Below are 144179 nucleotides of genomic sequence, written 5' to 3'. Positions count from 1 at the left end.
ATTGGAAGTTGATCATGATTAGGTTTATGATTGACAGGTTAAATATGAATGGAAATTGAACATGTTTTTGCATTGTGTTTACTGTTGTCATGTATATCTGTATATAGTTACTTTTTAATCATGGATTTTGGATTAATTTGGATGCTTTTGTAATGTTTGTAGATGTATTATAAAATCTTCACTAAAAAGTTGTGTAGTATGTGAGAATATTCTTAATACATACATATAATGTATATAGTAAAATGTGTTGAATACACTACAGTTTCGCCTTATTAGTGCCTGGAAATAAAAATGCCTGTTTATAATCAACAACACATTCAAACAATCTTTTGTATTTTTTGTGTTTTTTAAAACATATTTTTATTAAAGCTTTTGCCAAGTAGGCTAAATATTACTTTCTTGAAATTGTAGGGGTAAAAACATCTCTTAACAAATGAAAACATTCTCAACGTTATGACGGTGTTTTTTTTTGTTTTTTTTATCCAACTTGGATAAAATCTTATTTTCTTTTACAAATTCATGGAAATTTTCTTAGTTATACTATGAAATAATTTTTATGTAGTAAGATTAATCAAGATACTATTCACATAGTAAAAATGCAGGAAGTTAAAGTTTACCCTATATATTAAAGTTAGGTTCATTTACATCTCTGCGAATTGCAATGGCTCAATATGGACCTCTTATAATGTAATTAATAATAATAATTTTCAATAAAAATTGGAAAAACAAATTAGGTGAGTGTTAGGTGTGAATTGTAATGAAACACATGGATAAACATGCCTCTGTCCCAACTTTACTGGTGTTGCAGGCATCTAATTCTAAATTTGTTTATATTTATAAATGCAATTAAAGTGATCAGTGAAAACATATATTGCCACTTTGCTACTTTTATTAGTTAAATAAAGATTCAAGAAAATTAACAAATCACAGATTCTTCTTTTTACTGGGTTTAACCAAACGTCCCAATTTTTCTGGAAATGGGAGTTGTAGTTATAATTTCATACTATGAAAAGTAACAATATTTCTGGGATTTATAAGGGAATAATTTGTGGATCTGTGCACCAAGCCAATTTAAATTAATATTCATATTAATAATTAATATGAATACATTTTGCACAATTTTAAGATAAGATAATGTATTTTTATAGTACAAACAGCTAGTTTTTTATTGTCTCTATTGTTAACATTTGGTCAAGTGTGCTAGTATAAACTGTAGTGAGTGTGATGTAAAGAAAAAAATGCAAATGCATGTAATCCCTCTATGCACTCTGTGCTCTTCTTAATAGATTAAGTGCCTATTTAAAAATAATTAAATAAATAAATAATTATTTATAAAAGAAGAAAATATAATTAAAAACCTCCTTGCCAATGTTTTTAGTCAAATACTTATAAAACTTCAGATTATTCATTTAACTACTGTGTAGAAATGAGTGATTCTTGTTGTGTAAACAGTGCAATACTTCTTTAACTTTTAATTTAAAGCTATTCTTTAACCATAGTTTTTCCATCATAATGACATAAATTCAATAGTTTAAACAAGGTTAAAAAAGTTACAAAAACTACATTTCAACTGGCTGCTCCAAAAATGTAACTTGAAGAATAATTGTATTTTTTTAATCAATTTACATTTGGATTAGGTAAATGTTGATATTGATTTTTATTTTACAGTGAGGGAAAAGTATTTAACCACATTTGTTTTTGTTATTTAATACATTTTAGAGTTTATATCCGCTTTAAACTTAACTTTAAACTTATTTATACTTAAAAAGTATGTATATGTATTGATAAACAAAACATTGCATTAAAAAATTACATTGATGGAGGGAAAACAACATTCAGTCACTAGAAATGCATAACATTTGTTCTTTGCTGCAAAGCTGGAAATATGTAGCTTTTTTTAACAGTGGTTTTGGCACACTTTTTGTATTCAGTTCCTCGATTATGAGGCTCCCTTTGATAGACTCTAAATTTCAAAATCCGTTATGAAAAACAGGATACTGGCTAGGCCAAGCAAGCATTTTCTTTTTTAGAAACCAGACCTGAGCTATTCTAGTTGATTGTTTAAAGTTGTTTGTTAAATGTTCATCATGTTTTCAGGTTCAGTTTTGCTTTACTTCGTTTTTAACAGAGGATTTTTACATGGGGTTGAAGAGGCAATTATGATTCTGTTTTTGTTGTTACTGTTACTGTTGTTGCTACTGCTTTCAGGTCATTCTGCAACTGCCTTTTCTAGTGACACAATTGGTGTTATTGCATGGCACTGTTTTGCAGGAGCAAATATTTGTGGTGTCATAACTTGAGCTTGTTTAGGCTGGTTACTATTGTTAATATGATACTATTACTTGAACAAAGACCTCAATCCTACTAAAAGCTTTAAAATAAATTGGAATAGTCATTGCAAGACAGACAGGGATTTCAGTCTAACATTGTGTTACATACGGCTTTTTGACTGGAATGGTACAAATTCCCATAGGCACATGGAACACCTTTCCAGAAGAGTGGTGTCTGATATAGCTACAAAAGAAAAGACTCTGTATTAATGCCTGCAGTTTCAGAATGTGATGTCAATAATTTGTCCATACTTTTGTTCGCATAAACATTTCTAGACAGACTTAAGTTTATACTTATTAATAAATCCTTTAAATTCATATTTGTAGTACAAAGTCAAAATACATTATAAGTATACATAAGAAATAAATAGATGCACTGGCCAAAGAACAAAAATTAAGGGAAAATGTGACAGACATGAAAGACTCTTTTGACGGCGTAATAAATGCTATGCTGCCTGCAACATCATCCAGCATGACCAATTTGGCATTGGGTCAGTGATGATCTGGGATGGCAAATCCTTGGAGGGTCGCACACACCTCCACATAATAGCCAATCGTACACTGACTGCTGTTAGATACGAGGATGAAATCTGAGGATGAATCCTCAGAGCCATTATCAGACCTTATGCTTGTGCAGTGGGCCCTGGGTTCTTCCTGGTGCAGGACAATGCCCGGCCTCATGTGGCCAGAGTGTGTAGGCAGTTTCTGAATGACAAAGGCATTGATTCCATTAACTGGCCCTCATGTTCCTCAGACCTGAATCCACTTAATAACCTCTGGGACATTATGTATCAGTGAATTAAATGTCGGCAATGTAGCGCCACAGACTGTCCAGAAGCTCAATAATGCCCTGAACCAGGTCTGGGAGAAGGTTCCCCAGGACACCACCCGGCATCTCATCAGGAGCATGCCCAGACGTTGAGGGCCATACGCACTACTGAGTCACAATTCGACGCAAATTGGATCAGCCTGTGATTTCATTTTTTACTTTAATTTTCAGAGTGATTTTGAATCCAGGCCTCAATAAGTTAATGATATTGGTAACCATTGATGGTTGTTATGTCATCCAACAAATTACACAATTTTTATCAGTAAATATGTTTAACTTGAAACTTTGTTGTATTAAGAGCTGACGTGTAATTACTATTCCCTTGGTTTTTAAGCAGTATATATTAAATAACAAAAACTGGCCACCCAGGCGTCTATGCAGATATGATTGACTATGTTTAAGGGGAAGGGATGTCCAATGTTATTATGTACAGTATAATAACATTATTGCATTAGTGCAAAGGCATTGTAGGCAATCACAATTTTGGCATGTCCACAGTCATTTATAAATATAAATACATTTAGAATTGGATGCCTGTGGGTGGCACAGTGGCTCGGTGGGTAGCAGTGTCGCCTCACAGCAAGAAGGTCCTGGGTTCGATCCCCAGGTGGAGCTGTCCTCCCCGTGTCTACATGGGTTTCCTCTGGGTGCTCCAGTTTCCTCCCACAGTCCAAAGACATGCAAGTGAGGTAAATTGGAGATACAAAATTGTCCATGACTGTGTTTGACAAACTTGTGAACTGATGAATCTTGTGTAAACAGTAACCTGTTCTGTCATGAATGTAACCAAGGTGTGTAAAACATGATGTTAAACCCTAATACATAAATAAATAAATAATTTGATGCTTACAACACCAAATGGTTTGGTTTGGGAACTGAGGACACTAATTGTTGCTGAAATAATCCTCGACTTTCCAGGTGAAAAAAATCATCTTGATGGCAGCATGTGTCTCATTAAAATACCTTCACACATTTGCAGATTGCCAATGCCAAGGGCACTGATGCACCCCCATACCATGACAGATGCTGGCTTTTGCACCTTTACTGATCACAGTCTGCATAGTCCTCTCATCTTGAGCAAAGAGAACTCAACATCTATTTATTCCTAAAGACAAGCTGAACTGTGTACTTGTCTGGCCCCAGAAATCTGAGATTAGCTTGGGCCAGGGAGCTCTGAGGCATTTCTGCAAAGAATTGATGTATGACTTTCTATTTGTGTAATAAACATTTAGCAGACGCTTTTATCCAAAGTGACTTACAGTTGTGACAGTATACAGTCTGAGCAATTGAGGGTTAAAGGCCTTGCTCAAGGGTCCAACAGTAGCAACCTAGCTGTGGTGGGCTTGAACCAGCGACCATTTGATTACTAGTCCAGTATCTTAACCATTAGGCTACAACTGCCCTAATAAACATTATGTAAAGTTTTAGCTTACATTTGCTGATGCAGCAGTGGACTGTGTTAAGTGACAATGCTTGCCTAGTGTACTCTCGAGCCAATGTGGCTAGATTTAATACAGTAGCATGACGGTCATGAAGTGCTATCTGAGAGCTCACTGACCTGAAAGGTCACACACATTTAACAATGGGCTCCAACTTTACCCAAAACTGACTGAGATCTTTTCAGATCCCTGAATCTTTTCACAATATTATAAACAGTAGATGGTGAAAGACTAAATTATTTATTATTTATCTTGCACTGAAAAAATGTTCTTTTTATACTGATTGGCAATTCTCTCCTAAAGTTTGGCACAAAGTAGTGAGCCACAACCCATCATTGCTTGTAAAGACTGATCCTTTGGTGGATTCTCCCTTTATACCCAATTATGTTTCCTTCACCTGTTACCAACTCACCTGCTTATTGTGGAACACTTTAACTTGAATATTCTATGAACTGTTTTCCTTATTTTTTGGAGTGTGTTGCAGGCATACAATTCTAAATGTGTTCTATTTACAAAATACAATGAAGCCAATTAGTGAAGACACTGAAAAACACTGGAACAAAAATGGACACTTTTAATTTTCGTCAGTTAAATAAATGTTTATTACGCATTTTACAAAAGGTCCCAATTGTTGCTGCATTGTGGTTCAATTATAACTAATTCCTGCCAAGTGCTCTTTAAAATCCCACCAATTTGAGAGTCTTTCTAACTCTAGTACAAAATTCACAATACATTTTCAGTGGTACCCAAAGCAAGAAATTGGGATGGACCATGTTTTTTTAGAAACCAAGCAAATTATTTGGCTTTATCTTTGAAGTCATTATCATGTTAAAACATTCAGATATACACCGATCAACCATAACATTCAAACCACCTCCTTGTTTCAACACTCACTGTCCATTTTATCAGCTCCACTTATCATATAGAAGCACTTTGTAGTTCTACAATTACTGACTGTAGTCCATCTGTTTCTCTACATACCTTTTTAGCCTGCTTTCACCCTGTTCTTCAATGGTCAGGACTACCACAGGACCACCACAGAGCAGGTATTACTTAGGTGGTGGATCATTCTCAGCACTGCAGTGACAATGACATGGTGGTGGTGTGTTAGTGTGTATTGTTCTGGCATGAGTGGATCAGACACAGCAGCGCTGCTGGAGTTTTTAAATACCGTGTCCACCTTGTAGATGTAAAGTCAGAGACGATCGCTCATCTATTGTTGTTTGAGTTGGTCATCTTCTAGCCCTTTATCAGTGGTCACAGGACGCTGCCCATATGGCACTGTTAGCTGGATATTTTAGGTTGGTGGACTATTCGCAGTCCAGCAGTGACAGTGAGGCATTTAAAAACTCTATCAGCATTGCTGTGTCTTATCCACAAATACCAGCACAACACACACTAACACACCACCACCATGTCAGTGTCACTGCAGTGCTGATAATGATCCACCACCTAGATAACACCTGCTTTGTAGTGGTCCTGGGAGAGTCCTGACCATTAAAGAACAGCATGAAGGGGGGGCTAACGAAGCATGCAGAGAAACAGATGGACTACAGTCAGTTGATGTACAAAGTGTAAAGGAGAAGCCCCATATTATGATGCTTCCACTTTTATACCTTACTGTATGTAAGATGCTCTTGTAATTATATTCATAATTGTTTTGCCAAAATATTCTGGTTTAGTTTGATCCTAAAACTGTTCTCATTTGTCTGAAGTTCTGTGTGTTAATTCTGCACTTCTTTTTAGCAAAGAGATTTTGTGTAGGTTGTGAAATTTTGTTTACTGCTGTTCTTGCTGTTTTAGGTCATCCTGCAACTTTTTTGAGTTACTGCTGTCTTTTTTTTACGTTTAAATCAATAGTCTGAGAGCATGCTGTGAAATCTTGTGTGGTCCAAGCACTTTCCATTTTTGGAATGTCATCTGTACTGACGAGGATGTTTTAGATTGCTATGGCTCTGAAGTTTTTCCATTTAGGGTTGATATAAAATGTTTTTTTTTTGTCTCTGAGAGCTTTAAGAAGCTCGTCCCCCTTTATTTTGCATCCTACTGTGTACATTTTTCCATCCAATTTATGAAGTGCCATTCATACACTGATCAGCCATAACATTAAAACCACCGCCTTGTTTCTACACTCACTGTCCATTTTATCAGCTCCACTTACCATATAGAAGCACTTTGTAGTTCTACAATTACTGACTGTAGTCCATCTGTTTTACATACTTTTTTAGTCTGCTTTCACCCTGTTCTTCAATGGTCAGGATCCCCACGGGACCATTACAGAGCAGGTATTATTTAGGTGGTGGATCATTCTCAGCACTGCAGTGACACTGACATGGTGGTGGTGTGTAAGTGTGTGTTGTGCTGGTATGAGTGGATCAAACACAGCAGCGCTGCTTGAGTTTTTAAATACCGTGTCCACTCACTGTCCACTCTATTAGACACTCCTAACTAGTTGGTCCACCTTGAAGATGTAAAGTCTGAGACAATTGCTCATCTATTGCTGCTGTTTGAGTTGGTCATCTTCTAGACCTTCATCAGTTGTCACAGGACGCTGCCCATATGGCACTGTTGGCTGGATGTTTTTGGTTGGTGGACTATTCTCAGTTTAAAAACTCCATCAGCGCTGCTGTGTCACATCCACTCATACCGGCACAATACACACTAACACACCACCACCATGTCAGTGTCACTACAGTGCTGAAAATGATCCACCACTCAAATTATACCTGCTCTGTGGTGGTCCTGGGAGAGTCCTGACCATTGAAGAACAGCATGAAAGGGGGCTAACAAAGCATGCAGAGAAACAGATGGACTACAGTCAGTTATTGTAGAACTACAAAGTGCTTCTATATGGTAAGTGGAGCTGATAAAATGGACAGTGAGTGTAGAAACAAGGAGGTGGTTTTATTTCATAAATACATACTGTGTTCATATTTATTCAGACAAAGTTAAAAGACATTATGAGTGTAAACGTGAGGTGGATATATGCACAATAGCAAATTACATTATTTTATTACACCTATTCCCCCACTATAAAATGCCAGTTTGCTTTACAAGCATGATCTGCACATATTCTACATACATGTTCTGAATGCAAAGCTTATTTTAACAATTAAAATCTCTCATATCAATTTGTATATTAGTTTTCTCTAGAATTAACTATAAGAAGAGTTTTCTTCTTGATAAAACAATTTGTATTGGTGACATTCTCTGAAGTTCTTGATTCTTGTCCAGACATCTGCGTAATTCTCAAAATAAAGAAGGCTAATTTTAGCAACCTGTTTGCACGTCTTTGCCTTCTCTGCTTCAATCAGTTTCACTGGGAACCTGATCCCTAAGCCAGGGCTTTGCTGTGAAAGGTCATATTATTTACAGCTGGCCTAGGTGGATAATACGTTATATCTAATTACAATTACATCCGTATATCTGCTATTGTGTTTCAATTTGTTCTATTTGGCTTAATTCTCTTAGCATCTTTACAAGTGAAGTTGTTGGTCTGATTAAAATTTAGTGCACGTATGTTGAGCTGGTGAGTAGTGGCAGTGAAGGTGTGTTTTATGTGAAGCACATTAATATTTCACAGCGTTCCTCAGTTGGGAAGGAGCAGACTGAGGAGCTGTGATCACCTATTAAAGGTCAAGGTTCTCTTGGACACACCTGATTATCATTCTCATTAGAGCTATACTTTTGCATCTTTGATGATATTCAACAGAAGGGCTGAAGAAAAGAGAACTGCACCGGATTTTAAAAGCTTGAAATGATGTATTTGCTTTGTTTACAAAGTACAAGCATATAGAGCTCCCCCTATCACATTAAAACTAATATATACATATTTTAAATGCCATGTTTTCGATCAGTTGATTGGTTTCAATTACTTTTAATAGACTTGCAAAAATCTAATCAATGAATGATGTTAGAGATAAATGCTTTTTAATGTAAGCACTTTCACTTCAAGACTGTTGAATTTTTATACAAGAATGCAATAAATTGCTTTTTAATGTAGGAGTCTTAATGCTTTTTAATGTAAGACTTAGAAGAGTTGAATTTATTTTCCAATTTTTTTAGCATTTCCCCCCCAATTTCCTCCCAATCTAGTTGTATCCAATTACCGGATTGCAGCAGATACTAATTGGCACCGTATCTGCAGGGTGGGGGCCGGACTATGTGTGGGGTGGGATCTTCATACGCTGTGTAAGGACCCTGATTGGTGGAAGAGACGCCTGTGCAGAGTGCAGCGGCGAGAAGAGGAGGGCTGTGCCTGTGCCGGAAGAGGCGTGTACAGCGACGTGCTCTCCTCGGATGCAATCGGGTATCCCTCAGTAGCGGAAGACAAATTGAGTGCACTAAATCAGGAGGAAAATAGGGAGAAAATGCATTAAAAAAAAACTCACAAGTTTGAGATGTCAGCTCTGGTGTGCTAGTGAATTTTACCGCTGCGCCACCTGAGTGCATAAACAATTTAAATGTTATTTTTGTGGTAAAACGAATTTCTGAAATAAATCCTAAAATACATAAATACCTTACAAAGCTTATTGTATGTTTATTGTAGTTTTTGCAAGATTGCATAGTAGATCTCAAAACATATACAAATTTGCTACCCTAAGTTTACAAGAAGCTAGCTTAGCCAAGTTTGTCAAAGCTTGGAATTTGACATGGACAAAAACATAGAAGTAAGCCAATTTCTGTAAAGGAAGAAGTTTTGGGGTGCTCTGGTGGTGCACCAGCTTAAAATGCACCATCTAGCACTGCTAATTTTGAGGTCAAAACCTCAGTTGTGTGGTACAGTGGTAGCCTAGTGGGTAAAGCTTTGGGCTTTCAACTGAAAGGTTGAGAGTTCAAATCCCAGCTTTGCCATGCAGCCACTGTTGGGCCCTTAAGCAAAGCCCCTTAACCCTCCAGGACCCTGTGCTCTAAACACAGCTTCCAAACAAGCTGGGATATGCGAAGAAAGAATTTCGTTGTACTGTACACCTGTATACACTGATCAGCAATAACATTAAAACCACCTCCTTGTTTCTACACTCACTGTTCATTTTATCAGCTCCACTTACCATATAGAAGCACTTTGAAGTTCTACAATTACTGACTGTAGTCCATCTGTTTGTCTGCATGGTTTTTTAGGCTGCTTTCACCCTGTTCTTCAATGGTCAGGACCCCCACAGGACCACCACAGAGCAAGTATTATTTAGGTGGTGGATCATTCTCAGCACTGCAGTGACACTGACATGGTGGTGGTGTGTTAGTGTGTGTTGTGCTGGTATGAGTGGATCAGACACAGCAATGCTGATAGAGGTTTTAAATACCATGTCCACTCACTGTCCACTCTATTGGACACTCCTATTAAACAAAGTGCTTCTATATGGTAAGTAGTGCTGATAAAATGGTCAGTGAGTGTAGAAACAAAGAGGTGGTTTTAATGTTATGGCTGATCGGTGTATGTATATATAACAAATAAAGGCATTCTTCTTCAACTGGCCAGGTACCCACACAGACATGACTGGCTGTTTTTGAGAGAATATAGTCAAGTGAGTTCCTCATTGCTGCTGCAATTGCTTCCTCTGCTGACTGTTCAAGGCGGCTGCATGAGAGAAAGTTGATTTATAGATAGGAGTGCATGACTCTTCATGCATGGTGCAGCTTCAATTTGATGAAAAGTATCGGTCGGCCACTGTGTGCAAGTGATTTGAGTCAACAGCTCTCTTCATTCAGGATAGGATTCTGCAGGGGTCATGGAAGTTACACTTGGATATGACTACATTGGGAGGAAAACATATTTACTAATATCACTAGCATATGTTAAAAGCAATACCAACTGAGGTACTGTTGTAGAAGGATCTCAAAGCGCCTTTCAATCTGTTTCATTCATTTCCTTGTGTTTGATTTCCCTGGAGCAGAACCATTGCTTGAAGGTAAACAAAGCAAAATGGTTTTAGCTAATGACTTAAAATCAAATGCATTCTTACATAATTAATATGTAATGACTTTAATGGTGCGGGATAATTAAGATGCTGATAATGCTGATAATTAATAAATGTAACAATAAAATGACAAAGTAAAGTATTAAACAAAAGTATTTTGATGTCAGAGGCATCGAAAAGAGACACATATTGATGCCAGGTGAAGTATTGGAGCAGTGTGCATGGTATGTTTTTCCTGTTGTAATTACTTCTTTCTGCTTTCTCTCTCTCGTTTCCTCTCTTCTTCTGTCTCACTAGATTAGGTGTCACTGTAATAGCGTCATCGGCTGCTCCCTGGTGAATAATCATGCTTGTGGACTGGAGGAGGCGAATAAGCGCTGGAATTAAAACGTGTGAGGAACAAGTCGTGCAAAAGAAGAAGCATAAAGAGTGTATGCCCTAGAGAGAGATCCCACATTTCAGTGTCATGGATCACACAAGTCCAGGCAGCCTCTATGGGTGAAAGGACTAAAATGCAACATGAAGGTGCATATTGGCATCTATTCCCATGAGAGTCTGGTCTCAAGAAGCAATGTCCTGGGAATTGTTGTAAGATTCAACTGCTAAGGAATGGAAACTCTGGCCTAAATGAGAGATTCTTCTAGAGTGGTGAGACTGGCATGCACTCAAATGCAGTATGTAGCATTAGTGAAGTATTTGACCTATGATTTAGGGCATGCAGTACAGACAGTTTGTCAGTATGGATGAGCAGACAACCACTCTGATTCAGATTTATCAGAATAGTAGTGCACACTTAAACGCTTCATTTGACTTCAACTCAACAGGTCTGAAGGAGAACTCGGACATCTATGAATTTTATGTTATTGGTCTTTTCCTGTCTTGCCTTTACACAATCCTACTCTTCCCTATTGGCTTTATTGGAAACATCCTCATACTCGTAGTTAACCTCAACCATCGAGAAAAGATGACCATACCTGACCTTTACTTCATTAACCTGGCAGTAGCAGATCTCATTTTAGTCGCTGATTCCCTCATTGAGGTCTTCAACCTGAATGAGAAGTACTACGACTATGCCGTTCTCTGCACCTTCATGTCCCTGTTCCTGCAAGTCAACATGTACAGCAGCATCTTCTTCCTGACCTGGATGAGTTTTGACCGCTATGTGGCCCTAGCTAACTCAATGAGCAGCAGACCATTGCGTACCATGCAGCACGCCAAACTCAGCTGCAGCCTCATCTGGATGGCCTCCATCCTGGCCACCCTGCTTCCCTTTACCATCGTGCAGACGCAGCACACGGGTGAGGTCCACTTCTGCTTCGCCAACGTCTTTGAGATCCAGTGGCTGGAAGTGACCATCGGATTCCTGGTGCCTTTTTCGATCATCGGCTTGTGCTACTCGTTGATAGTGCGCATCCTTATGAGGGCACAAAAGCACAGAGGTCTGTGGCCACGCCGGCAAAAAGCCCTGCGTATGATCGTCGTTGTAGTGCTGGTGTTTTTCATCTGTTGGCTACCTGAAAATGTTTTTATTAGCATCCAGCTGCTTCAGGGCACAGTGGACCCTTCAAAGCGTAGTGCAACCATCCTGTATCATGACTACCCACTGACTGGACATATCGTCAACCTGGCTGCGTTCTCCAACAGCTGCTTGAACCCCATCATTTACAGCTTCCTCGGAGAGACCTTCCGCGACAAACTGCGACTCTATGTGAAGCAGAAGGCAAGCTGGTCGGTGGTTTATCGCTTCTGTCACCACACTTTGGACCTCAACATCCCAGTCAGGAGTGAGTCTGAGGTCTAAGGTATATAAATGAACAGTCACAGAAGTACTGCAAATGAGTTTTTAAATATTTTATTCCAGAGGTTTCTCTTTGTTGAAAATCATGGTAAGGTTTGTAAACCAATAGGAATGGAAAGTAGAATGTGGGTTTAGCTACCAACTGACTGGTCTTGCGTTCAAAAGCAAAGAAAGAGGAAGAAGCACAGTGTTTGCTTTATATCCCATGGAGTGCAATCTAAACTCAGCGGATTTAAAAAGGGGTTATTCAGAATATCTCTTTGCAAGCATGTTGATATAATGTATTGAATAGCAAAGAAACTATGAGTGATCTGTTTTCTAAGAGTAAATTTATAGATATAAAAACATGTATCACGGTAACAACTTTTATACTCTAGGACAACTGTGCTCAGTGAGCCCATAGTAAGGGAACAAATAAAACAGACATCAATGACCTGTGACCTATTTCTTCTCTGCCTTATTGTGGTATAGCATTCTTTGAGTGATGCATCATTAGATTTTACCCTTATATTGGGGGTTTATGTATTTGCTAGAACTACCAACCATTATTTGTTTCCAAAAAGAAAACATTTGGTGGACAAAATACCGGAACACCTAGTTTAAAGTGACAAAATTACAAATACAAGTGCATGGGTGAGGCTTTTCAACTCAACTCAACTGCTATTAAACAGCAGCTATATTAGCTATAAATTAGTTATGAACATTTGCACCTTGAAATGGGATATTTCAAATGAACATTAGCCAACTAACAGAGTTCCAAATAGTGGGTAAGTAAATGGAAAGGGTATCTGCCATATAAACTGGAAAAGTATTGAATGTTTTGAAGAAACAGTTTCAACAGTCTAAGCACTCTCTATCAAACATAAACAGCATTAGCATCAAGGAGCAATGATTCCAGGTATAAGCTTACTGACAGGTATAGACAAGTCATTATAGGATAAATGCTTACAAAATGCACAACTTGTTGTATAGTACACAAAACTAGACTCTTAGGCAATCCTAAAATAACAATAGTCTGATTTCCTACATTTGCATATTTTCTACATTTACACAGTATAAAAAAACAAAAATAAAGGGTGCCTTTAAAACACAACCACAACGTCTACTGCCGATTGTTAGGTATGGTTGGGGATCTACAGTATATGGCCAAAAAGTATGAAGTTGATATGATTGTTTTGCCTGGTTGTATAATACACATCAGCTATTTTACAGAAAAAGTGTACCCTAAAATTAAGGCCCAACTAAATTCACCGTAAAATTTGCTTAATTTCACTGACCTCGTTTAACAAAAATCACACAGATTTTTGAAAGAAAATTAAATAACACTCATAAATAAAATGATAGAATCAATGGAAGATACACAATGCAGCCTAATAATCAGTTGTGAGTTTCCAAACTCAGTTACCCGAGTAGTGTTTTTAGCTACTTTAGACTTCGACATCTTGGACATTTTGACTAACTGACTGCTAATGTAACCGAGCGTCTTTAGAGTTTGCTGAGTTTATGAAGAAATAAATAAACTGTACATAGACAAATTTTGGATAGCATAATACTTTACTGGCTTGTTCTTTTAAGGCGCAGAGATGATCACGTGTGTAGAGAAGCACACTTTATGGAATCCACAGAGGGACAAAATGCACTCAATACATAAACACATACATCAAACATTGTCAGCACACTACACCACAGAAAAGTCTGTTAAACTAACTTAGTTATGATGCCGTATGATTGCTAGGACCACCTCATATTGCATATTGCGCCTCACATACGCTACGCAGATGGAAAATGTTAAATCGCTAAACACAAACCTTAAATTTTGAATTTTACAACAAATTGCATTTTACACGGGAGACGGCTCATTTCAGGGTCCGTGACATGATTTTCATGCTCGTGAATTAGATAGGGCCTTAACTAAAATACACTCTTTTTAGCTATAGTAGATAGGGGATATGAATATAACCTCTTAAAAATGCAAGATTGTTTTTTTTTTATTAATTGGTCCAACATTCAACCACAAACCATTTAAAACTTGCAAGACATCATTCAGTGTAGGATTAAAGCTGTTTTTAGAAGTAAAGTGGTTAATAAAACACAATTATAAAAAGGACAGTAGGGAAAATGTGAAGAAAAACAGACATTATTATTTAAAAACCCATTTTAACTAATTACAATTAAATACACTCATTCTTAAATTAAAGTCTGCAACATTCTCCGAAAAGGTTTAGACAGAGGCATGTTTAGGGAGACTGAACTGCAGGCAGGCCGGTCTGGCACCTGTACTCTTTTATACAGAATGTGGCTGGGTTTTTGTCTTGCTAAAAGTCAGGGATGTCCATAAAAAGTATAGATGGCACTATATCTTGCTCCAAAATGAGTATGTACACCCCTATTCCATGACAGATGTTTTTTATTTTTTTATTTTGTGTTGTTAGCAATCAGGATGGTGCTTTTTGCTCTTTGGCCTGGAGAAAACAACATCCATTATTTCCAAAAAACAATTTGAAAGGTGGACCACAGTGCATGTACCTTTGCATCAGCCAAACTCAGATGAGGTTCAGCACAGAGACGTCAGTGGTGTTCCATGATGTTGATTTACAGTATGTTGATATACTACCACTTTGTGCAGTATAGTCTTAACTTGCATTTGTAGATGCATCAATGAACTTTGTTTGCTAACAAGGATTTTTTTTAAGTATATCCAGGCTTATGCATTTAGTGTCAGGTTAGGAATCAAAGGTCACACCTATTCTGTATTTTTCAGCGTTTTACTGCCCACTTTTATCTGGCATTAAGAACACCTCCAAGTAATTTGGATTCTAAACCACATTAAGTGAATTACAGCTCGCTCAAGCAAAAAAAGTTATGGATTTAAACCCCAGGTGTTGGCTCCAGGTGGTGTGTGGAAGGCACAAGGCAATGTAAACACATTACTCGAGCCTTCACTAAGCCATCCAGCAGTACTCCATCAGGGTTGTTTATTCAGTACAGTGCTCTCAGTCAAATCAATAGTCCTTTACATCACTATCACAAATTACACTTGGCCTTGTTGCCAAAAATCTTACTAGCTAAAATTACATATACATAGCTTATTACTCAAATTAAATTACCAATACTTGTTGGTTAAAAAAAAACAAGTTGAGATCTGGAGCTCTCGAGTTCTGCACCTAAATAGACATGGTTATGTCTGAGGGCGAAAGGGCTTAAGAGATTTCACATTGCTGCACATTGCAATTCTGCCAGCCTCTGCTGGCTGGTCAAAGATGCCTGTACAGAGACAGGGAATAATGGAGATTAGTGTGTAACTCTTCATACATGATACTGCTTTCACCTTGTGCAAGTGAAAAGAATCCGTTAGCAACTACACATGTGTTAAAGGGGCATGTGTTGGTTATGGCCTTTCTCAATGAAGATAGGTGTCTGCAGCAGTGAGAAGTGATATACAGTGTATCACAAAAGTGAGTACACCCCTCACATTTCTGCAAATATTTTATTATATCTTTTCATGGGACAACACTATAGAAATAAAACTTGGATATAACTTAGAGTAGTCAGTGTACAACTTGTATAGCAGTGTAGATTTACTGTCTTCTGAAAATAACTCAACACACAGCCATTAATGTCTAAATGGCTGGCAACATAAGTGAGTACACCCCACAGTGAACATGTCCAAATTGTGCCTAAAGTGTCAATATTTTGTGTGACCACCATTATTATCCAGCACTGCCTTAACCCTCCTGGGCATGGAATTCACCAGAGCTGCCCAGGTTGCTACTGGAATCCTCTTCCACTCCTCCATGATGACATCACGGAGCTGGTGGATGTTAGACACCTTGAACTCCTCCACCTTCCACTTGAGGATGCGCCACAGGTGCTCAATTGGGTTTAGTCCATCACCTTTACCTTCAGCTTCCTCAGCAAGGCAGTTGTCATCTTGGAGGTTGTGTTTGGGGTCGTTATCCTGTTGGAAAACTGCCATGAGGCCCAGTTTTCGAAGGGAGGGGATCATGCTCTGTTTCTGAATGTCACAGTACATGTTGGAATTCATGTTTCCCTCAATGAACTGCAGCTTCCCAGTGCCAGCAACACTCATGCAGCCCAAGACCATGATGCTACCACCACCATGCTTGACTGTAGGCAAGATACAGTTGTCTTGGTACTTCTCACTAGGGCGCCGCCACACATGCTGGACACCATCTGAGCCAAACAAGTTTATCTTGGTCTCGTCAGACCACAGGGCATTCCAGTAATCCATGTTCTTGGACTGCTTGTCTTCAGCAAACTGTTTGCGGGCTTTCTTGTGCGTCAGCTTCCTTCTGGGATGACGACCATGCAGACCGAGTTGATGCAGTGTGCGGCGTATGGTCTGAGCACTGACAGGCTGACCTCCCACGTCTTCAACCTCTGCAGCAATGCTGGCAGCACTCATGTGTCTATTTTTTAAAGCCAACCTCTGGATATGACGCCGAACACGTGGACTCAACTTCTTTGGTCGACCCTGGCGAAGCCTGTTCCGAGTGGAACCTGTCCTGGAAAACCGCTGTATGACCTTGGCCACCATGCTGTAGCTCAGTTTCAGGGTGTTAGCAATCTTCTTATAGCCCAGGCCATCTTTGTGGAGAGCAACAATTCTATTTCTCACATCCTCAGAGAGTTCTTTGCCATGAGGTGCCATGTTGAATATCCAGTGGCCAGTATGAGAGAATTGTACCCAAAACACCAAATTTAACAGCCCTGCTCCCGATTTACACCTGGGACCTTGACACATGACACCAGGGAGGGACAACGACACATTTGGGCACAATTTGGACATGTTCACTGTGGGGTGTACTCACTTATGTTGCCAGCTATTTAGACATTAATGGCTGTGTGTTGAGTTATTTTCAGAAGACAGTAAATCTACACTGCTATACAAGCTGTACACTGACTACTCTAAGTTATATCCAAGTTTCATGTCTATAGTGTTGTCCCATGAAAAGATATAATGAAATATTTGCAGAAATGTGAGGGGTGTACTCACTTTTGTGATACACTGTATGTGGGTAATGACTAGTATTTTTTTCCCAGTGAGATAAGCATTTAGCATTATTATAGAAAAATATTGTCAAATCATAGAATGCCTTCTATTTGCTACACGTCCTCAACATATATTATAATAAAATGTGATTATGATGTTACATATACATATGCATGCCATACACATATGCATTTGGAATTTTAAAAAAAGTGACAGTAGGTAAAATGAAAATAAAACCAAGAAACAACTCCAAACAAATACAAAAAAGTAAAAACAGTGGCATTGTAAGATTAGTGCAATAATACAAATACGTATGTAGGAGTAGGTAGCAGGTGAGAGGCATTAACAAAAGGCTCAATCATTTAAGAAAGGATATATCATGGTCTGCCACTTGAAACAGTCCAACAGTTAAAAAAAACCATTTATTTAGGGCGTCCAGGTGGCGCAGCGCGATATTCCACTAGCACACCAGCGCCGAGATTCTGAACTCCTAAAATCTATCCATTTTTATTTCTCGTACTGCACTGCATTAAAATCCAAATGCTTCTATAACAGGACAGTGGTAGCTTAGTGGGTAGAGCTTTGGGCTATCAATTAAAAGGTTGAGAGTTTGAATCTTGACTCTGCTATGCTGCCACTGTTTTCCAAAGTGGAAACCATGTAAAGCAATGAAAATACTGTTCATTTCTCTGAGCTAAGGGTAATTTAAGATAGACTGATGCAATGTGAAAATGTTTGCTGTGGTCACACGAATCCACCTTTCATATTTTATTAGGCAAAAAAGTACATGCACATTCACAAATGCACCATTAAGGCTAGTAAGTACATTTTGAGTACAATTCAGTTTGATAAAAGTTTTCGAACAATAACAGAACATTGTTAAATGGAAGGTATCGTAACATAGTGGTAAACATGCCATATGTCCCTTTTTCTACCGTTCTTGTGTGTTTGGCTGTGTGCCCATTTTGTTTGATGCAAACCTAGTTTTCTTACACTTGGGAACACATTTTGCTCTAAAATGCACGGATAATCCTGTGATTTTACTGTTTCTGTAACAAGTTCAACGCCTCATGTCTCAGAGGCAGCAAAGCAGCCCCACAATATTATGGATTCTCCACCTTTTTCCACTGTAAGTATAATGCATGTTTCCTTATAAATTTAATTTTATTGTCTATAAACAATTATCGAATGCATCCCTAATGACTCCAGACTTGACTTGGACTCATCAAAAAGAACTAAATGAACAATAAGCATCTTTCCATTATCATCCAGGCAGTGTGTGTAAAAGTTACAGAAAATCATTTCTTTGTCTGGGTGTTTTCTTGTGACGCATTACGACATCCAATTAGTGTGAGCATGATACCGGCGTCAAGTGTAAACAAAGCAGAGGAGCATAGCTTTGACAGGACCCCGTACATGGTAGCCTTAAGCTACAGGGAGTTAAAAATACAGGGTTATAACAGAAGAGTGGCAACATGCAAAGAATGTGGAAAACAAATGAAAGACACTGAATCGACCCTGTCAAACCTCATTAGGCATCCAAAAACACACCAGGATAAGTTTGTTTAATTAACACTAACTGCTTAGCAATTATTCCAGCTATAAAATACAAGTATATTCAATTTTCCTACCCAAAGCTTACCCTGGCTTGACATAGTTACTGTAATCTAACATCTTTATTTGCAGGCTCAAAGAATTCAGACACACCTACTGATGTTAAGTTATTAAGTTGTATAAAATGTAACCAACAATCACAAAACAAAATGATATTGCAAACAATAATTGTCCATGTTTTTGTGACTACAGATTGTAAGGAAATGTGTAGGAACAAAGAAAAGGACATGTATTTCACACACAAAGTTAATATTCTGTGTCTTAATATACAGTGTATCACAAAAGTGAGTACACCCCTCACATTTCTGCAGATATTTAAGTATATCTTTTCATGGGACAACACTGACAAAATGACACTTTGACACAATGAAAAGTAGTCTGTGTGCAGCTTATATAACAGTGTAAATTTATTCTTCCCTCAAAATAACTCAATATACAGCCATTAATGTCTAAACCACCGGCAACAAAAGTGAGTACACCCCTAAGAGACTACACCCCTAAATGTCCAAATTGAGCACTGCTTGTCATTTTCCCTCCAAAATGTCATGTGATTTGTTAGTGTTACTAGGTCTCAGGTGTGCATAGGGAGCAGGTGTGTTCAATTTAGTAGTACAGCTCTCACACTCTCTCATACTGGTCACTGAAAGTTCCAACATGGCACCTCATGGCAAAGAACTCTCTGAGGATCCTAAAAGACGAATTGTTGCGCTACATGAAGATGGCCAAGGCTACAAGAAGATTGCCAACACCCTGAAACTGGGCTGCAGCACAGTGGCCAAGATCATCCAGCGTTTTAAAAGAGCAGGGTCCACTCAGAACAGACCTCGCGTTGGTCGTCCAAAGAAGCTGAGTGCACGTGCTCAGCCTCACATCCAACTGCTGTCTTTGAAAGATAGGCGCAGGAGTGCTGTCAGCATTGCTGCAGAGATTGAAAAGGTGGGGGGTCAGCCTGTCAGTGCTCAGACCATACGCCGCACACTACATCAAATTGGTCTGCATGGCTGTCACCTCAGAAGGAAGCCTCTTCTGAAGTCTCTACACAAGAAAGCCTGCAAACAGTTTGCTGAAGACATGTCAACAAAGGACATGGATTACTGGAACCATGTCCTATGGTCTGATGAGACCAATATTAATTTGTTTGGTTCAGATGGTCTCAAGCATGTGTGGCGGCAATCAGGTGAGGAGTACAAAGATAAGTGTGTCATGCCTACAGTCAAGCATGGTGGTGGGAATGCCATGGTCTGGGGCTGCATGAGTGCAGCAGGTGTTGGGGAGTTACATTTCATTGAGGGACACATGAACTCCAATATGTACTGTGAAATACTGAAGCAGAGCATGATCCCCTCCCTCTGGAAACTGGGTCTCAGGGCAGTGTTCCAGCATGATAATGACCCCAAACACACCTCTAACACGACCACTGCTTTATTGAAGAGGCTGAGGGTAAAGGTGATGGACTGGCCAAGCATGTCTCCAGACCTAAACCCAATAGAACATCTTTGGGGCATCCTCAAGCGGAAGGTGGAGGAGCGCAAAGTCTCGAATATCCGCCAGCTCTGTGATGTCGTCATGGAGGAGTGGAAAAGCATTCCAGTGGCAACCTGTGAAGCTCTGGTAAACTCCATGCCCAGGAGAGTTAAGGCAGTTCTGGGAAATAATGATGGCCACACAAAATATTGACACTTCAGGAACTTTCACTAAGGGGTGTACTCACTTTTGTTGCCGGTGGTTTAGACATTAATGGCTGTATATTGAGTTATTTTGAGGGAAGAATAAATTTACACTGTTATATAAGCTGCACACAGACTACTTTTCATTGTGTCAAAGTGTCATTTTGTCAGTGTTGTCCCATGAAAAGATATACTTAAATATCTGCAGAAATGTGAGGGGTGTACTCACTTTTGTGATACACTGTACACTGATAAGCCATAACATTAAAACCACCTCCTTGTTTCTACACTCTGTCTATTTCATCAGCTCCACTTACCATATAGAAGCACTTTGTAGTTCTACAATTACTGACTGTAGTCCATCTGTTTCTCTGCATACTTTGTTACCCCCTTTCATGCTGTTCTTCAGTGATCAGGACTCTCCCAGGACCACCACAGAGCAGGTATTATTTAGTTGGTAAATGATTCTCAGCACTGCAGTGACACTGACATGGTGGTGGTGTGTTAGTGTGTGTTGTGCTGGTATGAGTGGATCAGACACAGCAGCGCTGCTGAAGTTTTTAAATACTGTGTCCACTCATCGTCCACTCTATTAGACACTCCTACCTAGTTGGTCCACCTTGTAGATGTAAAGTCAGGGACGATCGCTCATCTATTGCTGCTGTTTGAGTTGGTCATTTTCTAGACCTTCATCAGTGGTCACAGGACGCTGCCCATGGGGCGCTGTTAGCTGGATATTTTTGGTCGGTGGACTATTGTCAGTCCATTAGTGACAGCGTGGTGTTTAAAAACTCCAGCAGCGCTGCTGTGTCTTATCCACTCCTACCAGCACAACACACACTAACACACCACCACCATGTCATTGCCACTGCAGTGCTGAGAATGATCCACCACCTAAATAATACCTGCTCTGTGGTGGTCCTGTGAGGGTCCTGACCATTGAAGAACAGGGTGAAAGCAGGTTAAAAAAGTATGCAGAGAAACAGACTACAGTCAGTTATTGTACAACAACAAAGTGCTTTTATATGGTAAGTGAAGCTGATAAAATGGACAGGGATTATGCTACATTTAAAGCCCGTAATCACAATATCCTCTCTCCCAGTATTTTGATGTAAGAGTATAAAAAACATATTCCACTTTGCTTAATGGTATGATCCATCAGTGTTCCCTTCAGCTGCTGATGGGACACTTATTATTGTAACACTGTTTAACCATCACTTTACCTCAGCTGAACTGCTGACTTGCTTGAAAATGTAATGTTAATAAAATAAAAATGACAATAAATAACCTTTTGCTAAAACATGTCAGTTATTATACAATACTGGCCAATTTGCAAGTGCTAATCTGTCAACCATCACTAATGTTAGCTATTATAGCTGAGTTACCTGGAAAGTTAGTTACAGTCATACAGTCACACAGCGACCAACAATAGTCATGGACGAAGGTCATTAGAAAATCAAAACAGAGGAGGGAATGAGAGAAGGCTGGGGAAGATATGGGGTAGGTTGAGGTGAGAGCAGAACAGAGATGCCCCTGCTTCCCACCCAACTGTACCTTGGTCAAAATAGCTGCACTTTTCTTTATATAACAATGCATAGATTTCTGTTATATAATCATAGTCTCTACCATTACAATACACTATTAACTATAACTGTCAAATGTAATAAATAAATAAAAAGTTAATCTATGTTTATAAATCTACAAAAAAAATTACATAAATGTACATAAAGTCAAATTTCAAAAATTTTGCAATGACAAAAAGCACCCCCAATGTTCAGTATGGCCACAGTCCTGCTACTTTACCATATATGCTATGTGTATGTTACATTGACTTGTGACTTCTTGTGATTCTAGCCTAAAGACTCATGACTTGGACTTGTATTATTTAACTCCTGTAAGTTGTGAGGTGGAGCCTACATATGCAACAAACTGTGATGCACTGTGTATTCTGACACCTTTCTATCAGCACCAGCAGTAGTTACATCTACTGTAGTATACATGCTACAGTAGCTCATCTGTTGGATCGGACCACATGGGCCAGCCTTCGCTTCCCACGTGCATTAATGAGCCTTGGCCACCCATGTCGCAGATTTACCAGTGTTCACTTGTCCATTTTTCCTGCTTCTAACACATCAACTTTGAGGATAAAATGTTCACTTCCTGCCTAATACAGGTCCTTCTCAAAAAATTAGCATATTGTGATAAAGTTCATTATTTTCCATAATGTAATGATAAAAATTTAACTTTCATATATTTTAGATTCATTGCACACCAACTGAAATATTTCAGGTCTTTTATTGTTTTAATACTGATGATTTTGGCATACAGCTCATGAAAACCCAAAATTCCTATCTCAAAAAATTAGCATATTTCATCCGACCAATAAAAGAAAAGTGTTTTTAATACAAAAAAAGTCAACCTTCAAATAATTATGTTCAGTTATGCACTCAATACTTGGTCGGGAATCCTTTTGCAGAAATGACTGCTTCAATGCGGCGTGGCATGGAGGCAATCAGCCTGTGGCACTGCTGAGGTGTTATGGAGGCCCAGGATGCTTCGATAGCGGCCTTAAGCTCATCCAGAGTGTTGGGTCTTGTGTCTCTCAACTTTCTCTTCACAATATCCCACAGATTCTCTATGGGGTTCAGGTCAGGAGAGTTGGCAGGCCAATTGAGCACAGTAATACCATGGTCAGTAAACCATTCACCAGTGGTTTTGGCACTGTGAGCAGGTGCCAGGTCGTGCTGAAAAATGAAATCTTCATCTCCATAAAGCTTTTCAGCAGATGGAAGCATGAAGTGCTCCAAAATCTCCTGATAGCTAGCTGCATTGACCCTGCCCTTGATAAAACACAGTGGACCAACACCAGCAGCTGACATGGCACCCCAGACCATCACTGACTGTGGGTACTTGACACTGGACTTCAGGCATTTTGGCATTTCCTTCTCCCCAGTCTTCCTCCAGACTCTGGCACCTTGATTTCCGAAAACAGTACTTTGGACCACTGAGCAACAGTCCAGTGCTGCTTCTCTGTAGCCCAGGTCAGGCGCTTCTGCCGCTGTTTCTGGTTCAAAAGTGGCTTGACCTGGGGAATGCGGCACCTGTAGCCCATTTCCTGCACACGCCTGTGCACGGTGGCTCTGGATGTTTCTACTCCAGACTCAGTCCACTGCTTCCGCAGGTCCCCCAAGGTCTGGAATCGGCCCTTCTCCACAATCTTCCTCAGGGTCCGGTCACCTCTTCTCGTTGTGCAGCGTTTTCTGCCACACTTTTTCCTTCCCACAGACTTCCCACTGAGGTGCCTTGATACAGCACTCTGGGAACAGCCTATTCGTTCAGAAATTTCTTTCTGTGTCTTACCCTCTTGCTTGAGGGTGTCAATGATGGCCTTCTGGACAGCAGTCAGGTCGGCAGTCTTACCCATGATTGCAGTTTTGAGTAATGAACCAGGCTGGAAGTTTTTAAAAGCCTCAGGAATCTTTTGCAGGTGTTTAGAGTTAATTCGTTGATTCAGATGATTAGGTTAATAGCTCGTTTAGAGAACCTTTTCATGATATGCTAATTTTTTGAGATAGGAATTTTGGGTTTTCATGAGCTGTATGCCAAAATCATCAGTATTAAAACAATAAAAGACCTGAAATATTTCAGTTGGTGTGCAATGAATCTAAAATATATGAAAGTTTAATTTTTATCATTACATTATGGAAAATAATGAACTTTATCACAATATGCTAATTTTTTGAGAAGGACCTGTATATCCCACCCACTAACCGTGATGTGCCATGATGAAGAGATAATCAGTGTTATTTACTTCACCTATATACAGTATATACAGTATACACTGAATATATAGTACCTGTGGACACGCTGAGACCTGCACCTTTATCGACTGTGTAGCAGAGTGCAGTTCAATCTGACAGTCTGACATGCCTTGTTCACATAAATAAATGGTGGAAGGAATTAAATCTTCCCCAAATTTATTGTCCTCACTTAACATCAGACTTTGAGAGATAACTTTAATTGGACAAAACATTAAAGTATGTTTTTAAAATTTACATATGATGACTCATTGGGCAACTTTATTTAATTTATTTGGCAACTCACATCATTTGATAAATGTTATTATTTCTTAATTAATTTTTTACAAATTATGTCAACCTGGTCAGGGTTTCAGTTGGTCTGACCCCACCCAGGACCACCAATCCAATCCAATCTATTCCAGGGCAACACAGATTTACACATTCACTCACTCAAACATAAAGGTACCTAGGTGCAGTTATTTTACTTTTTGCATGTTTTGGAAGGTGAGAGGAAAGTGGAGCAACTGAATAAAATACATGTGGGACAACACAGAGAAATACAAAATCCCTTTTTCCACTTTCAGATTAAGTTTATATTTACAGATCATATTTAGACTCTTGTAGGTGCAAATCCTTTCAGAGCAAAACAATCAAAATTCATATTTACTACTGACTTTGAGTAGCCAGTACACATACAGGGATGTTTTTGAGTGGTCTAAAGAAATTAATGTTCCCAGAAGAAAACAGACATTGGGAGGAAAACAACATGCCAAGCGAAAAAGTCCACAAAGCCAGTGATATAAAAGGCACCAACACTACCTGCTGCACCACTCTTGATGTAAGATGTTGTCTATTAGCAAGAATCCTAATTAAGGGTGCAATCTAATCTATTGGTTGAAACGTGTAGTGTGCTGCACTGACTTGTTTTGGTACAGAGCAGTGGAACAAGTAGGTTTAGCCTGGTCTGGGAAAACAAGGAAAACAAACTAAAAACAAAAACAGTGATCAACCGGCAGCTGTTTTTCCAGCTGTGACAATTGAAATGGCCTGGGAAACAACCACAAAGTGTCGCATTTTGAATTAAATTCAGGGCATCGTAAACATTTTCAAATAAATAAAGTAACACACGTAAGTAAGTTATATCACAGATATTAAATTTCCTCTGTGAAAGTGCCGCATGGTATTTGTGTTTTGCCAGACCAACAGACGCAAAGGAAGGTCAAGTGTCTCAGACAGTATAAATTAGGAGCATGCTGAGAACCGCCTGGGGATGTTCAAAAGTAGCAATCTGGGGACTGTGATATATAAGTGATAATTCAATGAAAAGCTGGCAATCTTGTTAGTAAAAACAACTGGCGCCAAGACAGACAGAGCCCAAAGTCCCCCAGTCTTAACCCGAGAGGAATAGCAAGTGCTATCTGTTTTTTACATGCATGCATGAATCAACTGACAGGATAATTCATGACCCCTAAGACAGAAAAGCAAGAAGAGTAGAAGGACAAAAGTCCAGTGCAGGCTGTGAGAAGTGTGTGACAGGAGACCACAGATGCAGCTGATACTTAAAAAGGTTCAGAGTTGAAGAGTTCTTATGTCATAGATCCTGGCACATTGATTTTCTTCATCCTTTTTTATATGCACAGCTTGTCTTCTAATGTGGTTAAATCAAAAGCCACATCAAACCGCTATTTTACCCTTTAACATTCTCACTGTTCACAAAAGCATTAGAATATATATTTGTTGCATTTCTTGAACCATTAATTCTTATACTAACAACATCAATATTTAGATAAATGACTGAGATATCTATACATTTACATTGACGTATTTGGCTTTTATCCAAAGCGACTTACAAATAAATCATGATTCAATCCACACAATAAAGGTTAAATGGCCTGGTTCAGGGGTTTTAACAGTAGAAGACTGGCAGTATCAGTGTTTGAACTCTCACCCGTCCTTACTAAATTAACACTCTATTACTTCAACTGCTGAGCCAACACTCTTTTTATGGTACAGTGGTACCTTGTAACTCGACGCCCCCTGAACTCAAAATCTTTTAAACTCGATGCCTTTTGTCGAGAAATTTGTACTCTTAAACTTGCCGTTTACCTTACACTCGTTGTGTGAGCGACTGCTGCTTTGTTCAGTGCTCGGCATGAGCGGTGCGGTAAAACGTCATCAAAGTGCGAATATGAGACTAATCTGCATTTGTGTGGAATAACCGTCAAATTCACTCTGAAAGTGTCCACATGTATCTGTGTTTAGCTGGATTTTCCTCCTGTTTCACTTTTAGACTTGTGTTATAGCTCGGGGTGCTGAGAAATTGTGAGAATCAGCTTTTCCGAAAGAGTCTAAAACAAAAGCTTAATGTGACTTAATGTATTAAAAGTACGACACAGGAACACTAAACCTCTCTTAATTATTACTGTTCATTAGTTCTCTCCACTAATGAAATTCCTCCCTAATTGTTTTAGCACAATGAGTCACGTTAAGCTTTGTGCACCGCCACACTCCATAGGAAATAACGGCACAGCAGCGCAAAAGCTATTTTGCCACTTCTCATGTGAATGCACTCACTCACTCACTTTCTTAACCGCTTATCCAATTAGGGTTGTAGGGGTGGGGTGCTGGAGCCTATCCCAGCTTCTTAATATGCGCAAGGCACACAGTAACACCCTGGACGAGGCACCACTCCATTACAGGGCAGACACCCACACACACATCCATTCACCTATAGGGCAATTCAATGTCTCCAATTAACCTGACTGCATGTTTTTGGACTGTGGGAGGAAACCAGAGCTCCCGGAGGAAACTGGGATTGAACCCAGGACCTTCTTGCTGTGAGAGGCGACAGTGCAACCCACTGAGCCACCGTGCCTCATGTGAATGCACCCTTACTAAACTCGCTAAGGAATACAGTATTCCAAGATCAAGCATCTCCACGATTAAGAAGGAAAAAATTAAAAAGAAGTAAAGGTAAAGTGCAGGTTTTATTGTATATTTATATTGATTTTAACTGTTTTTAATTGTATTTAAGTGTTTTTATATTATATTTGTGTTATTTTCAGTGTATAAATGTAAAAAACAATCCAATTATTTTACATTAGCCTAATATGTATGCAGATTCATGGGATCATGGAACGCATTAACAGGTTTCCCATACATCCCTATGGGAAAAATACCTTGAAACTCAACGCCTTTTAAACTTAACTATACTCCCAGAACCAATTAACATTGGTTTTAAGGTACCACTATACTTTGTGTAAGTAAATGTTTATTTACATACATTCACAAAACAGAACAAGTTGGGCCAATATGAAAGAAAGGATTCTTACATTGACCTATAATGCTATGAAAATGCATACCCTTAAAACCAGCTATAGATCTAAAGCTATAGATAAGGGTTAGGCTCTATCTATGTCTGCGTAGGTATCTTTTCAGGTACTTCTTAATAACTTAAAACAACTTAAAATTGTCCCTATATGTGACCAAGAAAAGTCAGTTAGTAAGAGGAATAAATAAACACAAGCACCTCAAGCAAGTGTTCAGATTTATACAGGAACACACATTTTAATTATATACAACCCTAAATCAGAAAAAGTTGGGACAGTATGGAAAATGCAAATAAAATAAAAACACAGTGTTCCCTACATGTACTTTTATTTGATTGCAGACAGGATGAACCTGAGATATTTCATGTTTTATCTGCTCAACTTCATTTTATTTGTTAATATACCTCCATTCCTGCATTTAGGCCTGCAACACATTCCAAAAGAAAGTTGGGATGGGGGCAATTTAGGGCTAGTAATGAGGTGAAAAAACTAAATAATAATGTGATTTCAAACAGATGATGTCAACAGGTGATTGTAATCATGGTTTGGTACAAAAGCAGCATCTAGGAAAGGCTGAGTCTTTGATGAGCAAATCAGAGGATCTCCAGTTTGTCAACAAATGAGTAAGAAAATGATTAAAATGTTTAAAAACAATGTACCTCAAAGAAGGATTGGAAGGGATTTGCATATTTCTCCCTGTACAGTACATAATATCATTAAATAGCATAGCAAAAAGCATTCCAAAAAAAGACGCTGTGTGCCAAAGACCAAAAGGACCATCCAGACTGTTATCAGCAACAAGTCTAAAAGCCAGGGTCTGTCATGGTATGGGGATGTGTCAGTGCCCTTGGCAAAGGTCATTTACACTTCTGTGATGGCAGCATTAATGCACAAAAGTACATTGAGATCTTTGAGCAACATATGCTGCCTTCAAGACATCATCTTTTTTTAACAAGACAATGCAAAACCACATGCTGCACACATTACAAAGGCATGGCTGTGGAAGAGGAGGGTACTGGACTGACCTGCCTGCAGTCCTGATCTGTCCCCAATAGAGAATGTGTGGAGAACTTTTAACTAAACAATGCGACAACGACGACCCCGTACTGTTGCACATCTTAAGACGTGTTTGCAGGAAGAATGGAACAAAATAAAAGCTGAAACACTAAATCACTTGGTATCCTCGGTGCCAAAACATCTTTTAAGTGCGGTGAAAAGGAATGGCAACATTACAAAGTGGTAAATGCTTTACTGTCCCAACATTTTTGGAATGTGTTGCAGGCCTGAAATGCAGGAATGGAGGTTTATTAATAAACGAAATGAAGTTGAGCAGATAAAACATGAAATATCTGTCTGCAATCAAATAAAAGTCAAAGTAAATGTTTTTATTATTTGCATTTTCCATGCTGTCCCAACTTTTTCTGATTTGGGATCATATATACATACAAATTCTTTAACAAACAGAACAAATGACTCTTCGGTCAAAAACATCTACTAAATATAGTCATTATTTTCAGTCATTAACTGTTTTCTTAAGCTGCATCCTAATTTTCACAGCTCTTTGCAGAGCCGTTTTGCATGTTTATTCTAAGAATGAAGTGTCAAACAAACAAGCCGTAACAACACAAACATTATCAGTCCACACTTTTTATCATCTGTGTAGTGCCGCTTCTTGTAATAGAGGCTTATTGGTTATAAAAACGATCTTTAGTCCTGACAAACAGCCTGAGGCTTTCAGATACATTAATGCATCAGCGGTGGACAAGGTTGCTCGACACCAATGAGAAAGAGCTGCCATTCCAAAGCTAATTAATGGTGTGTGAATTAATGCATAATCCTGTAGCGGTCCGTTTAGAGGAAATTCAAGTTTGAATAATGGCTTTGACCTGCAATTACATTTCCATATTAAAATCCTTACTGGAAAAAGAAAGAGGAAGAAATCGAATTAGACATCAGCAAGGGCAGCAGACGATGAGAAGAAAGAGAGTACACGTGCTATTTGGTAAGCAAAGATTGTAAATGGCAGAAGCAACTAGGCTAGAGGTGTATGGTACTAATTCACAAAGTAAACATCCTGTATTAACTACCTGAAGGTAGGGTTAGGCTAAAAAAACTTACATGTAAACTGAGGTCAAAGGAGGTCAAAAGTACTTTGGAAGGAGGTCAAAAGTAAGTTCTGATTCAAGGACAAAACAGGCAGGACACTGAAAGGATCAAATTCACCACCAACAAACCTACCACCATATGCTAAACTCAAAAAGAGAACCTTATTTTTTGTTTATGTTGGGTTTTTTTTAGTGGTGTATCCATTCTTAAAACTTATACAGTGGTACCTTGTAACTCGACGTACCCTAAACTCGAAAATCTTTGAAACTCGACGTAAATTTCTATCCTTAAACTCGACATTTCCCTTGAACTCGACGTGTTCAGCTTTTTTTTATGATTTAATTTCAAATGAACAATGAACAGCCGCTTTGTTCAGCGCTTGGCTTCTTGAGCGGTACGATAAAACGTTATCAAAGTGCACATATGAGACGAATAACTGTCAAATTCACTCTGAAAGCGTCAACATGTATCTGTGTTTAGCTGTATATTTCTCCTGTTTCACTTTTAAACTTGTTTTATAGCTCAAGGTGCTGGGAAATTGTGAGAATCAGCTTTTCTGAGTCTAAAACGCTTATCGTAAAAAAAAGCTTAATGTGACAATGTATTAAACATTAATGTATTAAACGACACAGGAACACGAAACCTCTCTTAATTATTACTGCTCATAAGATCTCTCCACTAATTAAATTCCTCGCTTGTTGTTTTAATACAATAAGTGCACTGGCACACTCCATAGGAAATAACGGCACAGCCAGCGCAAAAGTGGTTTTGTCATTTCTTATGTAAATTACTGAGCTCGCTAAGGAATACAGTATTTCAAGATCAAGCATCTCCACGATTAAGAAGCATAAGGAAACAATAAAGAAGTAAAAATAAAGTGTAGGTTTTATTGAATTTTTTATTGATTTTACCAGTTTTGCTATTGTATTTCAGTGTTTTTATATTATATTTGAGTTGTTTAGTGTTTAAGTGTCAAAACAACCCCATTATTTTACATGAGCCTAAAATATATGCAGTTCCATGGGACCATGGAACGCATTAACAGGTTTTCCATACATCCTTATGGGAAAAAATACTCTAAAACTTAATGCCGTTAAAACTCAACGCCACTCCCAGAACCAATTGATGTCGGGTTCCAACTTAAGGTACCACTGTACGAGGAAACATTGTTATACTAAGCTAAGGATTAAAAAATGCACTTCTGACTAGAGATGCCAGATTTCACTCAAAATGGACCCACACCTGGTAACTTTATTTTTAACATAAAACCATAAATAATTTTATAGTATTTTATTTTGCAACTAATTTTATTTAAGGTGACAGATGAAGCTAATATTCCAACATCCTGTTCCAATCCCATTTTCTATATTATTCTTATAGAAACTCAGTAGGGACACCCTAGCAGTAAATTAGCCTACACTGCAACAAAGTTGTTGTTTGTGGTGTAATTTACTATTAATTTTTTTTGTAATCATGTATTGTCAGTTAAGACATCATACATCATACACTGTATGCTAAAAAAAATGTGTACTACAGGCAATTTTCTTATAATTAATATAATTATGTAGTTATATTGTCACGTTTACAAGATTTAGCAAAACCAAACGCCATCATGAACATTTCAAATGTTTTAGTATTACTGTAATTCTGACCTCTAGTGGCCAAATAAAAGAAACAGTCAGAAGTCACACGTTAACCTCTTTAGCAACTTTCAAAAATAAATTAGATTATTTAAAGGTCCCTTCAAGGTTCACGTAAATGTATAGGTCTACAACAGGGAGCTAAATGTGACACATTTCATATGACTTCTAATACAATATAATTAGGTGGCTTTGCACAATTGTGAACAGCACTGCAGGTTTAGATTGATCATTAGAACTTTTAACCTAAATGTTCAAAAATAAATGTAAACTTTATGCCTCAAGGTTTTACTCTAGGTTTTAGAGTTTTAACTCAAGGTTTTACTCTTATTATGTTTGTTTATTAGGATTTTAACATCATGTTTTACACTTTGGTTACATTCATGACAAGAACGGTAGTTACTCATTACACAAGCTTCATCAGTTCACAAGGTTATATCAAACACAGTCGTGGACAATTTAGTATCTCCAATTCACCTCGCTTACATGTCTTTGGACTGTGGGAGGAAACCAGAGCACCCGGAGGAAACCCTCGCGGACACCATGCAAACTCCACACAGAAAGGACTTCTTGCTGTGAGGCGACAGCGCTACCCACTTAGCTACCGTGCCGCCCACTCTAGGATTGTGTTTAACATTTTTCAGCCACTTTTTCCATATTCACAGACCATTTTATTAGCTACAACCATCAAATTGTGGATGTACAATCACTGACTGTAGCTCCTTAGTTGTTCTGAACACTTGGTCACCTCCCTTTACCCATCCATAAATACAAAGGCGTAACCATAAGCATAAGCAAATATTTGTGTGAAAACAATGAAACACGTTATGCTGGTTTACATTAACTGCATTTTACAGACACTTTCATCCAAAGCAACTCACAATTTTGACCGTTAACAATCCAAACAGAGGATTAAGGGCCTTGCTAAGGGGCCCAACAGTGGCAACCTGGCAGATGAATCAGGTTTGAACCAGAGCCCTTTCGATTACTAGGCCTGAATCTTAAACGCTAGGCTACCACTGCCACTTGTATTATGGTATAAGAAGCAACAGTTTGTCAGTTAATAAGCTTTGTTTACATTCAAAACCTTCTTGCCAATATACGTGTACAAATCCAACACTTGACACAAGTAGGCTGTAATACAAACTATAATATAATTGTGTTAATCACCAGAACTGCAACGATCAGTGAAAATCCTTTATCAAAACAGCTGGCACTAAATGTAACTATCGATTAGTGAGTTCTAATTGGTACTAACATACACTATACAGAGTACATAATTTACTGCTTTTTATGCACCTTGGCAGCTATTAATGAGTGCTAACAAGTTTCACAAGAGAAAGCATATCCAATGAACGGCAGACAGGTGACGGTTTGTAAAAACACTGCATTAAGCAAACCAATCCATTGAATACAGTGTTACTTGGCAGCTCATTGTGTTATGGGAGTAATAATTCAGGTTGAAATTCATTAGCTGGCAACTCTAGTGCACAGTAGAAGTATGACGTCTCGATGAACTACGGTAATCACAACTCTCTCTACCCACCAATAAATACAAATACACAACCACAGTACCAGTTCCAGATATTTGTGTGGAGCCATTGTCAGCACTGCAGCGAAACTAACGTGTGTTATCCCGTTATTAAACACATTTGCTGAAACAGAGGCAAAACAAAACAAAACAAATGAACCACCCTGGACAGGTCACCAGTTTATCACAGGGGAAACACACACAAACATCTACAGAACACCAAGGTTCTAAGAAACCGGTTCAAGAACCATGGTTCTTTTGGTGGAAAAGCCCTACTAAGGCAATATAGCAGCTCCAATTAACCTGACCAGTCTTTAGGACTGTGGGAGAAAACCCACACAGACACAGGGAGAACACAAACTCCACACAGATAGGAGCCAGACCATTCCACCTACAAGTCAAACCCAGGACCTAGCTACCCACCAAACCATACAGTATGTTGGTTACCCAATATTGATCTAAGCAAGTAGCTTCAGTTTATTTGCTGTGGAAAACTGGCAAGTTTGTAGTCGTATAAGTTTTTTTCTAACTGCATGATTGGCATCAGGTAATAGGTGCAAAATGGCTTAAGACTCGTCAGCTCAGTTTTGCGCTCGAGTTATAGCTTAAAACCAATCCTTCAACAGGAGCAGCAACTATTACTGAATATATTTGCTAGACTTGCTTGTATTGAATTGTACTGTATTCATTACAAAAAGCACCTACAAACATTTACACAGTGTGAAACTCAACTCAGTATGAACATGTTGATTGCTCAAACGCTAATTTAGGGTAAACACCATATAAAGTTCTTTCTAAGCCAAAAAAAAAAAAAAAACAGCTCAGAGCTCAGTGAGGTAGTGAAATTTTTATTAACAACCCAATAATCAATGTAAAAAGATAAATATCTCAGCATGCAAACTAACGCTACTCTACAATGAGCACTGCTAATAGTAAATACACATCCGATGGAACCTGAGTCTGTCAGGAATGCTTTATAAAATTATGCAATCAGTTAAAATTCACTGCTTTGAGAGTGTGTGGTTAAGAAAAATTAAAATAAGACAAGTTTCATTTATGCACGCTCCCCTCGGATTCGCCTTGCCAGTTGGATGTCCTTGGGCATGATGGTGACCCTCTTGGCGTGAATGGCACAGAGATTGGTGTCCTCAAACAGGCCGACGAGGTAAGCCTCACTTGCTTCCTGTGGGTGATGGTAACGGAAGATTTAGAACAGAATACCGCCAAACGGTGCACAAGTCGTTCAATTTAGAAATATTCATTTAAATATACATTTTGCAGTGCCAAGCAGTTTCATACCTGAAGAGCACCAATGGCTGCACTCTGAAACCTTAAGTCAGTCTTGAAATCTTGTGCGATTTCTCTGACCAGACGCTGAAACGGCAACTTGCGAATGAGCAATTCTGTTGATTTCTGGTAACGACGAATCTCTCTCAACGCAACAGTTCCAGGCCTATAAAAAAAAAGGTGGTTTTACATTTTAGTTACAGGTAGGGGGTCAACACTAACAATTTACATAAACCAGACATGCCAAGGCTAACTGAGGGCAAACAAGCAATATTATAATTGCATAATTTAGTTAAACAAATGCATAATGGCATTTCTCCTTTGCGTTAGATATGCAGTGCAACAAACAGAACTGAATACACACTAAGGGTTTACACTGTACAGCATAAAATTGCTGCTGTAAATAACTTATTCATTTAAAATTTGTTTATACAAACATTAACCAAATACAGACTGGTGTGTCATGAATATCCCTTATTTAAAACACACCTGCATTTTGGACAAGTTTACAGTTCATTATACGAGCAGCAACAAAATATTAAGCTTTTTTTTCCGGGATTTAGCAGACACTTATTCAGAGAGACTTACAAAAAAGTGCTTCCATAGATGCGCTCAAATATGCATGCTACTAGCCAATAAAATCCAATAAAATTCATGTAACAGATCGTGAAGACCAGAGTTCAATCAGGTTTTGTGTCACCAAATGACAACCCAGTTGCACAGTAGTGACGATCATTCACAAAACATTAAACCTTATTAATTCCACTTTGTGTTATTAAACCAAGTTGTGTTGTATTGCAGTGTAACCCAGTAAGAATTAAATTGACATGATTACAGTAAGTTACACCAAGTCTGTGGACACCTTAATATGTACTGGCCTGTAATATTAACATGGTGGGCTGTTAGACATACCCTAAGACGTGTATATATTTAAATATCATTTCTAAAGGCAGATAAAACACCAGTGTAGTGTGATTCATCATGCCACTACATGCACACCTGTATCTGTGGGGCTTCTTGACGCCGCCGGTAGAGGGCGCACTCTTCCTCGCTGCCTTAGTGGCCAGCTGTTTTCTGGGAGCTTTTCCTCCTGTGGATTTACGGGCAGTCTGCTTGGTACGAGCCATGGTCTTTTACTCTGGGAGAAAAGAAAATCAATAATTAACGTTACATAATCAAAACATCATGGACCTAAATACGACTGAAATGATAAGGTTAATGTGCTTGGTCAGTCAAATCCCCGGGTTACGCGGTGGTGTGATAATCCTGATAACCAGTACACATATTCAACTGCACTATAAAGGCTGTCTGGTGGAAATTGTGTCGCAGACAAGACAAAATGGCGGAACACCATTTTACTGTTTTTGTTCAATAACGAAGTAATCCAGCTCGGTTTACTTACTAACCGAAAATGAACTCTAATCCGTCAGTCAGTATTAACCCAATGTTAACTAGCTAATAATGTAGCGCTTTAAACTAACACACATTATCCTACAGTTTATTATGAAACATTAAAATGCTTAGCTACCAGCTAGGTTGGCTAAGCACCTGGTCTAATTACCTGACTGCGAGATTAAATAAAAACAACCACTTCAACTGTCTATCAAAATTCAAATTAAACGTAACGCACCACAAAGTAAAAATACGCCATATATTATATTACCTAGCTAACCCATAATTCCAGAATAAACGAACAATTTGTTACTCATTGTCCAAAATGGCGGGCAAATAAAGCGCCAACAATGCGTATGTTATTATAAGACAACATTACAACCGGCGCGAATAGAGAAATAAAATATTAATAATAATAAAAACGTCAAATACACCTCCATATTTTAATACGAAAGCACTGATACTACTTAGCCGGCTAGTTAACTAGTAATTAAAACGTCCCAGTAGTTGTCAGCCGAAATAAAACATTCAGGTCATTTTTCAATCTAAACATTGTCCTATTCCAAAATTAACAATAATGTTAAAATACAAAGTTAGGTTAAATAAATACAGATATATTTTAACTTACTCGGTATCTTCCGGACCTCCACAGAAACGTTCCGGTGTGTTTGAAAATATTGAGCCACCGGGCGTGCTATTTATAAGTACAGAAACACAAGCACCACGTGACCCGATAAGCTCCGCCCATCTGTGTAACTGCTTTCTTTTTGGTGTGTGGATTGGAATCCCCCAAAACACTAAAAATACAAATAATCATTTTCATTTTATATGAGCCCCTTTCGTGTTAACAGTTACAACACCTTGAAATTATGTTCAGTGTTTAATAATAATAGTCTTTCCCAAATATTTTCGGTAAAATATCGAGTTAAGTACCTAAAAAAATATATTCGGAATAGTTTTAAGATACGATACGCTTGTAGGCCTTTGTTACACTGCAGCTTGGTGTTACTTGAGACATGACGTCGCCATATTTGTAGCATTAGTCATTATTAAGTTACTAAGTTACACTAAGTTGAGTGTATGTACTAAAATAAAATAAAAGTACTAAAATCGTGTTTGGTGGTGCCTATTTTGTACAAGTAATATACTGTATATTCATACTGCATGGGTAAATATATAAAAATAATTTGAGGACCTGTGTAGCATGAACTTTTTTATATGTTTAAGGTACACTTCATGCATCAAGACAATACACTGTCTATAATTGTGTATTTTAATCATATAGAAACCCACAGCTGTCCCACAGTGCAAGAATTTAATGTTAAAATTTTGTTAATGTATGTTAATCTTTGTCACCTGTTTAAAAATTATTTAAAATCCAAAGCAGGTAATGAAAATGGCTGCACTGCTATCATGGCTGGATTACTGACCGGGCCAGTGGGGCCAGCGCCCAGGGGCCCTTGAGGTCAGGGGGCCCCAGGGGGGCCCTGGCCCAAAACATTTTGCGATGCCTATCAACATTTATGATACAATATATTTTTATTATTTTAAATATATTTATTATCAACTCTTTGCCCAGGGGCCCAGACTATCCTTTATCCGTCCTTGACTGCTATCAGTATACCATAATACAGAATGTATGTTTACTAGCTACATATAACAGATTTCTGAACCTCCTGATTTTATATTGTATTGGTTTGGGACCAGAACATTTCTTACAGTGCACACAAGTCACATTTTCCCTTTAAGAGATATGTCTTTAAAAATAAATACATTGGGTACATGTAGCAATGGTACTAGTCTTTAATAACCACAGCATTGGCTCATTGCCGATCTAAACTGGTTTCTGCAGGCCAGTACTGGTCTGTAGCTGGTTTCAACTGGTCTGGTTGATAATGGTAAAAAACAGCAGAAGCTCTGTTGTTTAGATGGGTTATCTGAGTGTAGCTCAAATGATGAAAAGCACTCCCTAAAAAGACACTCTAGCACCAAGTAACCTGTTTCACTAATGGTGTGTAGAAATTGAATTAGTTTTGGTTTAAACTAGAGAAAAAAAAAATCACAAATTAAATTTAAAATCAAAAGGAAAACACTCATTCTAAATGTGTAAACAAGTCAATTAACTTCATCAGTTTTAAATAGAAAAAAAATGGCACACAATAACAAAACAACACCTTTTAAAATAAATTACCCCTAGAAGTGAGTTAATGAGTGAATGGTTGTTGCCCTGCAGTGAAGGTCGCCATATTTGTATCATTAGTCATTATTAAGTAATTTAAAAAGTGAAGTACAGTATATGTACCAAAAAATAAATGTAAAGTTCTGTAGTGCCTACAAAAATATTTTTTACCAGTAATATATATTTATATTGCATGGGAAAATACATTAGAATAATTTGAGGAACTGTTTAGCATGAACTTTTCACAATTTTAAGGTACACTTTATGCATCAAGACAATGGTACACTGTCTATAATTGTGTATTTTAAGCATATTGAAACCCACAGCTGTCCCACAGTGCAAACATGTATTTAGTTTTTTTTATATTGTTAATGTATGTTAATCTATGTCACATTTGTAACATTTACAGTACAAAACAAAGCAGGCAAGGAAAAGGGCTGCACTGCTATCAGTATACCATAATACAAAATGTATGTTTACTGGCTACATATAAAAGATTTCTGAACCTCCTGATATTATATTGTATTGGTTTGGGACCAGACATTTCTTACAGTGCACAAGTCATATTTTCCCTTTAAGAGATATGTCTTTAAAAATAAATACATTGGGTACATGTAGCAATGGTACTAGTCTTTAAAAACCACAGCATTGGCTCATTGCCGATCTAAACTGGTTTCTGCAGGCCAGTACTGGTCTGTAGCTGGTTTCAACTGGTCTGGTTGATAATGGTAAAAAACAGCAGAAGCTCTGTTGTTTAGATGGGTTATCTGAGTGTAGCTCAAATGATGAAAAGCACTCCCTAAAAAGACACTCTAGCACCAAGTAACCTGTTTCACTAATGGTGTGTAGAAATTGAATTAGATTTGGTTTAAACTAGACAAATAAATGTTTCCACAAATTGAATTTCAAATCAGAATAATTCTAAATGTGTAAAAAAGTAAACTAACTTTATCAATTTTAAATAGAAAAAATGGCACAAAATGGCAAAACACCACCTTTCAAAAATAATTACCCCTACAAGTGAGTTAATGAGTGAACAGTTGTTGCCCTGCAGCGAAGGGCACTGCTAGTGCTTTTGTCTAGTGTCCCCGAGTGTCACTGGACCCACCGTGACTCTGTTTAGGATACAGTGCTTATTAAATATTTTAATACTTTAAAGAATTGTGTCACTGAGCCCAGATCACTCAATGCTGCTTCTGGACATGGTAAACTAAAGGTTTCTTTTTTGCACAATTAAAAAAGTTTTAAGTATTTGTGAATGTAACTCTGTATTGTAGTGCTTGACAAAAGTTTGCTAAACTAATCCCTTGTCCATGTAGTTACATCAGCTACTGATAAAGTTCTTGAAGCAGTGCCACCTGAGGTATTGGAGATCACAGCTTAGGCTAGCACCTGTGCCCTTCATGCACTGAAATTTCACTAGATTCCTTAAATAATTTCCAATCTTTCTTTGAGGAACATGCTTTTTAAGCGTTTCAATAATTTTTCATGCATTTGTTCCTCTGCCCATCATTGAGAAGCAAAGAGCTTTTTGTAGATACTCCTTTTTTGTAAGCAACGTTGCATTTTCTAATTTGCATTTTCATGCTTTTAGAACTCAGTGTACATGTAAAACACATATAAATAAAAATGTGATAGAAAAGTTTTTATCTAGTGCCTTTAGAACAAAGACCGAATAGCTCTCAATTAAAACCTGTGTAAATACTTTTACTGGTAATGACACAGCTTTGTATCTTTCACACTTGCAAGCCTTAAAAAGCAGTTTAAACTGTAGCACCCTTTCACACATAATGACTTGGTACATGCAAAGTAATGCATAACAATTATACATACTAATGACTGGAATTTAGTTTTAAATGTTTTATTTTTAAAGTATAACGTAAGTCTTTTCATTACTTAAAGGCCCATTATCAAGGTGATTACTGATTTACACACTGATTTAACTTTGCAGATATTTCTCTTGTTTGTGATGTGTGTTCTATTTTTTTTATAAAAGGGGTAAGTATGTTCTTATCTTTATAAAAGGGGACTGCAAAATAATCTCAGGTAATTTCTCATCTATGTGAACTGTTGTTGGGGATATTCCATGTAATATAGCAATTTTTAAAGTATAAAAACACTACCAAAAACATTTTGTTATGCCTTCGTACAAAACAAACTTTAAAAAACACATATCAAAGGGGTTCCTTAAGAAACATGAACAATTTGAGCCCTAATGATTGTCTTTTTGAATATTTCTATACTTGTAATATGACAAAAACAGTTTTAATGACCATTTTAATGAAGAATTTCCGATATCTAGAGATTAGTATTTTATATTGCTGGGTAGAAATTTTAAACCGCTCTTCACAGAATTGCTTTAATTCAGTCACATTGTGGGGCTTTAGAGCATGAACTGCCCATTTAGGGTCCTGCCACACAGTCAAGACTTTGGTAGAGTTTGTTTGTTTGTTTATTAGGATTTTAGTGTCATGTTTTACACTCTTTGGTTACATTCATGACAGCAACGGTAGTTACTCATTACACAAGGTTCATCAGTTCACAAGGTTATATGGAACACAGTCAAGGACAATTTAGTGTCTCCAATTTACCTCACTTGCATGTCTTTGGACTGTGGGAGGAAACCGGAGCACCCAGAGGAAACCCACGTGGACACGGGGAGAACATGCGAACTCCACACAGAAAGGATCTGGACCACCCCACCTAGGGATCGAACCCAGGACCTTCTTGCTGTGAGGCGACAGCGCTACCCACTTAGCCACTGTGCCGCCCACTTTGGTAGAGCCACTCAGATATTTTAACTTTGTTTCTTTTGAGCCATTTAAAAGTTAATTGCTTAAAGTGTTTGACTTAAGAGTAATGACTAGACATTTTGTTTTAGGATGTTATGGTAGATAATTAATTATATTAATTATGTTATCATCTTGTTGCATAACCCAGTTGTATTTGAGCATCAAAACAGAGAGTAAAAACCAGACTTTTAGGGTTACACTAAATTTTCATCCAAAATTGATATCTATTGTAGTAATGTATGGGCTGCGCATTGAGCCATTGTAGTTCACTTCACACAGTTAAAACATAATATTAAGTGATGTTTATATTCAAGTGCAAACCTTGACTAGAAGTATTTAAGCATGTATTGCTAGTCGTCTTTACCCAATTATCAATTACATTTAACTGGTTAAATGTACTATCACATGCCCCTTCAACATGCACGCCATTGCTGACCACTATTGAGACAAGAGGTGCATTCCAATCACCTCAGCAGTTTCCGGAGATGTGGACTATGTAGTGCATTTTAGGTGAGATTCCAGACTGTATGGAGTGAAAGTGTTTAGCTAGAAGGGACCTTCAGACTGTGTAGGAAGTAGTGAGTAATGGTTCGTCACTACACAGGAAGTTGACAGTAAAGTTTACCCATCAATCATTGTTGACTGTGTAGGAAGTAGTGAGTAATGGTTCGTCACTACACAGGAAGTTGACAGTAAAGTTTACCCATCAATCATTGTTGACTGTGTAGGAAGTAGTGAGTAATGGTTCATCCCTACACAGAAAGTCGACAGTAAAGTTTACCCATCAATCATTGTTGACTGTGTAGGAAGTAGTGAGTAATGGTTCGTCACTACACAGGAAGTTGACAGTAAAGTTTACCCATCAATCATTGTTGACTGTGTAGGAAGTAGTGAGTAACGGTTCGTCACTACACAGGAAGTTGACAGTAAAGTTTACCCATCAATCATTGTTCACTGTGTAGGAAGTAGTGAGTAATGGTTCATCCCTACACAGAAAGTCGACAGTAAAGTTTACCCATCAATCATTGTTGACTGTGTAGGATGTAGTGAGTAATGGTTCGTCACTACACAGGAAGTTGACAGTAAAGTTTACCCATCAATCATTGTTGACTGTGTAGGAAGTAGTGAGTAATGGTTCATCCCTACACAGAAAGTCGACAGTAAAGTTTACCCATCAATCATTGTTGACTGTGTAGGAAGTAGTGAGTAATGGTTCGTCACTACACAGGAAGTTGACAGTAAAGTTTACCCATCAATCATTGTTGACTGTGTAGGAAGTAGTGAGTAATGGTTCGTCACTACACAGGAAGTTGACAGTAAAGTTTACCCATCAATCATTGTTGACTGTGTAGGAAGTAGTGAGTAATGGTTCGTCACTACACAGGAAGTTGACAGTAAAGTTTACCCATCAATCATTGTTGACTGTGTAGGAAGTAGTGAGTAATGGTTCATCCCTACACAGAAAGTCGACAGTAAAGTTTACCCATCAATCATTGTTGACTGTGTAGGAAGTAGTGAGTAATGGTTCGTCACTACACAGGAAGTTGACAGTAAAGTTTACCCATCAATCATTGTTGACTGTGTAGGAAGTAGTGAGTAATGGTTCATCCCTACACAGAAAGTCGACAGTAAAGTTTACCCATCAATCATTGTTGACTGTGTAGGAAGTAGTGAGTAATGGTTCGTCACTACACAGGACGTTGACAGTAAAGTTTACCCATCAATCATTGTTGACTGTGTAGGAAGTAGTGAGTAATGGTTCGTCACTACACAGGAAGTTGACAGTAAAGTTTACCCATCAATCATTGTTGACTGTATAGGATGTAGTGAGTAATGGTTCATCCCTACACAGAAAGTCGACAGTAAAGTTTACCCATCAATCATTGTTGACTGTGTAGGAAGTAGTGAGTAATGGTTCGAATGTAGTGAGTAATGGTTCATCCCTACACAGGAAGTCGACAGTAAAGTTTACCCATCAATCATTGTTGACTGTGTTGGAAGTAGTGAGTAACGGTTCGTCACTACACAGGAAGTTGACAGTAAAGTTTACCCATCAATCATTGTTGACTGTGTAGGATGTAGTGAGTAATGGTTCGTCACTACACAGGAAGTTGACAGTAAAGTTTACCCATCAATCATTGTTGACTGTGTAGGAAGTAGTGAGTAATGGTTCGAATGTAGTGAGTAATGGTTCATCCCTACACAGGAAGTCGACAGTAAAGTTTACCCATCAATCATTGTTGACTGTGTAGGAAGTAGTGAGTAACGGTTCGTCACTACACAGGAAGTTGACAGTAAAGTTTACCCATCAATCATTGTTGACTGTGTAGGATGTAGTGAGTAATGGTTCGTCACTACACAGGAAGTTGACAGTAAAGTTTACCCATCAATCATTGTTGACTGTGTAGGAAGTAGTGAGTAATGGTTCGTCACTACACAGGAAGTTGACAGTAAAGTTTACCCATCAATCATTGTTGACTGTGTAGGATGTAGTGAGTAATGGTTCGTCACTACACAGGAAGTTGACAGTAAAGTTTACCCATCAATCATTGTTGACTGTGTAGGAAGTAGTGAGTAACGGTTCGTCACTACACAGGAAGTTGACAGTAAAGTTTACCCATCAATCATTGTTGACTGTGTAGGATGTAGTGAGTAATGGTTCATCCCTACACAGGAAGTCGACAGTAAAGTTTACCCATCAATCATTGTTGACTGTGTAGGAAGTAGTGAGTAATGGTTCATCCCTACACAGGAAGTCGACAGTAAAGTTTACCCATCAATCATTGTTGACTGTATAGGATGTAGTGAGTAATGGTTCGTCACTACACAGGAAGTTGACAGTAAAGTTTACCCATCAATCATTGTTGACTGTGTAGGAAGTAGTGAGTAATGGTTCGAATGTAGTGAGTAATGGTTCATCCCTACACAGGAAGTCGACAGTAAAGTTTACCCATCAATCATTGTTGACTGTGTAGGATGTAGTGAGTAATGGTTCGTCACTACACAGGAAGTTGACAGTAAAGTTTACCCATCAATCATTGTTGACTGTATAGGATGTAGTGAGTAATGGTTCGTCACTACACAGGAAGTTGACAGTAAAGTTTACCCATCAATCATTGTTGACTGTATAGGATGTAGTGAGTAATGGTTCGTCACTACACAGGAAGTTGACAGTAAAGTTTACCCATCAATCATTGTTGACTGTATAGGATGTAGTGAGTAATGGTTCGTCACTACACAGGAAGTTGACAGTAAAGTTTACCCATCAATCATTGTTGACTGTATAGGATGTAGTGAGTAATGGTTCGTCACTACACAGGAAGTTGACAGTAAAGTTTACCCATCAATCATTGTTGACTGTGTAGGAAGTAGTGAGTAACGGTTCGTCACTACACAGGAAGTTGACAGTAAAGTTTACCCATCAATCATTGTTGACTGTATAGGATGTCGTGAGTAATGGTTCGTCACTACACAGGAAGTTGACAGTAAAGTTTACCCATCAATCATTGTTGACTGTGTAGGAAGTAGTGAGTAATGGTTCGTCACTACACAGGAAGCTGACAGTAAAGTTTACCCATCAATCATTGTTGACTGTGTAGGAAGTAGTGAGTAATGGTTCGTCACTACACAGGAAGTTGACAGTAAAGTTTACCCATCAATCATTGTTGACTGTGTAGGAAGTAGTGAGTAACGGTTCGTCACTACACAGGAAGCTGACAGTAAAGTTTACCCATCAATCATTGTTCACTGTGTAGGAAGTAGTGAGTAATGGTTCATCCCTACACAGGAAGTCGACAGTAAAGTTTACCCATCAATCATTGTTGACTGTGTAGGATGTAGTGAGTAATGGTTCGTCACTACACAGGAAGTTGACAGTAAAGTTTACCCATCAATCATTGTTGACTGTATAGGATGTAGTGAGTAATGGTTCGTCACTACACAGGAAGTTGACAGTAAAGTTTACCCATCAATCATTGTTGACTGTATAGGATGTAGTGAGTAATGGTTCGTCACTACACAGGAAGTTGACAGTAAAGTTTACCCATCAATCATTGTTGACTGTATAGGATGTAGTGAGTAATGGTTCGTCACTACACAGGAAGTTGACAGTAAAGTTTACCCATCAATCATTGTTGACTGTATAGGATGTAGTGAGTAATGGTTCGTCACTACACAGGAAGTTGACAGTAAAGTTTACCCATCAATCATTGTTGACTGTATAGGATGTAGTGAGTAATGGTTCGTCACTACACAGGAAGTTGACAGTAAAGTTTACCCATCAATCATTGTTGACTGTGTAGGAAGTAGTGAGTAACGGTTCGTCACTACACAGGAAGTTGACAGTAAAGTTTACCCATCAATCATTGTTGACTGTATAGGATGTCGTGAGTAATGGTTCGTCACTACACAGGAAGTTGACAGTAAAGTTTACCCATCAATCATTGTTGACTGTGTAGGAAGTAGTGAGTAATGGTTCGTCACTACACAGGAAGCTGACAGTAAAGTTTACCCATCAATCATTGTTGACTGTGTAGGAAGTAGTGAGTAACGGTTCGTCACTACACAGGAAGCTGACAGTAAAGTTTACCCATCAATCATTGTTGACTGTGTAGGAAGTAGGAAGCACTGCAGTGACACTGACATGGTGGTGGTGTGTTAGTGTGTGTTGTGCTGGTATGAGTGGATCAGACACAGCAATGACACCTTACTGTCACTGCTGGACTGAGAATAGTCCACCAACCAAAAATATCCAGCCAACAGCGCCCCGTGAGCAGCGTCCGGTGACCACTGATGACCAACTCAAACAGCAGCAATAGATGAGCGATCGTCTCTGACTTTACATCTACAGGGTGGACCAACTAGATGCAGTGTCTAATAGAAGATGAAGAAGATGAAGATATACTTTATTTGCCATATCTACATATACAGATGTACAGTACAATGAAATTCTTTCTGCTTGTTTGGTAGCTGGGGTCAGAGCGCAGGGTCAGCCATCTTACGGCGCCCCTGGAGCAAACAGCGTTAAGGGCCTTGCTCAAGGACCCAACAGTGGCTGCATAGTGAACCGCCAGTCTTCCGGTTGATAGCCCAAAGCTCTACCCACTAGGCTACCACTGTCCCAAAGAGTGGACAGTGAGTGGACATGGTATTTTAAAACTACTCACACCACCACCATGTCGTTGTCACTGCACCACCTAAATAATACCTGCTCTGTGGTGGTCCTGTGGGGGTCCTGACCATTGAAGGGTGAAAGCAGGCTTAAAAGGTATGTAGAGAAACAGATGGACTACAGTCAGTAATTGTAATGGACAGTGTTTCACAGAGAAGAGTATCACGCACGACACTGTGCGAATCAACCATCTCTTGTGTAGGAGCCACGACCAGCCAGCAGAGGTCGCAATCGACCATTTCCCTTCATCAGACACAGCTAATCATGCCTGTGAGAGCTGAGTTGGTGTGGACAAGTTTATGCATACGTTTTGTTACATTATTGTAAAGATAGCACAAATGCTGACTAAATAAGGCAGTTTGTGTTTTAAACACTTCGGACACACCCTATTCTTACATACTGGCTTATAAAACCAGGTAAAACTCGAGCACTAGTGGTTGTGCTGTGATGGCAGTGTGTTGGTGCTGCAGCTGTATGAATTACTGTTCACGCGAGCCACCCGTTGCTGCCTTCGGCCTCGCCGTGGCGCGTGAGAGCGCGAGGAGAGGAGAGGAGAGTGGTGGCCGCGCATGCGCCGTTATTGTTTTGACTGAAAATGCCGTCGGTTTCGAAAACGGCGGCGAGCGCTTCTCCTCAAACCGAGAAACCAACCCACTATACGTGAGTAAAAAACACGCTAAACGGGTGAAAATGCGTTTTTATAAAAGATGGTGCTTTTCAGGTACTGGGCTGTCTGATATATATGTTTCGTATGTTGTTTTTTCAACGTTACTTGGTGCGTTTAAATATGGTGCTTTTCCCTTTTGTAAATTCTTTCGCAGCTCTGCACGCAGCTCGCCAGTTTATGGTTAAAAATATAGTTTCCGCAATTGTAGGTAATTAATACGGATTTGTAGTGTCCGTCGTGTGTGCTGCATAGTTCAGCTACAAACTTAAATCGCAGGCATCTCGGGAGAAAGCGTGTGCGCGTGTGTGAAGTCTTGCAGGAGACATGGTTCGCGCAGCAAAGCAAAGCGAGCAGTCTCGCTAGATGTAGCTAACAGGCTGGCTTGTGTTAGCTCGCGCCTTGGCCTGAAGACCGAGCGTTACGCTGCGCACTTTGCGTACAGTTGTAGTCTGTGAGTGGAGCTCGTGGGCAAATCGTACGTACGGCGGATACGTAATCGCTATGTGCCTCCGCGCAAGCTTTACAGTTTGTTATTGCGAGTCCATGTTAAATACCCAGCGCTGCCTGACTTTCTTCGTTGTTTGATAAGGAAACTAAGGGAACTAACATTTCGCCTACGCCTTGAATATATTTAACAGTAAAGAAGCATCTTTGCGTCTGTTTGAAGCGACTTTATACCTGTTTAAGTCTGATAGTTTGTTTAGTTTGTCGCACATATTGAGAAAAGTACCGTCGTACCTTTAAACTCGACGTGAATTGGTATGGGGACTGGTGTCGAGTAGGGGTGGGCGATATTGCCTTTAAATAATATCACGATATTTTGGGATATTTTTGCGATAACGATATTCACTAGCGATATATAAGAACACTTTTTTTAAAAGTTTATTTTAAAAACACTTTTGTTTTGCAGACAGTCAGGAAATCTAAGGTACAAATGGTACTAAATAATAAAGCAATAAGCCACGAGAGGCCGTGCGTTACTGTGATTTTAGCACGGGGAATGACGTTTTTTGGGAAAAACTAAAACTTCTTTCCCGTGCTAAAATCATAGCAGTAACGCACGGTCTCGAGTGGCTTATTGCTTTTATAAAACGGCGGTCAACATAAAATACAATAAATACAACAATGTTTAATTCATGAATGTATTTATTGTGTATAAACTTACAATAAAGCATTCTTCCGCGACGCCAGGTAGTGCGATTAACATTGTTGCTAGGCAACATGAGTGCGAACATAACATTAAATTTTCCTTTTCAGTGGCGTATTAATATGGAATGATGTGAGGTGGTCATAGGTGTGAGTTTATCGGGGATTTTACAACGGCTTTGAACGCGGCTCAGCCAATCAGATTTTAGGACCGGAACTATCCGTTTTATAATGTCTAAAATCTGATTGGCTGAGCCGCGTTCGAAGCCGTTATAAAATCCCCCGATAAACGCGCACCTATGACCACCTCACATCATTCCATATTAATACGCCACTGAAAAGAAAAAGTACAAACTTACATTAACATTTTCGGCATTTGGCAGACGCTCTTATCCAGAGCGACTTACAGAAGTGCTTCCATAGTAAACATTTCATTACTCTAGTTTAAGTAGACAACAGTCCAAGAACACAAATCTGCTCAAATCTGTTAGAACCAAAGTGTTTTTTTTATTTTTTAAATGGAAAAGTGTGTTAGTAAGTAAGTACAAGTCAGCTTAAGTGCTTAGTTAAAAGGTGGGTTTTTAATCATTTTTTAAAGACAGCAAGAGATTCAGATGTTCGGACAGACAGAGGAAGTTTGTTCCACCACTTGGGTGCCAGTACAGAGAAGAGCCTTGATGCTTGTGTTCCTCTAGTCCTGGGTGGAGGATCAAGTCGAGCGAGACTAGCGGCTTGGAGGTTGCGCGGTACAGAGCGGGGTTTGATTAGACCACGAAGGTTGCTTGGGGCTGGTCCATTTTTGGCATTGTAGGCGAGCATCAGAGTTTTAAACTGAATGCGTGCAGCTACAGGTTGGCAAACTTGGTTGAACACTATTTTAAGTCATGTACTATACATGGGAATAAGCGGGTGTTTCGTCCAAGAAATAGTGTAAAAGTTTATTGCGAATGTTATGTTCGCCCTGATGTTGCCTAGCAACACTGTTAACGGACTACCTGATGTCGCGGAAGAATGCTTTTTGTAAGTGTTTTTGTAAATAAAAACATTTATAAATTGAACATTGTTGTATTTTATTATATTTTATGTTGACCGCCGTTTTATAAAAGCAATAAGCCACTCGAGACCGTGCGTTACTGCTATGATTTTATCACAGGGAAAGACGTTTTAGGCACTTCGCTTCGCGTATTGCTTTATTAAATTAAGCATCCCTTCCAGTAGGGCTGGGCAATATGGCTAAAAAACTCATATCTCGATATGCTTTTGAGAAGTGGCTATATACAATACGATGTGATATAATGTAAACTTAAAGTACAATGGCAGTCCACTACCTGTATTTTAACTTATAATGTTTATAAGTTCTCTTAAAAATACAAAACATTGTAGTTCTGATAAATTCTGACTAATTACAGTGTTTGTTTTTATTATTACAGGCTGTATTTGTATTCATATTGACAACACATATATTAAACAAACCAGCAGAATCTCACATTCACATTTATACTGTCCGTTTTACTTCAAATAAATGAGCATCGAAAAAATCCCGATGAATATTTGATCATGCTTTGCTATCATTGCAAAATGAATATCTGTCAATTATACAGCAACCAATGAAAAGAGAGCTTGAAATTCCGCCCAGAATCTGAATTCGAAGCTCTGATTGGTTTATACATCTGAATCTCTTGAATCAGAGTTGTTTTGCCCACAGAGTCAGCAAAATGAGTGAATCTTTACCATAGATAAGAGCACAGTTTTCTGATTCGTTTCCGATAAATAATTAATCTGAAAAGAGTCGTTTCTGACTCATTGTCTTAGTGATTCAGTTTCCATGCTCATACGCGAAGGAAAGCGTTCCGCTAAGCGCTTTTGTGTTTTAAACGTTCTCAGATGGTAACCTGTGTGGTAACCTGTGTATTCTGTTCGTTCACTGACAGAGTTTTTGGCCTCACATCATTCTCGGACTCACGCAGTGACCGACACTCCTCGTACTCACACGGGTGCTTTTGCTTTAGGTGCTGAAATAAAGTTGATGTGTTGCCACCTTTTGTCGTTACAGTATTTTAGCACGTTTTGTCCGACCTTCTGTATCTGAAAAACTTCCACACTAGTGATGTAGCTCGGCTTTTAGGGACTAGTTTGTCCTCGGTGCTAACTTCGGTACTACTCTCCGTCCATTATTTCACTGTTAACATGGTTCAAAACCATATTGAATTTACAACTATACCAGTATTATCGTGCACGATATTATATCGCCCACCCCTAGTGTCGAATATTAAAGATGTTGAGTTTCAAGGTATTTTTCCACATAATGGTGTACGTGAAACCTGTAAATGTGTCCCATTGTCCAGTTGAACTGCGTATATTTTAGGTTAATGTAAAATAATGGGGTTGTTTTGACACGTATACACTGAAAATAACACGAGTATGATATAAAAACACTGTAATACAATTACAAAGTTAGAAATCAATATACTAAACAGAATACAGTATTTCAAAATCAAGCATCTCCACATTAAGAAGCATAAGTTTGTTTGTTTGTGTATTAGGATTTTAACGTCATGTTTTACACTGGTTACATTCATGACAGAAACGGTAGTTACTCATTACACAAGATTCACCAGTTCACAAGTTTAATGCCAAACACAGTCATGGACAATTTAGTATCTCAGATTCACCTCCCTTGCATGTCTCTGGACTGTGGGAGGAAAGCGGAGCTCCCGGAGGAAACCCATGCAGACATGGGGAGAACATGCAAACTCCACACAGACCCAGACCGCCCCACAGTGCTATGAATGTATAGTAGGTTCAGTAACAATACTATCCTGCAGAATCTCATGCATGTGATGGTTTATCTAATAGGTTGTACCATTGTCTCATATAAGAAGCATAAAGAAACAATAAAGAAGTAAAGGTAACAAGCAGGTTTTATTGTATTTTTATATTGATTTTTAACTTTTCAATTGTATTTCAGTGTTTTTATATAGACTTATTGTGCTAAAAGAACGAGCGAGGAATTTCATTTTCAGTGGAGAGAACTTATGAGCAGTAATAACCAATCAACTTGATCTTCCACCCAGGACTCGAGGAAGACAAGCGTCAAAGCTCTTCTCTGTACTTGCACCCAAGTGGTGGAACGAGCTTCCCTTGTCTGTCCAAACATCTGAATCTCTTGCTATCTTTAAAAAACGAGTAAAAACCCACCTCTTTACCAAGCACTTAAGCTGACTTGTACTTACTTACTAACACTCTTATTCATTTCTTGAATAAAAACACTAACTTTGGTTCTAACAGAGTTTTAGCAGACTTGTGTTCTTGGACTGTTGTTTGTCTGTAAACCAGAGTACGGTAATGTCGCTCTGGAAAAGAGTGTCTGCTAAATGCCAAAAATGTAAATAATTAAGAGAAGTTCTAGTGTCGTTCTTTTAGTACATTAATCCACGTTAAGCTTTATTTTTTCACGATTAGCATTTTAAACTCATAAAAAGGTCATTCTCACAATTTCTCAGAACCCCCAGCTATAACACAGATTCGTCTCATATGCACACTTTGATGATGTTTCACCACACCACTCAAGCAGAGCACTACACAAAGTGGCTGTTCACTGTTAATTTGAAATTAGGTAAATATTTTTTTAAGGCTGAACACATTGAATTAAAAAAAAGTCAAGTTTAAGGGTGGAAATGTATTTTCGAACGGTGTCGAGTTTCAAATATTTCGAGTTTAGAGGAAAATAATTAATTTTTTTGCATATTTAAATCTAAAACATCTTTTATAATTCGTTTTAAATGACACAAAGTGAAGAAGCAACTTGAGTATCGTCATTTTAATGACCCCAGCTTGTCGGTACGGCGCTAAAACTAATCAATCAATCAATTAATCGAGTTTAGAGGACATTGAGTTACAAGGTGCCACTGTAGATGGTGGCTGACTACACAGTGTTAATCCGGTATTCACTTAAAGCCAAACAAGTCACATTAATAAACCACAGTGTTATTATAGTCTAAAAGGCTTTTGTTTCGTGTCTTTCTCCTTGCAGATATTTGAAGGAGTTCAGGACAGAACAGTGTCCGCTGTTTTTGCAGCACAAATGCACGCAGCACAGACCCTTTACCTGTTTTCATTGGCATTTTCTAAACCAGCGAAGACGGAGACCGATACGAAGGAGAGATGGAACTTTTAATTACAGCCCCGATGTGTACTGCACAAAGTACGATGAAACGACTGGCATATGCCCAGATGGAGACGAGTAAGTAGTATTTGCATGTCATCATACCACACAGAGACTGGCGTGTAATTTGCAGAGAGCAGATAACTGAAAGCTGAGCATTTTTGTCTTTAAAACTTTAGGGGGCATATATGGTGAAATGTTTGGCTGAAAGGGTTTGTGTTGTATGCACTAGTAGTGAATAAATAGTGAATACAAATAGTCAGATTGAATGTATGGTTTATTTATTTATTAGGATTTTAACGTCATGTTTCACACACTTTGGTTACATGACAGAACAGGTAGTTACCGGTTACACAAGATTTATCAGTTCACAAGTTTAATGAGAAACACAGTCATGGACAATTTAGTATCTCCAATTCACCTCACTTGCATGTCTTTGGACTGTGGGAGGAAACCGGAGCTCCCAGAGGAAACCCACACAGACACGGGGAAAACATGCAAATTCCACACAGAAAGGACCCGGACCGACCCATCTGGGGGTGACAGTGCTATGAATGTATAGTAGGTTCAGTAACAATACAATCCTGCAGAATCCCATGCATGTGATGGTTTATCTAATAGGTTGTGTTGTTGTCTCATGTATGATTATATGGTGCACTTGTGGCTACTTGAAAAGCACAGCCGTGAAAGTTTTCTTGAGGCAAGGCATTTAAATGTCATCTAATTGTGTTCTATTTATAGCGCTTTAGTAAGCTTAATAGCTCAGTTTTGGGAGTCCTTATTGTTCTCCAGCACTGGATGTGTGTTTGCTTGATGTTATGTAAGAAAATAATCAAGAACCAGTATATCAGCAGTATGGGAGTCTTTTAATTGAATGTTGATGTAGTTGAATGGTTATTTGTCGCAGTATGGATTCCTCTCTAACCAGCCAGTGCATAATAAGCTTTATTTTAAAACCAGTCAGGACTGAAGAGCACCTTGTAAAATAAACCTAGCTATTGTGAGTCCAGCTGCTGTGTTCTCACGTTGGTGCACATTTGCACAAATAATACTGTGACCTTACCTTACACATATGATTTGTTTGCAACTGCTCACTGGTAGAATATTTGCTATAAACGTATAAACTGTGCACACAATATAGATGTTTTTAATGACCGATAACTATTGGATGCTGTACTGTTTATATCGCGGCTGTATTGTGTATTCTTTGTTTATATATAGTATACAGTAGACCCTTGAGTTACGAATGGTTTACCATACGAACATTTCGAGTTACGAACGATCTTTTTCAACTTAACGTACGAAAAAATTTCGGATTCCGAACCGAAATTCGCAAAACACGTGACGTCACGAACAGGTTGACTCCAACAGTCTCTCTCTCTATAGACCGTTTCAAATGAATATTCATGAGTCCAGGAAGTGACGTAGCTGTTCCTAAGACGCTGCCGCTTGGCGGTAAACAGCGCTCAGAACAATAGCGATTGAGCACAACTGCTTCAATTCTTTTGCGTTAGTTCAGGTCTGATTTATTGACAGTATGTCTAAATTAAAGTTAGGACCATGTTGTTTGGTTGTCGGATGTTCCCTCAGGCCAGGTACAAGCTTGCTTTCAGAAATTAAAGTGTACAGATTTCCAAAAGACAACGCACAGCGAAACGCTTGGATATCAACTCTTATAATAAATGTAATATATAGCAATGTTTTCATAATAAAATATTGTGAACAAATGTACTCACTTGAACGCTGTTCTCATGGTGTCTTGTCCCTGACGTTTAGCTTAAGTGTATTAAAATACGCAGGCACTTAATATTTGTATTAAAAGAACATAATAAACATAAGCCTTAAAAGTTTACATTCCCCTTATAATACTGTGTAAAAGCCATAACTTTATAGGACTATATTTTGGGGAAATGTCCCTATATGGAATTATATCAACAGCTCTTAGCTCAATTATTAAATGACATGCAGACCTGTAAAGAAACATTGTTCTACTTTTGTAATACAAAAAGTAAATAAACTATTTATGGATACATTGAGCTTACTGTGAAATATTTCATGTATTTCCAGTTAGGCTATAAAAAATTGTTTCAGCATTAGCTAATATGTTCTAATTTAGATGAGAAGTAATTCACTGTGGTTTGTCTGTCAGATTATTATTATATTATAATGGCTTTTACCTCAAAAGACTTTTCACAGAATGTAAAAGGGAGATGACACAATAATTATTTTAATAATGAATTGTATGCGTCCAAACTGCGGTATGCTTTCACTGCCTCTCTGGTGTAAACACACCTCATTTCAACAAGGTAGTGATACTTGTCTGGGTATGTTACATGAATGTTACCTCAGGCAAACGTTTTGAATCAGCGAAAAAACACTGTCTTTTTAAATTCTCCTCAAAAGGGTCTGGTAAAGATACTTGATGATCTATCATTAATTTCTGCTTATTCCACGTTCGGGAGACTCGCAAAGTACGAGCTCGTCATGTTGACAGCTGGATGGATATTTAAAAATGGCGCTACCGGAAAGGCTGAAGGAACAGACATGCGCAGTAGCGTTGTTATTGTTTACCTCATTGAAACGGTGTATATATACATATATACAGTGAGCGAACATTCGGACAGCGGGCGGTGTTTTTCCGGTGTTTTCTTTTATATTTTGTCAAATTCAATATTAAAATGTCCCCAAAGAAGGTGCAGTGTAAGTGCAGTGGTGAGAAAATGAAAAAAAATCACTATTTGTTGTTGTATAATTACTCCTGCCAGTAGCTGTCACTGTGTATCAGACAGAGGGGACAGTGAATGAGAGAGAAGAAGGAATTCGGCTCAGTAAAGTATTCTTTCTTTCGTGCAATTACACCTACAAAATACAACACTATTGAAATAAAGAAGGAAATAATAGAGAAATATGAGAGTTATTGTTGTTTCTGGTAGATACATTTTATATAAAAAGAAGGAAATGTATTATGATGCATGGTACAGCACACGTACTGTACTGAAATGTGATGTGTTTTTTATGTACAGTACTACTATGTATTGTTGTTTATTATTGTTTATTACAGTAATGTCTATTCTATAATTTAAGATTTAAAGGAAAATATACTTGTATTTATAACAAAAAAGACCATTTAAGACATTAGAAAGGTTAGGTAAGGGGGTGGTTTGGGAGGTCTGGCACGGATTAATTCTATTTACATGATTTCTTATGGGAAAAAAAGGTTTAACGAACATTTTGACTTAAGAACAGCCCTTCGGAACCAATTAAATTCGTAAGTCAAGGGTCCACTGTATCTTTTTCTATTTTCTACTTGAAGTCTGTCAGTGTACGATCTAGATAGATAGACAGATAGATAGATAGATAGATACTTTATTTATTCCGAGGGAACTGTGCTGTACATCTCTATTGCATACTTTGTCTTCTGTACTGTTTGTGTCGCTTCTGTATTGTTTATTCTAGGTTTATATATAGTATACATTGTTATTATTTAATTAGATGTTTATATGTTGACACTTGCACCAAGAGAAATTCCTTGTACATCTGGTACTTGGCGAAATAAAGCTTCTGATACTGATATAGTTCGATATACTTCTAATATGTATGCAGAGTCAGATAATAAGTAGTTTTGTTGTTGGTCAGTGGGGTTTAAAGCCTCCCACACTTACTGAGGCGGAAGCGCTCCTACAACACAGAACTCTAACGCGCTGTTGTTCCTACGCTAATCTATGGGTTTAAATAATCGTTGGTTCTCTAACTGATCTGGCTTTTCGGGATCGCTCATAACCTCAACCCACGCCTGCTTCTTGTTTTAGCATAAGTTGCTCCTTTTACTTGTCGACATTGTGGCGACTAAACGCATGCAGCTTAAACGTCTTAAGCATAAACATTAGTCTGTGCGTGTGCTACTCGAACGCATACATCCGATCTAGAAATAAAGGGACCTGGCAGAGATCGGATGAAGTTAAATGTTTACACTGTGCCCCAGATCTCCTCTCTCAGAGAAGTGCAGGACACGCCCTGCTTGTTTTGGCTTTTGATAGGCTCCCTGCCGCACGTAGTCGTTTGTGATTGGTTCAGGCAGGACGCGTTTACTACTCTGTATGGAGTGCAGTGTAGCGCATGGGAAAGGAAGCCATTAGTGTTTTGCTGAACTACTAACTGTTCCGGTATTTTGCATCGTAAAGTAGTTTCACACAACTTTTAGTTTTAGTTCAGACGTGATCAGATTTGAGTTTTGCAGTAAACTAATAAACAGTCGCGTTTGGTTTGACTTGATAAAACGACAAGTTATAGTTTGAGACAAAGTAGTGCTGACAATTCAGTTGTGTAGAAAATACAGCATCTTCATATCAGCAGCTGTATACATACTTGTATTAACAGATGTGGACATGTCACAATGCTTAGAAAACATACAAGTGTACGTTACAATGCACAGATATTTGTAAAAGGTAAACGATTAATTACCTGCACATCACTCATAGGCATATTATGCATAACGTGTATACATATGCATATAATGTATGGCCCACAGCAGATTAATAAGAAAGGTGTGCTTGTTAGGATGTGCATAATTCCACAAGGTTACAAAGGAGATAGTATTTAGCTTTAAAACTAGTAAGGACAAAAACCCACTTCTGCAAATCTTTGTTGTGGCAAAGGGCATTAAAACCTTAAAGGTATGATTTGATAAATGTGAATTCTCAAGAAGTCAGGCAACAGCTTTTGATTTAACTTAAACTTGATTTAACTAAAATGCTTAGAAAACATATGTGTACGTTACTATGCACAGATATTTGTAAAACGTAAACGATTAATTACCTGCACATCACTCACATAGGCATATAATGCATAACGTGTATACATATGCATATAATGTATATATGCATATAAAGCAGATTAATAAGAAAGGTGTGCTTGTTAGGATGTGCATAATTCCACAAGGTTACAAAGGAGATAGTATTTAGCTTTAAAACTAATAAGGACAAAAAACCCACTTCTGCAAATCTTTGTTGTGGCAAAGGACATTAAAAGTAGGATTTAATACATTTGCATATGCAACACTCAAGCATGATTGTTGAAAAGCTGAACTACAATCATAAGCTAAACATAAACTTTTTATTTACATAACTTAGTGGTGTGTTTTATATTTTGATAAGACCCTTTAAGCTCATCTTTTAATGGCTAACTATAGATTTTGATGGTCTGTTATCAATAGAATCTGACATTAACATTCCTAGCTCAAAGACGTTTACTACATTACTGGGGACCTATATTCATATAAAAGTGTAGGTTTTGGTAATTTTTACTAATTCAAGCATCTACGTTTGAGTTTCTCAAACAATTATGATCAGGCAACAGTGTAGATTTTTGTCCACATGTATTTCTAATGGGTATTAAAATGTGCCTTAGTCTTTATTTTTTTTATTTTTTATTTTTTTTAAAGTCTATTTTAGTCAGATTACTTTAATGATTTTCATATTTATTGCTTTTCATATTGCTGATGGATTATTTGTCTATCTGTCTTAATCTCTCAAATCAAATACATTAAAATACAACACCTTAGTATGAATATGATGGGATGATTTTCTGAGTGCCACATAGCTTTACTGTAACTGCACACGCGTGCGTATTTATTCAGTAGAAACCATCCTGCATGGCATAACTGTTGCCATAGTAGCCGTTGCTACCTGAATGAGATGCAGTTGCTATTTTTAAAACAATTATTGGATTTGTAGCATTTTCAGTATCATAATGTGAATTGCTCGTGTCTGATTTGACAATCAATGTTATAAAGCCTTCTGTGTGTGTATATAGCTGTTTTGCCATAATACCTAGTTTAATTGTATTCCAGGTACCTGCTTCAAATTCACTTCTGCTCTACTAAGTTTGATCTGGCTGGATTTTACATACAAAGCTTATTATTTGTGAATAAGTTTGTCTATGTCACTGGCTTCAAAAAGTGTGGTTTTTAGGTGTGAAATAGCGTATAGCATTTCACCCCCTTGAGTTAGTGGAATCTAATTATAGAGTTCAATATGTGGCTGTGTAATGCAAAAGCAGGTGTGTGGCAAGCGTGTGTTAGTATGCCACATGTATGACTTATCTTCCTTATGCTTAATAGACCACATTCAGATTGTTGTTTTTTTTTCGTGTACTTAGCCTTTAAACATCTGTTTAAAAAGTAAACTGTGTCTTTGTTAACATAAAGATCTTTATAGAAATTTAAAAGTAAAATCTTTAAGAAGCTGTTATTGAAATTATTTAAAAAAAAAAGTATACTTTAGGGTAAAATCAGTGTTATTACAGCTTGTACACCTAGTTGTGCTTACTCATAGTTCCTGCAAAGTAGAATAAAAAAAAACCCTAAGAATATAAAAAATATAGTTACGATTGGCTCGGCTTTAGGTTTGCTGTTGTCTGCGCTGTGCCACTACCATAGTTTATGCTGTGAACTCATTTGATGTTGGCTTGCAACACATCATATTAATAAAGGTTTTAACTGGTCTTAATTCCCACCACCACATTTTTGTATAACATGCTTTAGAATGGTCTTGCATTTAAAATGACCCAAACATATGTCTCTAATTGTTAATTTTCTTGTGTTAGTGAGATTGTGGTGCAGAAATGTATAAACAGATTTAATTGTTAATTTGCTAGCAATTAACACATTTGTTATGATAGCAGCACCATGCTGAACACTAGAAAGGCTTACATGTTCTAAACTATTTGGAAACCATTGTTTTTAAGTAACTTAGAGTAAAAGGAGTGCTTGTGGTTATATTTAAATGCATTTTTATGAGTGGAAACCCAAAGTTGAGTTTACAATCACATTATAAATAACCAAATTATCATCACGCTGTAACAAGCCTAAACTGTATCCTGTAGTATTCTTTGCAATTCCAAACACAATTCCAAAAAAAGCCAAGCCAGTAGGTAAATGACAAAAAGAAAATGTTTAAATTGTTAACCCTCTACAGCACGCATTTTGGTGCTACATGAAAAAAATTATTCCACATTATTTCTAGGTTTATTTTGGGACATTTTATTGATAAAATATATATTTTTATTTTATTGACCCCCCCATCAAAAAATATTTTTTTGTTGCCTAAGGGCAACGTTGTGCAACAATGGTACAGATTCTCAGAGAAAATTATGAATAAACAGATCATAATTAACTACTCAGAGTGCAGTACTAAATCAGAAAATCTTTTTAAAAATCTCAACAAACAATTAAAAAGGAAAGAAAGAAGCACTAGAAACGTGTATTTTTTTGTACATGGGTATTTCTCGAATTTCCCCCATGGGGATCAATAAAGGAATCTTATAGGTTTGTATTATGTAGTGTGTTGTGTCATGCAGTAAGAGTGAAGTTCTTCTCTGCTGTGATGTGGTACGTTACACTTTTTGCATATCATTTTGGGCATTCTTGTGAACCCAGGAACCCTGCATCTTTATTTATTGTCACACATTATTGGCCAGTGTAAGATATTGTCCAGTCTGATATGTTGGTTAGGGATAGGTGCTGTGGGCCACTGCTTCTCCCTCTTCTCCTAATACTGTTGGGAAATCCCACCACTGGGTCGCTCTCTCTTCCTGACACCTTATTTGTAATTGCACAAACTATGTGCAAATTGGGACTTAAAGGCAGAAAGATACATGAGGTCACTTCTTATTATGCCATTGTTAGCACAATTCTATCTGTATACATGCCAACATTTCACTGGCTTATGGAGAAATGTGTAGCCATTCAGGGAGTACTGTAGAGGCAAAGGTGTGTTTTCCATCAAGGGATTTAGGAAAAACTACTGTCATCTTCTGACAAATTGTCTTCTTTGTTCTCTTCCTCACTGGTGTCTAGAGTATATTTCCAATACCAACAAAAACACAATAATAAAACAATTAATGCCACAGCTTGATGTTGCTCCAATATTCCTCAACTTCCTTTTGTATGTTGTCTGCTGTACGAAATTAAAACCCTATATTTTCATTAATGCTCAAACCTTTTTCTACACTCCACTCCTCCTCATTGTCATTGCTGTCTATCTCACTGTCTTCACTATCGGATGGCATTGGCCTAACATGGCGATCCTGTCTTCCATAAAACACGTTTATGTCCATTTTTTATCAAAAAGCATGAAAAAAGTTAATTTAAATGAGAAGAAAACACATTTGAATTTGGAGCTTATACTGTACACAAATACATGTGATAATACATGATAACATCCTAAAACATAGTCAGCAAAAACATCCTTGAAAAGTACCCCTTAATGCACAACGTTGCCCTGAGGCAACGACAAGAAAAAACTAATTTCTAAACATGCAAAAAAAAAAAAAACTTCATAAAACCCGACAGAAGACTTCTTTACACCTTCACACACATGCACATATTTTTTATTTACAGTCCAAGTTATTTTAAATGAGATTAATGAAGCAAAAAATCTCATGTTTTTCTGATACCGTGTGCTTCTGTGACCATGTGTCAGAAAAGGCAGTCCCACCTTAAAATGATGCTTGATGGTGAATCTCAAACTTTATAAGATTGTTTTTTGATATTTTTTTGACCATTCTGGTTGGTTGCAATAATTTAAAAAAACAGGCACTGGACATGGAGCTTAAGAAAACTTTCTGTTGCCTGAGGGCAACGCTGTGCTGTAGAGGGTTAATTGTCTTTTACAGGTGTTCAATTAATCACAGCACAATAAAGAGATATTGAATCTGACCCTATCATTTTTTATATTGATTTTTGTACACATGCCAATTTCTAAATAGCTGTTTTTTCATTTTTACAGCTACAATTTAGCATTTAGGGTACTAGACTTAAGTACTTAAGACTGAAGGTACTAGAAGGTTGTTGGTACAAGCCATGTTATAATTATTGGGCCCCTGAGCAAGGCCGATAAAACTTAATTGCTTTGATTGTATTCAGTCACAGTTGTAAGTTGCTTGGGATAAAAACACCTGCTAATGTGCTACCTGCTACCAGTGATTTTAGTTAAAGCATTAAACATTTGTCTTGATTACAGGTTGCAAATCATTACTGTCTGCTTTTACATCTGGATTTGGCCCCTTAGTATGTTAGAGATTATCGGTCATGATCACAAAAATCTGTAGGATCCATTATTTTACACTGCCAGCTTGTAGCTTTTAAGCAATTTGTATGTTTATGGCATAGAAACAACCTTTGTCCATCGTTTTCTGATTCATTGACTAATCATAGAGGGTTGATCATTGCCTTTCCAAAGTAAATGAAGTCAGTGCAGCAGATCTTGTTAATTTTCTATTCCAAGTAACAATTTGTATGAACCCTTTTGATGCTGATATACAAAACATACAATGTTCTATTCTCTTTTTATTTGACCTAACAGATGGGCAGGGTAAGAACGAGATACATGGTTTAAGTTTTAAGAAACGACTATAAATGCAGTAAGGTGTCTTAACAGCCATATCAGTGTTTATGACATTGAATAAAGCCTTAGTCTTGGTAGAGTTTGGAATGTAAACAACAAACAATGCAGGCAAACTGGTACAGCAGATAATATGTTCTTTCTTTTATCAATCTTGTACATGTAAAGAGTGTGCAGGCATAACATCATGCTACACAGCTTCTTACAGATACTACTAACCCCATTTTCAAAAAGTTTGGACGTTTTGTAAAACACAATAAAAATAATCTGTAATTTGTTAAATGTCTTGAATATTTAACTTACAAAAGATTTAAAATGTTTTACTGATCAACTTCATTATATATGTTTTAAAAAAAATATATATACATGTTTAGAATTTGATGCATTCAACACACTAAAAAGTTGGGACAGAGGAGTGTTTGCTCCTGTATTTCATCACTTTTTGTATTAATGAGACTTCGTGTAAATGTTTTGGAAACTCAGGGCACTAACTGTTTTGTCTTTGCAGTTTTGCACGTGCAAATTCTGTCCATTTTGCTGGGTTGAGACTTCAGTTGTTCCAACAACAGTGGTCGTTGTTGCCTGCTTATCCTCTTCATGCTGCACTATAGATTTTTGATAGGAGACAGATCTGGAGGCAGGCCAGTCAAGCATACTTGTCTGTGAAGCCACAACCAGCATCAAATTCTAAACATATTTTTTATTTTTTAAATACAATCATGGGGATCGATCAGTAAAAACATTGGACATCTTTTCTTTCTACTTCATTCAAGATGCAGGGGAATAAATAAACCACATTCTTCTTTTTACTGCATTTTCCGAAATGGCCTAATTTTTTAAATGTGGGTTGTATTTAATAAACCATGTTATTACAGGGTAAATTATTAACAAATCACATGGAGCAAGATAATCTGAGTCAGGGTTGCTTGCAAGCCTAGCAAAACAGTCTTTGTTATTAACAGTTCAGTTAATTGTGCATTACAATGTGCATAAGTTTTTTTCTTGTAGGGCAGTGGGTTTGTCAGTTTTGTTATATTTTTCTGCCGCACCAACAGTGCTGTTTGTGTCTGGATAGACTTTACATATCAGAGAGTGGTTGTTGTATAATCCTCATATAATTCTCAACAGGCTTGATCATCAGATTGATCAAAACAGCAAGATTCTTTATGGCATCTAACATTTTCAGCCATGACCCATTGCTTGATTTTGCATCATGATGTATCATGATTTTTTTTATGAAAGTGTCAGGTCTTAGAAGTGAATATCAGAAGAGAAATTGAAAACCATAATGTGAGCATAATGTATGGTTGTAGTACATGCACAGTGTCTTTGGCACAAATAGTATTTTTTACTGTTGAAAAGAGAAACAAAGTTGGAAGAGAAACAACGATAAAACCCTTCCCTCAAGCTTTCTAAAACAATTTTTTTAAATGAGATTTTACACATGCAAACCCAGTTCCAAAAAAGCTGGATCAGTAAATGCAAATAAAAGCAGAAAGCAGCCATTTCTGTTTTAAAGTAATGTTTTTTGAATTCTAAATAATAACAAAATTGGTAAAGGCTCCGTGACATGATTGGGTATCAAAGAAGTATTAATAAAAGGCTTAGTTGTTTAAGAGCATGTATAAATTGCTCACATTGGCTTTTCATTTTACATTATACTTGAACAATTGTTTTTAATTGTTTACAAGCCACAAAAAATATATTGTGTTATATGTTACTAGCCATTATATACAACCCCAAATCAGAAAAAGTTGGGACAGTATGGAAAATGCAAATAAAATAAAAACAGAGTTTCTTACATTTTCTTTGACTTTTATTTGATTGCAGACAGGATGAACCTGAGATATTTCATGTTTTATCTGCTCAACTTCGTTTCATTTATTAATAAACATTCCTGCATTTCAGGTCTGCAACACATTGCAAAAAAGTTGGGACAGGGGCAATTTAGGGCTAGTGATGAGGTGAAAAAACTAGATAATGATTCCAAACAGGAAAAATGCGACAACGATGACCCCGTACTGTTGCACATCTTACGACGTGTTTGCAGGAAGAATGGAACAAAATAAAAGCTGAAACACTAAATCACTTGGTCTCCTCGGTGCCAAAATGTATTTTAAGTGTGGTGAAAAGGAATGGCAACGTTACAAAGTGGTAAATGCTTTACTGTCTCAACTTTTATTGGAATGTGTTGCAGGCCTGAAATGCAGGAATGGATGTTTATTAATAAATGAAATGAAGTTGAGCAGATAAAACATGAAATATCTCCGGTTCATCCTGTCTGACATCAAATAAAAGTTTTCCATGCTGTCCTAACTTTTTCTGATTTGGGGTTGTATTTCGACTGTTTAAGGTAAATGCAAAATCAGAACTGATAATACAGAGATTGTTTGTGGTAAACTTTAATTTAATGGTACTGCACCAGTTAAACCTACCAGAAAATAAATGACAGTGACAGTGGTTATTGTGTTTACGTGTGCTTCAGTAATCTGATTATGGTAAACCTCTAAATTTACATGAGTTCCTCAGTAATCGGTTTGTCACTTCAGCAAATGAATAGGGCAACAAAGTATGCACTTAGTAACATGGAAATAAAAGATACTTACTTACACCAACTACTGTGTCTTTTAGCATCCAGTGTAGCATTGCGCTTGGTGTTTGTTTATTAGGATTTTAACGTCATGTTTTACACTTTGGTTACAATCATGACAGGAACGGTAGTTACTCATTACACAAGATTCATCAGTTCACAAGGTTATATCAAACACAGTCATGGACAATTTAGTATCTCCAATTCACCTCGCTTACATGTCTTTGGACTGTGGGAGGAAACCAGAGTACCCAGAGTAAATCCACACAAACACGGGGAGAACATGCAAACATGAACTCCACACAGCAGGAACCCGGACCGCCCCACCTGGGGATCGAACCCAGGACCTTCTTGCTGTGAGGTGACACTGCGCGCATTGCGTTTATAAACATGAAGGGGTAAAGGGAGTGATGGGTCTGGGAGTGATGCATCGCTTTATTAAAGCTAGTCGTCATCTTTAGGTTGAAACTTAGACAGATGGAAAAAGGGCAATACTCTGCTTAAAATGCAATTAAATACTAAAAAATGGGCCAAGTTACCATGATAACAGCAACTTGGCAGTGGTGGGGCTTGAATCAGCAAGCTTCAGATGAGTAGTCCAGTACCTAAACCACTGAGCTACCACTGCCCTACATTGCATTACAAAAGTGACTGGGCCTGTTATGTGTAGGGTTGCTGACCTTTTTCCTGGCTGGAGTGGACTTGATAAATTAATCACATATTTAACAATTTAGAAATTCATCATTGTTGCTTGGTAATGAATAACGAAAGTAGTTTCTATGCAGAACATGTTCATTGTGCACGTGCATTTTCTTACGTTTTACACTGGACATTTTTGGACATGGTTGTTTACTGGATAAATAAGCAAACTGAAAACTTTTGATGTGGTTTGTTTGTCTTCTTAGTATATTTTCATTTGTAACAGGGCAGTGATAGCTGTACTCAAACGCAGCTGCTAAATGCCAAAAATGTAAGGCCTTTTATCCAAAGTGACTTACAGTTGTGACTGAATACAGTTTAAGCAATAGAAGGTTAAGGGCTTTGCTCAGGGGCAGCACCTTGACAGTGGTGGGGCTTGAACCTTCTGATAACCGCAGTACCTTAACCGCTGACCCACCACTGCCCTCAATATACAATTGTTTTATTAGGTAAAATCTATAAATTATTATTTTTTGTCATTTACAGCAATTTTGATGAACACATTAATAATTTTGCTCTGTCATTTTTTCAGCTGCCCTTACTTGCATCGGACCACTGGTGATACAGAACGCAAGTACCACTTACGCTACTATAAGACTGGTACCTGCATCCATGAAACAGACGCCCGGGGGCACTGCGTAAAAAATGGCCTCCACTGCGCCTTCGCCCACGGCCCCCATGACCTCCGGCCACCAGTCTACGACATTAGGTAGGTGGAGTGACTTCTCTATCCGAAGATGTGTTACAACGCTAGAGGGAAGTGGTAGACTGTTGTTTAGTCTCAGAATCAGGAAGAGATTTGTGTTTGCTTTCACTTTAAAGTGTTGCAATGTTGAAATTCCTGTTTCTGTAGAAGCATGGGGTTTTCCACTAATACAAGGCAATGCTCTAATGGAAGAAAGGTTCAAATTTTTGTTGTGATTGATTGGTTTTGCTTTGTCAGTGACTGAAATTTGGAATTTATAACTGGTTTAAATAAAAAAAAATAGTATCTAAAAACAGTTGGATGAAATGATAAGACAAAGGTAAACAAAAAGCAATGCTGTGAAATAGTATTTGCCCTCTTACAGATTTTTTACACAATGTTTTTGAACCTCACACAAAGTGTAATATAAGACAAGGAGAACATGAGCAAACTACGGATGTCCCGAGCCAATCTCAAAGATCGGAATCGGGGCCGATCAAGGCATTTTTTAACTGATCGGTATCGGCTTTACTAAGGCCGATCCTAAGCCGATCCTTTGTTTTACATCAGCATGTCCGCTGTGTAGAAATACTTTAAATTGGAAAGTGAAACAAGTCCAACAGTGAAGTGTAATGTCTGCAATGCGAGCGTTTCACGAGGCGGTAGTAGCAGAGCTGCGTTCATTACTGTAGAATTTTACTATTTATATGGTGTGTCGAGGATCACTCCGGTTTACAAAACAATAACTTTTAATCCCAGTATAAAAACTTCAGGACCATAACATACAGCTTTTTACGAGTTTACGTGTTACAAGACTGAACGACATCTCAGTATCAAGCTCTCTGATCGGCTCAGTTATGTAACCGAGCGTCGTAGTGATGCACTCGCTTAATTAAGCAATAGAACACGAGAGAGAGTGTGCACGAGCTGAAGGCGAGTGCCGTAGATCATCACAGCCGTGATGTTATTCGCGATAACACACGACCTCAAGTGTTCTATTGCTTTTATACAACAGTTTTTACAAAATAAAGAAAGAAAATAAATCAAAGAAGCCCTGAATTTCATAATAAATATGCTTTAATATTGACAATACCTTCCGCCAAAAAGTAGTTCCGCAACGAATATAAAGTTTAACACTACAAAGCAGACATCCCAAGTTGCAAAAACTCATTTCAGGAAGGTAAGAACAAGAAGAAGAAAAAGGCAAGAACCTCCGAAGGGAAAAAAGAAATAAAAAACCTCTCGCACACACCAAAGGATATATGGGTGATAACAGAACTTTTATGAGCTGCTAACTGGGCTATTAAGCTAACTGTTCGCGTTACAAGCATATTAATGTTCCCTACATAGTGCACTAGATTGTGAATTAGACAATTGGTTATGTTCCCTACACAGTGCACTAGATTGTGTATCAGATAACGGATTTAAAACGCGATCGGAAAAAAGTCTGTGTTGTGCGCGTTTGTGTGCATGAAGCTTGTCGTCAATGGCAACGCATCAGCGGCGTAATACAGTTATGGTGTGAAAAGACTGTGCTGTTATCACGAATATCAGCACGGTTAGAACGCTTCTCAACCAATCAGATTGTAAGGTCGGAACTAACTGTTGTATAATAAAGAAATAAATACACGGTATATTCACAAATTGTCGGGAGTCATCGCGTTAGCCAAGCACTCTATTCCATGCACTATGGAAGCCCCAAAGGGTCAAAACACACTCACTTCGCGTAGAAACGTTCATCAAACCATTGTCACAATACAACCACAGAAAAGTTTGTTACAGTTACAACACGGCAGGCAATTTTTTTCCTACAGCACTGCAGAGCTATTCAGTTGTTAAACATATACATTGGATTAATTTGAATAACTGTAATGTACTTGACGTGTGCACTGTGTGAACAGTATTATCTAGTTCTTATTTAGACAATATCTAGAAAATACAAGTATCGGTTTGAGACTCGGTATCGGATCGGGATCAAAATTAAAGATCGGGATCGGGAACAAAAAAACGTGATCGGGACATCCCTAGAGCAAACAAATCATGATCATTTTGAATTAATGTTTTTTTTAGAAATTTTAGAAATTTAAGCAAGACAAAAAGTAATGTAGTACTTAACACTTTATTGCCAAAAGTATGTTGGCTATTCTTTTTCAAAACAAAGACCATTGGTATGGATCCCCCCTTAACAGCCTCCACTCTTCCAGGAAGGTCTTCCACAGGATTTTGAAGTGTGTGTGGAAATTTGTGCCCATTTAGCCAAAAAAGAGCGTTTAACTCATTTCTAATGTAAACACATGACTACAGGTTACTGTTTTTCCCCTGGATTTAACTGTCACTGACCAAATGGTGAACAAACAGCATTCTGTGGGATTGCAGAATTGAGTAACAGAAAGCATAAGGATGTAGATATGCGGGCTTGCAGTTGCCTAGCAACTGGAATGTGGAAATCAGAAGTCACTGCTGCGTTCTTGTTTGAAGCCTCTCGTGGAGAGCTCAGAGTTGCTGGTTCTGAATGCATGTGTTTGAGCTGATCTGACTCAGATAATCCTCTATTACAGAGAGATCCAAGCACAAGAAGCTTTACAGAACGGCCAGTTAGGCTCTGGAGAGGGAATCCCGGACCTGCAGCCAGGAGTTTTAGCCAGCCAGGCCATGATCGAAAAAACTCTTATTGAGGATCCACGATGGCAGGGTGAGACTCATCAAAACATGTATCTTAAACACAGGCTCAGACAAATAATGTGTGTAAGTGGGAACAAAACTTATCAACACTGTGTTCATGGCTTTTGTGCTTTTTTTTTTGCAGACACAAATTTTGTTTTGGCCAACTATAAAACAGAGCAATGCACCAAGCCCCCTCGTCTATGCAGACAAGGCTACGCCTGTCCTCATTACCATAACAGTCGAGATAGAAGAAGAAATCCACGCAAGTTTAAATACAGGTAGGAGTGTAAAGTGCCGCTACATGTAAGTGGTATTACATGTAATATTACATTTTATTTGAAGGATGTTTTTCCTCTGGTTTCTGACAGGTCAACGCCGTGTCCGAGTGTAAAACACGGTGATGAATGGGGAGAGCCATCCAAGTGTGAAAGTGGAGACACTTGTCAGTATTGCCACTCACGCACTGAGCAGCAGTTTCACCCAGAGGTGAGGGAAAGTAGTGTGATTAAGTAATCGTTTTATGTTTTATTTTATAAAATGTTTCAGACTTTTTAATGATGCTTGTTTAATAGATGAGGCCAGTAATTAATAGTAAGTTACAAAAGTATGTGCTAAGATGAAGAAGAAGAATGCAGTTATTTGTCATTTCTTCCTGGAGGAAACCCATACAGACACGGGGAGAACATGCAAACTCCACACAGAAAGGACCCGGACCACCCCGCCTGGGGATTTTTATACACCAAGCATTTTTCATGTCTTCATAGACCTTGCATTTTGCACAGTGTCACAGTCATGCTAGAACAGGATCTGTTGGAGGCATTTCATTTTCTTTATATAAATGATTTATTGCACCTCTAAGCAGTTGTTTTCACTAAAACACATCAGTTCAAAAATTTGAAAGGGCTGTCTCGATACTTTTGTATGAATGTAATGTATTGCATGAAATGGAATACTTTCATTTTCATTTATAATTAGCACATTGTAAAAAATATTGATTTAGAGTAAACAAAGCCAACAATCATAAACTGCAGAGCTTTGGTAAAAACGTTAAACAGTAGACCTAAATGTGTAACTGGGTGCTATGGGAGAGTTAGGCATACTACAGTGGCAGGGGCAGTGGTAGCTCAGTGGTTAAGGTATTGGACTTCTAATCATAAGATTACCGGTTTAAGCCCCACCATTGCCAAGTTGCCACTATTGGGCCCCTGAGTAAGGCCATTACCCCCTAATTGCTCAATTTGTATTGAGTGTTCATTGTAAGTCGCTTTAAATAAAAACATTTTCTAAATGCCACAAATGGAAACGTAAAACCACAAGTAGCTGCAAATCAACTATCTGCTAGGAATGTTATAAGGTGAGGGGTCAGACGATTTAGTGACAGGTTGCTTTATCTTGTTGGACAGACTTTATAACGTTTACCACTTAATGTTCTAATTCTGGTCCATGTTTGCTTTGCAGATCTACAAGTCTACGAAATGCAATGACATGAAGCAAACTGGATACTGTCCGAGGGGGCCATTCTGTGCTTTTGCACATGTAGAAAGTAAGTGTTGTGGGGGGAAATGACATTACTTGAAAAGTAATACTTAAAACTTTAAGGTGATTAAATTACAAACACAACTGCACAGAAAAGCTACATTAAAAGCATGTATCACTTATAGAATTGTTTTAACAGTCAGCATTTTAATGTATGAGATTTCAGGCACATTGAGGAAGTCGTAATTGCCAATTTATTTATTGTTTATTAATGTCTAAAACTTAATACATCTTTATTGTAGGCTATTAAGAACGGATTCTAAAACTATTTCAACCTTCTTGATATCTTACACTAGTGGGATGTATTCTTCTTAAACAGTGCTTTGAAATCCCACCACACACCATTTAAGACTTGAATTAGAGCCCTTTAAGAACAATCGATGCTGTATTACATATTATTAGTACTTTGATTTTAATATATATTCTTACAGGTTTAACCTTGGTAGACTTAACTGGACCTTGGTAGACCTTAGTAGACCTTAGTGGACCTTGGTAGACCTTAGTGGACCTTGGTAGACCTTAGTGGACCTTGGTAGACCTTAGTGGACAGAGAAAGTATATTCATTGATAATTACCAGCTATTTTAATAGCCTAAAGATGGAGACGAATGATCTGCTTTGGCAGCCCCTAATGGGAAAGAAGAAAAAGGTTTAAATGAATATTAATATTCTCTGTACAGATGTCTATACTGAACTTCAGTACTTGGTGGAACATCCTTTTGTCTTGATAACACTTATTGAAATCACTTTTTAGAGGTTAACAAGCTTCTGGCACCTCTCTTGTGGAATCTTCACCATTCTTATTTTAGTCTGCAACTGCTTTTTTTTTTTTTAAATTTTAACACAAATTTGCATTGGAATTAAACCTGGAAAATGAGAAGGCCACTCCAGGATATTTGAGGACTGATTACTTAACCAAGCTTTGGTTGACTTGGAAGTGTGCCTTTCCTATATTCCTATAATCACCAACATTCGATTTCCCCACAGAGGTCATTACGTTCCTCCTCAAATTCCTCGGTATTTACCATGCTTGACTATGGGGACAGAATTCTTCTGTTTATGAGCCTCTCCTTTCTTGTACCAGGCAAACCTCTGATCCATATGGCCAAACAGTACCAGTTTTGTTTAATCACTCCATAGAACTGTGTCCCAGAACTCTACATTTCAGCCTTAGTTTAGTGATCATCTTATAGTTGTCATAATATATATATATATATATATATATATATATATATATATATACAGTGTATCACAAAAGTGAGTACACCCCTCACATTTCTGCAAATATTTCATTATATCTTTTCATGGGACAACACTATAGACATGAAACTTGGATATAACTTAGAGTAGTCAGTGTACAACTTGTATAGCAGTGTAGATTTACTGTCTTCTGAAAATAACTCAACACACAGCCATTAATGTCTAAATAGCTGGCAACATAAGTGAGTACACCCCACAGTGAACATGTCCAAATTGTGCCCAAATGTGTCGTTGTCCCTCCCTGGTGTCATGTGTCAAGGTCCCAGGTGTAAATGGGGAGCAGGGCTGTTAAATTTGGTGTTTTGGGTACAATTCTCTCATACTGGCCACTGGATATTCAACATGGCACCTCATGGCAAAGAACTCGCTGAGGATGTGAGAAATAGAATTGTTGCTCTCCACAAAGATGGCCTGGGCTATAAGAAGATTGCTAACACCCTGAAACTGAGCTACAGCATGGTGGCCGAGGTCATACAGCGGTTTTCCAGGACAGGTTCCACTCGGAACAGGCTTCGCCAGGGTCGACCATAGAAGTTGAGTCCACGTGTTCGGCGTCATATCCAGAGGTTGGCTTTAAAAAATAGACACATGAGTGCTGCCAGCATTGCTGCAGAGGTTGAAGACGTGGGAGGTCAGCCTGTCAGTGCTCAGACCATACGCCGCACACTGCATCAACTCGGTCTGCATGGTCGTCATCCCAGAAGGAAGCTGACGCACAAGAAAGCCCGCAAACAGTTTGCTGAAGACAAGCAGTCCAAGAACATGGATTACTGGAATGCCCTGTGGTCTGACGAGACCAAGATAAACTTGTTTGGCTCAGATGGTGTCCAGCATGTGTGGCGGCGCCCTGGTGAGAAGTACCAAGACGACTGTATCTTGCCTACAGTCAAGCATGGTGGTGGTAGCATCATGGTCTTGGGCTGCATGAGTGTTGCTGGCACTGGGGAGCTGCAGTTCATTGAGGGAAACATGAATTCCAACATGTACTGTGACATTCTAAAACAGAGCATGATCCCCTCCCTTCGAAAACTGGGCCTCATGGCAGTTTTCCAACAGGATAACGACCCCAAACACAACCTCCAAGATGACAACTGCCTTGCTGAGGAAGCTGAAGGTAAAGGTGATGGACTAAACCCAATTGAGCACCTGTGGCGCATCCTCAAGTGGAAGGTGGAGGAGTTCAAGGTGTCGAACATCCACCAGCTCCGTGATGTCATCATGGAGGAGTGGAAGAGGATTCCAGTAGCAACCTGTGCAGCTCTGGTGAATTCCATGCCCAGGAGGGTTAAGGCAGTGCTGGAAAATAATGGTGGTCACACAAAATATTGACACTTTGGGCACAATTTGGACATGTTCACTGTGGGGTGTACTCACTTATGTTGCCAGCTATTTAGACATTAATGGCTGTGTGTTGAGTTATTTTCAGAAGACAGTAAATCTACACTGCTATACAAGTTGTACACTGACTACTCTAAGTTATATCCAAGTTTTATTTCTATAGTGTTGTCCCATGAAAAGATATAATAAAATATTTGCAGAAATGTGAGGGGTGTACTTACTTTTGTGATATATATATATATATATATATATATATATATATATATATATATATATATATATATATATATATATATATATATATACACACTGATCAGCCATAACATTAAAACCACCTCCTTGTTTTTACACTCACTGTTTATTTTATCAGCTCCACTTACCATGTAGGAGCACTTTGTAGTTCTACAATTACTGACTGTAGTCCATCTGTTTCTCTACATACTTTTTAACCTGCTTTCACCCTGTTCTTCAATGGTCAGGACCCCCACAGAGCAGGTTTTATTTGGGTGGTGAATCATTCTCAGCACTGCAGTGACACTGACTTGGTGGTGGTGTGTTAGTGTGTGTTGTGCTGGTATGAGTGGATCAGACACAGCAGCGCTGCTGGAGTTTTTAAATACCATGTCCACTCATCGTCCACTCTATTAGACACTCCTACCAAGTTGGTCCACCTTGTAGATGTAAAGTCAGAGACGATCACTCATCTATTGCTGCTGTTTGAGTTGGTCATTTTCTAGACCTTCATCAGTGGTCACAGGACGCTGCCCACAAGGCGCTGTTGGCTGGATATTTTTAGTTGGTGGACTATTCTCAGTCCAGCAGTGACATTGAGGTGTTTAAAAACTCCAGCAGCACTGCTGTGTCTGATCCACTCATACCAGCACAACACACACTAAAACACCACCACCATGTCAGTGTCACTGCAATGCTGAGAATGATCCACCACCCAAATAATACCTACTCTGTAGTGGTCCTGTGGGGGTCCTGACCATTAAAGAACAGCATGAAATGGTGCTAACAAAGCATGCAGAGAAACAGATGGACTACAGTCAGTTATTGTAGAACTACAAAGTGCTTCTACATGGTAAGTGGAGCTGATAAAATGGACAGTGAGTGTAGAAACAAGGAGGTGGTTTTAATGTTATGGCTGATCGGTATGTATGTATGTATGGTATGTATGTATGTAATTACTAAATAAGATTGTGTGTCCTTCAGGAATTCCTTCTACAGAGGAGACCATGAGCACACTGCTAACAGCAATGCAGTCAAGCACCCAGGCTAAGCTAGCCTCTCACCAGTTTTCCGAGTGTCTCGGCAGTGATTGGAGCAACAACACAAGTTCCATAATCAGCGGCATGACCAACAATGGCCAAACAACAAGCGTATGTGTTTGCCAATCTGCACACACACCCACAGTTACAGTGCTGAGGGGAAAAGAGACGTGTTTCAACATTGTGTCAACACAGCTGATGGAATGTTTCCCTTACATGGATTAAGCCTAGTCTTAGACTAAATGTACCATAATAATAATGTAATAATGTGAATTTGCAAAGCTATGTCAAGAATTAGGACTAATCCTGGTCTGGGAACCTGTCAGCAGGTTAATTATTACAACTGCACCAAATCAGTCCATAAATTGTCTTCCTGTTGATTTGACTGCTTTTTATGTTCTGTTACGTTTCTGTTGGCTTTATTTCTAGTTTATTTTGTTTGTTGCAGTCTGTGTTTAAAACAGAAGACTTGCTTAAATTGGGATCAGGTGACTCGACCCACCTCAAATGCTCCCTTAAATTTACCAAATAAAAAAAGCTGTATAATGGGGCTATTTGCCACCTCTAAAAAGGCCTGCATTAAGCTCCTTTGTGCTTTTCTCCTTCAGGTGTCATGCTCTAATAGTCCAACTGTAACACCCAGCTCAGGAAGCACCAGTTCATTGTCCCCAATTGGACCTCTCGGCAGGCCCAAAAGCTTTACTAATGGTAGCTTATGTTCAGAGTCCACCACGTCCAGTGTTTCTTCTCCGACGTCTAACTATCCCAAAGCTCCGGGCTTTGAGCGGGAGGACCAGGTATTTCACGAATCGCTTCTCTTTTCGGTCTCTGAAAGGGCCTCCAAAACTGCAGACATGCCTGTGTAGGGCATGATGCACACAGCAAGCCTCTCTGTTTTTCTTTTTTCTTTGGTTACGTGGTAGTTTTTTAATTTCTGTTTATGCTAAGAGTAATTATTAAAATCAGAAGACACTTGTTTTGTTTAAGGTTTTATTCTTTTGTTTTTTTTTTACTAATATACTAATCATGCATTTTTAACACCACATAACTGATTAAAAACATTCCTGATATTTAAAGCACCCTTGAACTAGTCAGCTTTTAAAGTAATTTTAAAGAAATTATATAGTGTTAAAATCAAGCGTTTAACTCCAGAAAGGTTTCACCCATTATGTGCTAAACCTTGTTAAAAGTGAACAGCGAATACACTGATCAGCCATAACATTAAAACCACCTCCTTGTTTCTACACTCACTGTCCATTTTATCAGCTCCACTTACCATATAGAAGCACTTTGTAGTTCTACAATTAATGACTGTAGTCCATCTGTTTCTCTACATTAGCCTGTTCATCAATGGTCAGGACCACCACAGAGTAGGTATTATTTAGGTGGTTTGTCATTCTTAGCACTGCAGTGACACTGACGTGGTGGTGTGTTAGTGTGTGTTGTGCTGGTTTGAGTGGATCAGACACAGCAGCGCTGCTGGAGTTTGTAAATACCATGTCCACTCACCGTCCACTCTGTTAGACACTCCTACCTTTTTGGTCCACCTTGTAGATGTAAAGTCAGAGACGATCGCTCATCTATTGTTGCTGTTTGAATTGGTCATCTTCTAGACCTTCATCAGTGGTCACAGGACGCTGCCCACGGGGCTCTGTTGGCTGGATATATTTTTGGTTGGTGGACTATTCTCAGTCCAGCAGTGACATTGAGGTGTTTAAAAACTCCAGCAGCACTGCTGTGTCTGATCCACTTATACCAGCACAACACACACTAACACACCACCACCATGTCAGTGTCACTACAGTGCTGAGAATGATCCACCATCTAAATAAAACCTACTCTGTAGTGGTCCTGGGAGAGTCCTGACCATTGATGGTAAGTGGAGCTAATTAAATGGACAGTATATGTAGGAACAAGGAGGTGGTTTTAATGTTATGGCTGATTGTTGCAGACAACACAAAAGGTAGTATGATTTAGCAGCTTCGCTGTTTTACAGCTGCCAGCTTACGACAGGTATTGTTTACTGTCACATGAGCAAATTCATGTCGTGTTCGAACCCAGAGCCTGTTTTCTAAATAATGTGTAACAGTGTCATCTGTGGTGCTTATATTGGACATGCTGGTAAATTTAGTTGTGTGTGGTTTAGGATTCAGCATGTTATCATTTTTCTATTGTTACAAAGAGCTTTGCATTAACAAGCCACTAGATTCAATTCTATTCCACCTTAAATCCAGATCATCATACATGTTTCATGCAAGACAAGTTGAAATCAGCTGTCTAAAAGCTGTTCACCATTAAACTGTATTTTAAAAATCCCAAATAAATAAATAAAACTTAAGGGGTGCTTAAGGGGTACATAAAGCAAATATGACTACATGTCAGCAACACCTGCCAGATGTGATCCTAACCACTGCACAATATGTTTGTTTAAAGGACTTTTTTTATATAACTTATCCTGCACTTGAGCTCATTAGATCTGATGTCTGATTTTAGGCCAAGAACCATAAAGGACAGCCCGGAGATCATCAAAAGTTTATGGACCAAGAGAAGCAGGTAATTTGTGCTATTCAGCAGACATTTTTTAAATCCAAAGTTACAATTATGACTGAATACAATTTTAAGCAATTGAGGGTTAAGGGCTTTGCTTAGGGGCTCAACAGTGGCAACTTGGCGCTGGTGGGGCTTGAACCGGCAGCCTTCTAATTACTAGTCCAGTACCTTAACCACTGAGCTACCGCCACGCTGAAAGGACTTAAGAGGCAGCTAAGTACATTTTGCAGGCAGCACAGTGGCTAGGTGGGTAGCACTGCCACCTCACAGCAAGAAGGTCCTGGGTTCGATTCCAAGGTGGTGCGGTCTGGGTCCTTTCTGTGTGGAGTTTGCATGTTCTCCCCGTGTCTGCGTAGGTTTCCTCTGGGAGCTCTGATTTCCTCCCACAGTCTAAAAACTGAATTGGAGATACTAAATTGTCCATGACTGTGTTTGACATTAAGCAGTGTAAGCAGTAATTACCTGTCCTGTTATTAATGTAACCAAAGTGTGTAAAACATGACGATAAAATCCTAATAAATCAATAATGCTAGCCTCTCCTAATGTTCATCTAGCACGAGCAGGAATACACACATACATTAAATGTGTTTTTGTATGTTTTTGTTTACAGAGCCACAGCAGCATTTTTTCTGTAGTGAATCCACTGGCCTCCAGCATAACATCAAGCATCACGTCCAGCTTGGCTTCCAGCATCGGCTCTGATAGCTCCTCCCCCACAACCTTATCAACCATGAATGCAAAAGCCACCCCTTTCTATCCTGGGAGCAATACGGTCGAGTCAGTAATAGGTATGTGGTAATCCAGTTTATAAACCATCTTTAAAACGTACAGCAAAAGTACTAAACAGAACCGCAACTAGAGGGTGCATTAGATGCATCAGTAAATATATACAGCAGGTTTTAGGGACTTGTTTACACTTGTAATGCTTTTTGAAATTCACTACACTTAGTGTTTTAGGGTTAACTTTGTCTTTAGGGTTTTATTTAACAACAACAATAATAATAATACTGCTTTTCAAATCGTGCCGCCTGCTTTTCAGTGGCTCGGTGGGTAGCTCTTTCACCTCACAGCAGGAAGCTCCTGGGTTCGATTCGCAGGTGGAGCAGTCTGGGTTCTTTCTGTGTGAAGTTTGCATGTTCTCCCTGTGTCTGTGTGGGGTTTTCTCTGGGTGTTCCGGTTTCCTCCCACAGTCCAAAGACATGCAGTCAGGTTAACTGATGATACTAAAGTCTCCCTAGTTTTCTGCCCTTCGCACAGTGAATTATACCCACCGCAATCCCTGAATAGGATAAAGCGGTGGTAAAACAGACAATGAATGAATGAATTCTTTTCAAATCCAAAGGCCAAAAGCTCCATAGCTGATATGCTCACCCTAACAATGTGTTGCATAATAATATTAGGGTAATTGCAACCCAAATATGCTAAAAAGAATTTAACGATGCTTTAGACAAAAAACTTAGTCCAGTTTGACTTTACACAGCAATACCTATCTATTCTAGTAGCTTTTGGGCAAGCAGTGATTGTGGCTTTTATTAATTCATCGTCAGTATCCACCTCATCCACTTCAAAACACTGCACACAAGGCATCTACACACTCTGGACAGGGCACAAATCAATTAGAGAGCATCACAAACTCTCACATTTATTCACACCTAGTGGCATTTTAGAGCAGCCGCCCCATTTCTGCGTGCTGTTTAGAAGGTGGGAGGAAGCTGAAGCGAAAAGGTTAGTCAGCTTCAGAGATGGCATTTTAAATATTGATAAAAACCTGAATGTTGATTCCTTTTACTGATTCTGTCCTTTTAGCTCTGGATGTAAACGTATTTATTTGTCAGTCAGTGCCTTTAAGTCATGAAGTCTGTGTTGGTAGGGGTAGTGTGTGTGTGTGTGTGGCACACTGGGTTAGCAGTCAGTGAGTGCACAGGCTTTCAGAATGAATCGTGGCAGACAGTGAGTCAGCACAGCTAAATGGTAGGTACAGAGCTGCTTTTTGCTTTCTGGCTCTTCATATGGGGCTTTTTACATTTCATATCCAGTAGTTTTACTCTTTAATGAGCTACAGTCTGTTTGGAGAAGGTACTCTGCCAGAAGGGAAAACAAGCATCAGGATTGGTATGTTGTGCTTCATTCGGAATCGTCTGTTGTGATATGGGCCGTTCCACTAAAGCTCAGGTTTATACTTGCCTTACTTTGAATTTGAACAGCTGAATTCATTTTTGTCTTGCCTGTGTGTTCCTAGGTTCTGCACTTGACCTGAATTTTAATGATATCAACGTTGCCTCTCTTGACAAAGATTTTGAGGACCAAGAAAATAATGGTTTTGGTTTAACAAGTAAGAAAGAACGTTTTATACCGGCTACAGTACAGTAACTGCTAAATCTATCTTGTGATGCACTAACCGAGGCTGAACATTTTCAATTTGCTGCAGGTCAGAGGTTATTAGGAGGCTCTGATCCTGTCAACATTCCTGGGTCCCTGGCACGGTGTTCCTCTCTGCATTCCTCTTCCTCTCTGTCCGCCTCCCCACTAAGCTCTTTGTCCCAGTCCCTGTCTCAATCCTTGCTCAGTGGAATGGCCCCTCAACAAAGCCAGACGCAGGGCCCATCCATAAAAACAGATCCCAGCCTTCTAGGGACGCCAACGTCTACCCAAAACTCCTTAGGTAAGAGTGAAATTGCTAGACCATGCATTGAAGGTTTTTTTTACACAGCATTTCCTTACTAGGTTAACAAGGTTAGCTTTGTCTATGAGATATGAGTGAGATTTTAGTATCAAGTCTTAATTTGCATCCTCATGTTTTCAGTGTATTTAAAGCCTATGCTGAAAATAAAACCCTGCCTACAGTGACGCATCGTGGTGGCTCAGTGATGTTCTGGGGCTGCCTTGTTTCCTCTGGTGCTGAAAACCTGCAGCATTTACATTACATTTACATTTTCAGCATTTAGCAGACGCTCTTATCCAGAGCTCTTATCCATAGTGAACATTACCTTACTCTAGTTTAAGTAGACAACAGTCCAAGAACGCAAATCTGCTAACACTTTTTGTTTGCAAGTGTTAGTAAGTAAGTAAGTACAAGTCAGCTTATGCCAAGTTCACACTACACGACTTCCCAAGTCGTCAGGTCGCTGTACAGTTCACACTACACGACTGAATCTCTTGCACTCGGGAGTCCTTCAGTCGGTGTATATTTCACACTACACGACTGATCGGCGATAGGGGGTTTCACACTACACGATCCATCACCAACTGGAATCGCAGGCGAGCTTCTCTGGTCTCCTTTTTTTTCTTCTTTACAAAAACACACGTGAGAAGTGACGAGGGGTTTAATGATACCACGTCCAAAAATGCACGTCAACAAGTAGCGAGTGATCAAAGTGTTTGTGGTCTGATGTGCAGCGTAAAATCACATAGGAAAAATAAATGAATCTGAGTGGATTTGGCAACACAAACAGTAGGGATTGTTCTGTAGTAAAGTGGAGGTTAATTAATAATTTTGTAATGCAGTGTTGGTATTATGTTTTGTAGAGGACGATCAAATCAGAAATACTGTAAAACGTGTGTGTGCCGGTGTATTCTGATATAAACTATATCCTCTCCTGCGTTTCCCCTCACGCTGTATCCTGCGTTCTCATTGGCTGTTCGACATGTCACTCATTCCCAGTCGCACAACTGAGATCAGAAATCTCAGTGCTCGGCGAGCCGGTTGGGTCGAGTTGTTGGATAGTTCACACTTAGCGACTGAGAGCCGAGTTTTGATCGCCGAGCGAACGCCGAGTTGCTCCCGACCCGGAAAATCAAGCGCCGACCAGTCACCGAGCGAAAATCATGGCAAAAATCGTGTAGTGTGAACTAGGCATTAAGTGTTTAGTAAAGAGGTGGGTTTTTAATCGTAAGACAGTGAGAGACTCGGAAGTTCGGACAGCCTGCAGCGTGTGCAGGGCTTCCTTTTTGAGGAAGCTGAAGCTTGGTTGTCATTGGACCTTCCAACAGGACCGTAATCCCAAGCATACCTAACAGTCCACCGAGGCTTGGTTTTGAAAGTAGTCCTGAGGTGGCCGTCACAATCACCTGCCTTGAACCCTGTAGAAAATCTTTGTGGGATTTAAAGAAGGCGGTTGCAAACCGAAGACCATTAGTGATCTTGAGGCCATTGCCCATGAGGTATAGGCTAAAAGTTGGGAAAGTTGCCATAAGCTGTTGTCGGGTCAAAACAGCAAAAAAGAAAATGATTAATATTTTCTCAAGACATTAGATGTTTTAAAGAACAGGAGACACATTAGTTAATTCTCGTTATAACACACTAACTTTTCTTGTCATGTGTGATAGGGTTAAATGGTGGAACTGGCAGCATATGGGACTTCATGAGCGGCAGCCTCTCCCCGAGTCCCTCTCCTGTGTTTAGCAGCCTTAGTTCAAGTATGGTTGGCTCCAGCAGCGCAGATCTTGGCAGACTGCTTCGTGAGCTGGACGACGCCAAGCGTAAGATCAAGCAGTGGGAAGATGCCTGGCACCAGGTCAAACAGGTTAGAACAGTTGAACAGGCTTTTGAGCCAGCTATGTAAACCTAAATATGTACGAGATCACCTGCAATTCACAACAGGATCAAATCTGTTTTGAATATTGTCCCTGTTATAAGAAGTATATACAGTACACATGACTGAGCCTGTGTTTGTTGGCTTTAACTACATTTCATCACCTTTTCCCCTCAAAAGAACAGAAGGTCGATTGGCTGCTCTAAATTGCCCCTATGTTTGAGTGAGTAAGTTAAAAGGTAAGCATGTAATGTCTTATGTGAACATAATGCGCATGGCCACATTGTGTTCTGGTAGGCTTCAGAACCACTTCAACCCTTATATGGAAGAAGTTGAAACTGAAAATAAATCGGTGAATGAATGAACATAGAAAGCATTTTTTTTTTTTAGATAGTATGGCTTTGTAAGAGAACAATAAGTCATCTTCATTTCTCTTCATGGTTATGATGAAGGCATGTGAGGCGTGGCAGAAAGATGCCGAAGAGGCAAAAGAGCAGGCCAAGGCGGCTGAAGTAGAGCGTCAGCTGGCCGAGCAGAAGCGCAAGGATGCCGAGCTCAAGCTCAAAGAACTGCAAGGAGACTTTGACACGATGTGCCGCTCACCCAGCACACCTCTGCTGCACAGCTACGGAGACCTGGACCAACTCCCACTGCCCAAACTGCACTCTATCCAGAACCAGCTGCGCTCAGACCTGGAACTTATAGATGGGGTAAGAAGGACCTGCTCCCACCACACACACTTCATGGCACATTTCTGTCAGCAGTGTAAAGTTCTTACCACTGTGACAGTAACCTGAAGAGCGTACTATGCTTAGACGGTTGACATCACAGACCGTTACTAAAAGTAAAAATTGGGAGGTGGGTCATGAAGCACAAAATGTAACAGATGTGCACTGTTGCACAATTGAAGACTTCAGAACTGAATCAAGCTGCCTCTTAATCTTCAGACAATTATTAAGTAATGTAGAGAGGAGAGGTAAAAACACTGGCTACCCTGCTACTGTCTCAACTTGTTAGGAACAGGTTGCAGACATTAAAGAAGCTTTAGTTATACATGCAAATTTTAACGCTGGTCAAAGACATTTTATAAAACAACTTCTATTTGTTTTATTAGCATTTAACATCATGTCCAAACTTATTTTTAGATTAAGGCTTGTACATTCTTTTTCATAACATCTCTTCCACAATGCTGCAAACTATTGTAATCTGGTCTGTTTTGAATCAAGCACCACTTCTGAATGGCGTAAGTACTTCTCGTTGTGTATTTTGAAAAATCTAAATCAGTAAGGAGAACGTGCTAGGGCTCAATTCGCAGCCATTATATTCAGCCCTTGAGTGCATTTTATTGTTACCTTTATTATGTATTACCTGGTAATTAAACGTAAACCTTGATGAGTTATTCCTTTTTCTCCCGCACCATAAGTGTTAACAGCCAATTCTAATAAGTTCTGTCCTATCACTGATGCAACTATCTCATTGTCATGTCCAACAAGTTTGAATAATTCCTAGCTATAATTGTTTCTCATAATATTACATTAAATAATAGTTTTGGCGACACAGTGGCTCGGTGGGTAGCACTGTCGCCTCACAGCAATCAGGTCCTGGGTTCAATCCCCTGGTGGGACGGTCCGGGTCCTTTCTGTGTGGAGTTTGCATGTTCTCCCTGTTTCTGCGTGGGTTTCCTCCGGGAGCTCTTGTTTCCTCCCACAGTCCAAAGACATGCAAATGAGGTGAATTGAAGATACAAAATTGTCCATGACTGTGTTTGGTTACATTCATGACAAAACAGGTTACTGGTTACACAAGATTCATCAGTTCTCAAGTTTAATGTCAAAGTGTGTAAATCATGACGTTAAAATCCTAATAAATAAATAATAATTATGTTATACACATCATGTTATACACACCAGACATTGGTATAACTAGTGGACAGAATAGTACTTGTTTTCCCATGTTGGTATAAAATGTGTGTGCTTGCTGTGTAACAAGCAAGCTTTTAACAACTACCACTACTTATAAATCAAGAACTAGCCTTTAGCTCATGTTTATTATCTTTCGACAATGGTACTAATACATTCTTGTATTTTTATCGAGAGCACGTTATCTAATCTACTTGGTTTCCAGAAGTGTTTTTATTACTGCGCTGCAAATGACTAGTGGACCACGATGCGCCCTCTAGTGTCCAGAAGAGCCAAGACAAATATATAGCCTTATGCATTTCAGTATTATGTTTTGTTCTAATTTTATCTATTAATGTTGGTTTATAATTCAAATATAAATGCATGACGAAAACATTTTTAAACAAAGCAGTGAATAGTGATAATCTGTTTGCCTTGCAATAAAATCCGAAAAACAATCGTTGAATAGACCAGTGAACAGCAAGCTAAATTAAGTTGGTTAAGATCTGGATGCATGATAATCCATAAATGAAGCATTAACACAGAAGGACTTTTAGTACTCCATATGTTTGTGGTGCTTTGTATTTCTCTTTGTTGCATGTGTGAAATAGATGTAGATCACATCATTTTATTCTGGCACATCATCCAAGTTGTAAGCACACAGTGACGCAAACTGCACTTAATATACACCGATCAGCCATAACATTAAAACCACCTCTTTGTTTCTACACTCACTGTCCATTTTATCAGCTCCACTTACCATATAGAAGCACTTTGTAGTTCTACAATTACTGACTGTAGACAATCAGTTTCTGTGCATACTTTTTTAGACAGCTTGCACCCTGTTCTTCAATGGTCAGGACCCCCACAGAGCAGGTATTATTTGGGTGGTGGATCATTCTCAGCACTGCAGTGACACTGACATGGTGGTGGTGTGTCAGTGTGTGTTGTGCTGGTATGAGTGGATCAGTTTTTAAATACTGTGTCCACTCACTGTCCACTCTATTAGACACTCCTACCTAGTTGGTCCACCTTGTAGATGTCAGAGACGATCACTCATCTATTGCTGCTGTTTGAGTTGGTCATCTTCTAGACCTTCATCAGTGGTAATAGGACGCTGCCCACGGGGCGCTGTTGGCTGGATATTTTGGTTGGTGGACTATTCTCAGTCCAGCAGTGACAGTGAGGTGTTTAAAAACTCCAGCAGCGCTGCTGTGTCTGATCCACTCATTCCAGCACAACACACACTAACACACCACCACCATGTCAGTGTTACTGCAGCGCTGAGAATGATCCACCACCTAAATAATATCTCCTCTGTGGGGGTCCTGACCATTGAAGCACGGAGTAAAAGCAGGTTAAAGTATGTAGAGAAACAGATGGACTACAGTCAGTAATTGTAGAACTACAAAGTGCTTCTATATGGTTAGTGGAGCTGATAAAATGGACAGTGAGTGTAGAAGCAAGGAGGTGGTAATAATGTTATACCTGATTGGTGTTTTTATATATATATATATATATATATATATATATATATATATATATATAACAAATGGGAAGAAAGACAAAAGCAATGAAAATAAAGATGGATAATAATGAAATAAATAAAATGCATTGATGTAATAGGTAAATGCATCTAGACAGAATGCTACTTTTTGCTTTAACTTGTGACTAATTATGTCTTTTTCTTGCCCCAACACAGGTAATATATCAGCTTCAGTCAAAGAAATGTATAGTTTGCCAAAAGCATGATCGTTGTATTGTCCTGCAGCCGTGCCAACATTATGTACTTTGTGAGAACTGTGCGCCGAGCAAATCAGAATGTCCTTACTGTAAGACGAAAATATTAAAGTGGTGATGTCCAGCTATATAAGGTACTATTTAAAGATCTAGCTCTTTGAAGAACTACTAATACATACAAAGCTTACAGTTTCTACATAGCATTATTTGCTTCAGTATTTCGTATAGTGATTTAATTGATAGATTTATCAGAATTGAATAAATGGTGTTTGACTGATCTATATAAATCAATACAAGTACTTACTTACATGCAACACAAGTACTTAAATGCAATACAGTTTTGTTTTTCTTTACTAGTCGATTATGAATTTTCTTTAAGCATTAGTATTCCCCTGGAGAATCAAAACTGCATTTGTGCTCCTTGATCCCTAGTCTTGATTTGACTGTTAATAACAGAAACATCAGTCAAACATCATTACTGCTTTGTAAAGAGAATTGATTTCTTGTATAAAAAGCACTTTGTTGACCTGGAAATTTGTCAAATGATATTTTAAAAATGCTTCAAGCTGCTTTTGTAGATTTTTTTTATTGTTAATGTTATTTTTAAATTTCCTTTTTGTCCCTGATATGCTAATGTATGAAGCTTTTTGTGTGTACTGTGAAACCTAGACTATTTCACGTTAAATCATGATATAGTGTATTGTTCGAATTTACATACAATAGTATAGAATGGTAGTTACTACTTTTCATTGTTACTTCTATTTTTCAATCAGATAAGTGCAAATTTGAATGCATTTAGATCTAACCAGCAGCTGTAATCTCAGTAAGGCACATACTGTATGCTAAGACGTTTAGGGCGTTTTTTCTATTGTTTAGTGATTAATACATGATGCAGTTGGTAAAGCTGTGCATATGTTTTGAATTCTTAAAGATGCATTAGGTTTTTTTGGACTTCTAGCCTTGCAGATATGCTTTATAGAACGTATCTGATTCTTGGACACTCTCTCTCTGTCTCTCTTTCTGTCTCTCTCTCTCTCTCTCTTTCAAGTGCCTTGCTTAGTACAACACTTCAAGTGTCTGTGAGAAGCTTAGGTTTGTAGTGCAAACGCCACAGGTAGTCAGCGCTTGTGCAAAACTCTGCAAAAGTATGTATTTCTCATGACTTAAGATCCTGAGTCTTTGAGTGTCCACTGGCCCAATCCTGTCCTAAAGAGTTTGGAATCGTGTTCATTGCCTGCACCCTGACAATAAGCTGACGTTTTCTGTCCCCATTCCTTCTCTATGAGCAATGGTGCTTTGTGGGTGCAGCTTTAATATCTTTAAAAATGTCGAGTCATCTTTTGAATTTACGATTTAGGAATATATCAGTCAGGAAATCATCTGTATTTCTGTAATTAGAACCTTATAACTGGCTTTACATTCTTTCTTAACGTTTTGAATTGTAATGCTCTGTAGTGTTTACAGATAAATTTGTGTTTAGAACTTTTGAATTTAATTCTTTGCAAGTTTCAGTAACGTGCTTAGTTTAATCAAATTAAAATGACCTACTACTGTGTTATCTTAAATAGTTTTTTTTTCTTGGTCCTTTAATATAGCAGCAATGAAACCATGTGGTCAGGTACACACAGATAGATGTTTTCTTCAAATTTGGATCAGTGGTTTATATTTTGAGGGATCATCACCAGACCTGCACAAGTTCCTTTAGACCTTTGAAAAGCGGGAAGTTTATATGCGTGTATATATGGTTTCGGTGGTGTTTTACAGTTTTTCGTCTGTATTGGCATTTACACCAGCGTCCTGTATGTAGCTCATGACATTGATATGCCGCAGTAAAAACAATCATTGCTTATATTGGTTATGTTACCTAGCTGAAACTCTAAATCACATTGCCACGTGTTGCTGGGCGGTAGAAGCCAGCAGAGATCTTTCTTTCAAGGTCTTGAAAGTGGACGTGATTTTATTTTTTAATCATTGACATGAATGTGCGCTCTGGATCACACTGTAGTATTGTAACTTTTAGTACACTCTGGTGTTTAACATGTTTAGCTGTTTCAGTTTGAATTAAACCGACAGTCATGTGTTTCAGCTGTTTCAGTTCTGTGAGGGTGGGTTTTTTCTTGTTAGGTTCCAGGACCACAGTGTAAGGTTTAGTTAAAGATATGATTGCTGCTTTTAGAATGTGGCAGGCAATGTTAAAAAAGCAAAAAAGAAAAAAAGAAAAAAAAGCGTCGACTTACATGAACCAAAGTGGTATTGTAGTTTTTTTTTTTTTTTCTTTCTTCTTCATTTAAGTACAAATGAAAGAATTTATAATGATTATGACAGCCTTTTTAATGTCTAATTAGAACTATGCCAACTGCTTTCGCTGACATTATTAATGGATTAAAAGCTCGTTTTGTAGTTTTACCAAAGACAGTTATTGTTTTCTTTCTTATTTTTTGTATCTATATAATTAGATTAGCATTTAACTAAATCAGTTAGATATCTGAATTGAAATTGACCAAAACTAGTACCTTATTGACACATAAGTGTGCATTTAAAAGAACTAATGGAATCAAGTCCTGTGTTCTGTGTAGCTTTTTTTGTTTTGTTTTGTTTTGTTTTGTTAATTACTGAGTGAAAGACTATTGAATTGGCTGTTATTTTTAGTGAAGGAATGTCATTGATATGAATGCAATTTGTGTTAATATTCTTAAGTGGCCATATGGATTAGTGCTTATTTGAAGTATAAATAATATTTAATTTTTATGCGAATAGTACTTTATAGTAACATTTTAAAATCAGTTTTGGAATATTAGTGGTTGTGCACTACTTGTATGGTGTCAAAAATGTAAACGAGTGTATTTGGACTGTAAGGTGCTTTCTTTAGTTTCCATTTGACCTGGTGTTGGTTGTTCGTATAAATGTTTTTTATTAAAAAAAAAGGAAGAAAAATGATGGAGGTGCATGTTATTTTAATCGTCTCATTCAAGCTTAACTTTACTCTTGTGCTACGTTTAAATCAAATCCCTTTATTTTGAGCTGGATAATACAGAGTTAAAGGGGCTCTTGTGCACTTGTACACTGTAATGGCTGATGCAGACAATGGGTTTCATTCATTCACACATTAGAGATGGTACAGTTTGGCCTTGAATTGCACTAAGATTTCCCTAATGCTTATGCATGTTGTATTAATAAATCACCATACTGTGGTTTCGTATTTCAGACTACTAAGAATTGCTGTCCTGTATTAATACTAGATTTGTTAAAGAGACTAAATTCCTTTTGAACAAATTGTGCCTTTGTGTAAAAAGCTGTTTGTAGTCGTATTTGATAAATCATGTCATTTTAAATGATCTCTGTCAAACAATGAGCCAAACGCTTGTGCCTTGGGACACTGCGCAGATGTCCTGCTGTTGTTCTCTATGCGTGTTGTATTAATAACTACTTTCTTTGGAATTGTAGTGCATGGTGTTTGCACGAGCACTTAAAAGCATGTCAGTACACGTGATGTATTCCTAAACGTTAGATTATATTAGGGCATATTTAAATCAACTAATTCAATGTAACATGTTTCAGAATTAATCGCAGTGTACACATTTTCTGTCACTGCAGTTCCTTGTAACGTTATGGTTTGATTTTAGAATAAAATTTGTATTAATGTTGAGCCCAGAATGTTTAGCAGACAATGTCAGTAAGAGCATGAATAAAATGATTCCATTGTTTTATGTATTCCTCCCTATGTCTGTGTCAGCCATCAATTAGTAATCGTAAGCTTTCTAAATGAAAGACCAGGCAACTGTTATTAAAGAAAAGCACCAAGTAGAGATGTTTCTTTTGGCAAAGTGTAAATTCAGTGTATTAGAAATGTACCACAATGCTCTGTAGTGAAATTATATTTTTGTGCATTGTTTTCTTTCTTGGTTTCTTGATTTTTACTGTTTTCTTTTCTTCTTTTTTTTCACTATGGTTATTATTCAGCCGGAGGATTTATGCAATCTTGTACATAGACTTGTCTGGTCAAATTTAGTAGACTAGCTAGGAAATGTGATATCTATTATAACAGTAAACATTTGTAGGAAACATACACAAATTTAACCAGGATTGGAACTACTGTTCCATATACAGTAATATTCCTATCATTCAACATTGCAACCCTGATTACTGAATGTACAATTAAAATAAAATATGGATCACTGGAAAGGTAAACCCGGAGAGCAGTTGATCTACGATGTAGCACTAGTTGTTTGAATTGTAATACCTAAACAATAAATTTTAAGTTAAACACAAATGCAGCTTTGAAGTTTGTATTTATCAGTTGAATAATTAGATGGGAATACGAGATGCATTTTCTCAGGGTTTTGCAGTATAGAGTAAAGATGTCCAATCTCCAGAGAGGCTGCAGCTCATAGATTTATTATCTGGAAAAGGTCACCGATGATCTTTCTAATGAAGAAACATATCCCTTATTTTGGTACAGTATGCATCGAGATAGATAGTTATATATATACACATACAGAGAGAATATCTTGTATTCTAATTAGTGTTAAACTCTACTATTCAATTTGTTGTTATACATTGTGTATGTGATATTAGAACAACAAATATTTACTGGGAATTCTCTTGAATTTATGGAGGCTTCGTCGTGGAATAGTTTTGGTTTTGGAATTGAAGACCTTGATAGATTTTCTTTACTAAATTTAAGTCAAACTTTATTTATAATAATCTTTTATTCATAGTGTATTGTTTTAAAATTGTTAACACCTATGTACACTACAGCAGTTATGCAATGGTTTACAGAATTCATGGAATTATTTTTATCATAATGGGAATTAAATAATTTTTGATCTTTAACTTCGACTGTGTGGTTTGTTTCCCCCTAACCATCATATTCTATTTTGTAATAAAATATGAATTGATCAGCCATAACATCAAAACTACTTACCTGTTTCTACACTCACTGTCCATTTTATCAGCTCCACTTACCATATAGAAGCACTTTGTAGATCTACAATTACTGACTGTAGTCCATCTGTTTCTCTACATACGTTTTTAGCCTGCTTTCACCCTGTTCTTCAATAGTCAGGACCCCCACAGAGCAGGTATTATTTGGGTGTTGGATCATTCTCAGCACTGCAGTGACACTGACTTGGTGGTGGTGTGTTAGTGTGTGTTGTGCTGGTATGAGTGGATCAGACACAGCAGCACTGCTGGAGTTTTCAAACACCTCACTGTCACTGCTGGACTGAGAATAGTCCATTAACCAAAAATATCCAGTGTCCTGTGACCACTGATGAAGGTCTAGAAGATGACCAACTCAAACAGCAGCAATAGATGAGCGATCGGCTCTGACTTTACATCTACAAGGTGGACCAACTAGGTAGGAGTGTCTAATAGAGTGGACATTGAGTGGACACGGTATTTAAAAACTCCAGCAGCGTTGCTGTGTCTGATCCAGTCATACCAGCAAAACACACACTAACACACCACCACTGTGTCACTGCAGTGCTGAAAATCATCCACCACCTAAATAATACCTGCTCTGTGGTGGTCCTCTAGGGGTCCTGACCATTGAAGAACAGGGTGAAAGCAGGCTACAAAGATGTGTAGAGAAACAGATGGACTACAGTCAGTAATTGTAGAACTACAAAGTGCTCCTATATGGTAAGTGGAGCTGATTAAATGGACAGTGAGTGTAGAAACAAGGAGGTGGTTCCAAGTTTTGCATAGGTTCCAGTGTGTTCCAGCATGACTGGTGTGACCCCCATGCACAAAAGCAAGGTCTAAAACAGTGTTTTACAAGTTTGGCATGGAGGAATTTAGTGACCTGAACATAGCCTTGACCGCAACCTTGTTAAGCACCTTTATGGCCTGAAATGTTGGTTGAGAGTTGGGGCAATCCACCGAACAGCAGTGCCTGACCTCAAAAATGACTAAATGGGTAAAAATTTCCACTAAATGTCTACCAAAACCTTCCTGAAACGTTTGTTTTGAAGGGTAAATTCATGTTAATGCCTTTGGTTTTAAAATATGATGTTCAATATAATATATTATATGTGTATTGTCTATATAAAGTGTTTTAACCTCTGGGATTAACCATAGCAAATCCTTTCAAGGTGTAATTTAGCAATTTTTACTATTTTGGGATGGAGTGCATCTGGCATTATCCAGAAACAGTGGAGCTCCAGATTTCCTAGGTGTGAGTGGATGAGTGTCTATGGGTACTGTTTTGGACTGGCACTCAACAAGTTCCTTCTGCAATGATTGGTTTCAGGATGGCACATAAAGCATAAAAAATTTATTATTATTTTATTTTATTTTATTTTATTTTATTTATTGTTTACCTTGGTCACATGGTGCCATCGACGAGAGTTTGTCCAGCATGGGGAGTCACATGGCATTTGCAGTTTGGGCCACTGATCCAAAAGTAAATTAAAAATTGCAATGCCTGGGCCGCTCAGGTGGCGCTGCGGTAAAAACACACACTCTGGCCTGTTGTTCAGATATGGGCGGGACTAAGCCGGATGGGTTCTCTCTCTCATGACTGGTGCAGTTATATATGTTATATATGTATATGTATATATATATACTGTATATATACAGTGTATCACAAAAGTGAGTACACCCCTCACATTTCTGCAGATATTTAAGTATATCTTTTCATGGGACAACACTGACAAAATGACACTTTGACACAATGAAAAGTAGTCTGTGTGCAGCTTATATAACAGTGTAAATTTATTCTTCCCTCAAAATAACTCAATATACAGCCATTAATGTCTAAACCACCGGCAACAAAAGTGAGTACACCCCTTAGTGAAAGTTCCTGAAGTGTCAATATTTTGTGTGGCCACCATTATTTCCCAGAACTGCCTTAACTCTCCTGGGCATGGAGTTTACCAGAGCTTCACAGGTTGCCACTGGAATGCTTTTCTACTCCTCCATGACGACATCACGGAGCTGGCGGATATTCGAGACTTTGCGCTCCTCCACATTCCGCTTGAGGATGCCCCAAAGATGTTCTATTGGGTTTAGGTCTGGAGACATGCTTGGCCAGTCCATCACCTTTACCCTCAGCCTCTTCAATAAAGCAGTGGTCGTCTTAGAGGTGTGTTTGGGGTCATTATCATGCTGGAACACTGCCCTGCGACCCAGTTTCCGGAGGGAGGGGATCATGCTCTGCTTCAGTATTTCACAGTACATATTGGAGTTCATGTGTCCCTCAATGAAATGTAACTCCCCAACACCTGCTGCACTCATGCAGCCCCAGACCATGGCATTCCCACCACCATGCTTGACTGTAGGTATGACACACTTATCTTTGTACTCCTCACCTGATTGCCGCCACACATGCTTGAGACCGTCTGAACCAAACGAATTAATCTTGGTCTCATCAGACCATAGGACATGGTTCCAGTAATCCATGTCCTTTGTTGACATGTCTTCAGCAAACTGTTTGTGGGCTTTCTTGTGTAGAGACTTCAGAAGAGGCTTCCTTCTGGGGTGACAGCCATGCAGACCAATTTGATGTAGTGTGCGGCGTATGGTCTGAGCACTGACAGGCTGAACCCCCACCGTTTCAATCTCTGCAGCAATGCTGACAGCACTCCTGCGCCTATCTTTCAAAGACAGCAGTTGGATGTGACGCTGAGCACGTGCACTCGGCTTCTTTGGACGACCAACGCGAGGTCTGTTCTGAGTAGACCCTGCTCTTTTAAAACGCTGGATGATCTTGGCCACTGTGCTGCAGCTCAGTTTCAGGGTGTTGGCAATCTTCTTGTAGCCTTGGCCATCTTCATGTAGCGCAACAATTCGTCTTTTAAGATCCTCAGAGAGTTCTTTGCCATGAGGTGCCATGTTGGAACTTTCAGTGACCAGCATGAGAGAGTGTGAGAGCTGTACTACTAAATTGAACACACCTGCTCCCTATGCACACCTGAGACCTAGTAACACTAACAAATCACATGACATTTTGGAGGGAAAATGACAAGCAGTGCTCAATTTGGACATTTAGGGTTGTAGTCTCCTAGGGGTGTACTCACTTTTGTTGCCGGTGGTTTAGACATTAATGGCTGTATATTGAGTTATTTTGAGGGAAGAATAAATTTACACTGTTATATAAGCTGCACACAGACTACTTTTCATTGTGTCGAAGTGTCATTTTGTCAGTGTTGTCCCATGAAAGATATACTTAAATATCTGCAGAAGTGTGAGGGGTGTACTCACTTTTGTGATACACTGTACATATATATACAGTATATACAGTAGTGTTCAAAAAAATAGCAGTGATTTAAAAAAAGTGAATAAAGCACAAAATCATTATAATAACTTTTATTTCCATAAATGCAAATGCACTGAAAATACTACACTTTTAATTCTAAATCAAAACATTAACAACATTTAGCCAGTTTGTGTTCATCCTTTACAGAAAGTTTTATATATACAGTGTATCACAAAAGTGAGTACACCTCTCACATTTTTGCAGATATTTAAGTATATCTTTTCATGGGACAACACTGACAAAATGACACTTTGACACAATGAAAAGTAGTCTGTGTGCAGCTTATATAACAGTGTAAATTTATTCTTCTCTCAAAATAACTCCATATACAGCCATTAATGTCTAAACCACCGGCAACAAAAGTGAGTACACCCCTTAGTGAAAGTTCCTGAAGTGTCAATATTTTGTGCGGCCACCATTATTTCCCAGAACTGCCTTAACTCTCCTGGGCATGGAGTTTACCAGAGCTTCACAGGTTGCCACTGGAATGCTTTTCCACTCCTCCATGACGACATCACGGAGCCGGCGGATATTCGAGACTTTGCGTTCCTCCACCTTCCGCTTGAGGATGCCCCAAAGATGTTCTATTGGGTTTAGGTCTGGAAACATGCTTGGCCAGTCCATCACCTTTACCCTCAGCCTCTTCAATAAAGCAGTGGTCGTCTTAGAGGTGTGTTTGGGGTCATTATCATGCTGGAACACTGCCCTGCGACCCAGTTTCCGGAGGGAGGGGATCATGCTCTTCTCAGTATTTCACAGTACATATTGGAGTTCATGTGTCCCTCAATGAAATGTAACTCCCCAACACCTGCTGCACTCATGCAGCCCCAGACCATGGCATTCCCACCACCATGCTTGACTGTAGGCATGACACACTTATCTTTGTACTCCTCACCTGATTGCCGCCACACATGCTTGAGACCATCTGAACCAAACAAATTAATCTTGGTCTCATCAGACCATAAGACATGGTTCCAGTAATCCATGTCCTTTGTTGACATGTCTTCAGCAAACTGTTTGCGAGCTTTCTTGTGTAGAGACTTCAGAAGAGGCTTCCTTCTGGGGTGACAGCCATGCAGACCAATTTGATGTAGTGTGCGGCGTATGGTCTGAGCACTGACAGGCTGACCCCCCACCTTTTCAATCTCTGCAGCAATGCTGACAGCACTCCTGCGCCTGTCTTTCAAAGACAGCAGCTGGATGTGACGCTGAGCACGTGCACTCAGCTTCTTTGGACGACCAACACGAGGTCTGTTCTGAGTGGACCCTGCTCTTTTAAAACGCTGGATGATCTTGGCCACTGTGCTGCAGCTCAGTTTCAGGGTGTTGGCAATCTTCTTGTAGCCTTGGCCATCTTCATGTAGCGCAACAATTCGTCTTTTAAGATCCTCAGAGAGTTCTTTGCCATGAGGTGCCATGTTGGAACTTTCAGTGACCAGTATGAGAGAGTGTGAGAGCTGTACTACTAAATTGAACACACCTGCTCCCTATGCACACCTGAGACCTAGTAACACTAACAAATCACATGACATTTTGGAGGGAAAATGACAAGCAGTGCTCAATTTGGACATTTAGGGGTGTAGTCTCTTAGGGGTGTACTCACTTTTGTTGCCGGTGGTTTAGACATTAATGGCTGTATATTGAGTTATTTTGAGGGAAGAATAAATTTACACTGTTATATAAGCTGCACACAGACTACTTTTCATTGTGTCAAAGTGTCATTTTGTCAGTGTTGTCCCATGAAAAGATATACTTAAATATCTGCAGAAATGTGAGGAGTGTACTCACTTTTGTGATACACTGTATATATAATAGCAATGCCCATAAACTGTATTTAATGGGGTTCATTGTACCACAAAGCATTAATTTATTCATTATGTTTTACCACACTGTTCAGGGTCACAGTGGTGAAAGTCCATCACAAGGCAAACACACACATACACATTCACACTCACACAATTTTTGTAATGCCAGTTAACCTGACTGTATTTCTCTAGACTGTGGAAAGAAACCCATGCAGACACAGGGAGAACATGCAAACATAAAGCAGCTTTCAAAATTATGCTGACATTTAATACCTTTTTAATATAAAGTTCGCATTAATTTAATTCCAAGGTGCTGCACATTCAAACATAAATATACACTAAATGACCAAAAGTATGTGGACACCCCTCCTACTTATTAAGTCCCAGTGGTAAAGTCACACCTGTTGCTTACAGGAGCATAATATCAATTATTTTCATATTTATATGTATTATTAACTATACCTTTAAGGCTTGTGTTTCATACTGGCCTTTCTATTATTCTGCTTTTCGCATTTCTGTGGATAATTTATCAGTAAATCAAGGTGGTAAAGTAGAATCTGGGTTTTGTTATGGATAAGCTGACCGCAAAATGACCATGTAGAACATGCAATTCTCCTGGTCCACCACCAGATGACACCAGAGATTCATACCGACCTGTAAAGCCGTGTTACGGCACGATCTTGCAACAAGCATCGACACTCGACCTAGCATAAAGCTAATTATTTTTTATTATTAATTATCTTCTTTTAATTACACCAAAGCGAGGCTGTAATTATTCTGTTTTGTATTAAAGCCAAGTACGATAATGACAAACAATTATTTAACCCCTTTTTTGTTATTTCATATACTTTAAGAGCAGTTATCCCCTTCAAATGTACGTCTTTTGACTTTCAACTAATAATAAGTTGAACTAATTATAAGCATAAATAAAGACATGTTTGCTTAATGGGGCAGTGAGAAAATCTAGGGGGGACAATGCAGTCAGTTCAACCGGAAATAAACGCACAAGCGCGTGCATGCACTGACACACGTATATTTGATTCATAAGCAAATGCTTCATATTTGCTTCAGTGTAAATTAAGCAAGTGTTGAGAAGACAGAGCAAACAGTAGTTATAACGTGACGACACGTCCCGTCTGACTTTTGTCTACTTTTTCCATGCCCTTTAATTCACACAAGACGTATTCTTCCTAAATAAAAGGGCTATTGTAAGAAAAAAAGAATGTTGTTTTCTAACGTCAAACCGTAATCACAATATTAAAATTTACATTAATATATTTTTTTTTTACTGTGTAGAACTCAATTCTGTAATACAGACTTAACTAATCATAAACGTCACTGTGTAACTTTTACAACATTTAATACATTTTAATCAGCATTTTTCAATTTCTGTTTGTTTATTATTAGATTTTTGATTTTTCATCTTGAAACGAAAATGAAAACTTAAACTATTTTCAATTTTGGGATTTAAAGTAAAAAACGAATGACCAAAGGTACACGGACCCCTTTGCTTGCGTTGCGCTTGGTGGGGCAGTAAGAAAAACTGGGGGGTCAACGCCCACCCCAGCCCCCCCTTAGCGCCGGCCCTGGAAACAAATAAGGTTACTTAAACCTGGTTTCATTACAAAACATCACATCATGTAGCAAGTAGTGTGTGCTCATTTAGTCAATGTAAGGTCTGGCACACAATCAGTGTTTCAATTCATCCCAAAGATGTTGGTTGGAGTTTGTCTTCATAGAAGTCATAAGAAAACTGGAAAGAGCCTTTTCTAAATATTTACATTTTATATTCATGAAATTTTACAGATATCGTATTACTTCAAAGCGACTTACATTTGTGACTGAGGATTAAGAACCTTACTCAAGGGCCGAAAATTTCTAATCCTGTATCCTAATTATCAAGCTATCACTCCCCTTTTTAAACTGCTGGGTTGTGGCTGGAACACATATACTGAATAATTAGGATGGGTGTCTGCACAGTTTTGGTCACACAGTGTATGGAAATCTTCGGACCTGTTTATTTGTAGGGTAAAACATTCAAGATTCAAGAGATTCAAGAGTTTTATTGTCATGTGCACAGAAGAACCAGCAATTACACTGTACAATGAAATTCTTACTTTGTTCATTTAATGAAAGATATGAATAACTGGTAACTGTAATGACTATGCATGAGGTATAGTTTCAGTATAAAGATTGAATAGTTATTAAATAGTAAAGTGACGTGACAAATATTGCACAATGAGTTGGGCCAATATAGCATTATATATACATACACATCTATGCACATATACATACATATACACATATAAACCGATCAGTCATAACATTAAAACCACCTCCTTCTTTCTACACACATTGTCCCTTTTTACCCGCTTCACTTACCATATAAAAGCACTTTGTAGTTCTACAATTACTGAGTGTAGTCCATCTGTTTCTCTACATGCTTTGTTAGCCTTCAATGGTCAGGACCCCCACAGGACCACTACAGAGCAGGTATTATTTGGGTGATGGATCATTTTCAGCTCTGCAGTAACACTGACATGGTGGTGGTGTGTTAGTGTGTGTTGTGCTGGTATGAGTGGATAAGACACAGCAGCACTGCTGGAGTTTTTAAACACCTCACTGTCACTGCTGGACTGAGAATAGTCCACCAACCAAAAAATCCAGCCAACAGCGCCCCATGGGCAGCGTCCTGTGACCACTGATGAAGGTCTAGAAGATGACCAACTCAAACAGCAGCAATAGATGAGCGAGCGTCTCTGACATCTACAAGGTGGACCAACTAGGTAGGAGTGGACAGTGAGTGGATACGGTATTTAAAAGCTCCATCAGCGCTGCTGTGTCTGATCCACTCATACCAGCACAACACACACTAACACACCACCACCATGTCAGTGTCACTGCAGTGCTGAGAATGATCGACCACCTAAATAATACCTGCACTGTGGGGGTCCTGACCATTAAAGAACAGGGTCAAAGAGGGCTGAAATGTATGTAGAGAAACAGATGGCCTACAGTCAGTAATTGTAGAACTACAAAGTGCTTCTATATGGTAAGTAGAGCTGATAAAATAAACAGTGAGTGTAGAAACAAGGAGGTGGTTTTAATGTTATGGCTGATCAGTGTGTATACAAATACACATGAATGTGCATACATGTACGTACACACATGGCTATGTTAGGACCCTTAATCTTCAGCAAGTAAAAGTAGTTGACAGCACTGTTCATTTGCAGAGATCAGAATTAGAAATGGACCCTTACACAGAAGAGGTTTCTGGGTAAAATGCAAATATTTGATATTACTTCTACTTAACGATATACTTAACGACTACGCAGTACAATGGTGACTTGCATGTCTTCTCCTTTAGAGGGCATCAGTAACTTACATATGCTTGTTCTTTGATGGAGTGTACAGAGCCTGCCAGCTACCATGTGGTAGCCTGATCTGATCAGTTGCTTCAGTAGTTCCAGTTGAATAGTTGGTCAGGGCACATTAAAGGGCATTATGAGGCACCCAGTCTGGCAGCCAGCTCTGCACACTGAAACACAAACATAGCAGCTCTATTCTGGCTTACAAAGTTCACAGTCAGTGAATGCAGTGTCAACAAGACTCCAAAATAGAAGAGATAAAAAACAGATAAAACAGAATGTCCTTGTTTTCTGGGTTGATATACTACTTACAATAAGGACAAAGAGATTGCATAGAATTATAAAAATGCTTTGCCTCTGTTTATTCCTGAATCCTCGATCATAGACTGCCAAAGTTTTTGATGATTCAGACATTCAGATTACTTTATTTGTGTCCGAGGGGCAATTTAAAGAGCATAAAGGTAGCTTAGGAGCACACACAACTCTCAAGACACATAACAGCACACACAATACAACAAACAGCGTTCACAAATAAGAACATATACAAACTCGTAGATGAATTATAAAGTGCATGCATTATTAAAAAAATTGTGCTGATGGTATCCAATAATAACAGTCCCATACCCTAATCAAAAACTTTGTCAGTCTATGATCGAGGAGACGATCGCTCATCTATTGCTGCTGTTTGAGTTGGTCATCTTCTAGACCTTCATCAGTGGTCACAGGACGCTGCCCACGGGAAGCTGTTGGCTGGATCATTTTGGTTGGTGGACTATTCTCAGTCCAGCAGTGACAGTGAGGTGTTTAAAAACTCCATCAACGCTGCAGTGTCTGATCCACTCATACCAGCACAACACACACTAACACACCACCACCATGTCAGTATCCACTAGCCACAGGGGCTGAACTCAAACATCGTGACTAAAATACCAGTATATCACAGATTACGAACAACATGCTTACATGAATGTCTCAGAGTCATTAGTACTCAGTCAAACCCATTTGTTCCAATCAAAGTACTTATGCCGAATCATACCTGAAAAAAATACTGTAGTGTTAAGACAAATTTTTAAAAGCCTAAATCAAGTCTTCTTTTCTCGATATGGTCTTTAAACAAATATGATGAGCCAGTTTAATCTAAACCTAAAACTGATTCTAGACTAATTCTAGTCTCACTGTACTAGTTTTTAAAAAATAAATATTAAATAAAAGATCCAAAAGTACTCATCCTCCCCCATCCCCCTAAACTGAAATCAAAATAAAATGTATTACCTTTTAGATTTTTTAAATCTGATTTAAAAGCTTTATAAACTCATTTAACTGTATTTAACTGACTAGTAACTTTTGTTTAAATTCCCTTCTTTTACTTACATTCTTCCCATTTTTTAACATGGAATTTCTATTCAGACTACAGTATACTAAATAATAAAGAAAGAAAACAAGATGATATATTATTATTATTATTATTAATAATAATAATAATAATATACAGTATATATAAATATGTGTGGTCTGGAAATGTGAAAGCAGAAATTCATATTAAGAAATGTATTTTAATCATCAACTGAAGTGCTTTTAAGCTGCACCTTTACCTGGAACCAGCTTTTTTTCAAAGAACACCATGACCTGTCTGCAGGTCATTTTAGGAATAGAGGGGCATCAGTACACTAAGGTCTCGTGGATCCTTTGGTAAAAGCCTTCTTATGGTACAGACTAGGGCCAGGGAGGATACCAACTTCACCACACTGCATACTGTGCAACGGATGTTCACCAAGCTCAAAAGGGCTGAGATCTTGTGCATGCTGCTGGGATAGTGTGGGCAGCCACTTTAGTGCCAGCAGCTCGAATCTATCCTCGCCCACTCCTCCTGGGTGAAAGGATACACTGGGTATTGTGAAATGTTCAAGGCCATGTTTAATGAAAAGTTGCAAAAAAACAAACTATAGAGCAATAAGCGCATGTGTAATGGAAATACTTCATCCCTTTCAACATCCACTTGCTTTAAAGGGTCATAAAGTAATAAGTTATACACTGATCAGCCATAACATTAAAACCACCTCCTTGTTTCTACACTCACTGTCCATTTTATCAGCTCCACTTACCATATAGAAGCACTTTGTAGTTCTACAATTACTGACTGTAGGCCATCTGTTTCTCTACATACTTTTTTTAACCTGCTTTCACCCTGTTCTTCAATGGTCAGGACCCCCACCGGACCACCACAGAGCAGGTATTATTTAGGTGGTGGATCATTCTCAGCACTGCAGTGACACTGACATGGTGGTGGTGTGTTAGTGTGTGTTGTGCTGGTATGAGTGGATCAGACACAGCAGCGCTGCTGGAGCTTTTAAATACCGTGTCCACTCACTGTCCACTCTATTAGACACTCCTACCTAGTTGGTCCACCTTGTAGATGTAAAGTCAGAGACGATCGCTCATCTATTGCTGCTGTTTGAGTTGGCCATCTTCTAGACCTTCATCAGTGGTCACAAGACGCTGCCCACGGGGCGCTGTTGGCTGGATATATTTGGTTGGTGGACTATTCCATCAGCGCTGCTGTGTCTTATCTATTTATACCAGCACAACACACACTAACACACCACCACCATGTCAGTGTCACTGCAGTGCTGAGAATGATCCACCACCTAAATAATATCTACTATGTGGTGGTCCTGTGTGGGTCCTGACCATTGAAGAACACGGTGAACGCAGGCTAAAAAGGTATGTACAGTATAGAAACAGATGGACTACAGTCAGTAATTGTAGAACTACAAAGTGCTTTTATATGGTAAGTGGAGCTGATAAAATGGACAGTGTGTGTAGAAACCAGGAGGCGGTTTTAATGTTATGGCTGATCAGTGTATGTGTGTAGGTTATAGTGAATAAATATATTTGCATCATATTTCTAAAGAAACGCAAAATGTGCTAAACAAAGAAACTATTTCCAGTGTTTGCTTAATCACTGACAAACTTAATTATTTTCCAAATATAAAGAATTTACAATTTGATGCCTGCAACACACTGAAAAAAGTGGTATGTTTACAACTGTGTTACATCACCTTTCCTATTATTTACAACTGTTAATCATTTGTGAACAGAGTTGCAAACTCTTGCAGTTTTGCAGGTAATATTTTAATCCTGCTTGCTTGATACAGGACTTCAACTGAAATAATCATGGAATTCCCAGTGGTGAATTACGCTAGCCGACTACTGCTGAGTTCCAGGGTTCAAATCCCCAGCAATGTAATCGGCCAGTCAGTCTTTTTTTATTTCAAAACATGCTGAAACGTGGATTCATCAGACCACAGCACACATTCTACTGTCTTTCAACATGTCTGAGTATGGGCCCAGAAAACTTGCCAGCATTGCATCTCTTGATGCATTGGCCTACACAGACTGAGATTTTTCACATTCTCTGAATCTTTTTACAACCCCAAATCAGAAAAAGTTGCGACAGCATGGAAAATGCAAGTAACAAAAAAAAAAGAAAAAAAAGAAAAAGAGATATTTTATGGTTTGTCTGGTCAACTTAATTACATTTATTAATAAACATCCATTCCTGCATTTCAGGTCTGCAACACATTCCAAAAAAAGTTGGGACAGGAAAGCATTTACCACTTGATAACTGTTTCAGCTTTAATTTTGTCCCATTCTTCCTGCAAACATGTGCAACAGTACGGGGTCGTTGCTGTCACATTTTTTTTTTCAAAATTCTCCACACATTCTCTTTTAAGAACAGGTCAGGACTGCAGGCAGGCCAGTCCAGTACCCGTACCCTCTTCTACCACAGCCTTGCCTTTGTAATGTGTGCAGCATGTGATTTTGCATTGTCTTGTTGAAAAATGCATGGACGTCCCCGGAAAAGATGACGTCTTGAAGGCAGCATATGTTGCTTTAAGATCTCAATGTACTTTTCTGCATTAATGCTGCCATCACAGAAGTGTAAATGACCTTTGCCAAGGGCACTGACACAGCCCCATACCATGACAGACCCTGGCTTTTGGACTTGTTGCTGATAACAGTCTGGATGGTCCTTTTGGTCTTTGGTCTGGAGCACATGGCGTCCAATTTTTTTCCAGAAAAAGGCCTGGAATGTTGATTCATCTGACCACAATACACGTTTCCACTGTGTGATGGTCCATCCTAGATGCCTCCGAGCCCAGAAAAGTCAACCCCGCTTCTGGACATGGTTAACAAAAGGTTTCTTTTTTGCATAGTAAAGTTTTAAGTGGTATTTGTGCATGTAACTCCGTATTGTAGTGCTTGACAAAGGTTTGTTAAAGTAATCCCTCACCCATGTGGTTATATCAGCTATTGTTGAGTGGCGGTTCTTGATGCAGTGCCGTCTGAGGGATCAAAAATCATGGGCGTTCAGCTTAAGCTTACGCACTGAAATTCCTCCCGATTCCTTGAATCATTTAATGATATTATGCACTGTAGAGGGAGAAATATGCAAATCAGTTCCAATCTGTCTTTGAGTTTCATTGTTTTTAAACTTTTCAATCATTTTCTCACACATTTGTTGACAAACTGGAGATCCTCTGATCATCTTTGCTCATCAAAGACTCAGCCTTTCCTGGATGCTGCTTTTGTACCAAACTGTGATTACAATCACCTGTTGACATCACCTGTTTGGAATCACATCATTATTTCATTTTTTCACCTCATTACTAGCCCTAATATGCCTACATCCCAACTTTTTTTGGAATGTGGTGCAGGCCTGAAATGCAGGAATGGATGTTTATTAACAAATGAAATGAAGTTGAGCAGACATTACATGAAATATCTTGGGTTCAAACTGTCTGCAATCAAATAAAAGTCAAAGTAAATGTAAGGAACACTGCATTTTTATTTTATTTGCATTTTCCACACTGTCCCAACTTTTTCTGATTTGGGGTTGTACATTATTATGTACAGTATGTGGTAAAAGATCAACTTTCCTTTTATTTTTTTTGCTAAATTCTTCTTGTTGAACTGATTAACAATTATTTTACAGGGTTTGGTACAAAGTGATGAGCCTAGTCTCTAGCCTCTGCTTATTGGGGAGGATTGGTGAGGATTTTTACATTCTCTCAGTGTTACATTCAAAAGAAGCAACTAGAAAATGACTAATTACAAAATCCATCCACGTCTGTTCATCTATGTAAGTAAAGGCTGAGAGCTGTAGGCAGGTAGGCAGAATGGTGAAGTGTGTTCTCTCTCATCATCAGCAGCACTATGCAGTGAGGGGAGAGCTCAAGCAGGTCCTCATCTACACTTACCAAGGGCACATGACAAAAGACCAGTATCTGACACCACCACTGAACAGATTCATGACAAACATAATCTGCATTAAGGTCCTGGCCTGAGGATTTTGATCAGGTTCATGTAGAGCGTATGAGGATTTTACTGCAGGATTTAGTATTGATTACCTGCTGGGAGGTGAGACCCAGGTATGAGGCATGCTTGCTTGAGATCTGTAATCTCTGTAGCCCTGGCAGCTGGAAGCCCCTCTCCAGCATTAGGTGTGTACACATATTTAATTATATATTATTAATTATATAGCAGGAATCATGTTGACAGCTCCAGAGCAAAACAATCAAAAACCATGGAATCATTTAAGTAAATATATACACCGATCAGCCATAACATTAAAACCACCTCCTTGTTTCTACACTCACTGTCCATTTGATCAGCTCCCCTTACCATATAGAAGCACTTTGTAGTTCTACAATTACTGACTGTAGTCCATCTGTTTCTCTGCAGCCTTTCATGCTGTTCTTCAATGGTCAGGACCCCCACAGGACCACTGCAGAGCAGGTATTATTTGGGTGGTGGATCATTCTCAGCACTGCAGTGACACTGAACATGGTGGTGGTGTGTTAGTGTGTGTTGTGCTGGTATGAGTGGATCAGACACAGCAATGCTGACAGAGTTTTTAAACACCTCACTGTCACTGCTGGACTGAGAATAGTCCACCAACCAAAGATATCCAGCCAACAGTGCCCCGTGGGCAGCATCCTGTGACCACTGATGAAGGTCTAGAAGATGACCAACTCAAACAGCAGCAATAGATGAGCGATCGTCTCTGACTTTACATCTACAAGGTGGACCAACTAGGTAGGAGTGTCTAATAGAGTGGACAGTGAGTGGACACGGTATTTAAAAATTGTGTCTGATTCACTCACTAACAACACACACTAACACACCACCACCATGTCAGTGTCACTGCAGTGCTGAGAATGATCCACCACCCAAATAATACCTGCTCTGTGGTGGCCCTGTGGGGGTCCTGACCATTGAAGAACAGGGTGAAAGCAGGTTAAAAAGATATGTAGAGAAACAGATGGACTACAGTCAGTAACTGTAGAACTACAAAGTGCTTCTATATGGTAAGTGGAGCTGATAAAATGGACAGTGAGTGTAGAAACAAGGAGGTGGTTTTAATGTTATGGCTGATCAGTGTATATTATATAGTATAGATATAGTTTTCTGAAATCTGTCAGAGTCTGCTGGGACAAAACTATACATACATAATTTGAATCCCCTTAAACTTCTAAGGCCAATTATACTACTATTTACAAAGTGACTGGTTATACCTGCACCATTTGCTAGGATCTCTTTAGAACAGTATAAGGCAGAGAACGCACACTTCCAGGCCTGATCTGAGCAGAAGCTGAAGGGTATTATGTGTCATCAGTGGGTTAAGAAAGATTGCTTTGCTCCCTATAGGCAACACTACCTAAGACCAAAAGACACATCTATAAGCTTTTCTAGAAACCTCAGAATTTTTGTAGTAGATGCTATTAAGACTTCTGTAAATGATTTAGTTCTGGGGAGAGGTCATGGCCTCTGCCCTTTGGCAAATTTCATTCTAGTCTGCCAGAAAAGAGCAGGACTCATTTCAAAGGACTTTGCAGCAGCCTGCAAACCAAGACAGGTGAACCACCACCAACACTGGAAGTTAAAAGTTAATCTTTTTGACCTTCTCATTAGGGTTGATGGAGATTAAGTGGTGATATAGGGATTTTTAGCCTTTTTGTTACTCATCTGTAAATATAACATTCGGATTTTACTCAAATCATAGTGCTCCTAGTAACAAATTCAAAAAAAGTTGGGACAGAGGCATGTTTACCTCATTCTTATTAATTACACCTTTACATTTTTGGGAACTAAGATTTTTATTCGTTGCAGTTTTACAAGTGGAATTTTGCCCATTCTTGCTTGATACAAGACCTGATACTCCTCATCATGATGTGCCATACTGTACATACACAGGCTCTCTGTGTCTATAAAGCCATGTTGTTATAGCGCTTGCAGAATGAGGCCTGGGATTGTCTTTCTGAAATAACCACGAACTTCCAGGAAAATATTCTTGTCATTTAAATTAATAGTTAATGAGGAAAAAGGTTCGTCTCCATATGTTAAATAACAGTCGGTGTGAATTGACAATGCTGGTATAGAATAAAGTAAAAATCACAGCAACACACCTCCTTGTTGTTTGCACCACAAACAGGACAAACAACTAAAAAGACATTCCACAGCCCATCAACAATGGTAGCAGTAAAATCCATTTAGCTTAATTACAAATAGTGTATCTTATATTTTACAAACATTTACAATCTTACGTGTTTGCATTATTGTATTTACTGCTTAAAAACCTAGATTCCAAAACACAGGACAAGATGTTACTATCCTTTGTGCAAGCACATGCAAGATTACATCATTCAGTGAAACAATGAACTGATGCTCTGTGTTGGAAAATTTGGGATGCATCATCAGTAGTGTTCCTTTGGTTCATGGGGTGTTTCGGCCTTTTACACTATACACCTGAGGTTATGATGTTATTTTGGGGCCCAGCAGGGATCCTTCCTCTTCATCCACAGCCACTGGCTGCTCCTCTCTGCTACCTCAGAAGCTGCTTTGATGGCTGAGCGCTGATTCTGGCCCCTGATTCCCAGGTCCCTCAGCAGTTTGGTGGTAGATGTTCCCACAAACCCTCTGCACCCGACCTCGACTGGGCGGACTTCTGTGCTCCAGCCACGATTTTGGGCTTCAGCAGCTAATTCGGCATAGCGCAGGTGTTTTCGCTCATGCGCCTCTTCCATTGAATCCTCCCAGGTTACAGTGAGCTCGATGATATACACCTTGTCAGGTCTAAGTTTGGTGGTGGCAATCTCTAGAGGAAACACAAGCTGTCTACCAATAGCTTGTGTTTCCTCTAGCAATGCACATTTTTTCCATTCATTTATCGGTAAAAACTACATTCTGATCAGGGTCACAGTAGGTTCAGTGCACTCCAAAATACTGGTTGCAAAAAAGGAATAAACCACAGACTGCGTCCCAATTAATCAAACTTAATCATTCACTCAATCAGACCTTGGCAAATCAGACAAGCCAATGTTTATGGAATTTGTGAGGAATCCGGTGCAGATACAACCCATGTTAAACATCCTAAAACTCCTCAGAGAGTGACTGATGGCCTCCCATGAATAAACCCTAGGAGTGTTATTTTGGAATTATTACTGTAAAGTTCCAAATGTCCTGAGTAAAGGAAAGTATTGAGAAGCAAAGATTTCTACAGGTTGCTCACAGTATCATAAAGAATGTTAGTTATCTCAGCAGAACTCTGCTTGCCATCTGTAGATTGCTGAGGTCTCAAAGTTAGTAGGTGCTCCTGCTGTACATGGTCAGTGTAACAAAAACTAAACAAGGGCTAATTTACTAAAGACTCATGTCTAATTAGCAAACAAGCTAGCAAAAATTGTTAATCTTTATTTCTTTAATACATTCATTCATACAAACTTACGGATTATTATTCATGTGGTTATACTGTTCTATGTATGGATGGATAGAGTATTATATTGATCCCCGAGGAAAATTATTTTGTTGCAGCAGCACCCAAGGCACATTTATTACAAAAGAAACTGGCGTATAGTTTGTAACTTTGTAATAGAAGAACAAAATACTGAGTATTCTTTCTAAGACTAAGCGTTGAGACGGCTTACCTTAGAAACACTGGATTAGCTGAGTTGATTTCAAAGCAAATGTAGGCTAACATAATGCTGGTGGGGTGGCATGGTGGCTTGGTGGATAGCACTGTAGCCTCACAGCAAAAAAGGTTCTAGGTTCCCACAGTCCAAAGACATGCAGTCAAATTAATTGGAGATACTAAAATTGCCCTTACATGTGTGTGTGTATGTGTGTTAAGGTGTGAATGTGTTTATGTATGCCCTGCAATGCATCCGTTTGTAATTTATCATCTGATGCTGTTTAAAAGAAGCTGAATTCACTCATCCCTGACAATCCTCAGGTACTCTAGAGGTCTTTTCCTTCTCAGGCTTAGCACCACCCTCAGCAGTTTCTCCAACATTGCGCTCTGTCTTGATGCGGTTAGCCTCTCGTCTTTTTTGGAGTAATAAACTCTTTCCAGTAAGTGTCCTAAAACACATTGAAATAAACAATATGTGTGTTAAGACTAAATGAATGTATATCAAGCAAATAAAGGTATTCAGTGCATGTGCCTAAAAAATTGTTTATCAGCTTTGTTGAAGATAACGTAGGGAGACATCAAATTAACCAAGTTGAAATCAAATAATCAACTTGCACCAGCTTATAAAAGCCACTGATTAAAACATTTTACACAGAGAGTAGCATGGTGATGCAGCTTTGGTCTGAAGGACAAAATTATTAAACACCACTTAAATAGACAGCGCTAGATACATCTAGAACATTCCTGACCTTACAAATTGTCTTTTGATAATCTGCAACTGAAAGCTTATGGAAACACAAACAATTGTGCCTGGTAGATGGGCAGTTGTAGCCTAGCGGTTAAGGTACTGGACTAGTAAGCAGAAGGTTGCTGGTTCAAACCCCACCACTGCCAGGTTGCCACTGTTGGGCCCTTGGGCCCTTAACCCTCAATTGCTTAGACTCTATACTGCCGTAGTATTGTAAGTCGCTTTGGATAAAAGCGTCCGCTAAATGCCGAAAATGTAAATGTAGATGCAACACTCAAGATATCACTACGTGCTCTCAGACCAGTGATAACAAAGGTAAACGGGAAGCCAGCAGCCACTCAAAAAAAGAGTTGCAGATGAATAGAAAGCAATAAACGACACCGTAATCATTTCTGTTCTGGCAGCCACAGCAAATTCTCAAGAGATGCTTGTTAAAATTTTCACATGAGCATTTAGACAAATGAAAAAATGAAAAATGTACTCTGGTCAAATAAAACCAAAGTAGAATTCTTTGGCAGTAAACTAGCTTGTCATGTTTGGAAAACAAAGGGTTGCACTCGATAACATCACACCTTCAATAAAGTATTGGAACAATGAGTGGAAGCTTTATAACATCAGGAAGATTCAACATCAGGAAGATTCGACCATTTCTCTCTAGAAAAGCTACCCAGATTCTGGTCCAGTCACTTGTAATCTCACGGTTGGACTACTGCAACTCCCTCCTGGCAGGAGCTCCCATGTCCACTATTAAACCCTTGCAGCTCATTCAAAATGCAGCTGCCCGTCTGGTTTTTAACCAGCCCAAACACTGCCACATCACCCCACTGCTGCGTTCTCTTCACATCCTGTAGCTGCACGCATTTAGTTTAAAACTCTGATGCTCGCCTACAAAGCCAAAAATGGACCAGCCCCAAGCTACCTTCGTGGTCTAATCAAACCCCGCTCTGTACCGCGCAACCTCCGAGCCACCAGTCTCGCTCGACTTGATCCTCCACCCAGGACTAAAGGAAGACAAGCATCAAGGCTCTTCTCTGTTCTAGCACCCAAGTGGTGGAATTAACTTCCTCTGTCTGTCCGAACATCTGAGTCTCTTGCTGTCTTTAAAAAAACAATTAAAAACCCACCTTATTACCCTGTACTTATTTACTAACATTTTTTTCCATTTCCAAAAAAAACAAAACACTTTGGTTCTAACAGGTTTCAGCAGATTTGTGTTCTTCGACTGTTGTTTACTTAAACTAGAGAAATCAAATGTTTACTATGGAAGCACTTCTGTAAGTCGCTCTGGATAAAAGTGTCTGCTAAATGCAGAAAATGTAAATGTAATATAGGGCAACATTTTTGAAAATGGTAACTGGACAAGATCTTCAAATGTAAAGATTTTTCTCTCCAAACAAAGATCAGAATTGTCCACACTATGATCTTCTCTGTGGTTCTTTATAGATGTGAAAGCTGGACAATAAAAGCAGGACAGGAAGAATATCAATGTCTTTGAACTTTGGTGCTTGGACCTTGAACGGCAAAGACAAACAAACAGATCTTTGATCAAATCAAACCTAACTGCTCGCTCTCTCGCTCTCTCATTTTGAACACTTTATGAGAAGAACCAATTCATAGAAAAAGACGTATGCTGGGAGGAGTAAATGGTATAGGAGGAACAATTAACAAGTCATTAGGACGCCTTAAAATCCAAACAGAAGATAGAACTTATAGTAATAACAGCACTACTACTACTACTGCAACTTTAAACATGCATCACTGTGGTAATTTGCACTGCTTTAACAGGCGTCTGCGCGCACGGATACATGTTACAGGCAAAATGAGCTCAGACAACTTTATTTCAGATGAATTTAGATGGAAAGCCCATGAACTATACACATCGTAGGAACATTACAAACACTGGTGTTAAATGGATTGCAATGGACTGTAGATGCTTTCACGTAGTTAACGATGTGGGTCTACATGACGTTATATGTGTTGCAACTAGAAATGGTTGATTGTAGTTCCCTGAACGACTGTTTTCAGTGGCAGGTTTATGAACACGGAAAGATCCTCAATTTTGCCAGATAATGTGAACAGTCATTTTAAATAACTAGCTGAAAAATGGGTAGCTGTTAACAACTCTATATAGGCATTGGCTGGCTTTCCAAAGATAATTTAGATTTAATAATTTTATCATAATTTTAATAATTTTTTTTTATTGGTAAACATTTTCTTGCAATGAAAATGTGCATAATTGTTCAAATTTTGCTTAGTTATTTTTAGTTATTTAAGTTATTAAGCGATTAATTTGGTTCTTTAATCGCGATTAATCGCGATTAAAAATGTTAATCGTGTGACAGCCCAATTATTAATTTATAATCACTTTTTATGTTGGCTTTTCATTTTTTATTAAATTGATTGATCAGTTTGTAAACTTTGTGTAGGCAATAAATACAAAACTTTTGTTTTTTATTTATAAATTACGTGAATACGTGTGTAGATTTGCTGTGTACTGTCTATATGCACTAGAAGTATTTAAAATATAAACAAAAGGGGTTTAGTAAAGCAATAAGCCACGAGAGGCCGTGCATTACTGTGATTTTAGCATGGGGATGACGTTTTTGGCACGACGCGAAGTGGAGTGCCTAAAACTTCTTTCCCCGTGCTAAAATCATAACAGTAATGCACGGTCTCGAGTGGCTTATTGCTTTTATAAAACGGCGGTCAACATAAAATATAATAAATACAACAATGTTTAATTCATAAATGTATTTATTGTGTATAAACTTACAATAAAGCGTTCTTCCGCGACGCAAAATAGTTCGATTAACAGTGTTGCTAGGCAACATGAGCGCGAAAATAACATTAACTTTTTCTATTCAGTGGCGTATTAATATGGAATGATGTGAGGTGGTCCTAGGTGTGAGTTTATCGGGGATTTTACAACGGCTTTGAACGCGGCTCAGCCAATCAGATTTTAGGACCGGAACTATCCGTTATATAATAGTTGTTTTCCCATACTGCATGAAGTTCCTAACAATGTTTTTATTGTTCTTTTTATTGTTCTTGGTAATTGGCATGTGTCAAAAAATAGCGTCATAGGTAAACATGTATGGTGGGATAGACTTCATTTTTAAAATGCAATGCGTTTTCATCAAAAGCTTGGAAATCATTTGACCATGGATGAGTCTGTCTAAGAAGGAGGAAAAGAAAATATATCAAAAACTCTGACATATGAGACTAAATAAACATTTAAAAAGGCATGAATGATAAGTTTTGTGGAATGAATAACAAGTAGGAGGCTCAATATTGTTTTAATAAAGTTGTGTTAATAGAGAAACTGTAAAACAGTTAACTAATCTTGGGATCAAATGCCAACCACATTATATTACTTTTTACTAGGGCTGTCGAAGTTAACGCGATAATAACGCATTAACGCGATTTCAATTTAACGCGATTAAAAATAATAGTGCCGTTAACGCAAATTCTAGTTAATGTTGAGACTTGACTGGTAGAACTACAACGCTCGGTTACATTATGTTAACATTATGTTAAAACAAACGTTTTAATGTCGGACTTGCCACCGTTTTTCATTTGCGGTTTGTTAGCATAATGTAACCGAGCGTTGTAGTGATGCACTTATAAAGAAATAAATACACGCTATACTCACAAGTTGTCGGGAGCAGAACACTTTTATTAACTTATTCTGTTAAGGTACCAAATACCGGAAAGCTGAGTCAAGCACGTTAGTCCATGAACTATGGAAGCCCCAAAGGGTCAAAACACACTCACTTCGTGTAGAAACGGCCATCAAACCATTGTCACAATACAACCACAGAAAAGTCTGTTACAATAACTACGCCTTATCCCACCTAAAGCACCGCTGATCTACAATGTTTGCTGATGGAGAAATTCTAAACTACAATCTGACATTTACTGCCTAGTATGTGAGTGAATAAAACTCCCTTACAGTTTTCTCTTGTCCCAGCAGTTTTTAACATCAGTACATTTAGCATAAAATGTGTTCACCATTTTAATTGTAACATTTCACATAAAAATCCTTGTTTTCTATAACATTTACACAGATTTTTTTTAATGCGATTAATCGCGATTAACTATATGAAATTCTGAGATTAATCGCGATTAAAAATTTTAATCGCTTGACAGCCCTACTTTTTACATTTTCTGAAATGCCATTATAATCCATTATTAAAATAACTACATCATTCTGTTTAAGGTACCTTGTGGTTGAATAATTCTTCTTACAAGGTCTCTGAAGACGTTTCTCATCTGAACTGATTGTCTGTGTTTCTGTCTCGTTACATGACTGTTTCTTGCAGAAAGCAGCCAACTGCTCCATTATATTATTTTCTCTTTTTCTACCATTACCTAGAACACAATAGTCAATATACAGTATTATACAAGTAATTGCATAATGTTTCTCAAAATATACTTGAGCAACAGGCTAAAAGATAAACTGGGAGATTAACATATACAAAAAAATAATAAGCTTAGTTTACAAATTCCATTTCTGAAAAGGTTTTGTATATTTCATGTACATAGGACTTCCAGATTTGTACATGGGACTGCCAGATGTTCATTAATATCTGAGAGAGGAAGAGGGACAGTAAGGATGAAGGCTGTCACTAAGGTACACAGGAGCAAGATCATGAAGTGCTTTAAAAGTAAGCAAGATACGTCTGTACTTGATAGGGACAACACAGTGGTACCTTGAAACTCAACGTCAATTGGTTCTTTTTTAATGATAAGCGTTTGACTCTCTCAAAAAGCTATAAAACAAGTTTAAAAGTGAAACAGAAAGAAAATCCAGCTAAACACAGATACATGTGGAGCTTTCAGAGTGAATTTGAGTTATTTCACACAAATGCAGATTCGTCTCATATGTGCACTTTGATGACGTCTTTCTGCACCGCTCAAGTGAAGTGCTAAACAAAGCGGCTGTTTATTGTTATTTGAAATTACATTTTTTTTTTTTTTTTTTTTTTAAGGTGAACATGTTGAGTTTAAGGAAATTTTTTAGTTAGATGGTACAGATTTCTTGACGAAGAGCATTGAGTTTTCAAGATTTTGAGTTTAGGGGACGTTGAGTTACAAGGTACCACTGTATTGGTAAACGGTGAAGCTGATTGAGAATGGGGGTGATGTGTGCAGAGTGCTTAGTAAAAATTACGATTCTGGTTGCTGAATTCTGAATGAACTAAAGGGGTGAGCAGTTTATCAGGGGAACCGTTGCATAATCCAAGTAGATGAAAGCATTTACCAACATTTTTGCATTATTGCATCTGAATAGAGAGCGGAGGTGTGCAATGTTATGGAAATAATAACAGTTGTGAATTAAAAATGAAGCCAAGGTTTTTAATTACTTATTAAATTGAAAATAAAAGGACACCAAACCTGTATTTTTAAATGGTTGAAATAGCACATGTCCTTCTTCTTTAGTGGTCTCTTTAGGATAGCCATGTTGTTTCAGAGACTGAAGAACCTGATCCAGATCCAAGTTCTCTAAAGTCTAGTGGGAAAAACAGTGTTATTTTTATGTATTTATACAATTTCACCTTCTTTAAGATGGGAATACACTCTGGGCATTGCCTCAATTCATTACATGCATACACCAGACATTTACACACACAAACAGTTTTGTGAGGTAGAAGCAAATTGGAGTACCTAGAGAAAACCCATGCAGCCACTGAGAGAACATGAGATAGGTCTTATAGACTGTAATCAGGGAAGTGGATTAAACCCAGGTCCTAATGGCACCTATTCAGCCGGCTGTATCACTGTGCCATGTTGTTGCAGTATAGACTTTTATTATTGTGGCTTCCATAATAATAATAATAAAAAAAAATAACACAATTAAACTTACTTGTAAAGACAAAACTGGATATGGTCGTGTATAAAGATGCTCTGTATTTTCTAAAGATTGACTTTCGTAGACTTTTACAGTTGTCTGGAGCATGCTGTCATTTTCAACTTTGCTACACTCAGTTAATGAGTTCTGGACTGCAGCAGCTTGAGAGTCTGTGTGGTGTTTTCTACTCTCCTGATGCACAAAAGTCAGTTTTTCATTAAGTAATTTTGAATGATGCACAGTTTTACTAGTAAGATTTTCTCTTTCAGTTGAGTTGGGAGTAGACTCTTCAAGTTCTGCTACAGTTGAAGCTTCAGTTGAATGCTGTTTATGCTTTGCAGGAAGCTGAGATGTAAGGCAATCCTTCTGGCTGTTCAAGTCATCATTAGTTCCGTCAATAAATGGCTGTGTTACTGATTTAAGGAGATCCTGTTTAAATGAGAAAAAGACATATAGTCTAAGAAAAAGCCAAGTGTGCATTATGTCAATACTAATTAATGGTATTAAAGATGTTACAATACCGTTTTTCATATCCAACATGTAATATTAGCTGTTAACCAACCTGACATTCACACAGCAATCAAGCTTTCCAACATAATTGATAATAAGTAAGTATAGAATATAATGTCAGTGAACTGGCAAAATACACTATATGGACCAAAATCAAGGGCATCCATTTGGACTTGGCCCAACCGTTGAAGGTATATCAGCCACCATTTATCTGGAAGGGAACACCACAACATTGGTATAAAAAGTGAAGACCCAAGAGAATGTTCTAGAGAAGCACTCCATATGGTCGCGAGGAGTTGGACTTGACTTGATGGCACCTTTCATTTCATTTTCATCAACTGCTTTATTCTGGTCGCAGAATAAATCAACACTGGGCGCAAAGCATAAATACTTTGGAAAGGGCATCAATCCATTGTATGGATTTGGCCACCCCTCTCAGACATAGCCATTCGTGTCTGTGTAGACATTCGGTTGCCCGATAGCAGTGCTGAGATTTAAACCTGGATCTCACTGATGATGGGCTAGCATAAGGGACGGTGGTAGTCTAGTGTGTAGAACTTTGGGCCATCAACTGAAAGGCTGAGAGTTCGAATTCCAGCTCTGCCATGCAGCCACTGTTAGCACTGTTGCCCTTGAGCAAGGCCTTTTACCCGCTCTGCTCCAGGGGTGCCGTTCAATGGCTGAACCTGTGCTCTGACCCCAGCTTCCAACCAAGCTGGGATATGGGAAGAAAGAATTTCGTTGTACTGTACACCTGTATATGTATATATGACAAATAAAGGCATTCTTCTTCTATTCTTCTTCTAAAGAGTCGCGGCGCCACCAGAACGCCTACTTAATATTAATAATAACACAAATTTCTCACACCTCACACACCTCAATTTCTGGTTCCTCAATTGAAAGGTCAAGGTCTGTCCATTCTAGAGGGTGTAATTTAGAGAGTGAGGGCCTCTGATATACAGATATCTCATCTTCATCGTCTGACTGAAAAATAATGCATTTATTTAGAGATAAATGTTAGATACACTAAATGACCACACCCTTCCTAAATGATCGGTTCGGTCATTTTAACGTCATTGATTGCTGAGAGGTTTATAGAGGATTATATGTTAGCTCATTTACATTTTTGAATCATTATTTTTCAAATATACTGTACATTAACATTAGCAATGCATTGGACAATCACAAAGACCACACCACTGAACACCTTTGTGATAAACTGGAATGCGGATTGCATGATCAGCCCTTGCATTCTTACTGATTGCATGATTAGCCTTCGCCTCCTTACCTACAAGCTCTTCACAATACATTGCTGACATTTTGGCCCATTCCTCCTGACAGAACTGGTGGAAGTCAGGTTTGTAGGCCTCCTTGCTCTCACATGCTTTATCAGTTCTGCTCAGACATTTCATATGAGATTGAGGTCATTGCTTTGTATTGCCACTCCATTACATTCACTTTGGAAGTATGCTTGGGGGTCATTGTCCATTTGAAAGACCCATTTGCAACAACAATGTCAATAACCAACCACCAACTTCTGAGTGTGTGTACCTAACATTTATGGGCAGCTGACTGAGAAGCTAAAATTAAATCCTAAATTGTAAAGTAAGGCTGTACACAAATACAAAAGCATGTTCGGCCTATAATTCTCACTGCCCAAAAGGTTATTAAGAAATAGAAGTTAAGGTAAACTGTGACAAGTTAAGGCAATATCTGAAAGACAAAAAAAAACTGATTGTATGCTTGGCAGAAAAGCAAAGCAAAGCCTCCATATGACAGCAAAATATGTGCAGAACGGATTAGCTGGCAGGAAAAGTGATGCAACTGAACAAACATAACATGCATGAAGGAGTAATAAGAACTTTACCAGCAGCTTAATCACTAAAGTCAACGTCCAGACAGCCTGGAGGCATGTTGGAAAACAGTGCTTTGCACTGATAAATTAAAAATGAGTTATTCAGCTACAATCACCAAAGGTTTGTTTATAGGGGAAAAAGCTATTATAGAAAAGAACACCTTGCAAACTTTAAGACATGGGATAGATTTGGCATTGAGATTTTTTGTGACAGCCACTGGCACAGGAAACATTGCAGAAAATAAAATAAAATGAAATAGATTTTACTAAATCTCAGTCACTTCTGAAAGAGATGTCACACAAAGTGGCTGGCTTCGACAACAAGGCAATGATGTAAAACATACTTCTACCATAAACTACTAAGGTAAAGTTTTTGAAATAGTCCTCTGATTTAAGCACTATATTGGGAATCTGTCAGTAGTTCGTAAATGTGATGCAGGCAAGATGGCCTTAAACTTAAAGTGGTCTGCACGAAAGAGTGGGTACAAATTCGTTACACAAAATTCAAATTATCTTGGTATTAAGAACTGATTTAGTACCCCTTCTGACTAGATATTTTTTTGAGTGGTGGACCATGTATGTATCAGGTGCAGCAGTGTTATTAGGATCTTTAAATACTGTTTAAACTAGCTGGCTCTTTATTAGGAACATTTTGTGCTATAATCTTTTTTTCAAGCACACTGTGTGTTATTCTTCCCCTAGTTTTTATCAGTGTACACTCTCTGTTTGCAGGGTGCTGAAGGCTTCATATCTCGGGCTGCAGCACTATTCTGCTCTCGGCATTGCTGCACCTGATGTACCGTGTCAACCTTTGTCATTGCCATATTAGCATCATTGGGTGGAAAGTGTACACAGGGCTGCAGTCTGTAAGTTCTGTGTGGTAGGTGTAGCTGAATTAGTTTTCTTTCTTTGGGCAGCATATATATATATATCAGTGGCAGCTGCTGGTCTTTCAAAGAGGGGAAGCTCATTGTCGGCTTACATCATAAAATTTGTCAATTTATTTATACATAAATTCCTTTTCAAGAAAATGGCCTGTGATCCTATCGTACCAAGTAGGCGTCTTTTCCAGGGACTTGACCAGTGTCCTGAAACAAATACTATGAGTGTGTTTTATTTACACAATGAACAATGGAAATGGTCAAGTAATTTCACCAAGCAAATACCAAGAAATGGGTTGCAGTTTGTCTTTCGACTTTACTCGCAAAATCCGCGATGGGACTGAAGCTCCCAGTGATTAAGTGACGTGTAGATCTCAAAATAGCTGTCAATCAAAATGGGATTCAGCCTTACAACTGATCCTCCAATCATCTTGCAGAAGCTCCGCGTCCAGACAAAATCGTGGCATTTATCCAATGACCGGCGAGTTTCGAAGCAATGAAAAAAACTTTTCCATGCAGTCCCATTGAAGTGAAGAGACGCTCAGCTTCTGCGAGCAAATGCATTGACGCTACGGGAGTTAACAAAATCGAGTCAGTTGATTTGTGATAAGTAGCTGATCCTGAACGAACTCGTCTTCGAGATGAACGTGTTCTAACGCATTTGTAGTCAATGAAATGTTAACACAACTGTACATATTTGACCATTTAATTTTTGACATTTTAGGGGAAGCTATATATATATATATATATATATACACACACATACACCAGTTAGCCATAACATTAAAACCGCCTCCTTGTTTCTACACTCACTGTCCATTTTATCAGCTCCACTTTCTACAATTAGTAGTCCACCTGTTTCTCTACATGCATTTTTAGCCTGCTTTCACCCTGTTCTTCAATGGTCAGGACCCCCACAGAGTAGTTATTATTTAGGTGGTGGATCATTCTCAGCACTGCAGTGACACTGACATGGTGGTGGTGTGTTAGTGTGTGTTGTGCTGGTATGAGTGGATAAGACACAGAAATGCTGATGGAGTTTATAAACACCTCACTGTCACTGCTGGACTGAGAATAGTCCACCAACCAAAAATATCCAGCCAACAGCGCCCCCTGGGCAGCGTCCTGTGACCACTGATGAAGGTCTAATAGATGACCAACTTAAACAGCAGCAATAGATGAGTGATCGTTTTTCGAGCGATGACTTTACATCTACAAGGTGGACCAACTAGGTAGGAGTGTCTAATAGAGTGGAAAATGAGTGGACACTATTTAAAAACTCCAGCAGCGCTGCTGTGTCTGATAAACTCATACCAGCACAACACACACTAACACACCACCACCATGTCATTGTCACTGCAGTGCTGAGAATGATCCACCACCAAATAATACCTGTTCTGTGGTGGTCCTGACCATTGAAGAACAGCATGATTGCAGAGAAACAGATGGACTACAGTCAGTAATTGTAGAACTACAAAGTGCTTCTATATGGTAAGTGGAGCTGATAAAATGGACAGTGAGTGTAAAAACAATGAGGTGGTTTTAATGTTATGGCCGATCGGTGTATATTACGTGTATACCATAGTGTTTTATTGTGAACATAAAGTAAAGCGTGAGGTCACGTGGTTCTGTATATCACAGTGTTCCATACAGGTAACATTTATTATGAAGGTTTGTAATTATATTCAGGTAAAAATGCAAACAAATACCCCTAACGGTATCCCACTCATTCTTTGCTTCCCAAACAAGGAAAAATATTCCCATGTAACTTCAGGTTTCCCGTATACAACTTAAACGGCTTGCTTAAAGAAAGTCAAATTTAGCATGCTAATTGCGAAAACTCCACTAAACTAGAAATTGACTTACCGAATATAGTACATCAGCATCAATAGATGGTATTTGAGATTTAATGTTGTCAAACAGCGAAGTCTTCTGCATTTTATTTCTTTTTATGTTAAATTGAACGTAACTAGCATATCCGCTAATGTATTACAAGCTTGTTTAGAAACGAAGTTGCAGCGGTGTTACCATGGAAACAGGACGCTTTAAAGATCACGTGGTACTGAGCGCTTAGCTTTATCAACACTTCACCTACAGTGCCGCATGGAAACACTGAGCCTGGCATGTAACAGAACTGGTTACGGGTATTGTGCCACACACATTGTGCCCGGTGTATAAAGGCAAATGCTGTATGTTTGTTTTGGCAACAGTCTGGGGGAGAACTTTTTCTGTATCGGCATAACTTTGAATCAGTGCAAAAGGAGAGGTCCATGAGTCATTCTATAATTTGGGGTACATTCCATGTCCAATGATAATAATTATATTTATTCTAACTATTTTCTTTTATAAATGTCATATTTTACCTATTAATGGAAAACATGTTGTAATATCACAAAAACATTATGTGCATCCTATGCTTCATTTAGCTTGAAATTTGTCATGATGTTCCTAAATGAACAGTTTTTGCTGTGTTCGTTTTTTAAGTTGAGGATGCCTTGGTTTCAAAATAATGAATAAAATTATTAAGGGCAACAACATCTATTTTTATTTATTTATTTCAATAGTTTAAATACTAAAGAAAAATAATATTTTTTAAATTGAGTTTCTCTTTTAAATAATTTAAATATATTTATTTATTAATGTCCGCAAAAGTTCTGTCAACTATGTTACTAATAGAACTCCACTCAGCAACTCAAAAATGGTTTGTTCTAAAACTATGTGACCAGCATTACATGATATCATTTTTCTCTGTAGAGGGTATATTGAACAAACTGTGGTGAATGTTCTCTTATTTTTAAAAAATATTTTATCTATAATAGAACATTGTCAATGAGTATATTAATTGACCGTCAACTATGGTTAACATTTTTTTTTATAATTTTAATTCAAATGTATGTTCAAATTAGACATTACTCTGTTCAAGAAATGACATGTGGTCAGCCAGGCAAGGTCAAAATAGGGAAATGGTCATCTATGTTACCTGTCAACTAAGTTACCTAGTAGTCTACATCTACTTGCCCTTTTAAATAAAATAAAAAAATAATTATGTTTAAGCTTTGCAACTAGTGGATATGTTACACTAAAGGAATATATTAACTTGAACCACTGATTGTTCTGTTAAGAAAGAACATTGTTTTTGTACTTTTTGGTGATGTGAAATGTACCCCAAATTATAGAATGACCCCTATAACATAAATACTGGTTTGTTGTAAAGGCAAGTTGTTTTTAAGTTGATCCAAAGCATACAGCCAAACCCATGCTAAAAAATGAAATGACCATAGACTCAAGCATTCACTGTGATTAAACCAGTCCTCTTACTTGGTGTATTAATCTAAAGAGGAAAATCCACAACCCTTTAAAATGTTTCCATAAATCATGATTCCTCACAGTTATATTATATTTATTTATTAGGATTTTAACGTCATGTTTTACACACTTTGGTTACATTCATGACATCAGTTGGAGTCTTTAATTTCAAACTCAGTCATGGACAATTTTGTATCTCCATTTCACCTCGTTTGCATGTCTTTGGACTGAGAGTAAACTTACACAGACACGGGGAGAACATGCAAACTCCACTCAGAAAGGACCTGGACTGCTTCACAAGGGAATCAAACCCAGGACCTTCTTGCTGTAAGGCAACCCATCGAGCCACCATGCCACCCTCACTTAAAATTATTTTTCCCCAGATGACATTCAGGCCTCTATGTATTTAATTACAGCAATTACTTTTAGTGATGATTTGTTTTGACTATGGGCTTAAAGACTAAAAAAGAACTTTTTTCTGTTACACCATCATACAAATAGCATTTCTAGTTCCATGAAACAAAGATGACAATGCATAAGAACTGGAGTCCTGGTGGAGCATGTGCTATTTTATTAAAAAAAACAAAAAAACTTCAGATTTTTGCTGGTCAATTCTTTTTTTTAAATACATACACCGATCAGCCATAACATTAAACCCACCTGATTGTTTCTACACTCACTGTCCATTTTATCAGCTCCACCTACCATATAGAAGCACTTTGTAGTTCTACAATCAATGACTGTAGTGCATGCTTTGTTAGCCCCCTTTCATGCTGTTCTTCAATGGTCAGGACTCTCCCAAGACCACTGCAGAGCAAGTATTATTTGGGTGGTGGATCATTATCAGCACTACACTGACACTGACATGGTGGTGGTGTGTGAGTGTGTGTTGTGCTGGTATGAGTCGATAAAACACAGCAATGCTGATGGAGTTTATAAACACCTCACTGTCACTGCTGGACTGAGAATAATCCACCAACCAAAAACATCCAGCCAACAGCGCCCCATGGGCAGCGTCCTGTGACCACTGATGAAGGTCCAGGAGATGACCAACTCAAACAGCAGCAATAGATGAGCGATCGTCTCTGACTTTACATCTACAAGGTGAACCAACTAGGTAGGAGTGTCTAATAGGGTGGACAGTGAGTGGACACAGTATTTAAAAAAACTCCAGCAGCATTGCTGTCTGATCCACTCATACCAGCACAACACACACTATAACACACCACCACCATGTCAGTGTCACTGCAGTGCTGAGAATGATCCACCACCCAAATAATACCTGCTCTGTGGTGGTCCTGTGGGGGTCCTGACCATTGAAGAACAGGGTGAAAGCAGGCTCAAACAGTATGTAGATAAACAGATGGACTACAGTTAGTAATTGTAGAACTACAAAGTGCTTCTATATGGTAAGTGGAGCTGATAAAATGGACAGTGAGTGTAGAAACAAGGAGGTGGTTTTAATGTTATGGCTGATGGGTGTATATATGCTGGTTTGCTGGTTTTTGGTGGTCACCAACCAAAATGTTGTGCTTTTATGTTGGTTATTCTGGTCCCCAACTACCATTTGTTGTTATTTTATTTTGGCTATACTGATTTCCAACCACCAAAACCCAGCACTGTTCAGAGTAAACCAGCAATATATCAACCTTTGGCACTTTCAACTGTGTGTGATTTTAGAGAGGGAACTTTGTAAATTGGATTCTGACTCTAGATTTAAACATTTTCTTTATAATGTTTACCATACACATGCATTATTAAATTTTTTATACTGTTTCTAACCTCCTATTATAGTCAATGTTTTATATGAGCAAGAATTTGAAAGTCTGTCTCTAGCTGCTCGGTAATGTTTACTTAGTGGGACTAAACCAAACATGACTTGTTTATTCTGATTCTTGTTTGATATTCCTGACATTAAGGGAACAGTTACTAAGTACAAGAGTTCACATGAAATTAGTAGCTTAGTAGCTTTCAACAGAAGCTTAACCCTCTATGGCATTAATTTTCTGTTTTGTTGGGAAAAAATATTTAACCCTGTGTTTAGGAAGCTTTTAGGTCCCTGACACCATTTCACTCAAAAACTTTGTCCATTTTCAAAATATTTAGGGTGTTATTGTCTCATATTAGCCCTAGGTGGGAGCAGCGTCTCGTTGCAGCAAAAAAAGCTCATTTTCAATCATTTGTGACTAGTACTGTTAAATCCTCCCATCCCTGCCGGTCTGTGAAATTATATCTTATATGAAAATGGCCCATGGTCCAAAAAAGGTTGGGGAATGCTGCCATAGCGGGTTAAGTGATTTATTAATCCCAAACTAGGACATACAGCCTAAAGTATGTTAACACACACAAGGTAGTTGTAGCCTAGTTGTTAAGGTACTGGACTAGTAATCCAAAGGTTGCTGGTTCAAGCCCCATCACTGCCAGGTTGCCACTGTTGGGCCCTTGAGCAAGGCCCTTAGCCCTCAATTGCTTAGACAATACACTGTCAAAGTACTGTAAGTCGCTTTGGATAAAAGTGTCTGCTAAATGCCTAAAATGTAAATGAAATGTAATTATTGAGTTCAGGTGTTTAAACATCACTGTGTTGCTGTATATAAAGTGAGGTCTATAAAGAAATGGTTTGGTGTAAAGTTTATAGTGGAAAAACAATAGTGGCCGGCATAGAGCCACTGAACAATCAGTTGTGAAAGCCTTCACAGATAAATGCCTCGCAAGAGAAGCCTTCTCATAAGAGTGGAGGTCATTGTATCTGCTAAGGGGGAAACTGCTCAATACTTACAGTATGTCCATGGTTTAAAAAAGGAATGTTCAACAAGCTCAGGGTCAGGTGTCCACATGCTTTGGCCATTTGTATAATCGAAACTCTTTTATTATTTGTCCCACATTACTGATAACAAACATTAACAATGAAAAAAAAAGCAGTAACTCTGATTTGTAAACTTGAGGCATAAAATAGTGCAAGTCTCTTAATCACTTTTTTACAGTTATCTTTGTTTAAATCAAGTTAAGTAGAAAGGCACAGGTACTACAGGAATGTAGCTTACAGCAAATAGCTTCGATACAAGAAAAGAAGAAAGTTAGGCTGCATTCAGCTGAATAACTAAAATAACAAAAGTTTATATACGTGAGTCTCCCAATAATGTAAAACAATATCTTCGCCTACAAACACATGCCTACAACAATCTAGTAACAATCTAGTTTGGTGGGATTACTGAGAAATACCAAAAATGTCCTTAAGAAAATGTAATATCCACAGTTAATTAGCATTATTTGGTTGTGAACTTGTCTGAATCATACTATTATTCAAAACATTTAACAGTCCTTAAAGTTTTCACTGCTGACATCGCGCAGGTCTAATCCAGTGAGACTTAGTGGGCTGGCGCATGTGATATTGTTATAGACTGTGATAAGCTGATGTGACTCTTCACTTTCTGCCAGGGTATCCACTTGTCTTGGAACCACATTAAGCTTTTGCAAGGTGAAATCCTTAAAAGGTTTAGCACTACAGTCACATTTCCAGCTGTTTCCTGAGAGCCAGAGTTGATCTAAACTATTAGGAATGGAAGATGGAAACGTGCTTAGCCCATTGTCTTTTAGGTTGAGATAACGTAAACGAGGCAGCATATGCAGTGTCGTATTATGTAGAACTTCTAGTTTGTTCCCAGAGAGGTCAAGCCAGGAAAGGTGCTGTAGTGGTAAAAATACCTCAGATGGAAGGTGTTGGAGGAGATTGTTGGACAACAGAAGATAATCAATACTCTTTAATCCATAAAAGGTGTGAGAGTTGAGTACTGCCAGCTTGTTGAATCTTAGGTCAAGCTGTTGCAGACCTTGAAGCTCTGAAAAACTTTGTCGCTCCACCACAGAGATGTTGTTGTGTTGTAGGAAAAGTCGACGTAGGCCTGACAGACCAACAAAACCTTGAGTTGATATTTTCATCAAACACCCTTTGTCAAGATGAATGCTGTGAAGCCTCGATAGTCCTTTAAAAATCTGGTCTGGTAAACTCTGAAAACAGCTACCACTAAGCTTAATCACAGCCAGATGGCTTAGTCCCAAAAAGCTACCTGGTCGTGCCTCTTGCAGCCTGTTGTACTCTAAGTTGAGTACCTCAAGATGACCAAGTCCTTCAAAAACTCTCTCCCCCAAGGCTCGAATCTGGTTGTGGCACAGGCAAAGTTCTTCAAGATAATGAAGATCACGGAAGGTACCTGGCCTTAGGCTGGCAATCGAGTTGTTTGACAGGCGAAGTACATGCAGACTGTGTAGGCCAAGGAATGTATCATCATGAATCATGGAAAGTCTATTTTTGCTAAGGTCCAACCATCTCAAAGACTTCATGCCTAAAAATGCTCTTGGGGCCACAGTCACTATCTGATTTTGGGCGAGATAAAGCTTCTGCAGCCTTGGAAGCTTAACAAAAACATTTGCCTTGATAACTCTCAGATAGTTTCCAGTCAGGTCCAACTCCTTAAGCTCTGTAAGACCCTGAAACAGCTGAGGCTGCAGGTAAGCCAGACGATTACCAGCGAGAACCAACTCCCGTAACCCGTGCAAGTCCTGAAACACAGTTTCTGGAAGAACTGAAATTAAGTTCCATCCTAGGTTTAGCAGCCATATGTGGGAGAGTCCAGCAAACAGCCTTTCATCGATACGAGACAGTTGATTGTTGTGAAGATTTAGGGATGTAAGGCCTTGTGTATTTTGAAAAATTGTAGCAGGTAATGAACGGAGATTGTTTCGCTCCAGGTGGAGATGAGCAAGTGAATTCAGGCCTTTGAATACCTGGGTGTCAAGGCTTGAAAGCTGCCCACCTTGTAGATTTAAGAAGTCCAGATTGGTCAGATTTTTGAAAGAGTCTGCTGGCAGGACAGTGAACGTGTTTCCATCCAGCCATAAAGTGCGTGTAGATACAGGGATGTCGGGAGGAGCCTGTGTTAAGTTTCGCGTGCTGCAGAAGACTATTAGATCTAAGGTATAGTCATCATGGTGACAGGTACAGCTCTTTGAGCATAGAATGGACTCCTCCATAGCTTTTGTTTCCTCTTTTACAGCATCTGCCCACACCAACGAAGCTCCCAGTGCATATAAAAGCACAAGCATTAAAGAGTTCATCCCTATGAAGAAAAGAACAGTTGTAATCTCTAAACATTAAACACTAATCTTACATTCTGGAGGTTTTTAGTTGTTTCTGAATGAGCTCTTTCAATAATTCATAAAACATCAAAATTATACAAACAACTTTAAATTCTTCCCTTATAACAATTCAATCATTTTTTTTTACATCACAGATCCCTTTAAAATATTGTTCCTCTCTTAATCTTTGGTCTCATTTTGAATTAAATAAAAACGTATATTTTTTAAGACAATTGTAATTATAATTAACTACTTTTTGATTTAGTTTTTTATTGGCTTTAGTTGCTTTACCTGTTATCTTAGTAGTCTTGGACTGTCCGGGTGGCTTTTACTGAAAGGTGGCATGTGTGTGTGGAAAGACTAGGCTGTCTCATCCCCTTTTAAGCCACAGGAACAAAATTAACCCTTTTTGTCCTTACTCTGATGATAACTGTTGTGGATTTTGTCAGTATTGTTTACTGTTGCTGATTAGAACCATCTACCATTCAGCCCACAATAATGATTTACTAGTATTTATTTTTATTTTCTATCAGGTAGTTAACATGATAATTAAATTATTAATAATAATAATAATAATAATAATAATAATAATAAATGGAATATTGAAAACAACACAAAGAAAAGGGTTTTTACTCACTCACTCACTTTCTACATTCGGGGGGGGGGGGGGGGGGATTAGGGGGCGGGGGTAAGCGGTAAAGAAAGTGAGTGAGTGAGTAAAAACCCTTTTCTTTGTGCTGTTTACATTATAATAATTCTTACAAATCACTGCTTTCTTTTTTTATTTGTGTAGTATTCACATTCTTCATCTTATTATTATTATTATTATTATTATTATTATTATTATTAATTTAATTATCATGTTGACTACCTGATAGAAAATAAAAATAAATATTAGTAAATCATTATTGTGGGCTGAATGGTAGATGGTTATAATCATAATCCCAGCTTTTCAATGGGTGCAAGGCACACAGTAACACCCTGGGCGGGGTGCCAGTCCATCGCAGGGCAGACACACAATACACACACACATTTACCTATAGGGCAATTCAGTGTCTCCAGTTAACCTGATTGATTGTTTTTGGACTGTGGGTGGAAACTACAGCTCCTGGAGGAAACCCATGCGGACACAGGGAGAACATGCAAACTCCACACAGAAAGGACCCGGACCGCTCCACCTGGGGATCGAACCCAGGACCTTCTTGCTGTGAGGGGACAGTGTTACCCACTTAGCCACTGTGCTGCCCCAGGGTTTTTACTTTTCAATTACTTTTCATTAACTGCTTTTCATCCTGGTCCGGGTCGTGTCAGGTGTGGTTCCACAAGGAAACACTGGGCACCTGGGAGAAATGACATGGACAGGGCGCCAATCCATTACAAGGTTTTAGCCACCCCTTCTCCTCAGACAGGCCAATAACACAGCTTAGATTTGAACCCAGATCTTTATAAGAGAAACGATATTTTTTTTTTTATTATTTTTTTTTTTAAGCATTGTCTCACTCTTTCTCCCCATTTTTAGCGCGTCCAATTTTTACCCAACTGTGTTATGCTTCTTATGCTTCCTCTTTACTGGTGCTAACCCCCACCCCTGATTGAAGAGCGCAAACTGACACACGCCCCCTCCGACACATGAGCAGCACCCGACTGCATCTTTTACCTGCACGAGGCGAGTTCTCATGCCAATCAGCCTTGTGCACAGAGAAACACCCTGGTGAGCATTATTCCTCTACTCTGTGCAGACACCATCAATCAGCCAGCAGAGGTCGTGATTGCATCAGTTATGAGGTCCCTATCTGGCTCCCTAGCTGGATGAACAACAGCCAAACGTTGTTCATATAGCGGCCCAGCCCAGCCGGATGGCAGAGGTGAGATTCTATACGATGAGCAGCGAGAAACGATATTGAATATTTTACCTTTTTAACATTACTGATTGTATAATTCCTAGTCTGATGCCTGCTACACAACAGAAATTAAACAAGGTTGTGTAATGATAAAATTGAGAAAATGAGAAACTTTCCAAAATTAAACAGCTACAGTAAATAGGTAACAGATGCTGCTGATATGGTTTGGTATAAAAGTAGCAGTAATCAAAGGCAGTTGTTGACAAGCAAGGATGGATCACCAATTAGTAAAAAACTGAATTTGCAAGTTGTCCTACAGAGATAGCTTCTCAATGCAGGATTGCAGAGAAATTAGGAATTTCATACTCTACAGTACTTCATCATTAAAAGATTCAGATAATTTAGAGAAGTCTGTGTGTATAAAGGCAAGGCCGAAAACCAGGGTCTTCCCCAGAGTCTTCCCCAGAGTGTTGCCCAGAGAGTTTAAAGTGCATGATTTATTTTAAACACTGGTTCATACATGTGTAAGTAAGTAAGTAAGTAAATTTTATTTATAAAGCACTCTTAAAACAACTTTAACAAGTGTAAAAAATCTTTCAGCTGCTTCTTTTTATGTTAAAATAAATATAATTCCTCAAGGTGCACTGACATACTATAAGCAGTAGAGAGCAGTGTAGCATTTTACAAGAAACACTGAGTAATTAAACTCTAACTATACTGTAATACAGCCATGTCAAGGTCATTGACATTTCTTTTCTTTACAGTTACTGTATATGCTGTAAACATTTCTGTGCATGACCGAATACACCGATTAGCCATAACATTAAAATCACTTCCTTGTTTTTACACTAACTGTCCATTTTATCAGTTCCACTTACCATATAGGAGCACTTTGTAGTTCTACAATTACTGACTGTAGTCCATCTGTTTCTGTACATGCTTTTTTAACCTGCTTTCACCCTGTTCTTTAATGGTCAGGACCCCCAGAGAGTAGGTATTATTTAGGTGGTGGATCATTCTCAGCACTGCAGTGACACTGACATGGTGGTGGTGTGTTAGTGTGTGTTGTGCTGGTATGAGTGGATCAGACACAGCAGCGCTGCTGGAGCTTTTAAATACCGTGTCCACTCACTGTCCACTCTATTAGACACTCCTACCTAGTTGGTCCACCTTGTCGATGTAAAGTCAGAGATGATTGCTCATCTATTGCTGCTGTTTGAGTTGGTCATCTTCTAGACCTTTATCAGTGGTCACAGAACGCTGCCCACGGGGCGCTGTTGGCTGGATAATTTTGGTTGGTGGACTATACTCAGTCCAGCATTGACAGTGAGGTGTTTAAAAACTCCATCAGAGCTGCTGTGTCACTGCAGTGCAGAGAGTGATCCACCAGCCAAATAATACCTGCTCTGTAGTGGTCCTTTGGTGTCCTGACTATTGAAGAAAAACATGAAAAGGGGCTAACAAAGCATGCAGAGAAACAGATGGACTACAGTCAGTAATTGTAGAACTACAAAGTGGTCCTATATGGTAAGTTGAGCTGATAAAATGGACAGTGAGTGCAGAAACAAGGAGGTGGTTTTAATGTTATGGCTGATCGGTGTATGGTTTTTCACTCACTATTACTGCCTATTGCTGTTTCCTATCATTAGATGCCATGCCATTATCCTTAAACAGGGCTACATTATTTGCTTAAGGCATTTTTACTATAAGCTTAACTATAAGCTTTGTCCAGTCATTTCTGGTCCAGCTCCTCTAAACTGTTTATTTTCTATTAAATTATAAAGGCAATTTAAGATGACCTAGAGATTTAAGGTACTCTAAAAATGTTGCTTTTCAGTGACACATATTAAGATTGCTGACTGTATGGTCATTATTTCAAACTGACTCGGTCATGGACATTTGCAGAGATGACCTATGCTTGACACTTATGCTTGACTGCTGAAACCAGTGCTTTATTCTGGCTTGAATGTCTTCATCTTGGGTTATTTTTGCATTCCTGACCCATCCCGCTCAGTAACATATACAGTATATTCCACAAAGAAACTGGTAGACTGAGTGACCGTGAGATTCTGCGTTAAACCGCAGCTTCCTAAAAAAAGACTTTGAAAAGGACATCACACTCCCAGAGCAGCCTGTTATGTGGGTTTATTCTTAAATAAAATGTCATATTCTCACTGAGCCACATATAGATACTGGCCATCCATCCACAGCCTGCAGCTGCCTATTACGATGAATTGTAATCTCTATATACAGTAAGCCTCGAGAAAGATTGGCACCCTTGGTAAAATAGGTACAAATGTTATGTGTAGGTAATTAGAAATATATAAAAAAAATACAACCCCAAATCAGAAAAAGTTGGGACAGTATGAAAAAGCAAATAAAATAAAAACACAGTGTTCCTTACATTTAGTTAGACTTTTATTTGATTGCAGACAGTTTAAACCCAAAATATTTCATGTTTTGTCTGCTCAACTTGATTTAATTTGTTATTATACCTCCATTCCTGCATTTCAGGCCTGCAACATATTCCAAAAAAGTTGGGATGCGGGAAATTTAGGGCTAGTAATGAGGTAAAGAACTAAATGATGTGATTCCAAACAGGTGATGTCAACAGGTGATTGTAATCATGGTTTGGTACAAAAGCAGCATCCAGGAAATGTTGAGTCTTTGATGAGCAAAGATGATCAGAGGATCTCCAGTTTGTCAACAAATGTGTAAGAAAATGATTGAAATGTTTAAAAACAATGTACCTCAAAGAAAGATTAGAAGGAATTTGCACATTTCTCCCTCTACAGTGCAAAATATCATTAAACCATTCAAGGAATTGGTAACAATTTTAGTGCATAAAGGGCAAGTGTGCAAGCTTAAGCTGAACGCCCATGATCTTCTATCCTCAGACGGCACTGCATCAAGAACCGCCACTCAACAATAGCTGATATAACCACATGAACAAGGGATTACTTTGGCAAACCGGAGTTACATGCACAAATGCCACTTAAAACTTTACTGTGCAGAAAAGAAGCCTTATGTTAACCATGTCCAGAAGCGGCGTCGACTTCTCTGGGCTTGGAGGCATCTAGGATGGACCATTATACAGTGGAAATGCGTATTGTGGTCAGATGAATCAGCATTCCAGGTCTTTTTTGGAAAAAATGGACACCGTGTGCTCTGGACCAAGGATGAAAAGGACCATCCAGACTGTTATCAGCAACGTCCAAAAGCCAGGGTCTGTCATGGTATGGTGCTGTGTCAGTGCCCTTGGCAAAGGTCATTTACACTTCTGTGATGGCAGCATTAATGCAGAAAAGTACTTTGAGATCTTAGAGCAACATATGCTGTCTTCATGACATGTTTTCCAGGGACGTCCATGTATTTTTCAACAAGACAATGCAAAACCACATGCTGCACACATTACAAAGGCATGGCTGAGGAAGAAGAGGGTACGGGTACTGGACTGGCCTGCTGCAGTCCTGACCTGTCCCCAATAGAGAATGTGTGGAGAATTTTGAAACAAAAAATCTGACAACGACGACCCCGTACTGTTGCACATCTTAAGACGTGTTTGCAGGAAGAATGGGACAAAATAAAAGCTGAAACACTAAATCACTTTGTATCCTCGGTGTTAAAATGTATTTTAAGTGTGGTGAAAAAGAATGGCAACATTACAAAGTGGTAAATGCTTTACTGTCCCAACTTTTTTTGGAATGTGTTGCAGGCCTGAAATGCAGGAATGGATGTTTATTAATCAATGAAATGAAGCTAAGCAGATAAAACATGAAATATCTCAAATTCATCCTGTCTGCAATCAAATAAAAGTCAAAGTAAATGTAAGAAACTGTGTTTATTTTTATTATTTGTATTTTTCATGTCCCAACTTTTTTTGATTTGGGGTTGTATTTCATTTACATTTTCAGCATTTAGCAAACACTTTTATCCAAAGCGACTTACAATTATGACTGGATACAGTTAAGGACCTTGTTCAGGGGCCCAACAGTGGTGGTGGTGAGGCTTGAACCGGCAACCTTAGGATTATCAGTCCAGCATCTTAACCACTGAGCTACCACTGCCTATTTCCACCCCCTGCATTCAGCACATCAACTCCTTTGTCAACATAGGAGTACTTAGTCTTTCCCAGATTTTTAGGATTCTACAGGTTGGTTTTATTTGTGGACTCTCCTCATTAGCTTGTGTCAGATTTTTTAATTAATTGTTCAGGGGACTGGGATGAACATAATAAATGCTGCATTCATGTCACTACTATATGTCTCGTCACTGTAACACCATCATGCAGTGATGATTGGCTGCACAAATAGGTCAATTATCTCCAGTGCCCTATGTGTCGTGTTTCTTGTTGCAGACTAGCCATTGATAATGCCGTTAACGTTATAATGTTTTTAATCCAGCTTACTCTTGCTCTTCCTTGTCATCTTTAACAAGTCTTGTCATAACGCTGCCTTCAATGTTGTTATGTGGGTGCCCAATATAACATAAGTGGGACTTCTGTTCTGGCCATCTTGTAAACTTGCTCATGGGTCATTATCTTTCTCCATGAGAATCTCAGCAGTTTTCTGATGCACTTGTTTTCAAAAGCCTGAATGCGTCTTCTTTCGTTTTCTTTAGTGTCCAGGCTGAACATCCATTTGTGGCTAATGGCCAGACCCTGGCTTTATCAGTTGTAGCTTGATAATGGTGCTAATTGCTAGGATTGGCGTTCTCAATATCTGGAGTTTATGTAAGGTCGTCTATGATGCAAATTTGTGTCCAGGAGATTTTTACATAAACATTACTGAGTTATAGGCTGTCTGATAAATCTAACTAGATTAAAAAAATTATAATTACAATATTTCTAGACTTCCTTAAGTTTAATAGCTAAGGCTAATAAACTTATTCACTTTATTGCTTCTTTTATGACAATATCAACTACAGGTAATGCACCTCAACTGCTGATGTGTACACTTATATTTTTCTGTTCATGGTCTGCAGGCCAAGATTTGCTTGGATTTGGTTTGGATGATTTGAAAGTCTTTCTTTTGATTTAGCCTGCACCTAATTGGCTAAACACAATCCATAAGTTGAATTGTAAATTTTTAATTAATGTAATTAATGTAATTATAGCTTTTTAATAAATACCATCAGGCAGCAAGAGAATCTGTGGTGGGGTCACAAAAAGTTTGAGCACTTAAAATAAAGTAACTTGTCAAAAAAGATTGAGAATCCTTGTGCTGTAGTGTCATTGTACATAGACATTGGCTCTCTTTGGATTTATACAATACCAAGGTTGACACCGGCTTACCAAGATGTGTCAGGCTGAGTGACAGTGCCAGCTGCTCAGGATGGCTTGGGACATAGGCTTGATGATAGTGCAAATCAGCCTGCTTGGCACCCCTTGCCAGCAACCCATACCTGTCAGTTAACTATCACCAGAAAGTTCTCTCTTAAAAGATTGGAGCAAGCCGTCTGAATGAAATGGTGTCATTCAGCCTTAGAGAAAGTGTTGCTGATGTGATAGCACATCTGGTACCTCTGGGTTCTCACTCGCCTATCAAATTCAGGAGTATGTTCATTAGACTCACCTATCATGATATCTCTGAATCCTTAAAACATAATGACTACTAGTGTTTATTAGAATGTTTTTGGATTTCAGTAAGACATACACTGCATATAACCGACATTTCCCTTTGTTGAATTAAATGGCTAGAACCCACAGACACCAGGTAAATCAATAACGATATTTACTTACATTGCAATAGTAAATAGTTCTTATGAAATTTATTGAATAGACAGATAGATAGGTAGGTAGGTAGGTAGGTAGGTAGGTAGGTAGGTAGGTAGATAGATACTTTATTACTCAGTATGGAAATTACTGAGGTAGTATTGTGTAATAAAATACTAATGTACACATTTGAATCAGGTACATGTCATAATTATTCCTGATCAGTTGGGACAGTGAGACGCACATAAAAACACAAAGAAGCAATCTGTAATGAATGTTTTAAATACATTAAATGAAATGTAATTTATATAAATTAATATAAGCATTTAAGGCAAAGATACTGTGTGTACCTTATGCATTGTATTGTTATTATTCTTATTCTTAATAAATATATATACTTATTATAATTCAATGCCTAAAACACCTTCCAAAAAACTAGGGACAGAAGCATTTTAGCGATGTCAGATTATATTTACTTTTAACATCACTTAACCCCTTGGGTACGGAAGACACCAACTGATCCAGTTCTTCAGCTACATAACCATATAGTGTTTTGTTGTTTTATTTTGCACATAATGTGCTACATCTTTTACACCCTTTAACAGTCTTACTGGCACATGGATTCTTTTTTATATTTCCACTGTGGATCCTTTCATATCAGGTGAGCTTATGTTTAAAGAAGTTGGTGTTGTTTCTAGATGTTGTCATATGGCTTCTACTGCAACTTATCACTTACTTGCATTTTGTCTAAATGGCTCGACGTGGCCGAGTCAATGTCCTGACTTGCATTCCATTGAGGTGATGAGGCAAGACCTTAAATGGACAGTTAATGCTTAAATCCCCTCCAGTGTAGCTGAATTAAAACAAAGAAAAGTGAACCAATATTCTTCCACAGAGATGTAAAAGGGTGGCACAACCAGTTATTAGATTTGGAGGAGGGGCAGTTACTTTTTACATGAATAAATCTTTAATAAAATGAATGATCATTCAAAAGCTGCATTTTGTGGTTACTTGTATTGTCTTGTTTTATATTAAAATTAGTTGGAAGATATGAAACAATTAAATATAGCGAATAAGCAAAAATAGAAGAAATAAGGAAAGGGGCAAATACTTTTTCACAGCACTGTAATAAGCAACAGTGGGAAAAAATAATGAATGACTCTCTAAAATGTAATTCCATCTAAGTCACTGTCATAATTAATCTCTCACTTTTCTGTTTATAAACCCATCAGGTTTTATTCAACAGTTGAAAATGGGTTAAATCCCACATTTTTAGCTGGGTGGCATAAAATCCCAGGTTCAATTTTAAAGTAGTCATCCAAAAGTTTAGTTTGTCCATATGAGCTTTGAGGTCAGCAAGAAATGCTAAATTGTTTTTTCTGAAAATGCTTCTCTGCCAGTATCTCTGAGAAAGTGGTTTGGAGGCAATATTTTAAACCTGTTAAGTATTTCACCCCGTCTGAGACCCCTGACTCAGCTATGCAGAATGACATCTCAATATTCTTTCCAGTGCCTCAAAATGGTAATAAAGTAAGGGTCTGAAAGATGGAGCTAACTGCTGGATTATTTAGCTTTGGTGAGATATTAATCACATAATTTACTTTAAAATGGGGGGGCTTCAAAAAGTTTCCACACCATCTGTTTATTAGTAATTTCAAAACAAATTTAATCCCTTTTCTACAGTCACCTTCTGATGCATTTTTCCCAGCGTCATATCAACTTTTTAATGCCACCAGCAAAAAATGTTTTTGGTTGAGCGTGTAGCCACTGATGCACTGCTGCTTTCACATCATCATCACATGAAAATCTTCTTCCCCTTAAAGCTTCCTTGAGTGGTCCAAAAAGATGAAAATCAGATGGCGCTAAATCCAAACTATAAGCTCTATCTGTCCCACAGACACGACCAATTACTACTCCTCCCGCCCTCACTGTTTCCAACAAAAGTATAAAAGTGTAAAAATTTTTTGAAGATACCTTGTATGTTATAATGCACAGTAAACAAAATTTCTAATGATTCAGAGGATCACTATATAATTTCAGTGGCAACTTACTTATGTAGTACTGTACCTACAATTATGGTTGATAGTATTTTACTTACGCTTGGTTGATTACTTTGTAATTGTCCTCATCCCTAGTCTGAATTTACACAACTGACCCAAATGCAAAGCTTAGCTATGTTCCCAATATCAACAGAATTGTCTGCAGTTAAACAAAGAGCAGAAGCAACATTTACTTAAGCTTTTAGAGAATTGAATAGAATACTTTTATTTGTCATATATACATACAGTATACAGGTGTACAGTACAATGAAATTCTTGTTTCGCATATCCCAGCTCATCTGGAAGCTGGGGTCAGAGTGCACGGTCAGCCATTGTATGGCGCTCCTGGAGCCGAGAGGGTTAAAAGCCTTGCTCAGGGGCCCATCAGTGGCTGCAACCTTTCAATTGATAGTCCAAAGCTCTACCCACTAGGCTACTATATGACTCCAAAGTTGATCGTGTAACAATTGCTTAATTGTAAAATTTATCTTTAAATGATCTCACTCCTTTGACTCAGACAACTTAATTTCTTGAAAAACAATATTTATTGGTTTGCTACGTTTAACCAAGCCATGAATTTTAAACATGACTAGTGTCACTACAGGACGGCACAGTGGCTCAGTGGGTAGCATTGTCGCCTCACAGCAAGAAGGTCATGGGTTCGATCCCCAGGCGAGTGGTCCGGGTCCTTTCTGTGCAGAGTTTGCATGATCCCCCCGTGTCTGCATGGGTTTCCTCCGGGAGCTCCAGTTTCCTCCCACAGTCCAAAAACATGCAGTCAGGTTAATTGGAGACACTACAACGTGAACTAACTAGGTAGGAGTGTCTAATAGAGTGCACAGTGAGTGGACATGGTATTTAAAAACTCCAGCAGCGCTGCTGTGTCTGATCCACTCATACCAGCACAACACATACTAACATACCACCACTATGTCAGTGTCACTGCAGTGCTAAGAATGATCCACCACCCAAATAATACCTACTCTGTGGTGGTCCCGTGGGGGTTCTGACCATTGAAGAACAGGGTGAAAGCAGGCTAAAAAGTATGTAGAGAAACAGATGGACTACAGTCAGTAATTGTAGAACTACAAAGTGCTCCTATATGGTAAGTGGAGCTGATAAAATGGACAGTGAGTGTAGAAATAAGGAGGTGGTTTTAATGTTATGGCTGATCAGTGTACAGTATATTGAATTGAAGCTAGCAGAATGGCTGTCTATCTCAACAGTTACCAATATTCTCCGACACGTGGGCAGCATGCCGTATGCACCTTACCATTTACACTTCGACGAGTCTAGTGCAGCTCAGTACTGTGTACGGAGAGACACACCCTGACAGCACTCTTTTCTCATCTCTGTGCAGGCGCCATCAATCAGCCAATTGCATCGTAATTGCATTAGTTATGAGAGAGAGACCCCATCTGGCTTAATCCCACCCCTATCTGAACAACAGGCCAATCGTTGTTCATGTGGCTGTTCAGACTAGCTGGTAGGCAGAGCTGAGATTTGATACGATGTATTCAAGATCCCAGCTCTGGTTCCAGCGTGTGTTTTTACCGCTACGCCACCTGAGAGGCCGTTTTGTGGCTATTTAAGGAAACCCCAGAGACCAGTATGGTGTGGAGTCAGCCAGTGTGGTTCCTCCATTTTTAGCTATTCGAAGAGATATCTCTACTGTTAGTCATCATAGGCATAGGAACTACTAAACACTGATTGCCAGCTTCCACTTTCTTGGAAGCCATGTTCAATGCCCAAGTGAATCTTTCCGCTTAAGTTTTAAGAACTGACTTTCAGCATATTTTAGTCTTGTAGTTTACTGTGTTGGAACTTTTGTGTGTCAGATGCCAGGTGGACCAAGTAGCTGATTAGCTGGCCATGGTCACAGTTTCCCCTAATGGACGTGGGTAACTAATTTAAGCACAACTCAACTTACATCAACGTTACAGTAATTAATGTAGTTTAACACTGTTGTAGTTTAACACTGTTGTTTTGCAATGAAAACAAAACGTATCAATTTAACATATCAGTTTAAGCTTTTAACTGGTACCTTCTTGTTACAGAAATTACATTCATTTGCACAATGACTAGGAAAGTAAAGGCTCTAAGTAAAACAGCAAAATACAGTTGCTAATCTGTTGTTGTTTTTTATCTGAACTTACATATTATTAGTTCATTTCTACGCTACATTTTGTGTATATTATATTGACTCGTGACTTGACTCGGACTCTAGCCTAAAGATTTGTGACTTGACTGACTCGTATTTTTTGACTTGTAAACATCTCTGACACAAACATGTCCATTTTTAGTAGCTCCAATTAAATCAACTGTATGTCTTTGGACTGTGGGAGGTACCCAGAGCACACAACTTACACCAACGTTACAGTAATTAATGTAGTTTAACACTGTGTAGTTTGGAACACATCTGTTTCCACATTAACACCATTATTTACATGTTTATTCACTATTTTAGCAAGCGACACAGTGCATCCAGGGAAATGCCAGGATACCTCCCCCTTCCCCCATCACATCTGCTTTGTGAGTAAGTTATTGCAAACTGTGCATTATTAAATGCTATATATAATACAGGAGAGCTGTGTGAGAGAAAAGAAAACTGTAGTACTTTAGGAACACCCACATGGAAGAACTGGATTCAACAAGCTTTAACTCTGGGTCATACTGATTTGAGAAAATAGAGAAAATAATTCTGGCTACAATCAGCCGGAATTATTTTAATGATTCAGAGGAACACTTTCTAACAATAGGAAATTAATTATTGCCTCATTTTAATAATGGACATTGCCATTTTTACCCATTCATTTATAATTAACCAATCATAATAAAGTGAAAACATTGTTTGAAAATTCAAAAAATCATCGTAATTCATAATTCTGTTTTACCACCGCTTTATCCTGGTCAGAGCTGCAGTGGGTGCACTTCACTGGGCGAAAGGTAGAAAACACCCCGGACTGGTCACCAGTCCATCACAGGGCAAACACACACCAGAGATCGGGTGTTAACATTAGTTTACTTCATTTGAACATTTTCGTTAACTTTGGATTGGAATCTTACTTAAAATGGTGGAATACCCTACATAGTGCACTTCACAGGAACAACTGGGGTGAATGAAACGCTCCTACAGAATTGGCACTAATGCTTCAAAGACCGCTTTCTGAACCAATCAGACCTTCTGATTGTAATTTTTAGTAAGAAATGCTGGTATTTGCATTCATTCAGTTTGCGTCACACAGATGATTGTCAATGAAACGCTTGATTGGCTTTCTAACGAGTTCCTGTTTTACTTCACAACCGGGAAAAGTTTGGAGGTTTTTAATTATAAGCACATTTACAAAATAACGGATTATATTCCTAATGGGACACACGGTTATAAATTTAATAGCATCTGGAAGAACATAAGCTAAGGTAAGCAGTGGTTATGATTTTGTTGCTGTGTTTTGGATTTTTTCAATACAAATAAAACGTATCAGTTTAAGCTTTTAACTGGTACCTTCTTGCTACGGAAATTACATTCATTTGCACAATGACTAGGAAAGTAAAGGCACTAAGTAAAATGGCAAAATGCAGTTGCTAATCTGTTGTTTTTTTATCTGAACTTACATATTATTTGTTTATTTCTATGCTACATTTCCAATATATGCTTGGTGTATATTATATTGACTTGTGACTTGACAACTCTAGCCTAAAGACTTGTGACTTGACTTGGACTTGTATTTTGTGACTTGTGAACATCTCACACACAAACATGGCAATTTTTAGTAGCTCCAATTAACCCAACTGCATGTCTTTGGACTGTGGGAGGTAACCAGAGCACCCGGAGGAAACCCGCACCAACACCGTGCCGTCCTAATCTGAAAATTTATATTGACAAAAGCATTCACACCCGTTATTTAGTTCTTTGTAAAAGCCAATTTAGGAGCAATTAGAGCTGCAATCTCTATAGGCGTTGCACACCTGAAATTGGCCAGATTATCCTACTCTTTATGGAGATCTTCTCAAGCACTGGCAGACTGGATGGCATACATCTGTGAACTGCCACATTTAGGTCTTTCCACAGATGTTTAATAGGGTTTAAGTCTGGGCTTTCGTTGGGCCACTGAGAGACATTTATAGGCTTGCCCCGAAACCTATTTAGTGTTGTTATGGCTTTACGCTTGACTTGTTCCAGTCTGAGTCTGTATGTGCTCTGAAAAAGGTTTTCCTAAAATATGTTTGGGTAGATAGATAGATAGATAGATAGATAGATAGATAGATAGATAGATAGATAGATAGATAGATAGATAGATAGATAGATAGATAGATAGATAGATAGATAGATAGATAGATAGATAGATAGATAGATAGATAGATAATACTTTATTGTCAGATCAAATATCTGAAATTTGTCTTGCATAAAAACACAGTAGCTCCGTTACAACACAATACATTAACAATACAACACAAAACACAGACATTATACAAAATTATAACACCTTTGATAATTATGGATTAAGCTCTTTGTTTAACTTAAGGATTGACTGGTGCACAAAAGAGTGCTTCAGTCTAACCTTATTAAACCGTGGAACACTGTATCGTCGTCCAGATGGAAGAAGAACATATTCACTGTTTAAAACATGATTAGTATCGGAGATAATATTTTTAGCCAGCCGCACTGTGTTGTTATGATAAGCTGTCTCATACAGGCCCTCTAGAGGCTGACCCACAGTCTTTGAACAGATTTTGATCAGATGTTTCAGTCCGGACTTTACAGATGTGGACAAACAGCTGTACCACACAGATTTACAGTACTGCAGAACACTCAAAATAACAGCAGTATAGAACAGTAAAAGTATCTGCCGAGTAGCTCCAAAGGACTGAAGGCGACGGAGAAAATACATTCTCTGTTTAGTTTTTTTACAGATGTAGTCGATGTGGTGTTTCCATGATAAGGTGGCATCAATCATGACACCAAGATATTTATAAGACTCCACCTGTTTGATTATTTCATTATTGATAATGGTGGGGTTTACAACTATTGGTTTTAGGCTAAACACAATGGGTGCATTAATCTGTCTCCACAGCATGATGCTGCCACCACAATGAGCTAGGTGATGTGGAGGGCCTGTTTTTTATGCTTGATGTTCTGCCTAAAGACTTAAATGTTCATCCTATCAGACCTGATAATCCTTTTCCTTGTATTGCCAGGTCCTTTACACTCCAAGTGAGCTGTCATATACCGTATGATAAATTTTTTAAACTTGTGATCATGTACTGAATAAATTCAGCAATAAGCCATTTTGGCCGGAAGAGGGGGCACAGAGGCACAGACGACTGATTTATCAGTTTCTCTTGATTGCCAATCACCTGAATCTAAAAAAAGGAAATTTGCTCTTTGTGGATAGGTATAATTTGGGTGGTGGACACTGTGACACTGACATGGTGATGGTGTGTTAGTGTGTGTTTTGCTGGTATGAGTGGACAAGACACAGCAATGCTGATGGAGTTTCTAAATAACTTACTGTCACTGCTGGACTGAGAATAGTCCACCAACCAAAAATATCCAGCCAACAGCGCCCCATAGGCAGCGTCCCGTGATCACAGGACAAGAAGATGACCAATTCAAACAGCAGCAATAGATGAGCGATCGTCTCTGACTTTACATCTACAAGGTGGACCAACTAGGTAGGAGTGTCTAATAGAGTGGACAGTGAGTGGACATGGTATTTAAAAACTCCAGCAGCGCTGTTGTGTCTGATCCACTCATACCAGCACAACACACACTAACACACCACCACCATGTCAATGTCACTGCAGGGCTGAGAATGATCCACTACCTAAATAATACCTGCTCTGTGGTGGTCCTGACCATTGAAGAACAGGGTGAAAGCAGGCTAAAAAAGTATGTAGAGAAATAGATGGACTACAGTCAGTAATTGTAGAACTATAAAGTGCTTCTATATGGTAAGTGGAGCTGATAAAATGGACAGTGTTTGTAGAAACCAGGAGGTGGTTTTAATGTTATGGCTGATCAGTGTAACTTGTCATTAAGTTTCTCAGTTCGCTGTCAGATATGTCAGTGCTAATCCTCTCACATATGTTTAACTTGACAGACTTTAAAGGCTGTAGCATTACTTTTACGCTCATGAAACCACTTAGTGACTCTTTGCGCCTTCTGAATGGGGACATTACAACCTTGTAAGAAACTGGGATGAAACTTTTCTGTCATATTCATCAGGGGATTAATCAAGTCAAATGAAATCAAACCATGCAGTTCACTTGAAATGAAAACATTATCTTTCTCCTATTTAATTTTTAATTTGTCACCTGACTATATATTTTGGTCATTGCTAAGAATATGTTTTCAGAAAACTGTATGAGTGCTAATCATTTTTCATTAAGATTGCTAGCCTTGTTTAAGGAAATTAGAACCATGCTTTATTTTGAGGGTGCTCACATGTAATCTGAGAGCTTTCGTGTGGAGGAGGAAATAATCAAATGTGCTCAGAGTGTTGTGTGGGTTTCATTTCTCCGTTGTTTGTTCATACTGAGAGGAGTCTGACCTGAGCACTGTTAATTTAATTGCTGCCTCGTCTTTTTTATGCTGCTCATTGAGTGTTTTAAAGCACACACAGATACAGCATGTAAAAAACCTCTTAAAACTTCCTGTTATGTTTAAGGTTCATGAAGCAAATTAAATTAAAGGTGCATCTTTTGAAAACATGCTCTGAAGTATATCAGTTGTAAAGCTGAAAAGGTTGTAAAGAGGCGGTTTTTTTAAACTGAAATTGAAGACAAATTATGACAAAGTTTCCTTTTATTATTTCTCTTAAAAAATAAAATAAAATACTGTATTTGTGATTATCATTTATTTATCTAAATAATGAATACCCTTTTATTTCTGAGGTAGGTACAAACTATGCAAAACAATATTGAATTAAGCCCAATTTGGCTGAAAAACCCCGAATTTGGCAACCAGGCGTATAGTGCCAGTGACGTCATCAAGGCGAGGTGTATAGCGCCAGCGCCCTCTGCTGTTTAAAGTGAATATCTAAAGAAAACTGCTTTTTAATTTTTGTTTGTTTATGCATTTTCTCCCTTTCCAATTGCCCAATTGCATTATACTTCCTCTCTACTGAAGCCGATCCCCGCTCCGATTGAGGAGAACAAAACTCCAACACGTGTGCAGTAGACGCCTGCATCATTTCACCTGCACTAGGCGAGTTCATATGCGGATCAGCTTTGTGTATGGAGAGCCACACCCTAATCAACGCATTCTTTCCCCATCTCTGTGCAGGCATCATCAATCAGACAGCAGAGGTCGTAATTGCATCCACCATGAAAGAGTCCCTACCCGGCTTCCCACCCTGTATGAACAACAAGCCAATCATTGTTCATGTAGGTGCCCAGCCCAGCCGGATGGCAGAGCTGAGTTTCAAAGTTGAAGTGAAATGTCAGCTCTGGTGTGCTAGCATGTTTTTTAGCATGTGCTTTTTGGGTTTTGATTGTCCAGGGGAAAAATATGGACGCTTTGGTTTTCCAGTTGGTTTAAAATTAAATTTACAACTGATAAAAGTTTAACAATGTATTAAATACAAAGACCCACCTTAATAATAATAATACTAATAATAATAATGTATTTATATAGTTTTTTTGTCAAAAAAAAAAAACTACTTTCAATATTAACTGAAACAAATATTAACTGTTGTATAACATTAAATGAATGAATAGGCCAGAGTATTTAATTTAACACTTTACATTCCATCACAAATTAAATAGCAGGTATGAAGGATTTGCTTGCTTGGAGCTGTATTTGTTATTGATTGTCAAATTATTTGTAAATAAAATAAAATTGTTTACTTTTAAAATATTATTATATTTATCACAAATAATATCTTAGGCCGGGCAGCTAAGTATGTAGCACTGTCACCTCACAGCAAGAAGGTCATGGGTTCGATGCCCAGGTGGGGCGGTCTGGGCCCTTTCTGTGCTGTGTTCTCCCCGTGTCTGCGTGGGTTTCCTCCACAGTACAAAAACATGCAGTCAGGCTAACTGGAGACACTGAATTGCCCTATAGGTGAATAGGTGTGTGTATGAGTGTGTGTGTGTGTGTGTGTGTGTGTCTGCCCTGCGATGGTACTGTGTGCCTTGCGCCCATTGAAAAACTGGGATAGGCTTCAGCTGCCAGCGACCCTGATTGGATAAGAGGTTAAGAAAGTGAGTGAGTTAATATCTTAGGCCTACTCTCAAGACATAGAGTGGTCTGATGGTTAACGGTTTCTGCTTTTGTTCCAAATATTGAAGTACAATCACCTGTTGACATGACTGGTTTAAAACGACATCATTTTGGGGTATATTTTAGCTCATGACTAGCCCTAAATTGCCCCGTCCCAGCTTTATTTGAAATGTGTTGCAGGCCTGAAATACAGTACTGGATGTACACCGATCAGCCATAACATTAAAACATTAACCACCTCCTTGTTTCTGCACTCACTGTCCATTTTATCAGCTCCACTTACCGTACAGAAGTATTTTGTAGTTCTACAATTACTGACTGTAGTCCATCTGTTTTTCTTAATGCTTTGTTAGCCCCCTTTTATGCTGTTCTTCAATGGTCAGGACTCTCCCAGGACCACCACAGAGTAGGTATTATTTGGGTGGTGGATCATTCTCAGCACTGCAGTGACACTGACATGATCCGACACCTAAATAATACCTACACTGTTTTGAATATAGGGGTCGCTCGGTGGGTAGCACTGTTGCCTTACAGCAAGAAGGTCCTGGGTTCGATCCCCAGGTGGAGCGGCCCGGGTCCTTTCTGTGTGGAGTTTGCACTTGAACTGATGAATCTTGTCTAACCAGTAACTACCTGTCCTGTCATGATTGTTACCAAAATTTGTAAAACAAGACGGTAAAATCCTAATAATTAATTAATTGAAATGATATAATTGCCATTTTTACATATTAATCTACACCTAATTACCCATAATGACTGTGTTTTTAGATTTTTTCCAATTACATTTCACTTAAGTGATGGAATAAATCTAAGTGATGGGTCTTACTGTCAGCCGGTTGGGTGTCTATGCAGACGTGATTGGTTTTGTGTGAGGGGGATTGCTGAACAGCCTAGCCACTGGAAGGTGCATTTGTCAGTCTGCTGTCAGTACGTGTCCCAAGCCCAGATAAGATAACAAGGGCTGCATCAAGAAGGGCATTCAGCATAAAACTATACTACAGAAGGTATGCGGATTAGAATGATGCACTGTGGCAACTCAGAGAAATCCAGGGGAAGCCAAAAGAAAAAAGACATATGACATAGAAAATGAGAAAAATTCAAAACCAATCATTAATAGATTTTAATTACATATGTTTTATTACTTAATGTGTACATTCTTACATTTTATTTAAGTTTTTAATTATTTAAAATGCAAAGTCATCCTACCAAAACCTCTGGCATGTGATGTCACATTCATAACAATGATACTAAATTATTCAGTGTTATTTTATTCATGAATGTATTATTTGTCTGCATTCTCCTGAAAAGTAAATGCTTAGACTGGCAAACTGTCTCGTTGATGCTGAGCTTGTGCAGGCAATGAGACACTTTGCAAGTCAATATGAGCTCAAATGTGGTATTCATGGCACGGGAATGGCTTCAAATGTAGAAATGCTTCAGCGATAAGTGTACTACTGAGGCCTTTTGACCTTAGTGAATTGCTAAAATGCAAATGTATCTATTTGCATGAATTTCATCCAGTGCTGTGTTCCCTCACTGTGCCACTCTTGAAGCCAAAAAAGCATATTACAAAAAGTACATGTGCAAATTCACAACAGACCAAACATAACAATTTAATTGAATTACTGCATTAGTGTTTTGAAGGTTTCCAGTCAAATCAGCTGTTCTTAAAATGTTTGGACTTCTTAAGAACAT

The 144179-nt window shown here is 38.5% G+C and overlaps 5 protein-coding genes across 6 annotated transcripts; 2 read left to right on the top strand and 3 right to left on the bottom strand.

The window, feature by feature from the left end:
- Positions 1-11219: 11219 nt before the first annotated feature.
- On the top strand, positions 11220-12317 carry gper1 (G protein-coupled estrogen receptor 1). Its single transcript, XM_062990320.1, is given in 1 exon segment — positions 11220-12317. A coding segment is annotated over 1 exon segment (1098 nt).
- Positions 12318-33847: 21530 nt separating this feature from the next.
- Positions 33848-36426, bottom strand: h3f3a (H3 histone, family 3A). Its single transcript, XM_062990319.1, has 4 exons — positions 36323-36426; positions 35302-35440; positions 34315-34468; positions 33848-34198 (listed from the first exon to the last, which is right to left on the bottom strand). The coding sequence occupies exons 2-4, from the start codon at positions 35427-35429 to the stop codon at positions 34070-34072; spliced, it is 411 nt and encodes a 136-aa protein (XP_062846389.1). The 5' UTR covers positions 35430-35440; positions 36323-36426; the 3' UTR covers positions 33848-34069.
- Positions 36427-46430: 10004 nt separating this feature from the next.
- unkl (unk like zinc finger) lies at positions 46431-84609 on the top strand. 2 transcript variants are annotated; one of them, XM_063012356.1, is made up of 16 exons: positions 46431-46495; positions 51682-51891; positions 65036-65212; positions 67747-67880; positions 67995-68130; positions 68221-68338; positions 69311-69395; positions 73201-73367; positions 73865-74053; positions 75750-75809; positions 76417-76594; positions 78046-78138; positions 78235-78468; positions 80133-80329; positions 80791-81048; positions 83939-84609. In XM_063012356.1, exons 1-16 carry the CDS (start codon positions 46431-46433, stop codon positions 84092-84094), a joined length of 2457 nt encoding a protein of 818 aa, XP_062868426.1. In that variant the 3' UTR covers positions 84095-84609. The 2 variants fall into 2 exon arrangements, with proteins under 2 accessions (XP_062868426.1, XP_062868434.1); XM_063012364.1 differs by lacking the exon at positions 73865-74053.
- Positions 84610-106150: 21541 nt separating this feature from the next.
- Positions 106151-118194, bottom strand: LOC134306418 (uncharacterized). Its single transcript, XM_062990317.1, has 5 exons — positions 118092-118194; positions 112995-113408; positions 112526-112640; positions 111352-111499; positions 106151-106829 (listed from the first exon to the last, which is right to left on the bottom strand). The coding sequence occupies exons 1-5, from the start codon at positions 118161-118163 to the stop codon at positions 106682-106684; spliced, it is 897 nt and encodes a 298-aa protein (XP_062846387.1). The 5' UTR covers positions 118164-118194; the 3' UTR covers positions 106151-106681.
- A 4160-nt stretch (positions 118195-122354) lies between these two features.
- igfals (insulin-like growth factor binding protein, acid labile subunit) lies at positions 122355-125021 on the bottom strand. The gene is made up of 2 exons (XM_063012346.1): positions 124959-125021; positions 122355-124648 (listed from the first exon to the last, which is right to left on the bottom strand). The coding sequence occupies exon 2, from the start codon at positions 124644-124646 to the stop codon at positions 122844-122846; it is 1803 nt and encodes a 600-aa protein (XP_062868416.1). The 5' UTR covers positions 124647-124648; positions 124959-125021; the 3' UTR covers positions 122355-122843.
- Between the last annotated feature and the right edge of the window lie 19158 nt (positions 125022-144179).

Source organism: Trichomycterus rosablanca, chromosome 2 (assembly GCF_030014385.1).
Source record: "Trichomycterus rosablanca isolate fTriRos1 chromosome 2, fTriRos1.hap1, whole genome shotgun sequence".
Taxonomy (NCBI): Eukaryota; Metazoa; Chordata; class Actinopteri; order Siluriformes; family Trichomycteridae; genus Trichomycterus; species Trichomycterus rosablanca.
The sequence above is the reverse complement of the archived record's forward strand: the minus strand, read 5'-3'. Positions and strand labels throughout refer to the sequence as shown.

Bases quoted from the DNA above. Each gene is read 5' to 3' on its own strand.
- igfals (XM_063012346.1), bottom strand. From the start codon at position 124,646: ATGAACTCTTTAATGCTTGTGCTTTTATATGCACTGGGAGCTTCGTTG.
- LOC134306418 (XM_062990317.1), bottom strand. From the start codon at position 118,163: ATGCAGAAGACTTCGCTGTTTGACAACATTAAATCTCAAATACCATCT. The intron at 113,409-118,091 runs GTAAGTCAATTT...TCATTTAAACAG, and splicing joins ATGCTGATGTACTATATTCG to GATCTCCTTAAATCAGTAAC. The intron at 111,500-112,525 runs GTTTGGTGTCCT...ATTGTGTTCTAG, and splicing joins TCAACCATTTAAAAATACAG to GTAATGGTAGAAAAAGAGAA.
- unkl (XM_063012356.1), top strand. From the start codon at position 46,431: ATGCCGTCGGTTTCGAAAACGGCGGCGAGCGCTTCTCCTCAAACCGAG. The intron at 65,213-67,746 runs GTAGGTGGAGTG...CCTCTATTACAG, and splicing joins CCACCAGTCTACGACATTAG to AGAGATCCAAGCACAAGAAG. The intron at 68,131-68,220 runs GTAGGAGTGTAA...GGTTTCTGACAG, and splicing joins CCACGCAAGTTTAAATACAG to GTCAACGCCGTGTCCGAGTG.
- h3f3a (XM_062990319.1), bottom strand. From the start codon at position 35,429: ATGGCTCGTACCAAGCAGACTGCCCGTAAATCCACAGGAGGAAAAGCT. The intron at 34,469-35,301 runs GTGTGCATGTAG...TTTTTTTTATAG, and splicing joins AAGAAGCCCCACAGATACAG to GCCTGGAACTGTTGCGTTGA. The intron at 34,199-34,314 runs GTATGAAACTGC...CATCACCCACAG, and splicing joins CAGCCATTGGTGCTCTTCAG to GAAGCAAGTGAGGCTTACCT.